Genomic DNA, 125,367 nt, shown 5'->3' with positions numbered 1-125,367 from the left:
TTCGTAACCCTAATGAGAATAGTTCACTATGGCAATTTAAAAACAATAGGCAGGGATCCCTGGGTGGCGCAGCGGTTTGGCGCCTGCCTTTGGCCCAGGGCGCAATACGGGAGACCCTGGATCGAGTCCCACGTCGGGCTCCCGGTGCATGGAGCCTGCTTCTCCCTCTGCCTGTGTCTCTGCCTCTCTCTCTCTCTAACTATCATAAAATAAATAAAAAAATAAAATTAAAAAAAAAATGTAAGCAGTCAAATTTAAAAAAATAAAAAATACAAAATAAATAAAAAAATAAAAATAAAATAAAAGGGCAGCCCCGGTGGCGCAGTGGTTTAGCGCCGCCTGCAGCCCAGGGCGTGATCCTGGAGACCCTGGATCGAGTCCCACATCAGGCTCTCTGTATGATGCCTGCTTCTCCCTCTGCCTGTGTCTCTGCCTCTCTGTCTCTATGAATAAATAAAAAAATCCTTAAAAAAAAAAGAGAGAGACAAATGTTTAAAAATAAATAAATAAATAAATAAAATAAAAACAATAGGCATTTTATTTTTAGATTGTTTCTCATATGATTCATTAACAAAATACCTTCATTTTTCTTCTCACTCTCTACTACCTCATATTTAAGCAGATAGCCTCTGAGGAACTTCACTATGTTTAAGGGCTTTGCAGTCCTGATTACCTTGATTTGGATTCTGGTTTTTGTTTTTGTTTTCTAGCTGTGGGTCCTCAAGCAAATTTCATAATCTAAATTTCCTCCCATATAAAATGGCAATAATGCATAACTTAAAGGTAGATACACTGTTGGGAGGACTAAATGAGATAAATAATACATAGCATATATGCATAGTAAAGCAATAAATCTGTAGCTGTTATTGTTGGAGGTGATGGTGGTATGGAGGACAAAATTAGAGATGAAGATGCATCCTCTTGCATTTTAAAATCATTTTCAGCATTGGGATCCATATTTAAGTTTGTTGCCCCCTGCTGGATTGTTTTGGAGGGAAAAAAAATCTCTTCCCTGAGTGGACAGTTAAAAATTTAACCTTTATGTAAACAGGTCGTTATAGGTCTAAAAATTACTGAATGAGAAGAGGCAGAAGCAAGTCTTACTTTCTAGTTGAAATTTTCTATAATTCACCATAAACATGTTGAATTATTAACAGAGAGCCAGGGGATGCCTGGGTGGCTCAGCAATTAAGCGTCTGCCTTCAGCGCAGGGGGTGATCGAGTCCCAGAACTGAGTTCTGCATCGGGCTCCCTGCATGGAGCCTGCATCTCCCTCTGCCTGTGTCTCTGTGCCTCTTATGAATAGATAAATAAAATCTTAAAAAAAAAAAAAAAAAAAAAAACACAGAGAGCCAGTCCTCTGCTACTTTAGGCAATATAACTTTGGACGAGGATTTCTCCTTTGTTGGGCCCCAGAATCCCATGTAGGATATGAGGGGATTGGACAGGTTCATCTCTAAGGCCTCTTCCAGCCCTGACATTCCGTGATACTGTGACCTAAGCTTCTGCTGTACATATGAACTGTTTCAAAATGAGCCAAGTTGAAAAAAAAGTTTAATTCAAGTCATGTCCTTCTAACAACCACCAGTACATTAGATCAATACTTACAGATGGGGCTTTTGCTGGAGTCTTATACTGCATTAGAGAAATAGTGGCATACCTCCTCTGGCTCACCGTCCTACAACATGTCCACAAGATATTAGTAAAGCAGAAAGAATTCAGAGAAAACTGAACCTTATCTTTTTTCAGTCTAACTCCCACTTTCCAAGCTAGGATACCACTAATGCTAAATAATTTGTTTGTGTTCAGTTACAAATGACGTATTACAATAATAATGGTATGTGAATATTTTGTACCCTATAGCAATTTATAATAAAATGTTTTCCACTCCAATAGTGCCTTGGAGTTTTCAAAGATAAGTTTTAACAAAAGGTATTTATTATAGAACTGTGGGAAATAAGGTCCTGAGATTGAAATAATTTACCTTAAACCACAAGAACTTGGAATAAATGCTTCAAATGACAGTTGCCTCTTTTATTTCTAGGCCTCTGTCAGCCTGTTACTGGCACTAGTTCACAAGGAAAGGAAGTCCTAGAAAAGTCACTTATTGAATTTATTGTCTTAAGACAATGCTACTACTAAAATAGCAAGAAAAAGGAGAATTTGTCCTACTTTTAAGATCTCCAAAGGACGGGGTGCCTGGGTGGCTCAGTTGGTTAAGCGTCTGCCCTGCATGAGCCCCACATTGGGGCTCAGCAGAGATTCTACTCTCCACCCTCCCACCCCGGGTTATGCTCATGCACCCACTCTCTCAAATAAATAACATCTTAAAAAAAAAAGAAAAAGAAAAGGCCTTCAGAGGCATCTGGGTGGCTCAGCTGCTGAATGTCTATCTTGGGGGGAATCCCTGGGTGGCTCAGCGGTTTAGCGCCTGCCTTCAGCCCAGAGCGTGATCCTGGAGTCCCGGGATCAAGTCCCACGTCAGGCTCCTTGCATGGAGCCTGCTTCTCCCACTGCCTGTGTCTCTGCCTCTCTCTCTCTCTCTCTCTCTCTCTGTGTGTCTCTCATGAATAAATAAATAAAATCTTTAAAAAAAGAAGAAAAAAAATAATGTCTGTCTTGAGCTCAGGTCATGATCCCGGGGTCCTGGGATGGAGTCCTGCATTGGGCTCCCAGCAGGGAGCCTGCTTCTCCCTCTGCCTATGTCTCTGCCTCTCTCTCTTTCTATGTCTTTCATGAATAAATAAATAAAATCAAAAGAAAAAAAAAAAAGACCTCGAAAGGAGAGCTAGAACTCCATGCAGTTAGGCTCAACTACCTTTACAAGCATGTTTTATCTTAAAAACAAAACAGAACAAAACTGTATTTTGAGATTGTTTTTGTTTTTGTTCTTTTCACCCTCTTGTAAATACAGAAGAGCAGATTATCTTCTAGAGAATACGGGTTTTTTTTTTCTTTTTTTAACATTTTATTTATTTATTCATGAGAGACACAAAGAGAGAGGCAGAGAGACACAGGCATAGAGAGAAGCAGGCCCCATGCAGGGAGCCCGAGGTGGGTCTCGATCCCAGGACTCCAGGATCACTACCTGGGCCAAAGTCAGATGCTTAACTGCTGAGCCACCCAGGCATCCCTCTAGGCAATAGGTTATTTTTTTTCATGGGGAAAATAATTCTTAGATTTTTAGGCTGCACTTCCTATACTTTATTCTGAAAATATTTGCAACCTTTATCATTTTCTTACACGTGGTCCTGTGGTCACAGCAGTGTTTTGCACCTCTCCCCCTTTATCAGGACTCTATGCTCATTCCATTCTGGAGATTACCAGGGAAGACTGGCTTTCATTTCTGAAATTTCACATCTTATTTCCACAGACATGTCATTGGGCTTATTCTAAAGTCTTTTTCTTTTTTTAATTTTTATTTATTTATGATAGTCACAGAGAGATAGAGAGAGAGGCAGTGACACAGGCAGGGGGAGAAGCAGGCTCCATGCACCGGGAGCCCGACGTGGGATTCGATCCCGCGTCTCCAGGATCGCGCCCTGGGCCAAAGGCAGGCGCCAAACCGCTGCGCCACCCAGGGATCCCAATTGGGCTTATTCTAATCTGCTTTACATTCCCTAAAAATACAGTACTTCACACTTGTCTCCTCACTGTGACTAACTGAAACAACCCAGTAGGTTGTACCTCCCCAATATTTCCACTCTGTGGACAACAGCCAAGCCTTCTTACCTCAAGCTCTGTAATCTTTCCTGTAATTAGTAACCATTCCTCTGTTCCCTGCCCTGCCCCCATCCCTTTAGGACAGACAGGTTAAATTCTCCTGCAGAAGATTAAAAGGAGCTACCATACTCAAATTCAATTATTGACATTATTATTCTAAGTGGACCATATGCTGGAGTCTGGAAATCTTCTCTATTTATAGCAATGTTTATTTAATAACTGTATTTATTCATGTACCTAAAAAGCACCCAGGCAGCCCAAAGTGGAAGGCCCCTGAGAGTTTTCTTTCCTTGTGAATGTAACTTCTTGCTAGCAGTTGAGGAAGTAGGGGATTTACTTAGAGACTGTGACTCTCAGGATAATCTTTCCCCTTTTACTTCTCCAAGTATCTCTCCACCTGCCCCCTCCCCCTACCGCACCACCCCAGGACACAAAGCCAACCATTGTTAAGTACACTAATTATTTGTCTCCCCCACCCCCCCGCATCATTGGTACAGTAGTACCTCAATACTAGGGAATATCAATGCATCAAGTATACATAGTTGGAAAATTTAAAGCTGAATCAGTCTCATGTTATCCCATGTTATCCAGGTAGTTAATTTAACTTGGCTGAAAGCATTTGGCCTCTTAACGTCAGCGAGGTCCTCCCTAATCTGAACCCCTTATGCTTTTGTGCTAGTCCCCTTACTCATTGGTCTGCTAGAGACCATCATTAAGCCAATCATCAGGACTTTTATGAACCAGTTGGACATCATGTGGGAAGCCTGAAATCAGCAATGGTGGCTATATTTACACCACAGAAATAAACCAGTGAATACTACAAATTAGGCTCTCACCCCACTCTCAGCCAATTGTTAAACATGTACCAGCACACCACTTGTACCACTGCCCCTCCAGAGGCCACTTCTCTTAGTTCTTTTACTCCTGGCAAAAAAAAAAAAAAAAAAAAAAAGCCTTTTCTTTTTACGTTTTGTTTGTTTGTTTTGGTTTGGTTTTGGTCTCCTAGCTGGGTTCATTCTCTTGCTTTAGGCTGAACCCTCTCTCCATAGCCAACCAAAGCCCAAAAGCCCAAGCCTGGCTTCTCTTCCCAATTTAGCCTTTCAGGGCTATGAAAGGGTTATTTCCTAGCCCTCCAATCCCAATCAATTCATTCTTTCACAATCCTTTTATTTCTTGGCTTATAAAAGTCCCCAGCTCCTTTACCATCCCCCTCTCCCAGCATCTCCACCACTGGTACCAGTGTCACTATTCTGTGCTTTCATCTCCAGATGGAGAAGTTTACAGCTTTATTTTGTTCTTCACAACACTCCTGTGAGGTAGGAGTGCTTGGTACCTCCATTTTACAGAAGAAGACATTGAGATTCATGGGGTTAAATAACTTATCTAAAATCACACCTTGGGGGATCCCTGGGTGATTCAGTGGTTTGGTGCCTGCCTTCGGCTCAAGGTGTGATCCTGGAGTCCAGGGATTGAGTCCCATGTCTGGCTCCCTGCATGGAGCCTGCTTCTCCCTCTGCCTGTGTCTCTGCCTCTCTCTCTCTCTGTGTCTCTCATGCATAAATAAAATCTTTAAAAAATAAAATAAAGTCACACATTGGCCCATGCTGCCTCTAGTCCGGCCTTCCTCTCTGGGATCCTCACTCCTTTCCTCAGGTTTTAAGACCCTCATTTCTGATCCACTGTTTTCTCCCCAAAAAACATTAATAACCACTTTTATATCTACAACTTTAATTACATGTTGAAATCCCCAAACCTTTCTATTATAAGACACCAAGGAAGGCTGGTGCAGAGTTCTAACATATGTAGGCCTGTACTCACGGGCACTTTGCTATTTTGACCCTCTAGTCCATGTACTTTTTTCCTTACCCTCCAGCATATTTTGTTCCAATAGAGTCAGGAATATAAGCTATTTTAGAAACCCCAAAAGGTTTTTTTGCTTTTTTCTTACAGATCAAGAGCTCCTCATTTTAGATTACATACTTCTTTGTTTTGGTAAGTTGTGGTCTCTGCTGACCTTGTAAATGGATTATGTGGAACAGCCTGTAACTACAAAAATCAACTTGCTTACCCTGTTCCTTCAGCAGCTTGGTTTATTTGTACCAAACCCAAGGGACAGAGCCCAGTTCCTGTATTGTGGGAAAAGAAAAAGAGAAGGAAGGAATCCTTTGTGCTCAAAACAAAGACATTTTACATTCAGAATGCCCTTCTGCTTTACTATGCCTGAAATGACTGATAGTAAACCAAAGTTGCTCCAAAGGAAAAAAAAAAACTAACCTGGAATGTAGGTCACCTAACAAGCTATGAAACCTGTTTCCTTGATGCTAGTTCAGTCATTGGATTGGGGATTCAGTGGGTGGTAAAGGCCTTTTGAACACCCAGACTGCCTGCAGTGGATTTAATGCGTGCCCCCAAATTCATATACTGAAATTCCCACCTCCACTATGATAGAAATAGGAGGTGGGGCTTCTAAAGGTAATTAGGTCATGAGGTGGAGACCTCGTGAATGGGATTAGTGCCCTTATCAAAGGACCCTTGAGAGTTCTCTTATGTGAGGATATAATAAAATGATAGTCTGCACCCTAGAAAAGGGTCCTCACTGGAACTCAGCCATGCTGACATGGAGAACTCAGACTTTCGGTCTCAGGAGCTGTGAAATAAATTTCTGTTGTTAGCCATTCAGTTTATGGTATTTTGCTATAGCAGCCTGAGCAAAGACGCAGCCTAACCCCAAGCGCATTGTTAAGGAAGCCAAAGAAGACGAAGTCCAGATGTCAGGAAAAGTAGTGGTTGGTTATTTACTTAGTAAGCAAAAAGAGTCGGAGACAGGACAGAATAAAACACACAAGGAAAGACGTGGTTGGGGGTGGGGAGTGGTTCGGGAAAGTAAAGATTAGGAATAACAAATATTGAAGTTAAGACTTTATTGACTCCTCAATGACAAGAGTGTAAACTCTCAGAGCCATTATAACTACTAGGAACTGGGAATTCTGGTTTCTAGTGTGATTAAGCAGCACAACCTTTGGCAAGGTCCCTAGCTGTATTGTGTCTGACTTTCCCCATCAGCAGTGTGAGGACAATACCTGCTTTAAAACAGCCCTCTAAATAGATCACTGGATTGGGATTTGGGAGATCTGGATACTAGTTATAGCACAACTGACCGAGTGGATAGCCTCTAAAGATTCCTTATTGTAATGCATTAATTTTATATAGTGCTCTGAAAACATAAAGATCATCTACATTCTTCTTTTTTTTTTTTTGAAAGATCTTGGGACGCCTGGGTGGCTCCCAGGGTGGTTGAGCATCTGCCTTTGTTTTGGCTCAGGGTGTGATCCTGGGGTCCTGCATCGGGCTCCCCACAGGGAGCCTGCTTCTCCCTCTGCCTATGTCTCTGCCTCTCCCTCTGTGTCTCTTGTGAATAAATAAATAAAATCTTTTTTAAAAAAATTAAAAAAATAAAACAAGGCTCTGAGTATTAATGTGGGACCACAGGTTGTGCTCCTGCATAAACTGGAACTGGAGCCCAGGAGCCCAGCAGAGCCGAGTCATCCAGGAGCATGTGTGAATTTGACCTGGGAGAGAACTGGTTCCCTCTATGCTGGGAGTGGGAAGTGACCACTCTGCCTCACTCTCCCACGTCTCAGTTTGGAATCTGTAAATCTCCTAAGATTTTGGACAGTTGCAAGCAAACCTAATAGGAGGAGGAGCAAGCTTCGAGGTTTGTCCACAATGTAGAAATTGGTGTCTAATTGGATCGGGGAATGAGGGACATGAAAAGGCTTTGAATTTTCTATCTCTGGAGTCTAGGCTGGTAATCATGATAGGAAATAGCAGAGGAGATGGGGGGGGGGGTTACTTCTGTTTATTTTTTTGAGGTAAGGTTGAAGTAAGATTGTTTTTGGCTTTCCCGTAGAGAGTTCTGGATACCTTCAGAACACACAAATAGCAAGGGCTAGTTGAGTAAGGAGTAAGTAGTAAGTGTGGGGTTCCGGAGCTCAAGAGGAACTTACAGGCACCATTGCTGTAGTGCTTGCCGTGGCAAACACTAGTAAAATTTCAACCTTGTAATCCATGTAAATTATATACATTAACCCATATAAGTAGCTTACTGTGTTTTCCACATTTACAGAGACATAGGGAATTAAGATAATCTCTCAACTTCCTCAAGGACTTCAACTTCTCACATCCTTCTCTACCCCACATGCTGTATGATTTCTTTGACTCATCTCTTTTACTCATTTCCCAAGGCATGGCATACCAGCTGCTCCCAATCTCTTCTATATCATTTAAACCCCTAATCTACTCTTACCTGTTCACTCATAGCAGATAACCTAGATTCCTAATTTAGTGATAGGATTAAGGGATCTAACCTGAGCTCCAACAGCTTTGATCCCATCCTTCAACAAATGTCTCTATTTCTTTCTTGTTCCTGATATTATCTTCCCTCCTATCTCATTAGGGCCCCCTCCAATTTTATTAATACTAATCCCATGCACTTGTGCCCTAGTTTTTATTCTTGCTCACAGTCCCCTAGATTTTGGTTTACAAATTACCCCCTTTTCTTGACCCTTCACTCTTTATTTACACAAATTAGCACTAAACCACCTTAGTGTCATTTCCTGCTTGAGTTACTACCGTAAATCTCCTTTTATTCACACTCGTACTTTTCTTTGCATCCTCCCATTCACTTCTTAGTTCTAATAAGGATCCCCACCCCATACACTGCCCAACCCCGGCATCACAATTTCAATTTTAAGCATCCCAGTATCCAACTTCCACCTCCACTTTTCCAGCAAGAGAAAGCCAATTCCACCAATGCTTCTTTAGCAGGGCTGACAAGCCATTGCCCCTTCCACCTTTTTACTGTCCTTTACCCCCTTGTGTCTTCCTGTCTTTCTTTTCATAGTCCATCACTATAATTGTACTCTTGCTTACACCTGCAACTCCCTTGCTCCAGTTTCTTTGTTGTGCTCACTTAGCAAAACCTCAAACCTGATTAAATCTAACCTGCCTACCCCATGCCTGCAGGCATGGCTGTGGCATGCTGACAGCCATTTAAAATTCATGACTACGACCCAGTGGGCCTTACATTGCTCAGCAGTCATAGTGAATTTCCTTAGTCTCTACACCTTCCCACTCTCCTAAAAGTCTTTTTTTTTTTTCCTAAAAGTCTTTTGATATCTTCTTCACAACCCTCCACCCCCCCAAATTTTCTCTCCATTTCCACTCCCAGTTCGTATCTTTGCATCCTGCGAAAATAGATGCAATCAGAAGAGATTGTCCACAAGCCCCCACCAATTGCTAAAATCTAATTTTCAAAAAGTTAAAATTAGACTCATACAAATATATAATAAGCATATAGTTATGATTTATTAACTAAGGAAAAAGACAAAGTGGTACAAAGAACACTTGAGGAACAGGAGCGATATTTCATCAGGATATGTATTTATAAATATTAGAATAAGACTGCTAGGTTAGATTAAAAAATGCCCTACGAGGCGGAAAAACAAACTCCCATACCCTGTGAGGTTCTTTTTTTCTACAGGATAGGAGTAATTTGCATTTCTGTCACACAAGAACAGTTTGCATTGCTGTAAGTTTTCTATAGAAATAGAATTGCAAAATATCCTCAAAAATAGTAAATAGAAAGTGAAGCAAAGATACCTGCCCCAGGAAAATCAGGTAATCCCCAGAGGGCCTGCTGGCCAGAGCACAGCTCCTCACTAAAAAGAGACCTGCTGATCCTGTTCGCCTATTTCCAAATTTGGGATGACTTTTCTTAACAATCTACCTATTTGTGACTTAACCCATGTCTTCTTGCCTGTCTTCTAGCTGCTCACCTGTCCATGCTCTTATTCAAGGCCAGCCTTTCCACTTGGATTATATCCCACCTTTGCTTACTCAAGAATATTAGTCTAGTGATTCTCTTTTCTGTTTCCTACATCAATTTTCCCCCTCTATTCAATGTTTTTTCTTAAAAAAATATTTTATTTATTTATTCATGAGAGACACACACATAGAGAGAGGCAGAGACACAGGCAGAGGGAGAAGCAGGCTCCCTGTGGGGAGCCTGATGCGGGATTCGATCCCAGGACCCGGGATGACAACCTGAGCCGAAGGCTGACACTCAACTACTGAGCCACCCAGGTGCCCCTCAATGTTTTCTTTTAGTATAAAGACATATTCCTCAATCTCCAAAACAGCCTCCCTTGATTTCACTTCTGTCCGTGGCTACTATCTCATTTTTCTCCTCTTGAAAGCAAAGAAATGTCTACAATCCCTGCCATCCCTGCCTCTAGATTCTCTCCCCCATTCCTCGAACCCACTGGAAACAGCCTGTAGCTCCCACCCCTTCTGCAACACTGCTCTTGGCAGGGTTGTCCACGATCTCCACATCATCAAATCCAATGGTCAAGTCTCAATTCTGTTTATTTAACCTATCAGCATCATTTGACACTACTGACCACTGTGAAGCACTTCAGTTGAAGCACTTTCTTCACTAGGTTTCCAGGATTCTTCTGGTTTTCTTCCTGGTGGCCCCTCTCAGTCTCCATTGTTGTTTCCTCTCGGTTCTCCTAAATTTTTAACATCAAGGGCTGAAGGCCTCATTCCTACTCACCCTCCTTTGTTGATCTCATCCAGACTCTTAGCTTTTATATTCTCCATAAACTGATACATACATATGTCTTCAACTTGAAATGCTTTCTAGAATTTCAGACCTGTATATCCAATTCCCTGTGGGACTTCTCTGCTTCCATATCTAATAGATTCCTAAACCTAAGCTCTTAATCTTTCTGCCTAAACATACTCCTCCCCTCTCCCATCTCAGTTAATGGCAACTCCATTCTTCCAGCAACCTGGGAGTTGTCATTGGCTGTTGTTTTTTTCTATCATTCCCATCGGTCTATCAGTAAATCCGAACTGCTCTACCTTTAAAATATATCTATGGAATGACCACTTTTCACTACCTCCATTATAGCCACTCTGGGCCAATGCCACTGTCCCTGCCTCTTCTATTCCTCCTGCCTATTTGCTGTCTTTTCCTGGCACAGCAGCCAGAATGAACGTGTTAAAAAGTCAGATCATAATGCTTCTCTGCTTAAAGCCTTCTAATGGCTTCCCATCTGTGGTTGGTAGCTGTCTCCAGGATGGCTGCCGTCATTTCCTTCATCAACAGCCAGCGCATCATGCACATACAGCCTAGTCAAGCTTGCTCTCTACCCAATGTAACCACTGATCTGTTTTCCATCTCTATAAATTTTCCTTTTCTGGATATTTCATATCAAAAGAATCATTATTTATATATATAAATAATAATTATAATAATTATAATTATCATATAATTATTATGTATTTGAGGTTAATTCATGTTGCAGATGTATCAGAATTATATTCTTTCTTATGCTGAACAATATTCCACTATATGAATATAGCATATTTTGTTTAGCCAAGCATCAGCTGATGGACACAGGATATTAACTGTGGGTTTTTGGTAGATGTCCTTTATCAAGCTGAGGAAGCTCCCTTCTATTCCTCATTTGTTGAGAGTTTTTGTCATGAATGAGTTGGATTTTTGTCAAATATTTTTTCTTCATTTATTAAGATGATCATGTGGGTTTTGTCCTTTATCCTATTAATATGATGTATTACTTTAATTGATTTTAGAATTTTATTTTTTTAAATTTTATTTATTTTTTAAAAGATTTTATTCATTTATTCATGAGAGACACACAGAGAGAGAGGCAGACACAGGCAGAGGGAGAAGCAGGCCCCATGCAGGGAGCCCGACGTGGGACTCGATCCCCAGACTCCAGGATCAGGCCCTAGGGTGAAGGCAGGCGCCAAACTGCTGAGCCACCCCGGGCTGCCCTCTAATTTAATTCTATTGTAGTCAGAGAACATAGTTTGCATGATTTGAATTCTTTTTTTAATTTGAATTATTTTAAATTTATTTTAAATTTATTGAACACATATTTTATGTCCTAACATATGAGCTACTCTGGAGAATGTTCCATATGTGCTTGAAAAGGATATCCTGCAGTTGTCGATCAGAGTTCTATAGATAACAATTAGGCCAAGTTCGTTGATAATTCTGTTCAATTCTCCTAGACCTTCAGTGATTTTCTATATAGCTGTTCCATCCATTATTGAGAGTGGGGTATTGAAGTCCCCTGTTTTTCTTTCATGTATTTTGTAGATCTGTTATTGTGTACATATGTGTAATTATTATATCTACCTGATGAATTGATGTCTTAATCATTACTAAATGTCCCTTTTTGTCTTTAGTACCAGTTTTTTTGTGGGGGGGTCTCACGTCTATTTTGTCTGATTTTAATATAGTCACCCTGGCTTTCCTATGGTTATTATATCCATAGTAATAATTTTTCAACCTTTTACTTTTAATTTATTGATATCATGGAATCTAGGGTGTCTCTTGTAGACATCTTACAGTTGGATTTTACTTTTTTATTCAGTCAGCCAATTTCTACTTTTGATTAGGATGTTTACACCTTTCACAATTAATGTAATTATTGATCTGACTTGATTTATATTTACTGTTTTAGTATTCATTTTCTAGATGTTTCTTTTTGGTTCCTCTCTTCCTCCTTGACTGCCACTTTTTGTGTTAAATAAGTATTTTTAATGTGCCACTTAATTCTTATGTAGACTTTTAAACATATTTTTAAGCTATTTTCTTAATGGTTAATATAGCAATTATACTATTCCTCTTAATATTATCTACTACAGATTAATACAAACTTAATTTCAGTAAAATATAAACTGTCCCAATATAACTCTCTCTCTCCCCTTCTTTGTGCTATTATATATCTCACATATGTCTTTTAATAACTAATATCATTATATTTGTTATATAAAATGTTCATTATTATCATATATATCATATGCATATGTTATAACCCATCAATATAGTGTTCTAATTATTGCTTTATACAATTTCATATGTTTAAAAGAAGTGTTGTGAATAAGAAAATATATATTTATAGAGTCCTATTCTAACCCAGAAATTTACCATTTCCAGTGCTTTTCATTTCCTCCTGTGGATTTGAGTTACTATCTGGTGTCCTTTCCTATCACCCTGAAGGACCCCTTTAGCATTTCTTGTAGGGCAGCTCTACTAGGGACAAACTCCCTCAGATTTGTTTATCTGGGAACGTTTTAATTTCTCCTTCATTTTTAAAGAATAGTTTTGTGAGATACTGAATTCTTGGGTGATAGCTTTTTCTTCACACTTTGATTATGCAATTCCACTGCCTTCCAGCCTCCATTGTTTCAAATGAGAAATTATATCTCTAAATCTATCTATTTATCTATCTATCATCTATCATCCATTGTACATGATGGTGGTTTTTCTCTTGATGCTTTTTAAGATTTTCATTTTGTTTTGGCTTTCAACGTTTATATATTGTATTTAGGTGTGGATCTCTTTGTAGTTATCCTGGTTGGGTGTGTTGAGCTACTTGGATATGTAGATAAATGTTAATCTGTCCTTGACAGATTAATTTGTCCTTGACAAATTTGAGGACATGATTTCTTCAAAATTTTTTCTGACCTCTTCTCTCTTCTCCCATTACACCTGTTGTTTTCTTTTTAATGAATTATTTATTTATGAGAGAGAGAAAGAGAGAGAGCTTGCATGTGTGAGGGGAAGGGGCAAAAAGAAAAGGAGAGAGAGTCTTAAGCAAACTCCCCATTGAGGGCAGAGCCCAAGGTGGGCTCAGTTTCACAACCCTGAGATCACAACCTGAGCCAAAACCAAGAGGAAGACACTTAACTGACTGTGCCCCCTAGATGTTCCTCAATACACATGTTAGTATGCAAGATGTCCCACAAGTCTCTGAGGCTCTGTTCATTTTTCTTCAGTTTTTATTTTCTCTATTCTTCAATGGATAATTTCTGTTGATCTCCCTTCTAGTTTACTGATTCTTTTCTTCTGCCATCTTGAATTTGCTTTTGAGCCCCTCTAGTGAATTTTTCACTTCAGTTATTGCTTATTTTCTCTTCTAGAAATTACATTTAAAAAATTCTTAATACTTTCCTTTTTAAAAAATATTTTATTTATTCATGAGAGACACCGAGAGATGCAGAGAGAGAGAGAGAGGCAGAAACACAGGCAGAGGGAGAAGCAGGCTCCATGCAGGGAGCCCGACATGGGACTCGATCCTGGGTCTCCAGGATCAGGCCCTGGGCTGAAGGTGGCGCTAAACCACTGAGCCACCCGGGCTGCCCAATACTTTCCTTTCTAAGCATCTTTATTGATTCATTATTGTCCTATTTCTTTTGAGTCTTTAAATATGACATTTTAGTTCTTTGAACATATTTATAATAACTGCTTTGATGTCTTTGCCTGCTAATTGCAACTTCTGGGGACACTCAGAGATGGTTTCTATTGACTTTTGCTTTTTCTGAGAATGAGTCATACTTCCCTATCTCTATGCATATTTTATTGATAACTGGATTTTTATTTATTTAAAAAATATTTTATTTGAGATAGAGAGAGAGCAAGTAGAAGTTGGGGGCAGTGGCAGAGGGAGAAGCAGGCTCTGTGCTGCACAGGGAGCCCAATGCAGAGCTCCAACCCAGGACCCTGGGATCATGACCTGAGCCAAAGCCAGACCCCTAACCAACTGAACAACCCAGGAGCCCTGAAAACTTGATTTTTAAAATAATATATTGTAGCAACTCTGGATTCTGATTTTCTCTCTTAAGGCTGTCTTTTGTGTCATACGTTTAGAAATTTGCCTAAGTTCAGCCTATGCAATATGTCTCTCTGAAGTGTGTGGCTGCTCCTATCTCTGCTTTTTTTTTTTTTTTTTTTTTGGTCTGGCTTTATAGGGTCACCCCTGTCCCTGTACCTAATTAGCCCCATGGTCAGCCAATCATGGGATGGAAATTATGCTCACACACCTCAAGCCAATAAGGCTTCTGTCCTCTGAATTTGTGTGGGGGCACAGGAGCACATTCAAAGTTTAGGCTTTTACTTTTACTTTCCATTGGGCCTTTTCATAGCTTCTCTATGCACGAATCCTCTAGGTCAGCTAGGAGTCCGTAGTGATCTTAAGCCCTCTGTTCTCAGCTGTAAATGTGTACATTCATCCCACCACAACAGTAACCTCAGGTTAGTAGAATCACTGGCCTGCTTCTGCTCCAAATCAAGTGAGCCCTCTTTGGCTGTGGCAGCAAAGATGCTGGTCCTATGGGCATCTCCCCATCTTGGTAAAATTTCCAGATGAGTGGGCTGGAGGGAAGAGGGCTGGAAAATGGGAGCATCCCCAGGCAAGAGGGCCACAGATTCCTGCTGTTAGTACAGAATTTTAGCAGTTGTTCAAGCATAAACACTCCTCATATTGTTATATACCTTTGAACTATCTCCAAAGTGCTAAAAATGGTTGTTTTCATCAATTTTTTCCAGCTCTGTAATGGCTTTTTAAGGGAGAGGATTTGCTCACCTGTTCACTCTGCCATAACTGGAAGTCCCACCCTTCTCAACAAAAATTTCGTGAATAATAAGTGACTAAACGCTGCGTAATCCACTTTCTAACTCTACCCCTCTACTGAAACTGTGTCATCTAAAATGATCAGTTGCCTTCCAGGCACTAAAACAGGTTCTGAGTAAGACAGACCTGGGTTGAATTCCAGTTCTGCCACATAGTAATTGTGTACTTGGCAAGTTGTACTTACGTTCTCAAAGGTTTGTTTTTTCTTTTGCTCAATGGCTAAAACAATGCCTATGGTGTTACTGGGAGGAGAGTGGGGTCTGAGTACGCATCTAGGTGGACACTTCAGGATTCTTTCCAAAAGTGTTTGTCAGGAACGCTGAGCTCCTGTGAAGAGGTGAGTCTGGGATGTTTCTTGACCTTTTCATAGCCCTTACACTCAATGGGAATGCAAGGATAAGATCATGAAAATCCTTGGAGACTGGATCTATTAGACACAACTATAAGGTATTATTATGTCTTATTATGATGTTCTTCGGGAACTTTTTAAAATCCCTCTCTCTGGGAAATTCTGGGTATAGGAAAATTTCTTAAAAAATAGGGAAGCTACTGAAATTACTTCTCTGACTTCTTTTATCCTGAACATTTTCACCATTATATTGTTGATATTTTCTGAAAGATCAGGACTACAGATGTAATCCTTCTTAATAAGAAACTCTCACATTTTTAGGTGTTTATTCTTCTAAGAACTGAAGGACATGGCCCCCCAAATCAAAATAAAACATCAATTTGGTGGTTAAAGATGAAGAAGGAGGAACATGACCAAATAGAATGCTTGGAATTTGAAATAAAAATAGTGTAGTGAGGCCATCACCATTTAGGGCTTTGCTGAAAGTTCAGTTCTTTTTGCAGGAAATGCATGTTTAAAAACAGAATAAAAAACAATTTCTCTTTTCATATTCTTTAAAATTTCATCCTTATTTGCCTCCCTTTAATTAGCGATGCACTATTTATTATTTACTATCGTTATTTGTTTTTTCACGTGTCAGTCAGGCTGCCAGTTCTTCAACAAAGGCAGGGATGGTCCTTTTGTGTATCTTCCTCCATGCTTGGTACTGTCTCTTACTGTCACCTACAACCAATGATTATGCTCATTTCTACTCCTTTACTCAGAAATCTTCAGTGATTTTCCACTTTAGCTAAAAGTGGTTCTCAGATTTTTTTTGATTGCATGTGCTTATCAGTAAACTAATGCTTACATATCCTCTGACAGACACATATGTAATTTACTTTAAAACTGCACGTCTATCGTATATAAATTTTTTTAATTTTTATTTATTTATGATAGTCACAGAGAGAGAGAGAGAGGCAGAGACACAGGCTGAGGGAGAAGCAGGCTCCATGCACCGGGAGCCCAACGTGGGATTCGATTCCGGGTCTCCAGGATCGTGCCCTGGGCCAAAGGCAGGCGCCAAACCGCTGTGCCACCCAGGGATCCCATATCGTATATAAATTATAAACATCTACCAATATAAGAAGTTTAAGAGGAGGACATTTTTAAAAAGTATAAATAGGGGCACCCGGGTGGCTCAGTTGGTTAAGCATCTGCCTTCGGCTCAGGTCATGGTCCTCAGGGTTCTGGGATCGAGCCTCATGTTGGGTTTCCTACTCAGTAGGGAGTCAGCTTCTCCCTCTCCCCCTGTAGCTCCTCTTGCTCGTGTTCTGTCTCTGTCAAATAAATTTTAAAAACCTTTAAAAGATTATAAATAAATTTTTAATAAATTTTTATTTATTTATTTATTCATGAGAGACACAGAGAGAGACAGAGACATAGGCAGAGGGAGAAGCAGGCTCCATGCAAGGAGCCTGATGCAGGACTCGATCCTGGAACCCCAGGGCCGAAGGCACATGCTCAACCGCTGAGCCACCCAAGCACCCCTATGAATAAAATTTATATGCGGGGAGCCTGACATGGGACTCGATCCCAGGTCTCCCAGGATCCCACCCTGGGCTGAAGGTGGCGTTAAACTGCTGGGCCACCAGAGCTGCCCTAAATATAGGTTCTTGAAAACCACACCTTTCAAACTGGGGTTTGTTGATCCTTGAATAACACGGGTTTAAACTGCACAGATCAACTTATACGGTAATTTTGTCTCAGTACAGTACTGTAAATGCATTTGTTCTCCCTTCTTTATGGTTTTCTTTTTTTTTTTAATATATATTTTTTTAATTTTTCTTTATTTATGATAGTCATACAGAGAGAGAGGGAGAGAGGCAGAGACAAAGGCAGAGGGAGAAGCAGGCTCCATGCACCGGGAACCCGACGTGGGATTCGATCTTGGGTCTCCAGGATCGCGCCCTGGGCCAAAGGCAGGCGCCAAACCGCTGCGCCACCCAGGGATCCCTCAATTTTGATTCTTAACTACAAAATGTACCCTCTCCTGAAAGCGACTTGCCTGGGAATGGCTGGCATTGAGCTCATTTCTTTTCTCTACCTACCCTTTGCCAATTGCTCTGGCTCTTTACAACAGAAAACCATCCCTGAGCCATCTGAACTGTGCTTTGTCCCCAAACGAAGGGATAATCTGAGAATGCACTATACTTGACAAGGAATTTCTTGAGAGCCAAGTAAGACACACTGACAGGGCGGTGCTTTATCTCATTCCCTGGAAAATACTGGCAAGCCTCTGTGCTGTGGACAACGGCTTTCTTAGAAGTCACATATGAGGTGGTGGATGACCTTGTAGGAATATAGTGTTTTTTAAAAACACTTTTTTTGGTAAGATTTATTTATGTATGGGATGGGGGGAAGAGGGGGAGGGAGAGAGAATCCCAAGCCAACTCCGTGCTGAGTGCAGAGCCTGATAGGAGGCTCGATCCCACAAACCTGAATCACGATCTGAGCCGAAACCAAGAGTCGGCTGCTGAACCAACTACACCACCCAGGCGCCCTGGGATATAGTGTTTTTAATTAGAAAATGAAGCTAAACTTTTTCTGACAGAAAGTAAGTCTGTTTAACTGACTGGTTTAGCCATGTAGGTTGGTTTTGCCAATTAAGTGATATTCCACGAGTGGAATGGGCTCCATGTTTTTGATGAAAATATATGCAAACACTTATCCAATACACAATACATCAGAAATTACAACATGTGTAACTCTTTCAACTTTGGTGACCACTGCCTTGAACTAATATTCACAATTTCCACAACCACCCAGATGCTTTCCTGTCTTCTCTCCTGTTAGTCCCCCGAAGCTTTAGCCAAACCACATCCATGCTCCCATATAGGCACTCTTCCGGGCCTATACCTGTGTATGTGTTCATATCGGTTCCTCCCTTGGGAAGACCCTTCCCTCCCATCTCCATGTGTTGCATTCCTACCTAACAGCTGCTTGGTCTGAGGCACAGATTAGGTATTGAGGATGGAAAATTAACATAATGATAATGATGGCCCTGTTTTCACAGGAGGTAAGAGATTAGTATGGGAGACAGAGAGAAGCAGTGACAAGTTTTATAGAGCCATGATGGGGAACTGAGGTTCTGGGAACTCAGCAGGGGCACCCTCTCTTCACCTGGGGAGTCAAGGAAGTCTCAGAGGAAGTGACTAGAAAGCCAAGGCCCACTGGTTGAGCAGGAGTTAGCCTGACATTTTGCAGGAATGGGAGAGAAGAGAACTGATCTATGTTGAGAGAACGAAAGAGAGCTTAATTGACAGTGTCAGGCAACTCCTCTGTGAAGTTAGGATTTTGACCAGGAGAGACACACCTACCTAACTGTAGGGTTCAGACAGAAATTTCTACCAAGCTCAATCTGTTTCTATTCAATTCTGGAGAGATTGGTCACAGTCTCTCAAAAGCCCAATTTAGAATAGGCTGTAAGTCAAGGGAGAGGTCATCTCTATAAAAATTTTCCCTTGCTTTTTTCCAAAAAAGCAAAATATTTGAACCCGGGCTCAATTGCTAGGGGAATGGGCAGCCTTTTTATATTAGGTCCACCAGAAATAGTGCTAAATGAATACTCTTGGGAAGTCTGGCTCTGTTCTAAGGGTGGAGGCACCCTCTAAACAAATTCATTAAAGAAACAAGGAGAAGCACAAAAAATAAAACATTCAGTTTTCAGGGATTGCCTTGTGCCACAACAGAGGAAAGACTGTGAAGGCTTAAGATATCTGGCTCTTCACTGTTCCACCTCTGATCCTCTCCTTCACGGTCCTGGCACAGAGGCCATGAGATGATCTTCACTGAGGAATGTTCAAGTCTCCGTTTCATGCCACTATTCACAGTGTTGGTTTGTTTTCAAGCAATTTATGTCTATGAAAGACTCTCCTCTACAAATACATTAGTAGAAGAGAGGTATGATAGATGTAGCCATCAACCATCAAATCTTTCCTATACTGGTCACAGTTTGGTACCCAATAACTCTTTGTTCATTCAAAACAGAAAATATTAAAAAAAAAACAAACCCAGAAAATATACTCGGCCTTCTAGTTCTCTGATACAGACCACCCACACATCATTGCAATGGATTTTTACTTTATTTCTCATCTGTTTTCTTAGTTGTGTACCTTCCTCAAGCGCCCATGTGGAGGGTTAACATTTTCTCTATGAAACTATTCACTGTGGCCGTAGAATCAGGTAAGCCCCAACCAGGAGGATGTAGTTATTGAAGCACCAAAGGACATCATTATAAAACACTGACTGTATGTGAAAGTCACATGACGTGGACCCCAAGGACTACACAACCAGTTACGTTCCTATAGATTGTATTGTTGGTAAAGCTACTTCATCTTTTAGCTGTAAACTAAACTGTAACAGTAAACTGTAAACTCATCCCAGAACACAAAAATTCATTTTTGCTAGAAAGCTATTATCAAGCTCTGGAGGGTCAAAACTACGTTTGCTAACATTTTTCCATTAGAAGTGTTTCCTATCAGTGATACCATATTTTTCCAGATGGGTGGGCCCACTGTAATCCTGCTCTAAAACTCTGCTTTCTATCAGTCCCCAAAGCATTTTCTGATTATGGCTTTTAATAAAGTTTGCAACGATGGTGAATGCAGGTTTGTGCTGTGGTACGTATACAGATGCATTTGCAAATGGATTTAGACCTCTGTGTGAAAAGAGCCTGAAGTCTCCCAAATAGAAAAATCTTCAAGTAAATCAGAACTGACTCAAGAGTTTGGAAAAAGGCACCGGGCTTAGTGACCTTACATCAAACCACAGCCAAGGCCGCATTTTAACACGTCCCCACTCCCAGATTAATTTTATTTCTGTCACCCCTTTAAACCTTTGAAATTCCTTCCATCCAGCAAAATTCAGGAGAACAAATACATTCTGACTTCTGCCCCTGATACGTCCCCGTGTGCCTCGATGAAAAACCCAGTTTCAGTTTTCAGCCCTGCCCCTGAGAGAGGCGCAGGTGTAATGAAATGAATCATGCCTCCTCTTTTCCCTCGAAGCCCCAGGTTTTCTGAGAACACCTGCAGAGCGCTTGCCAGTACACTTAGGCCTGAGGGCTCCTCCAAACCGAGCCCATTTTCTTGCAGAGGATCAATCAACTCTCTTTAGATAAGTAGAGCTGCCTGTGAACGGGAGCTGGGCGCCAGAGCCTCTGCTGGGCCAAGGCCCGGCCTCCCCCTGCAGCCCACACCTGTCCCTGCCGGGCGGGGCCTGCAGCGACGCGGCGCGGCCGGCAGATGGCGCCGCAGCTGAATGTTCGCGAGCCGCTCTCCACCCTGTAGAAGAGTCTGGAATAAACAGGAAGGGGAATTTTTTTGTTTGTTTAAGCATTCTAATTTTTTTTAAAACATATATCGCCTTCTTTGTCGGGTCAGAGGCTCTTTTTATTTAAGTCGACATGCATTTGAAGTTAAAAAAAAAAATCAGCACGCAGTCACAAATACATGGTTGTTGTTTTTTAGTATTTCCATTCTTTCAAGGGACCCAAGAAGTAACTTTTTTAAAGTAGCAGAAACGGTCACAAGGGCATCGTGGTTCAGGGACGTTAGCGGGCAGCGCTGGATAAAGACCAAAACACCACAAAACACAACCCCCAGCAGGGAGCAAGGACGCCAGCGGGGCGGCCTCCCCAGGCCGCGGCGGAAGTGACCTCAGCGAGGGGCGGGGCGGGGCGGGGGCTGCGGGCGCCGCGAGAGACAGCGCCGCCTGCTGGCGGGAAGGGGGAAAGCGCGGATCTCGCCCGAGGCTGCGGCGTCGCCTCCCGGGACCGCTGGGGCTGGGCCCACGTTCCAAAGTCGCCTGCGCTCGGGATGCTGCACGATATGCCCCACGACCCCGCGGGCCCGAAAGCGAGGGGTACAACCCGAGCAGCTCTTCTGTCCAGAAGGGAAACCTTATGGTTTGGAGACCCAACGCTCCAAAGGGCTTGACTGTTTTTAAAGCTTCCTAAAGCTAAAAAAAGGATCATTGTTATTTGAGACGATCCTAAAGCAGAGGGAAGATAGAACCCGATAGGAACTCTCGTTCATTTATCTTATCCTGCTGTAAGTTATTTACAAAATATCATAAGTGCTTATCATAATTGGGGGAAAAAACAAACAAACAACGGGCAAGGGACTGAGTTTCGCGGTGATCGCGCTTATCATTTCCCATAATGGCCCCTCATTTTTATTCCAGGATTGTTGCAGTGGGGTTTCTTGAGTCCCTCCTCCTCTCCCCACTTCCTCTTTCTCTTCACTCATTTGACAGGAGCCTCCGCAATCATCTGCCTAGAACACGTCATCATCATCCACTGGGAGAGAGTTGTGGCACCACCTTTCTCCCCCTATGGCTGAGGCCCACAGAAAGAAGACGAGGGGTTTGCGCTTCTGCTCCTGAGCCGGCGTGGTTGCCGGGAATTGTAACCTGCAAGATGATGCCAGACGGTAGCTTCCACGTTAAATAAAGGAAGGAACTTTATGTTGCCCTTCATTAGCTGATGCTTTCTCCGGTAGAGCCCTGTCCTTCAAGTGCCCAAATGATGCTCTATGTCCCTCCCGCTTGCAGAGCTTCAGTGCATTTAAGTGTATAAAAATCGCACATCTCTGTTTTTCTTCTAGTAAGGGAGTAAAGACGTGGACGTTTTCGTTTGGATTAGTCATGCTGTTGATCAGCTCCCTGTTCTCTGAAATGAAAATCCCCATCTCCCATCAGGGTATAGCTGTAGGCATAAATTACAGGCTCTGGTTCAGAACAGGGGCCTCTCTTTTGTCTAGTAGCACCAGAAACACACTAATTAGGGATCTAACTGGAACACAAGGCTTCTTGAGGGTCCTGGAGGAGGAAGGTTGGGCCTCCCAAGTTCTGTACTGATTATTTATTTATTTATTTTTTTAAGATTTTATTTATTTATTCGTGAGAGACACAGAGACAGAGAGAGAGGGAGAGACACAACACAGGCAGAGGGAGAAGCAGGCTCCATGCAGGAAGCCTGATGTGGGACTTGATCCCAGGTCTCCAGGATCACACCCTGGGCGGAAGGCGCGAGCTAAACTGCTGAGCCACCTGGGCTGCCCTGTACTGATTATTTGGGCTGTAGCCTTACAATCTGGATCCACCCAGATGAGCACTGAGAGCTCAGTGTTTGGAACATGAAGAAGAGCAATAAATATACAGTAACTTAGAGAATCAGGAACATGATCCAAAAGGAAGCTTGGCATTTGCTTTATCAGCAGAGAAACAGAGGTAAAGGAGAGAGTGTCTCCCTAAGGGTTACTGTGTTATAAGAGTGTCCTCCAGGGAGAGGATACATGAACAGGGCAGTTGATAACATTAATACAGTGCAGGTAGGCTCACGTTTCCCTGCATCCCAGGACTGCTGGACCTAGTGTTACTAAATTAATGGACAAGGACACACCTCTGAGCCTTTCCTGCAGTGATCCTCAGAGGGAGTCGGCTCAGACAAAGCAAAGCAGCTTCTCTCTCCATTCTCTTTGTTCTTCCTTGGAAAATGGCCTCTCTGTAAAGTCTCATACACTGGCTGCTTTCACCTTTTGTACGAGGGCAAAATAATCACCAATAATGATTTGGAGGCATATTTTTGGAGCCCTGAACTCTGCAAAATGTGGGATCAAATTATTTTTAGAATTCTAATACACTGTAAATTTTTATTCTGGGTGTCTAGGCAAAAATTTCAAGGAGGTGCCCCGCTTTAGCAAATAAAAATAAGAATATCATCTCCAGAAAGGGGTAATGGAGACAGAGTGTTTTGAATCCCACTTAACCTAATAATGACATGTCCTGTACCTTATGCTTTCTCACAGGGGTTATGATTTAATGATCACATTCTTTGCCTGCTGAGAAATCCCTTCAGCAGTAAAACGGTTCTCTGATAAATCACACTTTTTTATACTATACGTGACTTTTTTCTAATAAGAATGATCTAACACAGCTCCTTTAAAAGTAAGGACATTCAGAATTTTCTATCCCAGATTTTAAGTGTGGAATTAAGACAAAGGGTGCTTGTTCTTGTATCAGGAAGAGGCATGCCACTCTCCGAGCACTCAGAGCATCTGCTGCCTGGACTGATTCTTAAACCAAAGGCCACACATGGCTTCTGTGCTTGACAGCTGAGGTGGCTTTTTATGGCCACTATGAGCCAGCTGGAATGGGTTCACATGCACAACAGAAGATGGGCTCTGTGGGTCAAGAGAAAGCTTACTAGGCTGAGAAGGACGAGGGTGACAGTTGAGAAATACTCTAGGTTTACTCCTTAGGAATGCTCCCTCCCCCAAAGTAAGGACTTTCAGTTCCTTTATGGGGCATCCTCAGGCTCTTTATGACAGTTCTTCCTTTGGGGGGATTTTATCTGCTTACTAAATATTGGCTATTTTGTCCAGAATAATGGAACATCTGCATGTTTTTATTCAATCAAGACTTAGGCTGAACAGAGAGCAGCTCCTTTGCGCCAGCTTCTGGTGACTTCATTCTTTCTAGCACTCTCTGGAGAGGGAATGAGAGCAGCCCCCAGCCAGAAAACCAGCCCCGGTTAGCAGCTAATTTAATAGCTCAAGTTCCACAACTGAGGCCCAGATGAGCTTCTAAAATAATTCTGAGGCTAGATATAAGGAACGCATAAGCAGGTGTTAAGGGAGTATATATATATATATATAATCTTTGTAATTAACAGAAAATTTTTTGATAAATTAGCCACTGGACATGTATATTCATACTACCGTGCTGTGTTTATGTTACTATGTTACCCCGATGGCATAGTACAGTATGCCTTTCATCCACAGGTTCTTTCCTGTGTTAATGTGGTATATCAAGGCACTTCAATTTAATAGCCATAGCATTTGGAGAGCAAGAGCCCTGTCATGCACTTTCTTTATGTTTCACACAGTAGCCAGCAGAGTATTAGATGTGCAGTAGGTGATCAGGAAAGAAGTGCTTAAAAAAAAAATATATATATATATATATGGACTAAAGGAACAAGGAGTGACTGTGCTTTAATCCTGAGATTAGGCCTGCCTTTATTGTCATGCCTGAGGAAACTGGACAGTGATGCTTCAAAGCAGAAAACCGGAGTGGAGACATCGCAGCTTCTCCAGCTGACAGCAGCTGGCTTGCCTATATGCCAGAAACCGTATAAGTACTTTACACACATGATCTCAGGTATACTTCACCCCAGACTAAGTTAACCATTATTTTACATATGACAAAACATTCCCTAAGCCACACAACTAATAAATAGCCTATTCGGGACTGGAGTCCAGAGCTAAGTCAGTCTCTAAAATGCATGCCTGTAGGCACATTCATGCTCCAGGATATCTAATAACAATGTCTGTAGCTCCATTTGCTAACTACCCTTCTCTGCAGAACTGCCTCACGACCTAATATCTGGGGTGGAGGGAAAGAGAGGAAAGAGGACAATAAGCAAACACAATTCATAACTTATGAGGCTTGGGTCTTCACGGTTGTGATGTTCTTTCCTGTGTGTTATTTCATCCTCACAGCACTCTGTCGGGTATGTTACTGTGATCTCTTAAAAATAAGGAATATATCTCTGGAGAACAGGTGCAATTAAAACAACAACAACAACGTGCTAAAATTCAGAGGCCGGGAGGTAACAAATCTGCTGACAGGTGACACCACACCTGCCTCAGCCTCTCACCTCAATCCAGAGGGCTGGGGTCGGTGCTTCCCACACTCCCTTCCTTTCTTATTAATGCTCAACGAGCCATAAAGCTTATGCCTGTCTCTACCCGCACCATAAATTCAAATATATTAGTGTTGGCTTGATGTGCCCCTAAGTCATTTCAAAAGCAGAGGAGAGGTAGAGAGGAAGCAGTAAAAGTGACAATGCATGGAATGTTCTGTAATGATTAAAAAGAATGAATTCCATTTAAATGTACTGCCGTGAAGTGATGTTCATGGGCATGGCAAGCTGACTAAAACAGTAAGAACAAATTGCAGAATAAAAAATAGCATGTTATCATGTGTGTTTTTTAAAGACACAAAACTGTGTGATACACACAGCTGTGCAAACACACACAGAAAACAGTTGGGTTATACCCCAAACTGATAACTGATTTCCCTGGGGAGAGGACGAGGTCTGGGGTGAGGTGGGTAGCATTGGCCTACTTTATCTTTTTACAAGATCGTTTTTTCAAATAACGTGCGTATAAAAGAATAAAAGGAAGGAAAGAGCAGAAAAGAAACAAGTGGTGCTGCTGGAAAAGAAAAGATGAGTAACACGCAGCACAGTACCATAAGCAGTACGATATATGCCAGATGAAAATCCACTGCCTCATTCATGTCCATAAGGGACCAGTGAATTAGCAGAGAGTTCTCATGTTGGCATTGTTATTATGAATTGGGCGATTTTTAAACTATAATGTCTCCTAACTAGCAGAAATACAGTGCTGAGAAGTACATTGGACCTGAAACCAGACAGCCTAAGTTCAAGGCCTTACTTTGCAGTTCTCTAATCTTGCACGAAATTCTCAGGGCCTTAGTTTCCTTATCTGTAGAGTGAAGATAACAGTAACATACTTCATAGGGTGCTTCAAGGATTAAGTGAGATAACACACAGGAAAGAATAGCAAAATCATGCAGACTGAGACTTGGAACTTATAAATTATGATTGTGTTTACTGTCTTCCCACTCTTCCTCTCCCACTTTAAAGAATTACATTTTCTCACACCTTCAAGATGTCTCACATCTTCAAGTATGTCCCCCACACCGAGGCAGAGCTAAATGAACAAACCATCAGTCTTCAATATAACATTTGCTGATCACAGGCCTCCATTATTTGAGGCTTTAGAGTATGAACATGCATAGCTTTTAAGCTTCAATCACCTGCATTCATGTATTTTAAGGAATGTATTCATTTGATTCATTTATAAATACACTCTTTTCCTATGAAAACTACTTTTGATGCAAGAACTAAAATATCCAAATCAGAGAGGCCATTTAAAGTACAAGCCAAAAATATAATTTTAAAAGATTTTTTTTTTTTGCATCTTAAATGTGCCTTATTTGTGGTCCTAAAATTTCAAGCTGTTCTGAAATTTCCAGAATTGCAAGCCTTATAATAAAAAAGGATTTCAAAAATAATAAAAGAAACACTAATACCAGCAATATAACCAGACACAAAGGAGAAACATGAGAAGATTAATAAATATCAGTTGCATGCACACAGCACCATGCCAACAACGCATGATGTAACCATGGTCAGTTACAGCCTCACCTCTGAAACACAGCCAGGTTCTCTACTTTTGCTGGTTGCGCCTGTGTTAAAAAGCGCAGGGACCTGAAGGTTTCTGGTGAAGTAAAGAAGAATCCAGTTTAAGTGGTTTTGCAGTTTGGGTTCGGAAAGGATCCATTTGAAGGAACCAATTCCAAGCGCGCAAAGCACACATCCCTCCCAAGCTCCTCCACCCCATTAAACTGGGCTGTCAGTTTAGAGCTGGGCGCCCATTGTTCACTTTGTTCTACTCTAATTAGACTTGACAGATTGCTCTTTCTAGCTACACTGGCTATCGCCAAGAACAGAGACAAGAGGCGAGGCTGACCTTGTCACTCTGCCCTTGGAATCTCCCCCACCCACCCCATCCTAGTCCACCAACACCGAAATGTATCCCCAGCAGCTCAGATCCATTCCCCATCTCCCCAAGCCCCCCTGGCAGTCTCTGTGCCACGGGCTAGTCTTTCAGTTCTGTGAGATTTCAACCCTCATTGTCTGTGGGAGCAGAATAAGTGTGCTCTAATATTTTTCGTATTAATACTCTGGCCCCCTCTTTTTTTTTTCTTCAAGCCTGGTGGGAAAAAACAGACCAGCTTTTTTGAAGGGAAAGATACTGCAGTTCCGCCCAGGAGCCAGGAAATATTGATTGCTTAATGAAACAGAGCTCCGGAAGGATTCAGGCCCTGACCTGCATGCATCTGAAGCAAATCCCTGGCCCCACTGCCCTCAGAGTCCCTATCTGTAAAATGATATCAAACTTCTTGAACGTTCATCATGCCAAAAACATGTTACACTGGTGTTACATAAAAATTAGATCATAAAATGGTAGAGCTGGAAATGATCTTAGAGATCATCTAGTCCAATATCTTCATTTGGAAGATTAAAACACAGAGGCCAACAGAGGGAGGTGACATGCACAGGGTCATGAAATTAGTTCTTAAACTTTAAACACCTGGCACTGAACAACAGCTTGCTAATTAGCTTTGTCACTAATCTGCCAGTTCCCAGTTTATCCTATGCTTGATAATAAATCATACTGGCCAGGAAAGCAACTTTCTTTCTCTGAGGAAGGAATTCTCCTCACCCAAGGACTATGTTTTCAGAAATGCATCTCTTTGCTGAGAATCCGATGGTCTTGTAATAAATAGATCCTGACTCACCCAATGCCACATGCCTCTTACAGGGGCACAGGATGGAACTCAATGGACTTCAGGCCTGGGACCCTGCTCTCAAATAGGAGTGACCCTCTCCTTGACCTAAGTCTGGCTCTGCCCATTGCCTCAAGAGCTGTGAGCAGGAGAAACTGTTAGAAATTTCTCCTTGGGGACTCCAGAGTGGCTCAGTGGTTGAGCCTTTGCCTTTGGCTCAAGATGTGATCCCGGGGTCCTAGGATCGAGTCCCATATCAGACTCCCTGTGAGAGCCTGCTTCTCCCTCTGCCTATGTCTCTGCCTCTCTCTGTGTCTTTCATGAATAAATAAAAAAATCCTTAAAAAAAAAATAAAAAGCCTGTCCTTTAGTACAATCTAACTTACCTGAGACTTCAACAGGCCCTTTCAGAAGAAATAAATTCTATGTGCTATCTATATGGCTAAGCCTCAACTGTAAAGAGAAAATGTGGAAGACAAATAGAGTCTTAGATAATATTCAGGTATTCTTGTGCATTTTGTTACGTGTGATACTGTTACTTTGGCATAATAAAGCAGTGTACCGAAGAGTTTAATGGGTGAGATGTCATGATGTCTAGATTTGCTCTAAAACACTGTAAAAGTAATAGATGAAGTAACTCTGACCGAAAGTTAATAATTATTGAATCCAGGTGATATATCAGGGTTCATATACTCTATATATATTTGAAAATTATCAAAATGAAAAAGCTAATATGTTAGGCAAAGGAAAATGAAATTTCAAATTGAGAAATTAGAGTGAAAATGGAGAGGAGAGAGGTATAAGAGATAATAAAAAGAATTAACAATGCTCAGTGACTGGTTAAAAAGTGGTTATTGAAATTGAAGGGTTGACATGATTTTCAGGCTTTTGCTTGGGTGCCAGGAAAGAACCTACTCTTTCAGGCATGCGGAATTGGAGTTTCAGGGAAACACTGAGTTAGTGATGTCCAACTGCCTGTTGGACACACAGATTTAAAGGTCAGGAGAGAGCCTGGTGGTGTGGATCTGTGAGTTGTCAGGTCACTGACACATGGGTGGTAGTGATTCAAATCATTGGGAGAGCAAGGCAGACGAAAAGGTAAGGTGGCTGAGGAAGAAGCCCAAGGCATATTCATATTTAAGAAGTGGGGAGAGGAAAAACTTTCAAGAAAGAATGGCCAGACGGGTATGAGAAGACACAGGAAAAAATAATTTCTGGAGAATCTGTCAAGAAACAAGGGGTCAACAGAATCCCCCAAGTTAAAATAGGAAACCTATTGGATTTAGCATCTAAGTGACAATTGCCAAAGAACTTTCAGTAGTAATGTGTTGCAAAGTGAATCAGGGGAGAGTAAGGACGTTAAAAAGATGGAGGAGAGCTGGATAGCATGGTCCTCAGAGGAGGACGTTAAAAAGATGGAGGAGAGCTGGATAGCATGGTCCTCAGAGGAGGGGGGATTCCTAGAAATGATTTGCAAATTGGTGAGCTCTGGGTCCAATCAATAACTTCTGCTCAAGGGGGCTCAGTAGAAGTGGATTCCTGGGAGAAAAAAAAAAAGAACAAGTTTCAGTTAAAGCAAGGAGGAGGAGGGTGCATTCTATAAGGAGATTAAGAATATAGGGGACAGTTCAATGAAACAAAGACCCCAGAGGGCACTGTGAAGAAAGTTTACGAGGTCAGCAGTGTATGAGAGTCAGGAGGGCAGAAGCAGATTCTTTTGACCTCTGGTTGGCGTGTCTTAGCAACCTCTTCAATGATTCCCAAAATACAATTCTCTCCACTCAACATCATCTTGCAGGTATTAAATTTGGAAAATGTTAATAAAGCATGACCTTGATCATGTCAAATCCTTGCCCCCAAACTTTTATTAGCTCCAATATCTACTGCATTAGGTATTAGGTATAATACAGCCCTTCCATAATCTGATTCCAACCTGTTTTTTCGGCTTGATCTTTTTGGGTTTGCTTATTTTTATTTGCTTTGTTTTGTGTTCCTTTTCATGAACGTTTCTTCCAGAATGCCAAGCTATTATTCACTATTCTCTGAACATATTAATTACATGAAATATTATACAAAAAGGGCTGAGAAGTGTCTAGCATATAATAGCATTCAGCAGACATTAGTTTTGGTATACTAAACTATTTATAACTCCCCTTTAACTATTTCATGCAGTTCTCTTTTCCCTAAAGTGTCTTTCTACCTTCGCTTATGTTATAGAGCAAGATTCAGCTCAGGTGTCATCTCTTCTAGGAAACCTTTCCTGGGTCTGCAGCATACCACTTCTTTACCTCTCTTGACACTCAGCCTATTAGATCTGCGTATATATCTATTTCCCTCATTAAAATATGTTTCCAGAAGGCCAAAGCCAGTACATGGCACTAAACATACTAAAAAAAAGTGGGTGGATCCCGTGGCTCAAGTTTAGCGCCTGCCTTCCGCGTGATCCTGGAGTCCTGGGATCAAGTCCCACGTCGGGCTCCCTGCATGGAGCCTGCTTCTCCCTCTGCTTGTGTCTCTGCCTCTCTCTCACTCTGTGTCTCTCATGAATAAATAAATAAAATCTTTTAAACATTTTTGGAAAAAACTTTGCTCCCTTTCCTCTTTTTTTAAACTGCATTTTTACATGCTATATGACATGCTTTCTTATATGATACCCTCACGAGACAGAACATAAAGACTCCTAACTCTGGGAAATGAACTAGGGGTGATGGAAGAGGAGGGCGGGGGGTGGGGGTGAGTGGGTGACGGGCACTGAGGGGAGCACTTGACGGGATGAGCACTGGGTGTTATTCTGTATGTTGGTAAATTGAACACCAATAAAAAATAAATTTATTATTAAAAAAAGTAAAAAAAATATGATACCCTCACTCTATTTCTGAATGGCTGTGGACATTGTTTTTGCCACCCCAGTGTCCCTTCCAGTTCTTTTGGCAACAAGGTTGATTTTCTTTGTGACTTCTCTGCTTTTGGTCTTTGTGATTCAAATGGGGTTCCTCTAACCCCTGGGATCAGGGTGGAGGATGTGTCAAAGATCTAAATTAGCCAGTTATTGTCCCATTCCTATAGCCTTCCTGATTGGTTTGAGTGAACATATGCTCTAAATCTTCCAGTCAAAGTAGATCTCAGGACTTTAATCTTTAGAGTTACTAGAAGAGGAGTTCTTTCGCTCTCTCTGCTGGACATGGAGTCCAGGGTGCTCGGCTGCTGTAGTCATTTTGATACCACAAAGGACAAGCCTGTTTGAAAATGAAGATATGGAAAGAACATAAGCAAGAGAAAGACAGAAAGTGAGTCCTGGTGACAGAAGCAGAACTGATTTCAGCCATGCTTGGAAAGAAAACTATTGCTTGTCAGTTGGTGTTGGGTTTTGTTATTTGCAACAAAACCATATTTTTAAAAAATATTTTATTTATTTATTTGATAGAGAGCAAGTGAGCATGGCAGGGAGAGGGGGAGAGGAGGAGGGAGAAGCAGACTTCCAGCTGAGCAGGGAGCCTTATGTGGCACTGGATCCCAGGACCTTGGGATCATGACCAAAGTGGAAGGCAGATGCTTAGCTGACTGAGCCACCCAGGCGCCCTGCAACAAAACCATCTTAACTGATATAATATTTATGGGTATCTAGTACTTTGCCTGACACACGAGACTATTCAATAAATGAGTGTTTAACAGATAAATAAGTTGTTGTGAGGTACTGTAGTTACTTATTTCTATAGGGCAACTTGGTAATATGTATTTACAACCTTAGAAAAGATCATCCTTTTGAAGATGGATGGTGTTGATAGATGCATAACAATGTGAATATACTTAATGCCACTGAACTGTACACTTAAAGATGGTTAAAATGGCAAACTTTATGTTATATATTTTACCACAACAAAAAATAAGTAAAAGACAAAAAAAATCATTAAACTAGAAATAAAGGCTTATAGACCTGTGAAAACAGGGACAGGAAAGCTTGTTGTATTGTACTAGTAAAACTAGTAATTATTCTCTACTTTTAGAAAATGTATCATAGGGAAATAGATAAGTATATAAAGTTGGTTTATGTGAGCATCACTGATAACATCAATAGGGACTGGGTAATAAAATCATGATATATTCAAATAATGGAATATTACACAGTCATTAAATTGATAAAGGAGATTCATGTGCTCCTTAGGAACATACATATATCAGAATGCTAGAAATATTGGAATTATATTAATATCAAGTAGTTTCTCAAAAATAAGGCAAGACTTTTTTTAAAAATAGATTTTATTTATTTATTCATGAGAGACACACAGAGAGAGAGGCAGAGACAGAAGCAGGCTCCATCAGGGAACCTGACATGGGACTCGATCCCTGTACTCCAGGATCAGGCCCTGGGCTAAAGGTGGCACTAAATGGCTGAGCCCACCGGGGCTGCCCAAGGCAAGACTTCTTATAAGATTTATGAATTGGAGCCAAAGGATTGATGGAAGAACATCATTCAGTATGTTGTGGGAAGTAAACTGCTCACTCAGAAAGAACTTACTGTACTTCACTGAATTTCAGATACCATTAGTCGTAACATTCCTGACTTCAGAGATGTTAAAATGTGAAAAAGTATGGATCTAGAATTGACCAAACATAATATGCTTAGGGGCAGAAAATCGTACCTGTTGATGACTGGGATGAGGGGAAATGGGATATGAAAATCATTAGATAAAGTGAACTAAAAAGGGGAAGTGTTTTCAAGTTTATAGAATAAAATTATTCTACACCGAGTGAAAAGAAGTGAGTGAAAGGCTTTGCGGAGACGTATAAGATGGCTACAAAAGCATGCACTGAAGATTAATGTTGTAACTAAACTAAAGGAAGCAAGCAAGTAGCCCTGCTAATTTAGACACTGTACAATAATAGGTAACAATGAGTGTTAACTAATTTATATTTGTGAGGTTTCTTTCTCTACTTTGCCTTAGGTAGAGGCCAGACTTGAACTTTTTTTTTTTCAGATTTTATTTTGGGGGCGCCTGGGTGGCTTAGTTGGTTAAATGTCCGACTCTTAGTTTGGCTTCAGGTCCTGATCTCATGGGATTGAGCTCCTCGCGGGGATTCTAAAGATTTTCTCTCTTCCCCTCCCCCAACTCGCTCCTGCACATGTGCGCTCTGTCTCTCTCTCTCAAATAAATAAAATCTTTTTAAAAAAATATTTTATTTTTAAATAATCCCTACACCCAACATGGGGCTTAAACTCAAGAGTCACACGTTCGATCTATTGAGCCAGCCAGGCGCCCCCGCCAGGCTTGTAATTTTAGCTTCCCCTTCCCCTGTTTAAGAAGGGGTTTGGCAGCTGAAGAGAGAGAAAAAGGCATGGAAATAAATGCTAGCACTTGAGGAGAAGGATCAAAAGTCTACATTTTTTTTTTTATATAAACAGAATATAGGGAAATCAAGACTTCCCCTAAAGAGTGTTCTAGATCTCTTCCCATGTTGTAAAAAACCTTTGGTAAGCATTATTCTGTCATTAAACTCAACTACTTCTATCCAAGCAGCCTCACAAGTTAGGAATTTGACCAGCTGTCCATGGGGAAGTGGATTTAAAAAAATGTCAAGCATCTTCTCTCTCTCTCTCTCTCTCTCTCTCACACACACACACACACACACACACACACACTCCACACACATTTACAGTAGCAATACACCACACATATACCATTTACTCACATAGCTTGTTCCTTATTTTAAGTTATTTCTGTCCTCTGTAAAGTGGGAAGCACTGGGGACGGCAAATTATTAGTTTTACTATGAGTCACATTGAGTTCAAGTGGCACCCAGGATCACTGCCACGAGCAACTGCTGCATCCTTAGCCTCATCATAGAGTTGCCCAATTTGATGTAATTACTTACTTACTTGTAATCATAATACTTTCTAAAGGTGAGTTGTATGGTATCTGAATTGTTTCTCAACAAAGCTATTTAAAATCTAGGTCTTTCTCACTGAATTCTGAAAACTTAAAATTTTTTACTTATTTCATTCATCAACATTTCTCTAAAATTACAAGCACTCTCCAGATGGGTTTTTTCCCCTTAAATTTGAGTTATCTCAACTTAGGTCCATTTCCCAGCGTGCGGTACCTCCAACAACGGATTAATCTTCTTAGAGCTTGTATGGTATTCAAGATCCTTGTCCTTTAAACTGTCAGACTCTGTGCCTTTGCCAAGATCATTCCCTCCACTGAGAAGGTCAATTTGTGTGTTCAAGGCCTACCTCGCTAATATGTCACCTCCTCAAGGGTCTTCCACCTCCCCACCCCACCCCCTTTAAGGGTATAAAATTCTGACTAAATGTTCTGAGATCATGTAACAAAGCTCGGCCTTTCAGCCTAGACTCTGGACCCTCACCACCTGCTAGTGGTCCTTCACTAAGTCAATGCCACATTTTGTTTTCCTTACTGTAGCACCCAGGTTTAGCGCCAAATTATGTGTCAGTTGTCCTGTTGCTTTCTTTTTAATTTAAATTCAATTTGCTAACATATATTATAACACTCAGTGCTCATCATATCACATACCCTCTCTTTTTTTTTTTAAGATTTTATTTATTTATACACAAGAGACACACAGAGAGAGGGAGAGGCAGAGACATAGGCAGAAGAAGATATAGGAGAAGCAGGCTCCACGCAGGGAACGTGATGTGGGACTCTATCCTGGGACTCAATCCAGGGACTCAATCCGGGGACTCCAGGATCATGCCCTGGGCTGAAGGGAGGTTCTAAACTGCTGAGCCACTCAGGCATCCCCATCACGTACTCTCCTTAATGCTGGTCATGCAGTTACCCCATTCTCCCACCGACCTCCCCTTCTACAACCCTTTGTTTGCTTCCCAGAGTTGAGAGTCTCTTATGGTTTGTTTTCCTCTCTCATTTTTCCCCACTCAGTTTCCCCCCTTTCCCTTATGGTCCCTAGCACTATTTCTTGTATTCCACATGTTTGTTGCTTTCTTCTACCCATTATGCTATCTTTCCCCTGATCTTTTTCCTACCTTCTCATTTCCACCCCCTTTCTACCTCTGTTCTCATTCCTAGCTAACTCTCGTCAAATATTCAGGACTCTGGAAACATGTCTTCTCTTCCAGAAAGGCCTCTGACACCTCACCTCTCCCTTAGGATGGTGGCCAAACTAAAGTAATGGCAAGGAAATGTAGGAAAATGGACAACTTTGAAAAGTATTAAGGAGGTAGAACTTGCTAATGTAAAAGAAATGCAAAAATAAATGAGAAAGATCAAACAGAAGGAACGCCTGTGTGGCTCAGCAGTTGAGCATCTGCCTTTGGCTCAGGACGTGATCCCAGGGCTCTGGGATAGAGTCCTGCATCAGGCTCCCCACAGGGAGCCTGCTTCTCCCTCTGCCTGTCTCTGCCTCTTTCTGTGTGTCTCTCATGAATAAATAAACAAAATCTTACAACAAAATAAAGATCAAACCAGAATCAAAAATTCTGAATTGGAGAATAGGGACTGGTAACAATTTAGAGTAATTTCATATATGTTTTTCCAAGCTTTATGCCATCTGCAGTTTTAATGAGACAGCTTCTCTCTGCCCTGCCAACCATATCTTCCTTTTAAACATCTCTTTTCTAATATTGGTTTATTGATCCAGAGCCTTTAATGCACCTTGCTAATGCACCAAGCCTAAACTCTGCTTGCTTTAAAGGTTTCATGGCCGATCCAGCCCTCCTCATCAGCTCCACCCAGCTGTGGTCAGGCTGGCTGTCTCATCCTCCCGCACAGGTCTTGCTTACTCCTGCTTTTAGCACTTCAGCCACCTTCTTGCCTGAGGCAGTTCTTTCCCTACGCACATCTCAGGGACCATTCAAAGCTCAGCTTCATGAAATCCTGCCTGCCTGGTCCATGCCTCCCTGTGCCCTCTGATCTCCTGAAGCAGTCATAGTTAATAGCATCAAATTTAGCATTTAATTATATATGTGCAGCTAACATAATTTACTATTGTTTTAATGTGTGTTAGTCATGTTTCCCCCCAACTAGATTATAAACCTATTGGGGGTAGGAGCCATGATTCATACTACTTTAAAATCATAAGTTCCGGAAGTAAACTATGCTCAAATCCTGGTTCTCCTGCTTGCCAGCTATGGGATATCAGACATATGGCTTAACTTCTCTCTGCCTTAGCTATTAATACTTAAAATGGAGCTAATAAAAATACCTATTTCACAGGAGTGGGTATACTGCTAGATGCAACAATTCATATACAGTGCTCAGCGGATACCCGGCATGTTATAAGAACTCAATAAACATTAGCTAATACTATTATCCCCATGTTGCTTAGCATATCATTGAACACTGGGTAGATGCCCCCAAATTAATTTTTGCTGATTTAGTAAGTTGCATATGAATCTCTTTTAGATGCTTATGAGATTCAGAATCTCTCGTCTTGAGACAAAAGGTGTGTATCTGTACAGACAATAATCATTTTTAAACATTTATCAAGATAATTTTATCTCCCCAATTTAAGGCAGCATCTCACCATTGCCCTGCATGTATTATTCCCTCGCCTGGGTCCTGGTGTCCAGGTGAGGAAATCAGGAGCATAATCTCCCTCATCTCCTAAAGAAAAAGGGGATGAATATTAGATAGCAAAACAGAACTCAGATGCTTAGAGTATTCTGGGTACCAAGTACCAGCCACCTGCTAAAAATCCATACTAGAGTCTCCATTTGTATAGTTTTCTGGGTTTGGTTGTGTACACCTCAAGGAAACAGAAATTTCTGTATTGGCCTGTTGGCAGTTGAGGCGTCAGCATGTCTAGTGGAGTGCAAGACAGTGATAAAGGTGAGAAGAAGGTAATTAAAGACCCAAGGCTGAGCTCTAGACACACACTGTTATTATATTTTATATTATACCAATTACCATGCATGCCCTCCCCCCAAATACTCTACAAACTAAATAGCTTCAACCAGCTTATTTGGAAGAGCCAAAGGCTCGTGGGCTTCACCCTGGTGAAATCCTTGGGATTCACAGTACTATGGAGAAAACAAAGTATTGCTGTAGGGGAGGAATGGGAGATTACGGCAGCTGATAATATCTGGATGGTCGTGGGACATATGTAGGATTCATATCATAAAAGATAATAGGCTGTAAATTGCATTGTAAAGCAATTCTTTGGGGTTATTTTTCCTCTTTTACATGTAAGTGTCATATTTTCCAAATGAAAGATTTGAGACTCTTCAAATGAAAGATCTTCCGAATGAAAAATGAGTTGGCTGAAAAAACGAATTGATTTCTTTATTTTAAGATGTGAAGATACAAGACACAGGCTAGAAGGCAGTTGCACTGAATTCCAACCCCAACAGCTGACTACTCCCTTTGTCCAAAGCTCTTAAAGTGATGAATGAGGGGTCACAGCTATCAGGCAAAGTGGGAATCAGATGCGGATGTGGTGGGAGGCCAGGGGTGTCATGAGAACAATGAGTACACCTTGTTTCCAGCCTGGTTCTGTCACCACCTGGCTCTGCCTCCTTGGACAGGTCACTTTTCTGGTCCAAGATTCCTCATCAGTAAGATAACCAGTGAGGGACAGGGAAATCATCTCTAAAGCTCTTTCCAGCCCTGACATTTTATGGTTCTGTTGAGTCTAAGAAAAATCTATGAATTATTCTGCATTTTGGATTACTATTTCCCTAAAAGATTCATCTTTCCTCTCCCCTGTTCCTTCCCTCTTCCTTCCTTTCAAACCATCCCAGCAGGCACATCCTGTCCCTTTCTCTCTCTGACTTTCACTTCGGAATCTGAAAAATATTCCCAAGCTTAAAGCTATTGTTTACAATGATGTGTTCCTTAGATTTTTTCCCCCCCTCTGAAGGTATCTAGGAGGTATTTGCTGAAAGCTTGAATTTAAATGTGTAGTTTCAAAGGAAGAGGAAGGAGGATGATACTGAACGCCTGGCCATGCAGAACTGTCTCAAGGCAGTTTTCCTATAGGAGCCGAAAGGTAGTTCCACATAAAGCTAATGAATATATAGCTTCTCTATTTCCCTTCAAATGGTTCCTTAGAATTAAGATTGCTCTAAAGTCTCCATAATCCAAATCACACTGGGTCTTTCAATACCGTTTTCTGATATAATTTCTGAGCAAGCAGTCAGCATAAAAAAAGACTAGGTCAGCTGTGTGTCAGTGCTTGGCAGCACAACTCCTATGGGATGTGTCTCCTGGCATCCACCCAGCCTAGCCATCAACAATAAAAGCTTCTCTTTGTGCTTCCAGTAAGTCATAAATAAATCTCCTCAATCCCACCTGTTTTCTGAGAAGAGCTTCAACCATGTCCTTTACCTTAGGTTAAAAAAAAAAAAAAAGACTCAGTTGCTGCTTTGTGCAAAGAGTTTTTAAATGTCCACTTAAGCAATTGTCCATTTTCATGGTTCCATACTCCCAAACATTTAGATGTGTAATTTGAGTCCCAGTCCCTTCAGTTGTCAGGTTTTGGGACTAGACTGCTTTCCCACCTGATGCTATCTGCTTTTCCTGAGGTAGCTCAGCCCTAAGCAATCCTCCTGTGTAGGGCAAGTGTTCGCTGCAGAAGGGCTCATTACCTGAGCGGCAGGGAAGGTGTGCCCTCCAGTAGAGCAGCACCACACAAAGGAGCAGGGCAATGGTTTACCTGGCTGTGGCTTCAGAAACCCTAAAACTTTCCCTGAAAAGTGAGAGGGCCAGGTCTGTTGGCCTCTGAAGGTATATCAAGCACCAGGCCCATACAAAAGGAAGATTAAAATAGAATTTCTGTTTAGCTAAACAAGAAAACAGCCAATCTCGCTTACAACCCAAACAGGCTAGATTCCTTTTTTTTTTTTTTTTTAAGATTTTTATTTATTTATTCATGAGAGATACAGAGAGAAAGAGAGAAGCAGAGACACAGGCAGAGGCAGAAGCAGGCTCCATGAAGGGAGCCTGATGTGGGACTTGATCCTGGGACTCCAGGATCACTCCCCGGGCCAAAGGCAGGTGCTAAACCGCTGAGCCACCCAGGGATCCCCAGGCTAGATTCCTTAAACACCTCTCATCCAAAACCTCCACTGAAACAGTAAGCCTCATACTACTGTTCTGCGGTAAACATTACTCCTATTTTCCAGCAAGATGTAGAATGAGTTCAAGCACATTATTTCCTACTGCAGTCAATGTTGGAATTAAGGAAATCTGCTGACTCCATTCTCAAAACTACATAAATTAGTCACTTCAGCTGATTCATTGTTGAATTCAAATGAACACGTTTCTGGGGCATGAAAAATGGAAGTAGAGGGGTTTTTTTGCTTGTTTTTTTGTTTTTTTCCTTCTGTCACATTCCACTGGCCACGAAAGAGGTTCAGAAGGACCAGAAGTGAATATTACCAAAGAAGTCTCATATCCACTTTGAAGAGAAACAGATTCTGTGTTTGTCCCTACTTCCTTTTCTTATAATGCCAAACTCTGCAAGAGAACTTTGCACATGTTCCCATAATTGAGATTGGCTTTTTATGACTTTTTTTAAAGTTATGAAATGTTTTATATAAACATAAGGATTTATTTTAGAGCATAATAATAAAATGAGTATTCATGAGGTGTGCCTGGCTGGCTCAGTCTGTGAAACATGTGACTCTTGATTTGGGGGTTGTGAGTTCAAGCCTCACACTGGGTATGGAGCCTACTAAAAAAAAAAAAAAAATACAAAAACCAACCAACCAGTATTCATGTAACCACTAGCATCTCAAGAAGCAGCAGATCACAAACCAATGAAGCTCCCTGTTTCCCCCACATGGCATCCCCGACTCCTCCACAGAAGACTGTGCTTCTTATTCTCTTGCTTTCTTGGATAGTTTTCCTACATATATACACATTTCTAGGCAAAAGCATTTAGTTCTGCTTGCTGTCTATATTCTTTGCTAGGACTGTCATAACAAAGTAGCAGAAATCGGGTGCCTTAAACAATAGTAATTTATCTCACAATTCTGGAAACTAGAAGACTGAGATCAAGGTGTTAGCAGAGTTGGTTTCTTCTGAGGGCTGGGAGGGAAGGAGCTCTTTCAGGCTTTCTCCTTGGCTCTAGATAGCCGTCTTCTCTGTGAATCTATTTGCATCATCTTCCTTCTATGTGTTTCTGTATCTGTGTCCACATTTTCCCTTTTTATAAGGATACCAGTCTCAGGGACACCTAGGTGGCATCTGCCTTTGGCTCAAATCATGATCCTGGAGTCCTGGAATCGAGTCCTGCTTCAGGCTTCCTGCAGGGAGCTTGCTTCTCCCTCTGCCTGTGTCTCTGCCTCTCTTTGTGTGTCTCTCATGAATTTAAAAAAAAGGGGTGGTGGTGGTCAGGGAGCCTGGTTGGTTCAGTTGGTGAAGGGTGTGACTCTTGATCTCAGGGTTATGAGTTCAAGTTCCTATGTTGGGTGTAGTGATTAATCAAAAATAAAATCTTAAAAAAAAAAAAAAAAGAAACACAAGATTAGGGGGTGCCTGGCTTGCTCAGTCAGTCAGTAGAGCATGTGACTTTCGATCTCAGAGTCATGAGTTCAAGTCCCACATTGGAGATAGAGTTTACTTTAAAAAAAAGAAACACAAGATAGGCATGTTGTTGCTGTTGGGGTGTCATTGCTTCTACACATTTTCACCTGGCAGAGAAAACAAATATATGTATGTATACTAGCTTGTGTATATACACATCTATTTATTCATATTTTATATGTAACTATTATATGTATATTAAGCTAAAGATGGGTTCTTACTGAGGCTTCCAACTTTAATCCATTATCACATTACAACTTCTCCTCTTGCTTGTCTGTAACTTGCAACTCTAACAGTAAGAAAGAAACTTGGCTCCCATCATCCACCATCCACATATTAATTGTTTAGTTCCAGTATAGATATATAATGGTTTCAGAATTGTTAACTCATACCCTCAGGGGAAACAACTTTATTGCCTAGAGTATAGGACTTATCTACAGTTCCTTTTGCCTCTAGATTTATGTATTCCATTCATTTCCAAAGTTACTTGGATCGCACTTTGTCTCCCTATCCTCTTTAGTGAGGTTGTTTCATACATTTGTAATGCAGTTAGATTCTTTTTTTTTTTTTTTTTTTTTTTTTTGCAGTTAGATTCTTTTATCACATTCTATTCTGAGATCCCCTAACCTCCTAAATGACTTGGGAATGGTTTTGATAACTCATTATCTTGGTGCTAAGGGAGCTTTTTGCTACCGGGGTATCATTATTTCTATTCAGTGAACAGACCAGGCAATAATTCTTTTCATGGCCATAATCTTTTTTTTTAAGAAGCTTTATTTAAATATAATTAATGTACCATATGATTCACCTAGTTAAAATGTCCAAGTTAATGGTTATTAAGTATATTCATAGAGTTGTGCAACCATCACCATAATCAATTTTAGATGACTTTCATCACTTTCCTAAGAAATCCTGTAAACATTAACAGTCACTCCCTATTTTCTGCTTCTTTCCACATACTATCTCCCCACAAGCCCTAGGCAACCACTAATTTACTTTATGTCTCTATGAATTTGCCTATTCTGGACATTTTACATAAATGAAATCATACCATATGTGGCCTTTTATGTCCAGCTTCTTTCACTTAACAACATACTTTCAAAGTTCATCTCTAGAGAGACAAACCAAGAAACAGACTCTTAACTATAGAGAACAAACTGATGGTTACCAGAGGGGCGGTGGATAAGGGGATGGGTGAAACAGATGATAAGGATTAAGAGTATACTTATGATGAACACCCAATAATTCATAGAATTGTTGAATCACTATATTATATACCTGAAACCAATATAACACTGTATGTTAACTATACTAGAATTAAAATAAAAAACAATAAAAGCCCACTATATTCTAATGGAGTCACAAACTAAATGTAGATAGAGATAGATAGATAGATAGATAGATAGATAGATAGATAGATGATAGATAGATAGATTGATAAGCTTCAGATAGCTACAAACACTATACAAGAACATGAATGAGGGGTGCCTGGGTGGCTCAGGGGTATCTGGGTGGTTGAGTTGGTTAAGTGTCTGCCTTTGGTTCAGGTTATGATCCCGGGGTCCTGGGATTGAGCCCCAGGTTGGGCTCTCCGATCAGCAGGGAGCCTGCTTCTCCCTCTGCCTCTGCCTGCCACTCCCCCTGCTTGTGCTTTCTCTATATATATATAAAATAAATAAATAAAATCTTTTTACAAAGGGGGGGTTGTGCCTGGGTGGCTCAGTCAATCACGTCTCTGACTCTTGGTTTTGGCTCATGTCATGATCTCAGGGTTGTGAGATTAAGCCCCTCGTCCAGCTGTGTGCTCAGCACAGAGTCTCCTTAAGATTTTCTCCCTCTGCCCCTCCTCCAACTCACTATCTCTCTCAAATAAATAAATAAATTTTTAAAAAAAGAATATGAATAAGGGCTGAGAGGGGAGGGTAATGTGTGGAAATGGTTCAAGACACTTGTTGAGTAAATAAACCAGTGTTGACAAGGACATCTGGGTGGCTCAGTGGTTGAGCGTCTGCCTTCAACTCAGGGCGTGATCCCGGAGTCCCAGGATCGAGTCCCACTTTGGGCTCCCTGAATGGAGCCTGCAGAGGGAGAACCTCTGCCTGTGTCTCTGCCTCTTTCTCTCTCATGAATAAATAAATAAAATCTTAGAAAAAAAAATCAGTGTTGACAGACTTAAAAAAAGGTTCATTTCTCTTGTAGTATGTATATCATTGCTTTTTATTGTTGAGTAATATTCCTTTGTAAGAATATACCATAATTTATTTGTCCATTCATCAGTTGCTGAACACTTGGGTTGTTTCCACTTTCTGACTGTTACGGATAATGCTGTTATGAACATTTGTCTACCACCTTTTATGTGGGCATATGTTTTTTTCTTTTCTTGGCAATATAACTAGGAGTGGAATTGCCGAGTCATATGCTAACTCTGTATTTAACATTTTGAGGAATGGCCAAACTCTTTTCCAAAGTGGCTGCACCATTTTACAGTCCCATCAGCAGTGTATGGGGGTTCCAATTTCTCCACATCCTCAGCAACACTTGTTATTGAATATGTTTTTATAATAGCCATCCTAGTGGGTGTAATAGGGTTTCAGACATTTGCTTTTAATCGTTAATTCTTCTTATTTTTATGCTTTTCTCCCAGAACATCTTCTACAGAAGGAAAGTTTATCAAGTAAATTTCATTTCACAGTGACAGTTTATTTTTGATAAAGAGCTCTTAAATGGTGGAAAGAGAATGAAACCTAAATGTAGATATACTTGATGGAGGGCTGCCCAGCTGGCTCAGTCACAAGAGCATGTAACTCTTGTTCTTGGGGTCATGAGATTTTATTTATTTATTTATTTATTTATTTATTTATTTATTTATTTTAAATTTTTATTTATTTATGATAGTCACAGAGAGAGAGAGAGAGAGAGAGAGAGAGAGAGAGAGGTAGAGGCATAGGCAGAGGGAGAAGCAGGCTCCATGCACCAGGAGCCCAATGTGGGATTTGATCCCAGGTCTCCAGGATTGCACCCTGGGCCAAAGGCAGGTGCTAAACCGCTGTGCCACCCAGGGATCCCTAGAGATTACTTTTAAAAAGTAATTAAACTTTTAAAAAAGGAGTGGGGTGGGGTGCCTGGTTGGCTTAGTCAGAAGAGCATGTGGCTCTTGATCTTGGGTTTGTGAGTGTATGCCTAACATTGCATACAGAGATTACTTCAATACATAAAACTTTTAAAATATATATATAAATCTAGGCATACTTAAGCTCAAGACCTTAGTTTTTCTCTTATTATGAGTACAAAATGAAAACAGTATCTGTCCCACATGGTTGATGAATGGATTAAATGAGATAACAGATGTGAAAGCTCTCTGTAAATGATAAGGCACTATACAAATATCATCATTGCTAGCTGTGCAGGGGGGTGAAAAAATAAAAGCTTTTCTTTAATGATGCTCCTTCATATGATGCTGCATTAGATTTTCAGCTTCTAAAGGAATGAAGCCATATAACCTCTGCGTTTCCAGTAGCATCCCACATGCTTGTACCTACCACCATCTCCTTTACTTAACTTAAACTCTCAGGGAACACTCAGACCCATAGACAGGAACCATTTGCTTGATTTTTCCTCAAGATTCACCTTACTACTGCCTTCTCAGATCATTAGAACTTCTGTAGGCAGGAACTCTCTTGGGTCTCTAACTTGCTTGCTTCATGCTTAATCTTCCTTTCTTGTTTCAACCATTTGAATTTAGCAGTTCAGCTTTAGAATGTGATAACCTGAGCACCACTAGCTTGGAAACTTGATATGCCATTACATCTGGCTGTTGTCCTATGGCTCCATACTCATCTCACCTCTGCCCAGCCTGGACACTTAGGGCATTCCTAATTGTATCATCTGGGGAGGGACACTAATCATCATACCCTGTCAAATACTGACAAGTCTTTATCTAAAACTGTCACGTTATAGTCTTCCTTTCCATTTTCACTGCCACCAGCCTGGCTCAGACTTCCATCGTCTCTTGCATCTTTTTAAATCATATGTCCATCTTCAAGTGAATTTGCCACTAGACCACAGGGTAATTGGAAAGGAAATAGAATACTGTAAATTCTGCTCTAAAATAGGATACCAGAGGGCACCTGGGTGCTGCAGTTGGATAAGCATCTGACTGTTGGTTTCAGTTCAGGTCATGATCTCACCATTGTGAGATCAAGCCCTGCAGGAGGCTCCTCACTCAACACAGGGTCTGCTTGGGATTCTCATCTCCTTCTTCCTATGCTCCTCCCCACCCCATAAATAAATAAATAAATAAATAAATCTTTTAAAAAATTTTAAGTAAAATAGGATACCAGTAGGAGATAACCAAACCATGGCATGGGGCCACATGTAAAAATCTACTACATTGGAAGGGGAGGTGGGCGGGGGGTGGGGGTGACTGCTGATGGGCACTGAGGTGGCCACTTGACAGGATGAGCACTGGGTGTTATTCTATATGTTGGCAAATTGAACACCAATAAAAAATAAATTTATAAAAATTTAAAAATCTACTAAAGTGAATTTTTTTTTTAAGATTTTTATTTATTTGTTCATGAGAGACACACAGAGAGAGGCAGAAATATAGGCAGAGGGAGAGGCAGGTTCTCTGTCGGGAGCCTGATGTGGGACTCAATCCCAGGACCCCGGGATCATGACCTGAGCCAAAGGCAGATGCTCAACCACTGAGCCACACAGGCATTCCTACTACAGTAAATTTCAAACATTAGTTTACCATTCAGTAGTATGTCAAGAAATCAACTTAGTGAATTGTGACCAGCATTTAAAAAGTGAAATAGAATCAGATAGAAAAGATCAGAAAATATTATGCATAGTAAGAGCATTATTTTGTTTGGGGTATATAATATGAATGCAAAGTGTATTTTTTACAATGGGTTAATGAGGTTGGAAAAAAACTGATTGGTATTGTATATGTTCTGTTAAAAAATCATTAGAAATATTCTAAATGTTTAGCTTGATTTATATTTAGTATGAAAAGGTATACTGGAAAACCCTACAAAGGATTCGAATTCAGACTTCTTGGGTTTGAACTGACTCTGTTACTTATTTGGTGACCTTCAGCAACTTGCTTAAACATTTTGTGCCTTGATTTTATCATCTGTATAGTACCTATCTCTGTGAATTATAATGAGGAAATAAAGTAAATGCCTAGTACAAGTAAAATGCCTAGAACAGATCCTGGTACATAGCAGTAAATTAAGAAATGTTAGCTATTATTATAAATATTCTCAAATCATTTGGCAATAGAAATTATATCTTTAGATTCCATTTTTCTAACAATTACCATTCCAAGTCAGGTCATAAGGCTCCTTACACATAAAGAGTAGGCCTATCATCTATAGCTTTCAATAAAGACTATGTGGGTGATCACCTCAGAATCCAAAAGCCCCCTCTAGGTGCTATTATGAGAAAACTATTCTGTCCCTGCAACTTGCTCTGTACCTCTACCTAGATATAGGCTACATATAGATTAGATACAGCCAATGTTCTGAGAAGTTGTAGATCATACAAGAGCTTGTCCTGTGTCAAATGGTGAATACAATTTCTACCAAGTCTTGTGTTTGAGAGCTTTCATTTAATAAAACTTGTATTAGTAGATATCACTGAGAAGATGACTTCCTTCATTTGTATGAGAATCCATCAACATGATGCCTGTGACATAAGGATGGGCTATGTTTTACTGAAGTTACGCTGCTGGTACATTGTTCTTTGAGAACTCCTCTCCTAGTGGTTTAACAACTGGCTCTGAGAGACAGAGGTTAAAAAAAAAAAAAAAAAAGCCCTGATTTGTAGCATTAGCCAATTTTTTATGGTATAAATGCTCCCATTGTGACAATTTCACACTACCAACGTGATGTCACTGAATACAGAGTTGGAAAGAAGTGCTTACAATTGGTTTGCATGAGGCCTAACAAGCAGGCCCAGCACATCATCTACTTGTAACTATTTCATGTTTTCTGCCCAGTGCCTTTGTAAGAATAAAGGGTTTTTAACTGTCAAATGTTATCTTTGTTCTGGAAATACCGATTCAGTGGACTTTTTGGTTATGCAAAGGAAAAGGAAAGATTTTACTCTAAAATAAAGTGTTTGAGACAATGTGACTCCAAGGCAGTGTTCGAAGCTCTGGATAATGTAAAATGTGACAGCTTTCCAAACTGTTCTTCTGAAAAGACATTCTTTTCTAAATTAGAATTCAGATCTCACAGTCCCTAAAAATGATCTCTTGTTCTTATTAGATAAGGAAATGAGAAAAGCAGATCAGATAAATGCAGAAAGGCTTTACAGGCAAGTCTTTGCCTCACTTTGAAAAAGGACTACCAAGTTGGCTGAGCTGGTATTGCAGAGCCCAATCTGAACCATTTATCTAAAGACCCCATGGAGCGTTATTACATACTGAATAACACAGATTTGGGGAAATGCAAGGATTTGGGGCATCGCAGGGTTCTGGCAGATTGTCTTAGTAGGGTCTTTATGGAAAAGCCAACCCACGAGGAAGCAGACATTCTGAGTCTCAACTACTCCATAAGTAGACAGAGAGAACCCAGAACACATATTCTTCACCTTGATACAGGTGTGATGTACTACACAATTTGTTCCCATATAAAAAGCATTCTCTATTAACTGTATACATAGAGTGGTTGTTCAAAGTCAAACGCTGGAGACAGACTGGTCCTGGTTTGAATTTTCATATCACTCATTAGTTATGAGAGACCTTGGGCCCATTATTTAACTTCTCTGCACCTCAATTTCTTCAACAGAGGAATAAAGCAAATATAATTGCACCTACTCTCAAGAATTATTTTGAAGATTAGATAACATACTAGTTAGCCTTGATAAGTTGCTCAAAAATTAGTTATAATCACAACAGTAAATATCTCTTCAGACTCACTTTTTTTAAAGGATTTTATTTATTTTTTTCATGAGAGACACAGAGAGGCAGAGACATAAGCAGAGGGAGAAGCAGGCTCCCTGCAGGGAGCCCGATGCAGAATTCCATCCCAGGACCCCAGGATCATGACATGAGCCCAAGTCTGACACTCAACCACTGGGCCACCCAGGTGCCCCTCTTCAGACCCACTTTTGGATGCTAGATGCTTGATAGAAGGAGATATTTATGTCATCTCAGCATCAATCTTTTCTAAATCTCAGCCTGGATTTGCAATTGTTTCCAGATAAGTTCAGAGCTCTGTCTACATCTGGGTAGAATATACACCGGAGCCAAATTTAAAGTCCGTATTTGCACAGGATGGCTTGAGTAAATGGGTTGTACTGGTCTGTGAAGCTCACCTAAGGGCCAATGTGTAATTTCAAGAGACAATGTAGGTTATTTCTGGGGATGATCCTGACATGGATCTTTATCAGAATCTCTGGACTCCTATTTGAAATGGTACCACCATTTGTACCATGGCTTATGTAGTCACTAAGGTCATCTCAAGTTGTCAAACAAATGTTGATGGGACCTCAGAACTGGAAGTGATCTAAATCTGAGGAAATCTTTCTGGTCTGTGTTTCTCTCTGACTGTTATGCTTTTTAGTTAAAGCCAGTGACACCAGAATAGAAATTTTATTTTAATCAAACCATTCTCCAATGTTGTCTTGGTGCCCTGTGCTCAAAGAACAGGCATTCACAGGGAGGATATTGAGGGTGAACTCTTGGTATGAAGTCTCCATTTTACACTGATTTTCACCGAACACAAGATGGACTGTTTGCAGCAGGACCACTGGGGATAATAGGTGCTGGATTTTGTGCCATGATTTTTATCTCTGGTGTTTCTGGCAGTGATTAAGGTTTCAGGCCAACAGAGGCCCTGAGGACCTAGCAACAATTGCTAGGGAGCTTCCTGGTTGCCAGCAACAGTAAATGCCACAGGGACACAAAGACTCAACCTTTCACATACACACAATGAAACCCAGAGCCTAGTCTCTTATTTCAGATAAAACAGAGTCTTCCAGGTAGAGCACAACAGCTTCTTCTTTCCTCCTTTTATATCAGACTTTTAAAATTTTGTAGAGAACCGCCCAGGAGGTTTTATGACAATTTTGCTTCTAAATTTGTTCAAGAACACTTATATTCAAACCTCTCTCAGTGCTGTCCGTTTTTACTATTTGGGGGAGAAATAGAGTGAAGTAGTATCGCAGATTTGATTTGGAATTTTAAATAAGGTGTGAGTTGTTTAATCTGTTTCTAATTGGCAATCTTCTACAAAGTTACAATTGATTTCTATCCTTCTGACACGATTTAGTAACACCATCTGAAAGATGGTCTTCTCTCCGTCTCTAATTTGTTTTTAGAAAAGGTAGAAGTATACAGAATATGAAATAGAGCTGTGGCAATTTAAGGTTTTTCCATGACTCATTCAAGGAAATTGCGTAATAGCCTTCCTCTGCCAACCTCACACACTCTTCTCAAATACCTTGTTCTTTTCCTAATTCCATTTCCCAACCGCTGTCACTTGTTCTATCCTTTCTATATGCCATTAACTTTTTTCTTTTGTCTCTAAGGCTGTAAAACTCTCTAGGGTACAGTCATGTGTTATGCAAGGTGATAAGGGAACTGAAGTGCCCCCAAGCTTGCTAGTCTGTTTCCTAGCAACTGTATGACATGTTGCTTAGTAACATGAGGGGTGAGAGTGAAGTCTCTCTCACATATCTAAAAATACTGAAATCATTAAAAAAAAATAGTGGGCTTATTAAATATACTAAATCCAGAGACAACCTTACCACAGAGGGAACTTATTTCAAGCCATGCTATCTTCAGTAAACCTCTATATCTCTTATAATCTGTATACTAAAATAACAGATAACTTTTCTTACAAGCAGGTACAGGAAAAAAAAAAACACAGCCTTTTCTAATCCTTTCTCTTTCACACATGCAACATCAGTGTTTAAGCAGAATGAAGAAATGTTTCCTAAATGATGTTAGACTGCACAGATGAAGAAAAACACAGCCTTTCCTCTTTTCTGCACGTGCATAATAGATTTTTTAAAATGATTTATTTACTTATTTGGGGAGGAGGGGCAGAGTGAGAGGGCAAGAGAATCCTCAAGCAGACCCCTGCTGAGTGCAGAGCCTGACACCAGGCTCAGTCCCAGGACACTGAGATCATGACCTGAACTGAAATCAAGAGTCAGCTGCTTAACCAACTGAGCGACCCAGGTGGCCCTATTATTGATTTTTAAATCTAAATGAAGACTGAGAAATGTTTCCCAAAACACCTTTTTAGGCTGGGTGTCATTTGGGAGCTGTGCCTTACCATCTGGAGAGTAATTCTCTGTCAACTTATTCAGTGGTTATCAGAATTCAGAAATAACTGAATCTTACCACCCAAAACCATTAAACTCTTTAGCTACAAAATGGTAAATACAAATTCTAAGAGAGAGAGAATAGTATTCACTGAATTAGACCTACTAAATCAGACTCTGGTACAGGAACTGAAAATCAGTAATTTTTTTTTAAGATTTATTTATTTATTCATAAGAGATACAGAGAGAGGCAGAGACACAGGCAGCGGGAGAAGCAGGCTTCCTGTGGGGAGCCCGATGGGGGACTCGATCTCAGGACCCTGGAGTCATGATGTGAGCTGAAGGCAGATGCTTGACCACTGAGCCACCCAGGTATCCCAGAGAATCAGTATTTTTTTTTTAAGATTTTATTTATTTATTCATGAGAGACACACAGAAAGAGAGAGAGGCAGAGACACAGGCAAGGGAGAAGCAGGCTCCATGCAGGGAGCCTGATGTGGGACTCGATCTGGGGTCTCCAGGATCACACCCTGGGCTGAAGGTGACACCAAACTGCCGAGCCACTCAGGGTGACCCCCCCCCTTTTAAAAAGATTTTGTTTATTTATTCATGAGAGACACACAGAAAAAAGAGAGAGAAAATTTTTTAACTAGCATCCTAGTTACTTTGGCACACTTAGGAAACACTAGTATAGAGGATGATTCTAGTATGTTACAAAAGGGTTATCTTCTACTATTTTGGCTCTTAAATTTATATATGCAATACTTAAAGAAGAAGCTTCAAAGACCAAGTCCTAAATATTCCGCCCCACTTCCCCTTGAACTAGCCCCTTTTGGACTAATAAAATTGGTCAAGCTTTAGAAAATTAGTCCCAGGACCCTGGGATTACAATCTGAGCCAAAGGCAGATGCTCAACCACTGAGCCACCCAGGCTTCCCTGTATAAGACATTTTAAAAATGAATTCTAACTTTTTGTGTGGCTAGTGCTACATAAAAATGGGCCAGTTATAATTCCTGAGTATTTTACTTCTTACAACATCAATGCATGTTGTCCACTAGTACATCAATCTCACCCTGATTTATCTATAATATGAATTATAGACAAGAATTTGAAAGAAAAAAGAGAAGCGCACATTTGGATGGTTGGGGGAGGGGACTCAGGAGCTTCCTTTGACTAATATCAAATCCCTGTAGCCAGTGCACCATGGCAACCTTCCCAGTCTGCCACCTAATTTCCATCTGCTTTAAGGGGAAGGAGGGGAAAGACGGAAGCAAAACAGTTCAATGTGCATTCTTGTGAGTGTGTGTAATTTGAGTTAATGAAGTGCAATCATATTATAAATTGCATTTTATGGAAAACAGAGATTATCTACTGTCTTCTCCAATTCTTTCTCTTTCTTCTCTTCCCAGGATGCCTTTGAGCCTCTTCAGATTTTGTACCCTTTTTCCAAAAGTCAGATTTCATCAATACGCTTAGGCAAACCACCTTCCCAACATGTCAGAGCAAAATTACAAATTAAAATATGCATCTCAGGACATAAATATGTTGTTCAAAAGAGTGTTTCAGTAAGTAACTGAACATCAATGACTAACCTCAAAGCCTTGTATCACAATGCCAGAGATAGGTTTCTAATGTTACAGAGTACAGGTGTTTGTGTTATATAGTAAGTCTTACTTCTGGAATAGAAATTTATTAATATTTCTCTCTGCTATACACACAAAAGTCCTTCCCAAAATAGATGAAACTCAGTTACCAGAATCACTGATAATTCTTACCATTGTTATCCAGAAAAAAAAACCCAAAACATTATTTAGTAATACTCCAGTGTGTTGACCAGGGTTTGAGAAAGATGATGTTAAGCTTTCAATAAAATTCTGAATTCAGAGGTGGGTCATATTCTTACCTAAACTGTTAACAGTAGAATTTGGCCGAAGTGAATACAGCAGATAGTCTTTATTTTTTTTAAACTTTTTTATTTTATTTTATTTATTTATGATAGTCACAGAGAGAGAGGGAGAGAGAGAGGCAGAGACACAGGCAGAGGGAGAAGCAGGCTCCATGCACCGGGAGCCCGATGTGGGATTCGATCCCGGGTCTCCAGGATCGCGCCCTGGGCCAAAGACAGGCGCCAAACTGCTGCGCCACCCAGGGATCCCCAGCAGATAGTCTTTAAAGGCCATACATAGTGAGAACCAAATCACTCAATACATTGATCAGTACTGAGCCCTAAAGTAAAGACAACTTGGGGATCCCTGGGTGGCTCAGCGGTTTGGCGCCTGCCTTTGGCCCAGGGCGCAATCCTGGAGTCCTGGGATAGAGTCCCGCGTCGGGCTCTGGGCATAGAGCCTGCTTCTCCTTCCTCCTGTGTCTCTGCCTCTCTCTCTCTCTCTATGTCTATCATAAAATAAATAAATAAATCTTAAAAAAAATAAAGACAACTGCAAATTCACCACGTCATCATAATCTTGTCCGTCTCCTTGTTTAAATTTAGAGTTTGAGATGTGTTTTTGTTAGAGAATTTAAGAGAAACCTACCTGCTTGAATTTATCCTTTTACACTCAAACGTGCATGAGGAAGGGCAGTGTGAGACAGATAGGCATGATCATTTCACAAAGGATATAGAGGCAATGGTGTGACTGGTGTGACATGAGACAGTGAACACTAAACTGGGAAGAAGTTGGGAAATGTAACACATTTCTTTGTGTTGGCAGCTCCTGCACTGTCTTCTCTCTCATAGCACTTGACATAATGTATTGTAGTAACAGTTTCAATCATTGGATTGGACCTTGAACTCCTCTGGGCCCAGAAACATGTTTTATGTATTCTGTGCCAAGTCTTACTTATTATATACTTATTTCCTTGTTGCTAAATCCAATGAACATTCCTCTGTCCTTACTAACAACTCCTCTGCAGTATTTGATATTACTCAGCACTCTACTTGATACTGCCCTTCCTTTCTGTAACATATCTTCTGCTTTTCTCTCTCTTTTGGCCAGTCCTTCTTTATCTTTTTTTCTTCTTTTTTTTAAGATTTTATTTATTCATTCATGAGACACACACACGCACACACAGAGGTAGAGACATAGGCAGAGGGAGAAGCAGGCTCCCTATGGGGAGCCTGATCCAGGACTCAATCCTTGGACCCCAGGATCACAACCTGAGCCAAAGGCAGATGCTCAACCACTGAGCCACCCAGGTGCCCCTCCTTTTTTTCTTTTTCTGACACTTCTTCTTCTTTTTTAAATCCTTTTCTGTTTTGTTTTAAGATTTCATTTTTAAGTAATTTCTACACCCAACATGGGGCTCAAACCCACAACCCTGAAATCAAAAGTCACATACTTGGGGCACCTGGATGGCTCTTGGTTAGGCAACTTAATCTTGGTTTCAGCTCTGGTCATGATCACAGGGTCCAGGGATCAAGCCTCACATGGGGCTCCCCACTTAATGTTAGGTCTGCTGGAGATTCTTTCCCCCTCCCTCTCCCTTCTCTTCTGCTCCTCCTCCATCCCTTGTGTGCAGGCATGTGTGTGTGTGTCTCTCTCAAACAAACGAATAAATAAACAAATACATTTTTTTTAAGTTGCATGCTTTACCTACTGAGCCAGCCAGGCACCCACCTTTGCTGTTTTTAAGTCTGCTCTCAATCTGGTAAGTCTACCTCCCAAATATTCCTCAATCCATTTCTCTCCTTTCAATCCATCTCTTTCCTTCTGTCCCTATAGCTTTAGCCTTAGTCAAGCCCTTATCATAAAGTCTAGATGATTGTAATAGCCTCCTACTTAGTCTCCTTGCTTTCAGTCTCAAACTCTTCCAATACATTCTTTAAAGCCAGAAGGTCTTTCCAACCTTGCTAAATTGTGACAGAAAGGAGAATTGAAGCCAGTTCTGCCTAACTCTGGAGCAGCTGCCCCATCCTTCACTGCTCATTGCTCCTGATTCCTAGACATCACCAGCTCTAGACTCAATCTTCCACATATTTCCCAAATATGTCTACTTCTTTCTATTTCCTTGAGTCTGTCTTACCATCTACTAATCAGCAATTTTCTAACCAGTCTTCCTGCATTATAACCCCTGATCCTCAACACTGTTCTATCTTTTCTTTCTGCACATAGCTGCAGTCAGAAGTATCTTTTTGAAATGCAAAGTTCATTATTCCTATTTCCTTTAATGGCTCTCATTGAGTTTGAAACAAAGTCCCTCACAATCAGTTCTTCATCTAATCTTCCAGCCTCCCCAATCCCCCTTTCCTTACACTTTATGTAACAAACCATAACAAACCACTTCCACTTTAGTTTCTGAAACTAATCCAGTTGTCTTGTATTTGCACGTGCACTCTTTTCTCCATTTGTACCTGCTACTTCTATTTATTTTTCAAGACAACCTCAAGAATTGCCTCTTCCAGGAAGACTTCCTGCATTCTCCATACCACACCGTCCTCCAAAGATCTAGAGGTTATAGGTAATAGGTATCTCCTTGCACAGGATCATGCCTTACTTCTTTCTTGGGACTTATCAGAATGCATTTTATCTAATTAAATCTTAGCCAAATAAACATCTAATTACACTGCACTATGCCTGGTCCAATACATGCAATTTAGTAGACAACCAATATGTGTTTCCAAAAAGAAGAAACAAATGAATAAATGTTTGAAACATATAGGGCTGATCATCCATATGAGTTAATTACTTGGGTTAAAAAAGATTATAAAATTTAGAAAATAATAAAGTTGAAATATATGAGCTAGTGAGAGGAAGCTTCCCATAAATACATATGGTGCCTTAAATCATGAAGAAAATGTCACTGCAGTCCTGTGGGGGCAGAAATAGTCTTATAAATAAACAGTGCTGGATCAATTGGATATCCATATGGGGGAAAAATAGATCTGATCTCTACATCACATCAAACACACACACAAGTATCAGTTCCCATATGTATTGTGAAACTAAAGTAAAAGCTTAAGCAATAAATCCCTTAGAAGAATATATTCGTGACCTGTCTATAGGCAAAGATTTCTTAAATGCAACCAAAAAAATGATAACAATAGGGGTGATTGGCTGGCTTAGTTGGTAGAGCTTGCTACTCTTTATCTCAGAGTTGTATGTTCAAGCCTCACGTTGAATGCAGAGATCACTGAAAAATAAAATCTTTTTAAAAATGTTAACAATAAAGAAAAAATGGATAAACAACTACTTAAAATCAAGAACTTCCATTCATCAAATGACAACATTAAGAGAATGAAAAGGCAAGTTGCAGAATGGGAAAAAAAATTTTTATATTATAATCTTCAAATCCAATAAAGGATTCTTATTCATAATATATAATGCACTCCAACCAAATACTAAGATAATGACAGCCAATCCATGAAAAAAATATGAAAAAGCCTTGAACGGACATTTCACCAAAGAGAATATTCAAATGGACAATAAACACATGAAAAGGTGTCAACCTCAATAGTCACAATGTGATGGATATCATACTATGAACTCTCCTGAATGGCTACAATGAAGGAGGATGAGAAACAGAACTCTCCTGCACTGTTAGTGGGAGTGTACAACTTTGGGAAAATTTGCAGTTTTTCTATTAAAGCTGAACATATACATGCCCTATTACCCCACAGCTCTACTACTCCTAGGTATATAGCAGCAGAAATATATATAGCAGAAGTCTGTAAGTATATTCATCCAAACACAGGTATAAGAACGCTTATAGCAATGTCATTGGTATTAGCCAAAAACTAGAAATAATGCAAATATCCTCTAACACTAGGAAATGGATAAATAAATTATGGCGTATTCATACAATAAAAGACTATACAGCAATGAAAACAATTTACAATTACATTCAATGGTATGATTAAATTTCATAAACATAATATTTGTGTGTCATCCTTACGAAGGAGCCACGCTAATATTCTCTGTATTGTTCCAATTTTAGTATATGCGCTGCTGAAGTAAGCACCACAAACATAATAGTAAGTGAAATAAGCCATAAATAAAAGAATCCATTACATTTTTATAAAGTTCAAAAACAGGCAAAACAAATCTATTGTGCTATAAATCACTGTGTATCACCTTTTTTAAAAAGATTTATTTATTTATTTGAGAGACAGTGGGTCGTGAGTGGGGGGAGGGGCAGGGAGAGAGGGATAGAAAATCTCAAGCAGACTTCTCACAGCAGTGGAGCCAAATATAGGGCTCTATCCCAGGACCCTGATATCATGACCTGAGTGGAAATCAAAACTCAGCCACTTTACCAAATGAGCCACCCAGGCACCCCATTGGGTATTACCTTCTACAGCAGATTGTGAGTGGGTAGAGGTACCAGAAGGAGGCTTCTCAGATAGTGATAATGTTCTGTTTCTTGATCTGCATGCTAGTTACACTAGTAATAAGGTTAAGTTTGCAAAAATTCATCAAATTGTACATTTATGATTGGTAAACATTTATGTGTGTATGATATCCTTCAACAAAAAGTTCTCAAAATAAAGAAGAAAAAAGACAGAAAGGCTTTTTATGTGCTGAACATAACTCCATGCACATCAATGGTGTTTCCCATTCAGCAGCATAACTTAAAATTCTGGGTTATACTTGGAGAATCTGACAAAGGTAAGGAATAGAGAGGTGGAGATGCATAAGCAGATGCTTAACCAACTGAGCTACTCAGGCACCCCCACCAAGTTCAAAACTTTAAGGGTTAATTTCTACTCTCTCGTTTTTGCTTCATGTTCAGCCAGTCACCACTGAGATTCTTCCTTTGGATAGTCCCTTCTGTTATCTCTTTCTAACCATCTCCACAAATTATGAAGTCTGAGAACTTCTGTTTAGATTATTGCAATCACTTCCTTATTGGTGCCATTATCTCCAGTCTCTTTTCCTACTCCACTTAGCTGTCAGATTAATTTTATAAATTGATTTTATAGGGGGGGGCTGGGTGGCTCGGCCGGTTAAGCATCTGCCTTTGGCTCAGGTCATGACCCCAGGGTCCTGGGATGGAGCCCCACATTGGGCTCCCTGCTCGGCAAGGAGCCTGCTTCTCCCTCTCTCTCTGCCTGTTGCTCCCCTCTTCTTGTGCTCTCTCTCTGTGGCAAATAAATAAATATTTTATAAAAATTAGTGTTAATTTTATTAAAATGTTGTCTACTCTTTTTTATAATACAAAAGCTTCACACTGCCTATTGACTCAAGCCCAAACTCGTTCTTCAGATCAGAGTTCAAAATGCTTCATTAACTAGCTCCCCATCCCACATATAACACACCACCCACAACTCATTTGCATGCCCAAATTGAGACAACATATTTGCTCTCCCTTGTACAGGCACCAGATCATCATCATCATACTATGTCTTTGCTAATATTATGCTCTCTGTTCAAAGTACTCTACTCCTGTCCCATTTGGTTATAAGCTGCCTTTCGGAGTGAAGGCTTCCATGATAAGCCATAAGTCTTAATAAAAGGACCTTTTCCTTCTCTTGAAATTTCCTTCTCTTGAAATGCACTTACTCAAGGTAGCAGGATAAAATTTGTCTTCAGCAACCACGATTTCCTCCTTTTAGTACTTATTTTATTAAGAAATTCTTAATTTATTAAGAAATTTTCAAACATACACAAAAATAGAGAAGAGTATAATGAACTCCATATACATATCATTAAAATTTAACAATTATCAAGAGTCTTGTCACAATCTTTATCTATTGTTTTTCCCTTTTTTCTTTCCTGAAGGGAAAGAGAAAATCTTAGGTAGTCTCCACTCCCAGCATGGAGCCCTACTCAAGGGCTCGATCTCATGATGCTGAAGTCATAACCTGAGTCAAAATCAAAAGTCTGACTCTTAACTGACTGAGCCATTTAACTGACTGAGCCATTCAGGAATCCCTCAAATCTTTATTTGATTGCCAATGTGTAGAGTATGGAGTTGGTGCCATAGTTATTTCCAGTGGTACAATGGTATCAGATGATTATTTTTTTTAAGATTTTATTTATTTATTCATGAGAGACAGAGAGAGACAGAGAGACAGAGACACAGGCAGAGGGAGAAGCAGGCTCCATGCGGGAGCCCAACGTGGGACTTGATCCTGGGTCTCCAGGATCACGCCCTGGGCTGAAGGCAGCGCTAAACTGCTGAGCCACCCGGGCTGCCCAGATTATTATTTTAATTCATTTTTTTCCTATTTTTATTTTTCCTTTGTGGGGTATCTTTATGAACTCATGGGTTTATATTGTTAAATTTTTTATTATAAGAATTGGATAAATACAAAAATGAATAAAACATAATTTTATAGCATAACAAGTAATTATAAAGTGACTATCTAGCTTTTATAACCTCTTTGCTTCCCTCCTCCCTATCAAAATCAACTCTCAGGAAATGACCTGAATTTTAACACAATTTTAAATCAATATATCTTTTTACAGATTTTTAAGTATACAACTTACTTCCGTTATGGAATTAAAGCAGCCATATTAAGGATTTGAGATCTTCATCTTAAAACTAACAGGCAGCCATTGATCTGCTTTAAGCAGTGGAGTGACATGATATGTGAGATGTATTTTTTTTAAGATTTTATTTATTCATGAGTGACACAAAGGGAGAGGCAGAGACATAAGCAGAGGGAGAAGCAGGATCCCCAAGGGGAGCCTGATGCAGGACTTGGCCCAGGACCCTGGGATCAGGACCCTGAGCCGAAGGCAGACGCTTAACCACTGAGCCACCTAAGTGCCCCTGTGAGATGTATCATAAGATCACTTTGGCTGTGTGAAGACTGAAATGAATAAGGGTAAGAAAGAGTAAATGTATAGAAAATCTAGGAGGGCACTGACGTCCAGGTAAAAGATGATGTACTTACTAGAATGGAGGCAGTTGAGATAGAAAAGAACAAGATTTGAGATTCAGGAAGTAGACCTGACAGGACTTAGAGACTGATTTTATGGTGGTTAGAAAGGGAGAGGAAGATATCAAAAGTAATTCTCATTTCTGATTTGAGAAACCAAATGTATGCTACTCCATTTGCTGAGCAAGAGAACCTTGTAAGAGGTGCATATTTATGAGAAGATAACTAGTTCAATTTGGGATACCTGTGGGAAACTCTGCCAGAGACCAGAAGTTTACTACACAATCTGAAACTAAAAGGAGTTGTTAATAATTGATGGGCATATAAAAAGGATTTGAAGCCTTGGGAACGAATGCACTTACCGTCTACTAGGAGTGACTAAGATCATATGGAATAAAATGAGGAAAGAATCTAGGACTGAACCTTGAGAAATGCCAACATTTAAAAATTGGGAGAGGAGGAGGAACCAGCAGTGACAGAGAAGAAACAAAAAAATGTAAGGGGGAAACCCAGAAAATGTAGAGTTTCTGAGGACAAGGGAAGAAAGTGTCCCAAGAAAGAGATATCAACTGTGACAAAGCTAATCACAGGTCAACAAGAACTGAAAAGTATCCAGTGGATTTACAACAACAATGGAGGGCATTTGGTTCGAAGGGGTGGTAAGAGCAGAATCCAGATTGAATGGATTTAGGGATAAATAGGAGATGAAGAATTAAGAAGAAAAAAGTGTTATACGACTTTTTTGTTTCCTACGTAAGTTATAATACATGCAATGGATTCTACAAAGCTCCTCTCCCTATACACACAAACACATGCTGTTCTCCTATATACATGTGCTTGTTTTACTTCTTCAATTAGATTGAAAGACTAGAGAAAAGAGACCACACTACTACCTCTGAATTACTCACATTATCTAGGATGGTCAAGAGCTCACTGTAGACACTCAGTAAATGCTTTTTGAAAAAAAAAGGTAAAATACTGGGGATCCCTGGGTGGCTCAGTGGTTTAGCAGCCTGCCTTCGGCCCTGGGCATGATCCTGGGGTCCCAGGATTCAGTCCCACATCAGGCTCCCTGCATGGAGCCTGCTTCTCCCTCTGCCTGTGTCTGCCTCTCTCTGTGTCTCTCATGAATAAATAAATAAAATCTTTTTTTTAAAAAAAGCAAAATACTGGTTAAATACCTTTAAATTACTAGGCGTTAGAGTAGTTAGTGAAAATATGCACAGAGAGAAACCGTTCATTTAAATCAACAAACATATATATAATGTCTAGTGTATGCTTGGCACTTTGCCAGGGACTAGGATTCACATTTTAATGGAGAAGGGGTGTAGACACATAAATAAATAATTTAAATTCTACAAATATTATAAGAGAAAGGATACACGAATGAATTATTAGTAGAATACTTAGAGATATATATTTATGTAAGCTAAAGAGATTGGTAGGAAAAAATAAGAGGTGAACTAGTAAAAAAATTTTTTAATAGTCCACATGCTAGTAAGTCAAATAATGAGGGAAAAAAGAATAGATTAGTTATTTCCCCCCTGCTCTCCCATTTATACTTTTAAGATGATCAGTGCTCAAATAATCTATTTCTGACCTAGATCTTATTGTTACTTATGCTCAAGAGAAGAAAAATCCTCATTTGCATAAGGAACAGAATAGCTCTGAGATAGAATTACAAAGAATCAATTGCATGAACACGCCTCTCTTTTATTTAATCCTCTGTAACTGCATAAAGAACTGAGACTATTGGGGAAATGACATATTTCTTTTATATTGTAAAGAAAATAAAATTCAAGACTGCCTCTCATTCCATAAGGAAAGATCTGTACACTTTACCATGGTCCAGTAGTGTTTCATTTATTTGACTTATTACAATTTTATAAGAAGTATTTTCAATGAGCTACTTATAAATCCTTATACTCCCCAATGCCATTTAATTCTTATTTTTATTAAATGTACTTCTAGGTGAGGAAATATTTGAGTTGTCCTTAATTCTCCTGTCTTTTTACTGAAATATACTTTTATTTGCTAAAAGGATGGAGATAAGATGATGTTGAAGATTATCTTTCCTATAAAATATGCAAGAAGTAGATAAATATGATATGTGTGCCGGGTTTTATTTTTTCTAGGAGACTACTGCAGCATATTTGAACAAGTAAAGCAGAGCTATGGATAGCAGACTAGAAAAATCCACGGCAGCCATTGTCACACCACAACCTGCAGCAGCTGTTTCAAGTCCCTCCCTCCCACGCCTGCTCTGCCTGCCAGCCCAGCAGGAATGAATGGGCTCTGCAGAGCACTGTAAATGGTGCTGCAGACCCTGAAAATCTGTTGCTGAAAACTGAACATAAAAATCATCTGCCAAAATATAATTTTCAGCTTCGGTGGTCATAACGAACTTCTTTACCTCCGAAATTTCATTAGCAACGTCAGGTGGTAATCAGTCCAGAGTCTTATTCTGCAGAGCCCATCTTTGTTGATAATAGAGCCTTTCTAAATAGCAAAAGAATGTTACTGCAATCCATTTCCTAGGGCTGAAAGCAAAGCCTTTTTGTCCCAAGAGGCAATTGAGCAACCACCAGAGTCTCTAGTTGAATAGCAACGGTGTGAGGCTGTCTACAATTCCCACAGTTAGAAGTCCAATCTCTGAGAAGATTTACTGAATTCACACAAGAACTACATAAAAAAAGAAATGCAGTTATCGAGCTGACAAACTTGTCTGTGGATGGAGACAAAATTATAAAATGTCTTCTTTCTTACATTATACAGCTCTCCTTTTAAATTTGATGTCTTAGTTATTCTCTTCCTTTCCAGAAAAAGAGGGGGTGGAGAACAATGCCGAGAATAACTGCATGCACAGGTACTAGAACTAGTTTCTGAACTCCTTGTATTTTCTCAATTCTGTTATCAGGAAAGATGATTCATCTTAAGGAATAATACACTACATAAAATATAGTAATCACACAGACTTCTGGTAAAAGAGTATTTCTAGTAGACTAACTAGGGTAGGTTTCTTAGATCTTAATTATCACCGTGTTAGAACTACTTGTGTGCTTCCATATTTAGTATGGTTTTCTTCCATCCTCCCTTTTGTTTAGCTATTTGGGGGAGGGGTGCAAAAGAAGGTCTGAAGATAAATTACTTGAACCTGAAAAGCCATTTTGGATGGCTCTATTACTGAACCTTCTTTTTATATTAAAAAAAAAAAATCACATGCACCCAAGCCATTTTAAGCATCATTCCCATCTTTTCTCCTACTTTATCTATAAAGCAATTAGAGACGTTGAAGCCTCACCGAATGTGGTAGAACTTAGTATACTTTGAGGAGCTGGGAGTAATTTTCCATCAAATATTTCATGTGAACACAAATTCTGCGATCTAAGTGTTGGAGAAAAAAAAAAAAAAAACCTACACTGGTGATTTTAACTGTAAGTGTGAGGTTTAAGCAATAGCAAAATCATCCAATTCAAGTTTTCTTTCTTCTTTTCTCCACCCGCCCCCCAACCCCACCCCATCATGGATGCTCGGCTGACTGTTTTTGCACAGTCTCTTTGTCTGGAGGATGCAAACAGTCTATGGATGCTAGGGAAAAAGGGGTGGGGGAGAGATTACCTCATCCCATGTTGCTTGCACCAATCACCACTCTCCTGTCGTGACTTCTCCGGGCAGATTGAGGGGGTCTGGACCAACAGGAAAAGGCCCCAGCCCATCCCCATGGTGACCGAGTTGTATATAGGGAGCCGCATCCGCCCGTGTGCCGCAGGTTCTCTTACATCGACCGCCTAAGAGTCGCGCTGTAAGAAGCAACAACCTCTCCTCTTCTCCGCCATCCGCCCGGCAGCCGCCAAGCAGCAACCATGGTAAGAATCTTCCTTCTCTGGCTCTTTGTGGCCCTTGGGTGGGGTCAGCCCCCCAAGATCTGCTGGGAAAACCTGAAGCCTTCTTTCCTTTACAGCTTCTTTGGGTACGGGTCAGCCTTTATGCTTTGTTTGCGAGGTGTAGCTTCGCTGCCCCAAATCCTCGAGCCCGGCCGCCGCCGCAGTGCGGGTGCGGGTGCGGGTGCGGGTGCGGGTGCGGGAGCGCAGCCAGGACTGCGCCCGGGGCGCAGCAGAACCGTGGGGAAGAACAAAGGCGGCGCCGAGCGAGTCCTTGTTATCTGAGCCCTTCCGAGCCGCGAGCAGCCCGTCAGTCGGTGACGACAGGATCTGGGGCAGGGAAAGGCGGCCCCGGTGTATGTGTGACTCGGACAGGCTTTTCTTCCTGGCGCTGGTCCCAGGGGGAGGGCGAGAAGAGGTCCCCAAGCCCCGGGCGCGGCGGGTGCAGTCGGGCAGGGGGGAGGGGGAGAGGAGCGGACAAAGCGCAGCCCCGGGCTCGAGGAAGAAGATCCCTCCAGGGTCGGCGGCGTTCTAGGGAGACACCCGCGCATGCACGGGGGAAATGGCTGGTTTCTGCTGGACCCCGGGCAGCCGGCGTGGGGCGGCGCAGGGGCGGAGTTGTTTGTTTCTGGCTTCTCCGGCCTCGGAGCCGCTGGGCGGGGTTCGCTCGCCCTCTCTAAGCCTCCTCTGTTGGAGACTTTTATTAAAAGCCTTTCATCGTTGTGGAATTGTAGGCGTTAAAAGGTTTTTCATTCACTGTTAAAACGTAGATGAAATATTTCCTTCTTGAGATGCAAAATCACGGTTCTCTTCACAAGCCCTTTAAAGTCTGGTCTGGGGCGACCCCGCCCTGACTGGAGTAAGTGTGTGTGTGTGTGTGTGTGTGTGTGTCTGTCTGTCTGTGTGCTAGCCGCACGTCCAGCAAGAGAAAAAGCTCACTTTGAGAGCCAGGGTACCCTACTGCCCAGGACCCAGGGAAACGCCCTTCCCCACCCCCCGCCCCCAGCCCCCGCCCAAATGTCAGTGAATAGACAATGGCTAGACAATGGAAGCTGTAGCCCTAAAGACTATAGGGAAGAAAATCTCTTATTGAACTTGATGAGTAGAAATATTCTGTGGTGAGTAGAGAATCTCAGAATGAAAATACTATTTTGTTATTTTAAATAAATATTTCATTATCCTTGCACTGAGCTTTTATTCTTAGGTAGGTCCTCTGATACTTTTCTAATTTAGGAACTATTGTTTTAAAGATTCTAATAATTTTTCAGGGTTTTTTTTTTTATTTTGCAGTGGAGAAGATTCTGGAAGGACATCTTTTTAAGTAATGAAAATGCTGCAGACAAAGAACTATGTACTCTCTGTTCAGCTGTCTTTTGTTCTAGTGAATCTACATTAATTCATTTCAATTTAGGCATATGGTCCCAGCCCGGGTCACAGAAGGAAAACTGGCTAATAGCACAATGAGATCATGTAGGCAGTTTCTGGAAATAGAACTTACTCTGTTAAATAATGTAGCAGACAGAACAGGCTAGTACCAGGCACAGCAAATGCAGCAATGCAGCAGTGCAGGAGGCAGACCTTGTTAGCTTCCAATCCCCTAGTACTAATGGATTCTGCAGATACACTGCAAAGGGGTGTGGCATCTAGCTTCAGCTGCAGCACAGATGTCCATGTTAAAATACCAAGTCATATGTAGAAGAAACTCTTATTTAAAGGGGCAAGAATAGTAATATTGATTCCAACTAATTAATGATTAAATTTAATTTGCTTCATTTTACAAAATCTGTGCTTTAAATATTTTTAAATAAAAAAATTTCTATTTAAGCATGACTGGAAACAATGGGCTTGCACATGTGCGAAACAGTGCAACATTATTATTCAGACCACACCCATCTGCAGCATTTGTAGCAGGTGCTTTCCTTAATCATTTCTATTGAATTAGGGATAATCTCAACTAAACCTGAAGAATACCTGTATATTATTAGAAATATTTTCAAAAATTAACTAAAAATTCAAAATGCTACCATAACCTAATTTACAATTTTCCTCTTTTCCTTCCCATAGCGTGAGTGTATCTCGATCCACGTTGGCCAGGCAGGTGTCCAGATCGGCAATGCCTGCTGGGAGCTCTATTGCCTGGAACATGGCATTCAGCCCGATGGCCAGATGCCAAGTGACAAGACCATTGGGGGAGGAGATGACTCCTTCAACACCTTCTTCAGTGAGACGGGCGCTGGCAAGCATGTGCCCAGGGCAGTGTTTGTAGACCTGGAGCCCACAGTCATTGGTGAGTTGGCCTCAGTAACCCAAGTGAGCTCCCGGGGCTCTGGGACAGGAGGTCTGTCTGAGGCTCCATTGACAGACAGCCTGGGGCTGAGCAGGGTCATGCAGGTTGTTAGTGATGGGTGGCCACCTTGTTTTCCTTTTCCAGATGAAGTTCGCACTGGCACCTACCGCCAGCTCTTCCACCCTGAGCAGCTCATCACAGGCAAGGAAGATGCTGCCAATAACTATGCCCGAGGGCACTACACCATTGGCAAGGAGATCATTGACCTTGTCTTGGACCGAATTCGGAAACTGGTATGTTTATTCTTAAGAATAAAGTAAATAAGGATCCGAAGGAAGACATTTGAGATATGATGTTTTGTTTTTTGTTTTTTGTTTTTTTCATTTCAAATGCAGAATTGAAATGTAATAGAGTGAGGTGAACTACTCCTTTACAGTTTTTTTTTTTTTAATTCAATTGAAACATGAACTACTTGGGTGCTGTTTTACAAATGTTAATGAAGATATTTTTAATTAAGAAATGCTTGGGAGGGATCCCTGGGTGGCGCAGCGGTTTAGCGCCTGCCTTTGGCCCAGGGCGCGATCCTGGAGACCCGGGATCGAATCCCACATCGGGCTCCCGGTGCATGGAGCCTGCTTCTCCCTCTGCCTGTGTCTCTGCCTCTCTCTCTCTCTCTCTGTGACTATAATACATAAATAAAAATTAGAAAAAAAAAAAAGAAATGCTTAGGAAGTCTAGGAAGGCCTCCATGTATTTAAAAGCATTTCTTGTCAAAATAAGATCTATATTGTTGGAGTTGCATGAAAAGTGGAAATCTATTTACTTAGGATGATATTGCGAAGAGCAGTAATAGGTTTTCTCTATTCCTTTTTTCTAACAGGCTGACCAGTGCACGGGTCTTCAGGGCTTCTTGGTTTTCCACAGCTTTGGAGGGGGAACCGGTTCTGGGTTCACCTCCCTGCTGATGGAACGTCTCTCTGTCGATTATGGCAAGAAGTCCAAGCTAGAGTTCTCCATCTACCCTGCCCCCCAGGTGTCCACAGCTGTAGTAGAGCCCTACAACTCCATCCTCACCACCCACACCACCCTGGAGCACTCTGATTGTGCCTTCATGGTAGACAACGAGGCCATCTATGACATCTGTCGTAGAAACCTCGATATTGAGCGCCCAACCTACACTAATCTAAACAGGTTGATAGGTCAAATTGTGTCCTCCATCACGGCTTCCCTCAGATTTGATGGAGCCCTGAATGTGGATCTGACGGAGTTCCAGACCAACCTGGTGCCCTATCCCCGCATCCACTTCCCTCTGGCCACATATGCCCCTGTCATCTCTGCTGAGAAAGCCTACCATGAACAGCTTTCTGTAGCAGAGATCACCAATGCATGCTTTGAGCCAGCCAACCAGATGGTGAAATGTGACCCTCGCCATGGTAAATACATGGCTTGCTGCCTGTTGTACCGTGGTGATGTGGTTCCCAAAGATGTCAATGCTGCCATTGCCACCATCAAGACCAAGCGTACCATCCAGTTTGTGGACTGGTGCCCCACTGGCTTCAAAGTGGGCATTAACTACCAGCCTCCCACTGTGGTACCCGGTGGAGACCTGGCCAAAGTACAGCGAGCTGTGTGCATGCTGAGCAACACCACAGCCATTGCTGAGGCCTGGGCTCGCCTGGACCACAAGTTTGACCTGATGTATGCCAAGCGTGCCTTTGTTCACTGGTATGTGGGTGAGGGCATGGAGGAAGGAGAGTTTTCTGAGGCCCGTGAGGACATGGCTGCCCTGGAGAAGGATTATGAGGAGGTTGGTGTGGATTCTGTTGAAGGAGAGGGTGAAGAAGAAGGAGAGGAATACTAAAGTTAAAAATGTCACAAAGGTGCTGCTTTTACAGGGAAGCTTATTCTGTTTTGAACATTGAAAAGTTGTGCTCTGATCAGTTAATTTGTATGTAGCAGTGTATACTCTCATATACAATTACTGACCTATGCTTTAAAACACGACGCTTTGTTACAGACCCAAGCTGTCCATTTCTCTGATGGGTTTGAATAAAGTATTCCCTGTCTTAAATGAATTTAGTTTTGTGTTTTCTATTTGGGTGTCTGAAATTCATGTACTTAGTTCTGAGAAAAAAGAATAACTGTTCACTGTATCTTATACATGTACTATGACTTATTTTAAAATTTACTATATCATAAAACTTAATCATAAAATACAAAATAGCTACAAATTACCATTAGATAACATCCATGCTCTTCTTAAATTTTAACTCCATTATATGCTAGTACTTTTTAGAATTGATATTCACTAATACACAAAGGTCTGGTTGCTTTGTTAGTCTCATGACTAACAAAATGGTGAATACACAGGACACCTGGGTGGCTCAGCGGTTAAGCGCATTTGCCTTCAGCTCAGAGCATGGTCTTGGAGTACTGGGATGGAGTCCCACATTGGGTTCCTTGAATGGAGTCTGCTTCTCCCTCTGCCTACATCTCTATGTCTCATGAATAAATAAATAAAATCGTTTTAAAAACGGTGAATATTCCAAATACATTTATCATGTCTTAAGCCTATTTTCATGCATTCTCATCTTGGCATGTGTCTAGTGCTATAATGTTTCCTCTACCCTGGGTTCTCGAAGTCTGCTCTTCAAGCAATTGCTCCCTAGTTCTTTACTTTCCAAATTATTTTCAGTTAAATGTCGTAATAGAAACCCTGATAAATTTACTCATTCAAATGTGTTATATACCTGAATTTTAACTCTCCAAATATATTATTATTTTAATATGGGCCAATAATTTCAAAGAACAAAACTAATAGTGCAGTTGTTGGCATCAGCACCAACATAGTGAGAGGAACAGTTCTAAGCCAATGGTTTCTTCAACAATATAGTTCAGCTGCCAGTCCAACTGACCAAAGGTTAAGGACCCAAGGATAGCAAACTTTCTTGTGCTATCACACTATCTTCTAGGATAATATCCAGTTGTGGTGAAGGGTTTTTTTTGGTACTTATAGCCTATTTAATCTATTTTTCCTTCGACACTGCCAAAAAAGGGGTGTGATACTATTATAGTTACTGGAATCTGAGTTTAAGTTAATGGAAACAATGAAAAATAAGAAATAAGCCAAGGTCAACTAGTTTTTGTGTGTTTTTTTTTTTAAAGCCAATCCAATACTGCTCAGCAGTTTTAGCTAGAAGCCAATGCAAATAGATTTGCTGGGGCATGGGGGAGTAAAAGGCTTCACTTATTCAGATAAAAAACAATGCGGAAACTAGATCAAATATAAGTTTTTAACGTACACTCTCAGCAACTGGCAAAATACAAGGAATATGGTAGATGTATGTATAATGATTATTGGTTGAATGAGTAAAGTGTAGGATAAAAGAGATATAATTTTAATTGTAAATAACATATGCATTTGGACAGCCTGAGTGTCTCAGCGGTTTAGTGCTGCCTTCAGCTCAGGGTGTGATCCTGGAGTCCCAGGATCGAGTTCTCTGCATGGAGCCTGCTTCTCCCTCTGCCTGTGTCTCTGTCTCTGTCTCTCTGTCTCTCTGTCTCTCTCATGAATAAATAAATAAAATCTTTAAAAAAAGAAAAATAAAAATAAATAAAAATAAAAAAAAAAATAAAAAAAATAAAAAATAAAAAAAGAAAAATAACATATGCATTTGTTATATATTTTCTATTATGAAAAAAAATTCTATAATTTTGCCCACTGAAAAGGCCTAGGACCAATATAGGAATGAGTACCCCTGCTACTCAGATGGTGGTCTTTAAATACTATTTTCTACTAAAAGGAATCAGATGTTTTAGAGATGTTCAAGCCTGGAACAGAAAATATACAGGTTCAGCCCCAAATATTTTTGCATTCCAGAAAGCAAGGAAGATAATCAAAGAGTAAAGATTATATCAAAAGGATATAGAAGTCAAAAGGAAAAAAAAGGATGCAGAAGTCAAGTAGAAGTGGCTCTCACTAATGGTACAAGGTGAACATTGAAAATAATAGTGACTTTAACTGGGTTCAGTTAAATAAACTGGGTTCAACCATATAAAAGCTATTAAAAGCCATGAGCTCATAATATTTTTGTGTGTGATTTGAAAAACAATTGAAAACAGTATGGCAGGGCTCCTGGGTGGTTTAGTCAGTTAAGCGTCTGCCTTCAGCTCAGGTCATGATCTCAGGGTCCCTGCTCAGCAGGGGAGCCTGCTTCTCCCTCTTCTCCCCACTCAAGCTTTCTCTCACTGTCTCTGTCACTATCTCTGTCTCTTTCGCAAATAAAATCTTTTAAAAAATACAAAAAAAATAAATGATGTATCTTTAAAAAAAAAAAGAAAACAGTACGGCAGTTCCTCAAAAATATTAAACATAGAATATGTGATCTAAGATTTCCACCTCTGGGTATATACTCAAAATAAATTTTTTTAAGATTTTATTTATTTATTTGAGAGAGTGAGTGAGAGCAAGCGAGAGCATGAGCAAGGGAAGGGGCAGAGGGAGAAGAAAAAGCAGGTTCTCCACAAATGCGGGGCTCCATCCCAGGACTCATGACCTGAGCCAAAGGCAGACACTTAACCAACTGAGCCACCCAGGCACTCCATGCCCTAAAGAATTTAAACCAGTGACAGATATTCATGTACCTATGTCACTGCAGCTTTATTCACAATCACCAAAAGGTGGAAGCAAACCTAATGTCCACTGACAGATGAATGGATAAACAAAATGTAGTATGTACATACAATACAATATTATTCAGCCTTAAAAAGAAATATAATTCTGACACATACAACAACATGGATAAACTCTGAAAATATTAAGCCAAGTGAAATAAGCCAGATACAAAAGGACAAATATTGTGTGATTCTATTTACACGAGGTACCTACAATAGTCAAATTCAGGGAGAATAGTGGTTACCAGGAGCTAGGAGGAAGGATATAATAGGAAGTAATTGTATAACAGATACAGAATTTTAGTTTGCAATAATGAAAAAGGTTTTTTGGGTGCCAAACTGGCTCAGTCAGAAGAGCATGTGACTATTCTAGATCTTGGGGTCATAAATTCAAGCCCCATGTTGGGTGCAGAGACTACTAAAAGAGATAAGTAAATTTAAAAAACATTTTTTTTTTTTTTGGAGATGAATAGTGACAATTGTTGTACAACAATGAGAATGTAATTTTTTTTTTTTGAGAATGTAATTTAATGACAGTAAATTTTACTTTAAAGAGGCTAAAATAGGGGTGCCTATCTGGCTCAGTCTTTAGAGCATGCAGCTCCTGATCTTGGGGTTATAAATTCAAGCCCGAGGGATGCCTGGGTGGCTCAGCGGTTAAGCCTGCGTTGGCCGGGGTTATGATCCTGAGGTCCCAGGATTGAGTCCCATATCAGGATCCCTGCATGGAGCCTGCTTCTCCCTCTGCCTGTGTCTCTGCCTCTCTCCCTCTCTGTGTCTCTCATGAATAAATAATTAAGATCTTAAAAAAAAAAAAAAAAAGACTTCTGATCTGTGAAGACAGAATGTCTTTCTAAATAAATAAATAAATCCAAGCCCTACATTGGGTGTAGAGATTACTTTAAAAAATAAAATATTGGGATCCCTGGGTGGCGCAGCGGTTTGGCGCCTGCCTTTGGCCCAGGGAGCGATCCTGGAGACCTGGGATCGAATCCCACGTCGGGCTCCCCGTGCATGGAGCCTGCTTCTCCCTCTGCCTGTGTCTCTGCCTCTCTCTCTCTGTGACTATCATAAATAAATAAATTTAAAAATAAAATAAAATAAAATGAAATATTTGGGGTGGTCTGGGTGGCTCAGCAGTTTAGTGCCGCCTTCAGCCTAGGGTGATCCTGGGGACCTGGGATCAAGTCCCACGTCAGGCTCCGCATGGAGCCTGTTTCTCCCTCTGCCTCTGTCTGTGCCTCTCTCTGTGTGTGTTTCTCATGAATAAATAAATGAAAATCTTTAAAAAAAATTTTTAAATAGTAAATAAATAAATGAAAGGGTTAAGATGGTAAAATTTATGTTATATATATTTCACCACAATTTTAAAAAGTATAACTAAAAAATATGGTTACCTGCAGGGAAGGGAACATGGTCAAACAAACTTTGGATGTATTTGTTGTATCATTTGACTATAGAAACATGTAATTGTATTACATTTTATAATAAAGAATTAAATCAAGGTGGAAAATGTATAAAAATTAAAAGCAAAATGAAACAAATGAATTTAACCAAGTATCAAGTTGTAGCTTAACTACAGAGTTAATTCAGAATTATTTCACCTGACTTTAACACATAGTACTTTGATTTCATATCCATGGAAAGATCTATCCTAAAAAAAGTAAATCTAAAAAACTTAGCTGTTTTCAGTAATCATATTAGTAATATCATTTATAGTTTTGAAATTACTTATATTAGAATAAATAAAAGATTCATTAATGTATCAATATGCAAAACCTTAGAAGCTACAATTGTATTACATATATTCAAGAAAGTGGATGAGTTTAAATAGAGATATGGGAAAAAATGCAAATACAAATTCTAGAGATGAAAAATATATCTGAGATAAAAAATATACCAAATGGGCCTAACAATAAATTAGACACCATAGAAGAAAATAATAATATATTGGAGACAAACAATAAAACTTATCCAAAATTAAACATAGAACAAAAATGTAAACTGGAAAAAAATGAATAAATGGAAATAGAACATAAATAGAAGCCAACTGAAAATGACTCAGCATTTTTAAACAGTTTGTCAAGCTTCAGGAATGAAATCTTAAACTTTTTGGTATTATAGTTTCTCAATTACAAACTGCTTTCAACATAAAATACAGTGCTACAAATACATCTAAAATAAATTTTATAAATCTATAAAGAGATCTTTTTAAGATTAGCATTACATATTAAAATTTTGTTTTGTTTATTTTTATATATATTCATTTTACTTTATTTTTAGTTGTGGTAAAATACTCATAGCATAAAATTTGCCATCTTAACCATATTTTAAATATTTGTCTTTTTGTGACTACCTTATTTCACTTAGCATAATGTCCTCAAGGTTCATGCATGTTATAGCATTGTTACAATTTCTTTTTAAGTCTGAATAATATTCCATTCTATGTATATACCACATTTTGTTAATCCATTCATCCATCTGTGGACATTAGGGTTACTTCTCCCTTCTGACTATTGTGAATAATGCTTTATGAACATCTCTTCCAGACCCTGCTCTTAATTCATTTGTTTATATATGCAGAAGTGCTATTGCTGGATAATATGGTAATTCTATGTTCAAATTTTTTTTTTCTATGTTCAAATTTTTGAGGAACTCCCATACTCTTTTCTATAGAGTCTATACCATGTTAAATTCCAACAGTGTACAGGATTCCAGTTTCTTCATATCTTTGCCAATACTTGTTAAATTTCTGTTATTTTGTCTTTTATTCATGAGAGACACAGAGAGAGGCAGAGAGAGAAGCAGGCTCCATGCAAGGAGCCCGATGTGGGACTTGATCCTGGGACCCCAAAATCATGCCCTGGGCCAAAGGCAGGTGCCAAACCGCTGAGCCACCCAGGGATTCCCATGTTATTTTGTCTTTTAATGATAGTCATTTCAATCAGTATGAGGTAGTACCTTATTGTGGTTTTGATTTGCATTTCTCTAATTGATGTTCAGTATATTTTACTTTGTATTTATTTATTTTTATTTATTTGAGAGAAAGATAGAGCATGAGTGGGGGGAGGGAGAAGAACAAGCAGGCTCCACACTAAGCACAGAGCCCAACAGGTGGCTTGATCCCCCAACCCCAAGATCATGACCCAAGCCCAAATCAAGAGTCAGAGGCTCAACCAACTGAGCCATCCAGGCACCTCATGTTCAGTATCTTTTAATGTGCTAATTGGTCATTTGGATATCTTCCTTGCAGAAATGTCTATTCAAGTCCTTTGTTTACTTTTTTAGTATAGTAATTTTTTATTGACCTATAATTAACATATAATATTAGTTTTGGGTGTACAACATAATGATTTGATATTTGTATATATTACAGAGAGATCACCACAATAAGTCTAGTTAAATTCCATTACCATACATATTTAAACATTTTTTCTTGTCATGAGGACTTTTGAGACCACTCTCCTAGCAATTTCAAATATGTAATATAGTATCATTAACTATAGTCACCATGCTACATATTATATCCCCATGGGTTATTTATACTAGAGCTGAAAATTTGTACCTTTTGGCCACCTTCACTCATTTTAACCACCTATGACCCATCTCCCCACCTCTGGAAACCACTAATCTGTTATCTATGCCTAAGATTTGCTCACTTTTTAATTTTAACTGGTTTGTTAATATTAAAACATTTTTATCTTGCTATTTAATCTATGAGGTTTTAAGAATCTTGAGATAGTTAAAATGTAAAAAATTAAAAATTGACAACAAAATAAATATTCTTTTTTTTAAATAAATATTTTCTTGACCATCCTATAAATTTCATAATTCTCTCCTGTGTATTAATTCCTTCATGTTAAAAAATAAAATATAACAATGGTGGCTAGGCAGGTGCTCAACCGTTGAGCCACCCAGGCGTCCCTCAAGAATTAATTCTTGTGTTTACTGTCAAACAACATATGATAGAAAAACATGATAGAAAAAACAAGGAATTAAAAAAAAAAGAAAGAAAGAAAAAACAAGGAATTAAAGAAAAGAAACAGCCAGTAAATACCAATCACATTATCTAACATCGTTGTACATAGTTATTAAACTTGGTAACTGAGAAATAGCAATTATGTTGGGTCAATAGTAAAGAATGCTGATTTTTACCTCTGGTGTTTTGAAGGGAGGGCAAGCTATTAAAAATGGATGAGAGGCTGGTAATTTTGAAATAGTCATTGAAGTTAAATTATCATTAATAAAAGTTTAAGGGGCAGCCCTGGTGGCGCAGCGGTTTAGCAATGCCTGCAGCCCGGGGTGTGATCCTGGAGGCCTGGGATCGAGTCCCACGTCGGGCTTCCTGCATGGAGCCTGCTTCTCCCTCTGCCTCTCTCTCTCTCTCTCTTTCTGAATAAATAAATAAATCTTTAAAATAAATAAATAAATAAATAAATAAATAAATAAATAAATAAATAAAAGTTTAAAATGATATGGTTTATATATGAAGGATGAGAACCATGACTCGAGCTAAAATCAAGAGTTTGGTCACTTAACTGACCAAGCCATCCAGGTGCCCTGAAAGGATGCTGAATTTTATTAAAATGTATTCAGTAATATTTGGAGGTTGACATGATTTTTCTTCTTCAACATATGATGAATTATTTATTATTTTTTTAAGAGAGTGGGGGGGGGCAGTGGGAGAGAGAGAAAGAGAGAAACTTCAGCAGGCTCCATGCTGGGCATGGAACCTTAAGGGGGCTCAATCGCACAACCCTGAGATCATGAGATGAGCCAAAATCAAGAGTCGGATATTTAGCCAACTGAGCCACTAAGGTGCTCCTATGATGAATTATTTTAAAAATTTTTTAAAAAGCTTTCCTAATGTTGATCATCATTGTATTTCCAGTACAAAAAATTTAGTTATGCTGAATATTCTAATATGCTGCCAGACTCTATTTGATAGTGCAAATTTTCAGTCCCACCGGCAGTGTATGTTAGCAATACTGCTGGGTCTTATATTATTTTTTAATATAGACTTTGGCATCACATCAGAGTACATACCAGCCAAAAAAAAAAAAAAAAAAAGAGAGAGAGAGAGAGAGAGAGATTCCACCAGAAGTTATATGGCGCAGTCCAGGCAAGTAGACCTTTGATGATCTAGCTTAATTCAGAGACAGAATTTAGAGTATCAAAAGCAGGAGTTCATTCTTGATGACTAGAGGTAATAAGAGCAGATACTTTTGTCTTGTTTCCAATCTTCGGGAGTGTTTACTATTTTACCATTGAGTATGATGCTGGCTGTAAGTTTTTCATTGATGTTCTCTATTGGATTGAGGAAGTTTCCTTCTATTCCTAGTTGCTGAATGTTTGTTTGTTTGTTTGTTTGTTTTTAATAAATGGATGTTGGATTTTGCCAAATTCTTTTTCCGCATGCATCTATTGAGATAATCATGTGGGTTTTTTAAAATTCTAATATGGTGAATTAGATTCATTGCCTTTTGAATATGAAACCAAAGACAGATCTACCATGAGCATTTTCAAATTTCTAACCATTTCTCTCATTCCTTCAGGTACATGGTATTTCTCCTATCAAGAAATAAAGTCTACTCCTCTCTCCTTAAATCTTCATTGGCCTTATGATTGCTTTGATTAACAGAATGTGACAGAAGAAAGCTGTGCCAGATCCAGGTCAATCTCTTAAGAAGCCTGGTAGCTTGTTTTCACTCAGAGAGGTCATGTGGAAAACAACTAGGACACTCTACCCAAGAGCCACCACAAAGACCCCAGACATGTGAATGTGACTATCCTAGACATTCTAGCCCCAGCTAAGATTCTAGCTGAATGAAACTACATGAATGAACCAGATGACACAACATGAAACAGAGGAATCGTGAGAAAAAATAAATAGTTGTTGTTCTAAGTCACTAAGTTTTGGAGTGACATGATATACAGCAACAGATAACTGAAACAAGGCTTATAACACATCTGGAGAAAAAATACACAGTTTTCATCAGATTCTTTAAAATGATTAAAACCACTAAGCTCTGAAGATTACCTAGGAAATACCTCATAAATATTCCTTTTATCAGTGTTTTTGATATTAACAGCAGTGTGCTCAAGATAATAATCTTTTGACCTGCAAAAGTAAAGGTACTGAAATTTGGCAATTAAATGGAAAGTCTTGGGCAGCCCAGTGGCTCAGCAGTTTAGCGCTGCCTTCAGTCCAGGGCCTGATTCTGGAGACCCAGGATCGAGTCCCATGTCGAGTTCCCTCTGCCTGTGTCTCTGCCTCTCTCTGTGTGTCTCTCATGAATAAATAAAATCTTTAAAAAAATAAAATAAAATAAATGAAAAGTCTTAGCAATCTAAAGGGACTGACAACCTAAGGTGAAAAATGAGAAAACTTACTGGACCCTCCCACCTCCACTCTGAAGTAAGTTTAGGTAGTATTTTAGGGCTAGACCAAAACTCTTCACAAAAAAATATACATATGAACATGTGAAAATATACAACTAAAAATTCTACAAAGAGGAATGAACAAAAGTAGACCCAAAATTCTATACCATAAAATATGGTAAAAATGTAGTTGCATACATGAACCAGCTGGATGTATTCAACTACTATCACAACTAGCACAGCTATCATGGTAAGCAAGTGTGATATGAAACTGAGTTAGAGCCTATCTCCATAGAGTCTGGATAAAAAATAACTGAGACATAGAGCATTGCTTCCATCTGGTGAATAGGGTAGGGTAAGGCAGGGGTCTGAAGGAAAATGACAATACTATAGACCATTAATTCTAATCTAGTAAAAGATAAAATGGATCAGAAGGATACAAGATAATGTGGCAAAGAGAAGTTAGCCCCGGAAAAAAGAGCTTTAAGAGATCAGGCCAGGTACTCAGAAATAGTTCAAAGAGAATGTATCAGGTACCTAGGCAGACGCCCACTAGGCAGATTGTCTGACTTCCATGTTCCCATATTTAGGAAAGCAACACCTCTTCAAGTGTCCAAAATATTGAAGGTCAAGATACACAAAAGTCTGACCTGGAGAAGGAGGCAAAACCAAGGATTCTGGGTGGCATTCATAGGAATCCATGCTACAACATATCACAGAAAGGCCCAGCCCAGTGACAGTTTCCAGGAAAGCAGACCAAATAAGTTAAATGCCAGAACTCATATGGAAACCATGAGGTGAGGAACTAAGGTGAGCTGAGAACTAAGAAAGCTGCTCAGTTGGAATGCTACGCTGGAAAGACTAGAGCAACAAGCCTTTGGAGAGAGGAAGTGAGGGTCAGAAATATGGGTGCCAGTAACCTGGGTCCCTCTGGCTTAAGATCACTCATAAAGATTTTAGTCATACTAATGGCTACAGTTAATCTGAAGGCACAACTGACGGAGGATTCACTTCCCAGTGCACTCCTGTGGTTGTTGGTAGAATTCAGTATCTATTTTGAGAGCCTCGGTTTCTTGCTGTTCAACTGAAGGCCTCATTTCTTTGCTGCCTGGCTGGAGTCCTGCAGTTCCTTAACACATGGGCCTCTTCAAAGGGCTGTACACAACCTGGCAACTAGATTCCCTTAGAGCAAGAGAGAAAGAAAGCAAGAGAGAGCCCCCCAAAACAGTTTTTTTTCTTATAACCTAACCTCAGAAGTAACATCTTATTATTTTTGCTATAGTCTATTAGAAAAAATCACCAGATACAGCTTACACTTAAGGAGAAAGCATTATATAAGGACATGAATGCTAGGAGATGGGGAACAATGGGGGCCATCTTAGAGGCTGTGTATCATAATTACTCAGCTCTAAAACTTCTATCTCTGTACTTAATTGTTGCAAATGTCAGATTCCTGGAAGTAATGATCTCACTGGCCCAGTCTGGGTTGTTTCTCCTGTGGGTTGATCAGCCTTGACTAGACGGAGCAGGATAACGTAATATAGGTTCATTTCTAGGGAATAAGAAATTGTTGTAAGCTTGCTAGCCACATGAAAACCTGTTACAAAGATATACTATCAAGATATTATTAGAACTGGGATCCCTGGGTGGCGCAGCGGTTTGGCGCCTGCCTTTGGCCCAGGGCGCGATCCTGGAGACCCGAGATCGAATCCCACGTCGGGCTCCCGGTGCATGGAGCCTGCTTATCCCTCTGCCTGTGTCTCTGCCTCTCTCTCTCTCTCTCTGTGACTATCATAAATAAATAAAACTAAAAAAAAAAAAAAAAAGATATTATTAGAACTGTGTAAAAACTATAAAGATTAACTTGACATTGAGTATTGGGAAATAAAACTATGGCATGTTTTCAGTTAGTTTCATTGATGATTGCCTTATTCTCTAGAGCTAAAGGGAGGGAGGAAGCATCATTTTATCGCCTGCAGGTACAATTTAACAGGATGATTTTAAATATGTCTTGTCTAAGCAAAATTAGAAGACTCAGAATTATGAAGGAGATGGTGGGGGAAAGGATAAAGAAAATAATGGATATAGTAAAAATAAGATCATAAAAAGAGAAAGTTTACATGAAAAATTCACTTGATGCCCTTGAAACTCAAGGCATCTCAAAGGTAAATAGAAAGTCATCTTTGAAAAAAAAAAGAAAAAAAAGAAAGTCATCTTTGGGGCACCTGGCTGACTCAGTCAATAGAGCGCGTGACTCTTGATCTTGGGGTTGTGAGTTCAAGCCACACATTGAAGGTAGAGATTACTTAAACAAATAACCTTAAAAAAAAAAGAAAATCATCTGCTGACATAGACACAATATTTACACAAAGGCAAATAAGGTAGACTCTGAATATCATGGATTTTCTTCAATTATTGTTTTATTTTTATTCTGCAGGACATTCTGCTCTCAATAATGGCAGAGTATTTTGTTGTAGGCCAAATATGCAGTAAAAAAAACAGCTGGAAAATATGGACAAAATTAAAAATTTAGAAATCTAGGAATGTCTGGCTGGCTCCATCAGAAGGGCATGTGACTCTTGATCTCAGGTTCATGAGTTCAAGCCCCACATGGGGGTGCAGAAATTACTGAAATAAATTTAAAAACTAAAAAAATAAATAAATAAATAAAACTTAAAACTCTATTGATAGGAATCAGAGAGCTACCAAAGCAGCTGGGAAGCTAAAATCTCAGACAGAAAAGAAGTACAAAAAGGTAAACCTACATTTGATGCCTCTTGTCCCTTTGAGGTATTACTGCATCAAAAGTACTAATAATAGGTTGAGAAGCTGAGCAGAAAGCAGTAGCTAAAGGTTGAGATCTGGTCTGCCTATAGTCTTACAGAAACTGGGGGAAAAACTGGAGGCTCAGGACCCACCAAGATAAAGGAATTCTGGTAACCCCCTTTACTTTTAGTTTGGACCCCCAAAGGCCTATACCTTAGAAGAGACCAGCCCTTGTAAATACTAAAGTTCAGCTTCTTATCAACTCAATCCCTGGTTTGATTAAAATGATCTAATCTTACCCTGACTGCCAGAAGTAAAAGTAAACTCCTGCTAGGATAACATCACCCAGGGCCTAAAATTATCTCTTTAGTTTTTCATAAACCACTTTCAGTATTAAACAAAAAATTACCAGTTTTCCATAGATAAGATAAAATGACAAAAACTGGGATGCCTGGGTGGCTCAGTGGTTAAGCATCTGCCTTCAGCCCAGGGCGTGATCCTGGAGTCCTGGAATCAAGTCCCACATTGGGCTCCCTGTGTGAAGCTTGCTTCTCTCTCTATGTCTCTGCCTCTCTTTCTCGATGTCTCTCATGAAAAAAAAGAAAGAAAGAAAGAAAGAAAGAAAGAAAGAAAGAAAGAAAGAAAGAAAGAAAGAAAGAAAGAAAAGAAAGACAAAAACTGAAACAATATCAAAGAATAGAAACAGATCCATAGAAGAGTCAGGTATTGGAATTACCAGACATAGACATTAAAATAACCATAATGAGGGGTGCCTGGCTGGCTCAGTCAATAGAACATGTGACTCTTGATCTCTGGGTCAGGAGTTCAAGTCCCACATTGACTGTAAAGGATTACTTAAAAAATAAAAAATAAAATAACCATAATGAATAAGCTTAGGAAGCTAAGTGACAAAGAAATTTAGCAGAGGAAATTGTATGACATATAAAATTAAAACTCTAGAACTGAAAAAACAATCACATTTAAAAATTCAATAGGGTTAACAGCATATTAGACACATATAAGAGGTAACTAGTGAGATCAGAAGAAATTATCCAGACTGAAGCTCAAAGAGAAAAATAAATAGAAAAAATACAGAAAAGAATATAATATAGGAGACACTGTAAAAAAAAAAAACTTTAACACATACCTAGTTAGAGATCCAGAAGACAAGAGACAAATAATGGGATATAAATAATATCTGAAGAAAAAAAAGCACCTTGAGCCGGGCAAGCGCCATGGTCGGATTAGGGGGGCCGCGGGGCTGTGGGAGTGCAGACTGAGAAAATGCAGACCAGCGGGGCATTACTCATTCCTCCGGCTCTGATCCGCTGCTGTACCAGGGATCTTATCAGGCCTTTGTCTGCCTCCTTCTTGAGTAGGCCAGAGATCCCATCTAAACAGCCATCCTACAGCAGCTCCCCACTCCAGGTGGCCCGACGGGAGTTCCAGACCAGTGTTGTCTCCCGGGACATTGACACAGCAGCCAAGTTTATTGGCGCTGGGGCTGCCACAGTTGGTGTGGCTGGTTCAGGGGCTGGTATTGGGACAGTGTTTGGCAGCTTGATCATTGGCTATGCCAGGAACCCGTCTCTCAAGCAGCAGCTCTTCTCCTATGCCATTCTGGGCTTTGCCCTGTCTGAGGCCATGGGGCTCTTCTGTTTGATGGTCGTCTTCCCCATCCTCTTCGCCATGTGAGGCTCCGTGAGGGTCACCTACCCGTCCCTGCTGCTTCGACTTCAGGCCATGCCTGGTACTGGAGTGTGTTAAGCTTTACCATTAAACACGTTTCTCTAAAAAAAAAAAAAAAAGAAGAAGAAGAAGAAGAAAAAAAAAGCCAATGGGATATAAATAATACCTGAAGAAAAAATAGCCAAAATTTTTCCAAAAGTAGTGAAATAACCAGAGTCACAAATACAAGAGATTCTATGAAATCAAGCAGAACAAATGCAAAGAAAAGCATACTTTAGGCATGTCATAGTGAAGTTGCTAAAAACCAAAGTTAAAGACAAAATCTTAAACTCATATTCTTTTTCTTTTCAATAGGCTCCGCAACAAGCATGGAGCCCAACACAGGGCTTGAACTCACTACCCCCTGAGATCAAAACCTGAGCGGAGATCAAGAGTCAGATGCTTAACCACTAATCAACTGAGCCACCCATAAAGATAAAATCTTAAAAGAAGACGTGGGGGAAGGTGTTGGTAGAGGGACATATCTTCAAAGAAACATAAGGCGGGGATCCCTGGGTGGCTCAGCAGTTTGGTGCCTGCCTTCGGCCCGGGGTGTGATCCTGGAGTCCCAGGATCGAGTCCCGCATCGGGCTCCCTGCATGGAGCCTGCTTCTCCCTCTGCTTGTGTCTCTGCCTCTCTCTCTTGCTGTGTCTTTCATGAATAAATAAATAAATAAAATCTTTAAAAAAATAGAGAAACATAAGGCTATTATTATTATTAATAATAGGTAGCTTCTCAACAAATTGATGGAAACCAAAAAATTGAATGACATGTTCAATGCATTGTAAGATAATAACTGCCAAACTAGAATTCTTTTTATTTTTTTATTTTTTTTTTCCAAACTAGAATTCTATACTCAGTAAAAAAATGTTCTTCAGAAATGAAGACAATTCATACATTTTCAGACAAATAAAAACAGAAAGCTTGCCACCAGCAAGAAACACGAAAAGGAGTTCTACTAAAGGGAAAAAGATTCCAAATGTAGGTACAAGTGTGCAGAAAGAAATTGAGAGCAATAATAAGGTAAATATGAAGGTAAATCCTGATGAATAATAAGAGCTTACATTCAAGGATATATAAGAGCAGCTAAAAACAGAATATCTGGAATGAAAACCATGATGTCTCAGGGAAAAAAGCTGCAGATGAATTGAAGGAGTGAATATTTACTATCAATATATAAATTAGTGACTGAAAAGTTGAGGAGAACTATTTCAAAGTAAAGAGCTGAAATAAAAACAGAAATCATGATTGTAAATATAAGACTCAGAGAGAAGATCCAGGAGACCTAGTATGCAAGTAACAGCCGTTCCAGAGGACAAGAGGACAGATGGAGAAAGGCATTATTTTATAAAATAATATAGATTGCTGGATATAAAAATATAAAAAATCAGCTGCATTTTATATACAAAAACAACTGGAAATTTTAATTTAAAGAGGATAAATAAATAAATAAATAAATAAGATACCATTCATAATAGTATTAAAAACATATAAGGGCGCATGGGTAGCTCAGTTGGTTGAGGTCCAACTAAATCTCAGCTCAGGTGTTGATCTCACAGTTGTAAGTTCAAGCCCCATGTTGGGCTCTGCACTGGGTGTGGAGCCTATTTTTTTTTAAATGCATATGAATAAAATTACCCAAATAATTCAAGACATATTTTAATTAAACTTTATTGAAAAACACTACAGAATACCTAAATAAATGGAATCATATACTTAGTCTGTGGATTGGAAGAGCCATCTCATAAAAATGTCAGCTCTTCTCAAACTGACCTATAGATTCAATGCAATTTCAATCAAAATCACAAAAGACTATGTGCATGCATGTGCACACGTTATCTGAATATGCACTTGACAAAGAACATATATATACGGTACCATACTAGAGAATTTTTTAAATACAGAATGAACAAAAGTTCCTGATGACCACTTTATGCAACACAGGGAATAGTGGCAGCAGGGAACAAAAAAATCGCTCGAGGAGTCTGCTTCTAGAGAGCAGGCTTCTTCATCCTTCTAAGGCTTGGGTAGGTATTGCTAACATACACACTTTGTTTACCTAGATATTATGCTATAAACTGCCTTTCTCTGTACTTATAAGAAACCTGAAGGATGAGAATATTTATTACTCAGGAAGCTAGATACAGATCATTTTTTATCTGGCTACTCAGGCTAAGGCGAAGGACTTAAGTAAGATTAAATTTGATTAGGAAAAAAAAAATAAAAATAAAAAAAATAAAAATAAAAAAAAATAAAAAAAATAAATTTGATTAGGGATGCCTGGGTGGCTCAGCAGTTGAACATCAGCCTTTGGCTCAGGGCATGATCCCATGGTCCTGGTATGGAGTACACAATCGGGCTCCCTGCATGGAGCCTGTTTCTCCCTCTGTCTCTGCCTCCCTCTCTCTCTCTGTCTCTCATGAATAAATAAATAAAATCTTTTAAAAAATTGGTTATATTCTGTTCTTCATGGTAGTTTCATATTTTCCCTGTTTTCTTGACAGATCATGTAAAGAGATAAGGATTTTTTTTTTTTTTTGTCAAACTGTTATGCTATAGAGTCTGTCTTTACCATTCTGGAATATGACCCCTTAACTCCAAGGCTTAGGCTAACTACAAAATCTGTATATAATATGATTTAGAGAATTAAACAGAGTCATAAACATGTCTATTAATGCATTTTATTCATAAATTGGGCCTGCATTAATCAAATAAGCAATTAAGATAATCTTACTAGGGGCACCCAGGCAGCTCAGTAGTTGAATGTCTACCTTTGGCTCAGGTGGTGATCCCGAGGTCCTGGAATCAAATCCCATATCAGGCTCCCTGCAGGGAGTCTGCTTCTTCCTCTGCCTGTGTCTCTGCCTTTCTCTCTGTGTCTCTCATGAATGAATAAATAAAATCTTTTTTTTAAAGATAATCTTACTAGCCTTATATTAATTTTACCAATAACTATATATACTGTAGAAATTCTATAGTTGGTTGGAAAAATCATAGATCTTGGATCTAGTTTTATCTTGGCAGGTTTGCAAATTATAAATAAAAGAAATGCCTCTAACAGATTCATAACCAAATATACTGCCAAATCTTGTTTTTACACAATATATAGTACAAGTCTATTTCATAAAATAATAAATATTTAGTATTTATTTTTGAAAAACATTTTATTTTTTTATTCATAAGAGACACAGAGAGAAAGAGGCAGAGACAGAAGCAGAAGGAGAAGTAGGCTCCCTGCAGAGATCCTGATGGGGGACTCAATCCCAGACTTCAGGATCATGACTTGAGCTAAAGACAGATGCTCAAGGCAGCCTGGGTGGCTCAGCGGTTGAGCGTCTGCCTTTGGCGCAGGGCGTGGTCCCGGAGTCCAGGGATCAAGTCCCACATCAGGCTCCTTACATGGAACCTGCTTCTCCCTCTGCCTGTGTCTCTGCCTCTCTCTGTGTGTCTCTCATGAATAAATAAATAAAATCTTAAAAAAAAAAAAGGCAGATGCTCAACCACTGTGGCACCCAGACATCCCTAGTATTTACTATTTAGAATATATTTATACTAAATAGAGAGATGTCTTGGGGAGCCTGGATTGTTCAGTCAGTTAAGCTTCACACTCTTGATTTTGGCTGGGGTCATGATCTCAAGATCATGAGATCAAGCCCCAAGATTGACTCTGCACCAGTAGAGTATGCTGACATTTTGGGTAGCTATTTTAAGTATCCTGTACTGTTAAAATCAGAGTACTCAGTGATAGACTAATGGCCACTCTTCCTTCTCCAAGGCAAACTCTGCCTCTTATACTTTATCCTTTGGGTTTTTTTCCCCTAATATAGTATTTTTATTGAAATGTAATTCACATATTATACAATTCCCCTATTTAAAGTGTACAGATCAGGGGCACCTGGCTGGCTCAGTCAGTAGAGAATGTGATTCTTGATCTCAGAGATGTTAAGTTCGAGTCCCATGTTGGGTACAGAGATTACTTAAAAATAAAAAATATATTTTTTAAAGATTTACTTATTTAATTTATTTGAGATAAAGAGCACAAGCAGGGAGAGCAGCAAGCACAGGGAGAAGGAGAAGCAGACTTCCCATCAAACAGGGAACATGATTTGGGACTCCATCCAAGGACCCTGGGATAATGTCCTGAGCCGAAGGCAGACACACAACAGAAGAGCCACCCAAGTGGCCCTAAAAATAAAATCTTAAAAATAAAAAAAATAAAGTGTACAAATCAATGGTATTTAGTATATTCAGAGCGGTGTGACCAATAAAACAATCAATTTTAGAAGATTTTCATCACCCTTTCCCCAAAAGGAACTCTGTAACCTAGGCAACCACTAATCTACTTTCTGTCTCTCTATATTTCCCTATTCTAGACACTTTATATAAATGGCATCATACAGCATGTAGGCATTTGTAACTGGCTTCTTTAATTTTTAAAAAATCAACTTATGCAGATATATTTTGGCAGTATTTCCATTTCACTGATCCAAATTGTCTTTGGAAATACCAGTAAGGCATGAAATTTTAGAATATAGCAACTTCCTTGTATTATTCATTCATAAACCATAAAATTCATCCTTTAGTGTACAATTTAAGTTTTTAGTATAGTTACCAGGTTGTGCAACGATTACCACTAATTCCAAACATGTCCATCATTCATCATTCTAAAAAAAAACAAAACAAAACAAAACAAAACCTCTGTACCCATTAGCAGTCATTCCTCATTCAAATACCCCCTACCTCCAGCCAATGGCAAATACTAATCCGTGTTTTTCTGTTTCTACAGATTTGCTTATTCTGGAAATTTCATGTAAATGGAATCATACAATGTGCAGCTTTCACTTAGCTTGTTTTCAAGGTTCATTTATATCATAACATGTATCAGTACTTCATTTCTTTTTATTGCCAAATAATATTCCATTGTATAGATATACAACATTCTCTATCCATTCATCAGCTGATGGACATTTGGGTTGTTTCCACTTTTTGGCTGCTATGAATAATGCTGTAAAGGATAGCAGAATTTGTTACCCCCCCACAAAAAAAGTTTATCCTCCCCTATTTGCCTTTGTCTGGTCACTTCTCTAAAGATTTATTGTTTCCGGGGATCCCTGGGTGGCTCAGTGGCCTGGGGCGTAATCCTGGAGTCCCAGGATCGAGTCCCACGTCGGGCTCCCTGCATGGAGCCTGCTTTTCCCTCTGCCTGTGTCTCTGCCTCGCTCTCTCTGTGTCTCTCATGAATAAATAAATAAAATCTTAAAAAAAAAAAAAGATTTATTGTTTCCTTGCTGTGATGCTATATGAGCCCAAGTTTTAGCCAAACTTTTGAGTTACCATCCCTGAGTTTCTCCCATGTATATATGAGATATACATGTTAATAAACTTCTATTTTTTTCTCTTGTTAATCTGTATTTTGTTACAGAGTCCCAGCCAAGAACCTAGAAGGGTAGAAGAAAAATATTTTCCCCTATACAGCTTCTATGAACATTTGTGTATAAGTTTTCATGTGGCTATGTGTTTTCATTTCTCTTGGGTATATAACTTGAAGTGAAATTTTTGGGTCATAGGATAGCTCTGTGCTTAGTATTTTGTGGAACTGACAAACTGTTTTCCAAAGTGGTCACACCATTTACATTCCTATCAGTAGTGTATGAGTTTCCAAGTTTTCTAAATCCTCCCCAAAACTTGATTACCTGTCTTTTTTATTGTAGTCATCCTAATGGATGTGATGTGGTATCTCATTGGTATCTCATTGGGGTTTTGATTTGCATTTTCCTGATTGCATTTTCCTGATTTCCTGATGTTGAACACCTTTTCATGTGCTTACTGGTCATCTGTATATCTTCTTTGGAAAACTGTATGTTCAGATTCTTTGCTCATTTTTTTGCCCATTTTTAAACTAGATTGCCTTTTATTTATTTATTTTTAAGATTTTATTTATTTATTCACAAGAGACAGAGAGAGGCAGAGACACAGGCAGAGGGAGAAGCAGGCTCCATGCAAGAAGCCAGACATGGGACTCTATCCTGGGACTCCAGGATCACAACCTGGGCCGAAGGCAGGCGCTAAACCACTGAGCCACCCAAGGATCCCCCTAGCACAGATGTTTTTAATTTCGATGAAGTCTATCTACTTTTTTTTCTTTTGTTGTTTATACCTTGGGTGTCATACCTCTCTTAAGAAGGCTCTGCCTAACCGAAGGTCATTAAGATTTACTTCTCCATTTTTCTTTTAAGAGTTTTGACGTTTATTCACTTCATTAGGTCTATAATCCATTTTGAGCTAGTTTTTGTGTACATGTGAGGAAAGGATCCAACTTTACTTTTTTGCATATGAATATTCAGTTGTTCCCACACTCTGTTGAAAAGACTCTTCTTTCCTAATTGATTTGTCTTGGCACCCTTGTCAAAAAGTTAATTGACTGTAAATGTTAAAGTTTATTTCCAGACTCTCAATTCCATTCCATTAATATATTATATCTATTGTCACATCAGCACTGCACAGTCATGATTACTGTAACTTTTCAGAACGTTTTGAAATCAGGAAGTGTGAGTCCTCTATGTTTTCTTTTTCAAGAGTGTTTTGGCTACTCTAGCTTTCTTGAATTTTCAAATGAATTTTAGGATCAGTTTGTTAATTTCTTTCTTTCTTTTTTTTTTTTTTAAGATTTTATTTATTTGACATAGAGAGAATACAAGCAGGGGGAGCAACTGAGAGAGAGAGAGAGAGAAAGAAGCAGATTCTCTGGCAAACACGTGGGGAGCCTGACTCAGGGCTCCATCCCAGGACCCTGAGATCATGACGTGAGCTAAAGGCAGATGCTTAACCAACTGAGCCACCCAAGCACCCACAGTTTGTTAATTTCTGTAAAGAAGCCAGCTGAGGAATATGATAGGGATTACAATGCATCTATTTATGAACTTGGGGAATACTGCCATCTTAATAATATTTAGTCTTCCAATCCTTAAACATGAAATACCTATTTATTTACATTGTCTTTAATTTCTTTCAACAATGTTTTGTAGTTATTCCATGATTTTAACTGCAATATTATCTATTATTAGAAAAAAGGGGTAATTATAATTCAAGTCTCTCAGTTCTTTTTCAAGATTTTGAAGAGAGATTTGTCATATAGAAACAAAAACTTGCAAAAAAAATAAAAAGAAACAAAAGCTTTTAAATCCTTAGTGTAAAAAAAAAAAAAAAATCCTTAGTGTATATCCTATTTATTTATTTATTTATTTATTTATTTATTTATAAAGATTTTACTTATTTATTCATGAGAGACACAGAGAGGCAGAGGGAGAAACAGGCTCCATGCAGGGAGCCTGATGTGGGACTCGATTCAGGGTCCCCAGGATCATGCCCTGGGTTGAAGGTGGCGCTAAACCGCTGAGCTACCTGGGCTGCCCAGTGTATCTCCAGTTTAAATTTTCTGCCTCAAAAAAATAAATAAATAAACAAATAAATTTTCTGCCTCATCCCATATGTTTTCATTTCAAGACCACTAAATTTCTTTTTCTTTTTCTTTTTCTTTTTTTTAGATTTTATTTATTTATTCATGAGAGACACACACAGAGAGGCAGAGGAATCAGCAGGAGAAGCAGGCTGGAGCCAGATGGGGGACTCAATCCCGGGACTCCGGGGTCAAGCTCTGCTAAGGCAGACGCTCAACCACTGAGCCACCCAGGCATCCCAGGACCACTAAATTTCTATCCCATGTTGGTAGGCAAGGTTTCTTACTTTTGTCTGGTCTTAACTTCCCTGAAGAAACATGAGAATGCTGCATACAATATATTCTCTATATTCACTAGAGATCCAATGAGCTTGTTCCACTGGAATGGCTTTTTACATCTGTGATAGGATGCAAGGACTTTTCTCCCCTTGGGTTTATTATTAAGTAGAACATTTTATTTTGCAGCTGCAATGGAGAAGAACATTAAGACATCTTCTGTAGTCCACAATAGCCAAACTGTGGAAGGAGCCTCGGTGTCCATCGAAAGATGAATGGATAAAGAAGCTGTGGTTTATGTATACAATGGAATATTACTCAGCAATTAGAAACGACAAATACCCACCATTTGCTTCAACGTGGATGGAACTCGAGGGTATTATGCTGAGTGAAATAAGTCAATCGGAGAAGGACAAACAGTGTATGTTCTCATTCATTTGGGGAATATGAATAATAGTGAAAGGGAATATAAAGGAAGGGAAAAGAAATGTTGGGAAATATCAGGAAGGGAGACAGAACATAAAGACTCCTAACTCAGGGAAACGAACTAGGGGTGGTGGAAGGGGAGGAGGGCGGGTGTTGGAGGGGAATGGGTGACGGGCACTGAGGTGGACACTTAATGGGATGAGCACTGGGTGTTTTTCTGTATGTTGGTAAATTGAACACCAATAAAAATTAATTAAAAAAAAAAAGACATCTTCTGTAGAATGAGTTAAGTGGGGCAAGATATGTTTCTAATTTAAGAAAGAGAGTTAACTTAAAGAATCCTTATTTAATATTCTGAAACTTAAGTTCTGCCAGATGGGAAATTTAAACACAACATAATTTTCTTCCATATATATAGAGAGAGACAGAGAGCAGCAGAATATCTGCCTGCTTCTCCTACAGAATCATATGTTGGTTGGTTGAATATATGCCACCATTATTCATAACTTACATGGCTTCAGTGGTACATATTTTAATACTCCTAATTTATGTTTTTAGGGGTATTAGAGATAGTATAGTCAGGGAATTACAAATTTCATTAGTTTTAAAGAAAAATTTTCTCAGAGACACCTGACTGGCCCAGTCAGTAGAACATGAGGCTCTTAATCTTGGGGTTGTGAATTCAAACTCCAAGTTGGGCATAGAGCCCACATAAACAAACAAAGAAACAAACAAAAAAAATTAATTAAAAAGAAGGAAAGAAAAACCTTAGATAATTCTCCCAAAAAACTATACAGAACTAGGGGCACCTGGGTGGCTCAGCGGTTAAACATCTGATTCTTGGTGTGGGATCAGGTCATGATCTCATGGATTATGGATCGAGCCCCACATGGGGCTCTACGCTCAGTGCAGAGTTGGCCTGGAATTCTCTCTCTCTCTGCCCTTTCTCATGCTCCTGCGTGCACACACATGTGCTCTCTGTCTCTAAAATAAATAAAATCCTTAAAAAAAAACCTGTAGAGAACTAAACATTGGTTCTCTTCCTTCATATATAAACCATATCGTTTTAAACTTTTATTAATGATAATTTAGCCTCAATGAATATTTAAAATTACCAGCCTCTCATCCATTTTTAATAGCTTGCCCTCCCTTCAAAACACCAGAGGTAAAAATCAGCATTCTTTACTATTGACCCAACATAACTGCTATTCTGAGTTACCAAGTTTAATACCTATGTACAGTGCTGTTAGATAATGTGATTGGTATTTATTGGTTGTTTCTTTTCTTTAATTCCTTGTTTTTTTCTATCATGTTTTTCTATCATATGTTGTTTGACAGTAAACACAAGAATTAATTCTTGAGGGACGCCTGGGTGGCTCAGCAGTTGAGCACCTGCTCAACCCAGGGCATGATCCTGGGATGCCAGGAGTCCCACACTGGGGACAGCCCGAGTGGCTCAGTGGTTTAGCACCACCTTCAGTCCAAGGGCCTGATCCTGGAGACCGGGGATCCAGTCCCACGTTGGGCTCCCTGCATGGAGCCTGCTTCTCTCTGTGCCTGTGTCTCTGCCAGTCTCTCTCTCTCTCTCTCTCTCTCTCTCTGTCTCTCATGAATAAATAAAATCTTAAAAAAAAAAAAAAAAAGGAGTCCCACATCGGGCTCCTCCCTGCATGGAGCCTCCTTCTCTCTCTGCCTATGTTTCTGCCTATCTCTGTGTCTCTCATGAATAAATAAAAAAACCTTAAAAAAAAAAAAAAGAATTCTTGAACCTGGATTGTGCTAAAATGGCAAGTCTTTATTTTTCACAAGATGAAATCATCTTATAATATTTTCTGTAGGACCAAAATGTTTGTAGTAGAGGTAAGAAAGGTGGCCTAAGGGCATCTGAATTCATTTGGAAGGCAAAAACAAAGCAAAACAAAATCCCACACTTTGAAAATCTAAGTAATTTATCTGCCCTTTAAATTTTTCACTGGGAAGGCTTTCTCTGGAGCTATTCTCATTGTTAGAAATTAGAGGATGGAAAAAAAAAGAAATTAGAGGATAGAGATCTTAGAGAGTCATCTGAGGTGTCAAGATTAGGACTGATCACCTGGGGGGCACTTGGCTGGCTCAGCTGGAAGAGCATGTGACTCTTGATCTCAAGGTCTTAAGTCTGAGCCTCACATTGGATGCACAGAGTCCTAAAAAAAAAAAATAGATAGATAGATAGAGAAAGAAAGAAAGAAAGAAAGAAAGAAAGAAAGAAAGAAAGAAAGAAAGAAAAGAAAAGAAAAGAAAAGAAAAATATTGATAACCTGGGTTATTATTTCAAAATTCAACAAAGTGAAAAGGAACTAGTCCTTACATGATACCAAATGTAATCTTCCCATACAAAAGGTAACGATAAAGTATACAAGTGATACTATATCCATTCATCCATTTAGTATCTTTTTTTATTTTTTTTAAATATTTTATTTAATTTATTCATGAGAGACACAGAGAGAGAGAGGCAGAGACATAGACAGAGGGAGAAGCAGGCTCCTCTCAGGGAGACTGATGCAGGACTCAAACCCTGGACCCAGGATCACACTCTGAGCCAAAGGCAGATGCTCAACCACCGAGCCACCCAGGAGTCCCAAACTTTGACATTTTAAAGTAAAACATATATCATTCTGTTACATCTAATGGAATCTAAAAACATAGTAATTTTTAAAAATATTTTATTTATTTGAGAGAGAGAAAGAGAGCATGAGCAGGGGGAGAGACAGAGGGAGAGGAACAAGCAGACTCCCCGCTGAGCAGGGAGCCTGACATGGAGTTTAATCCCCAGACCCTGAGCTCAGTCTCAGGACCCCAAGATCATGACCTGAGCCAAAGACAGATGCTTAATCAACTGAGCCACACAGGCACCCCTAAAACACAGTGATTTAACACCTGCCATCATCTGTTTTTAAAAGATAAAACTGGGTTTCCAGCAATATGGTGGACTAGATATTCTGATGTGCCTCCCAACAAAAACTAAAAATTCTGGATAAAATGATAAAACCATTTTCTTAATAGTTTCAAAGAGCTGGTATGATAGTAAGAAATCTTTAAGCCAGAGGGAAATGGAACACTTGTGCCATTTTTTCTAAGGCCTTTTAAGTGCTAGAATGAAACATAAAGCCTAGGGTCACCCAAAAGGAGAAGTACAATAAGTGAAGTACCTGCTCAAAAAGTTGGAACTCCAAAGGGCTTAACCTTCAGTGTAGGGTGAGCCAGAACTAAATCTACCCTAACTCCATCTTCTAGAGTTGCAATGAAAATTGCCTTGGTGTAAGCAGGAAAAAGGGAAAAAACAAACAAACAAGAATACCTGAGGTATGTCCAAAACAACCAGTTCTTACATGAATTTGCAACTGTAATCCACAGAACTTGAATGTTCCAAAGGTCCTAAAGCCATAATTTTAGTTCAAAGTTATCTTAGATAGATAGTGTCCTCAGGCATCTGGCAGAAGAAAAAGCAAATCTTTATCTTAGGCATCAAAACATTTCACCCTCAAAATCTTATATCCCATAGTATGGAGGTTCCTCAAAGAGTTAAAAATAGAGCTACCCTACAACCCAGCAATTGCACTACTGGGGATTTACCCCAAAGATACAGCAGTGAAAAGCCAAGACACCTGTATCCCAATGTGTATAGCAGCAGTGTCCACAATAGCCAAACTGTGGAAGGAGCCTTGGTGTCCATTGAAAAATGAATGGATAAAGAAGATGTGGTATATAAACATATATATATAGACACTGGAATATTACTCAGCCATTAGAAACAACGAATACCCACCATTTGCTTTGACGTGGATGGAACTGGAGGGTATTATGCTGTGTGAAGTAAGTCAGAGAAGGATAATCATTATATGATGTCACTCATACAGGGAATATGAGAAATAGTGAAAGGGATTATAGGGAAAAGGAGAGAAAATGAGAGGGAGGGATCCCTGGGTGGCGCAGCGGTTTAGCGCCTGCCTTTGGCCCAGGGTGCGATCCTGGAGACCCGGGATCGAATCCCACGTCGGGCTCCCGGTGCATGGAGCCTGCTTCTCCCTCTGCCTGTGTCTCTGCCTCTCTCTCTCTCTCTCTCTCTCTTTCTCTCTCTCTGTGTGTGACTATCATAAATAATAAATAAAAAATTGTAAAAAAAAAAAAAAAAAAGAAAATGAGAGGGAAAATTAGAAAAGGTGACAAAACATGAGACTCCTAACTCTGGGAAACGAACAAGGGGTAGTGGAAGGGGAAGTGGGTGGGGGGTGGGGTGACTGGGTGATGGGCACTGAGGGGGGCACTTGATGATGGGATGAGCACTGGGTGTTATACCATAAGTTGGCAAGTCGAACTCCAATTAAAAAAAATATATATATATATAATTTAAAAAGTTAAAAATAGGTGTGCTTGGGTGGCACAATCAGTTATGAGATCAACTCTTGGTTTTAACTCAGGTCATGATCTCAGGGTTGCAAGTTCGAGCCCTGTTGGGGGCTCCACACTCAGTGTAGAGTCTGCTTGACATTCTCTCTCCCTCTCCCCCTGTTCCTCTTGCCTACTCTCTGTTTCTCAAATAAATAAATAAATCTTTTTCTTAAAAGTTTAAAAATAGTGGGACGCCTGGGTGGCTCAGTGGTTTAGTGCTGGCCTTTGGCCCAGGGTATGAACCTGGAGTCCCAGGATCGAGTCCCACATCAGGCTCCCTGCATGGAGCTTGCTTCTCCTTCTGCCTATGTCTCTGCCACCCCTGCCCCCTTGTGTGTCTCTCATGAATAAATAAGTAAAATATTTTATTAAAAAGTTTAAAAATAGAACTATGCTATGGTCCAGTAATCAGACTACTGGCTATTTACCCAAAAGCTACAAAAATACTAATTCAGAGGAATACATGCACCCCTGTTTATTCCACCATTATTTACAATAGCCAAATTATGGAAGCAGACCAAGTGTCCATCGACAGATGAATGGATAAAGAAAAATATGGCATATAAATACAGTGGAATATTACTCAGCCATAAAAAGAATAAAATCTTACCATTTGCAATGACATGGATAAGAGTATAATGCTAAGTGAAATGAGTCAGTCAAAGAAAGACAAATACCATATGTCACTCATGTGTAATTTAAGAAACAAAACAAATGAGCAAAAGAAAAACAGAGACAGAGAGAGACAAACCAAGAAACAGACTCTTAACTACAGAGAATGAGGGCACTGGGTGGCTCAGTTGGTTAAGTATCTCCCTTCAGCTCAGTCATGATCCCAAAGGCCTGGGATTGAACCCTACGTACGCTCCCTGTTCAGTGGGGAGTATGCTTCTCCTTCTCACCCTGCTCTGTCAAATAAATAAATAAAATCTTAGTATATAAGGTTTTTTTTTTTGTGTGTGTGTGTAAGCACACACACAGAGATTACAGTGTTAAATGTATATATCAGAAAAGAATAAAAGCTAAACAGCAAGGAGCTAAGTATGCATCTTAAAACATTAGAGGGGTGCTTGGCTGGCTCAGTCAGTAGAGCATAAGACTCTGGATCCTGGAGGTAGAGATTACTAAAAAAAAAATAATAATAAATAAAAGAAATAAAAGATTAAAAGAAAATAATCAAGTTAAAAGTTGAACTTATAAGGCAAAACAACAAATCTACATAAAGATTATCAATAAAGCCAAAAGTTGGTCCTTTCAAAACAATAGTGCATTTGACAAAACCTATGACAAACTGGTTATGAAAAAAAAAAAAAAAAAACAGTTGGGGCACCTGGGTGGCTCAGTGGTTGAGCATCTGTCTTCAGTTCAGGGTGTGATCCCAGGGTCCCACATTCAGTCTCGCATCAAGTCCCAAGGGCATGAGTCCCAAGTCCCAGTCCCTGCATTGGACTCCTGGCAGGGAGCCTGCTCTCCTTCTGCCTATATCTCTGCCTCAATCTCTCTGTGTCTCTCATGAATAAATAAATAAAATCTGAAAGAAGAAAGAAAGAAAGAAAGAAAGAAAGAAAGAAAGAAAGAAAGAAAGAAAGAAAGAAAAAGAAAGAAAGAAAGAGAAAGAACAGTTGGTGCAAATAATCAATATAAGGAATGAAAAAGGAGCCATTACCACAGAAGTCATATGCATTAAAAGAATAAACTAGAGGATCCCTGGGTGGCGCAGTGGTTTGGCGCTTGCCTTTGGCCCAGGGCGCGATCCTGGAGACCCGGGATCGAATCCCACATCAGGCTCCCGGTGCATGGAGCCTGCTTCTCCCTCTGCCTATGTCTCTGCCTCTCTCTCTCTCTCTCTCTCTGTGACTATCATAAATAAATAAAAATTAAAAAAAAAAAGAATAAACTAGAATATTATACGTTTTTTTTTGTTTGTTTTGGTTTGGTTTTTTTAGATTTTATTTATTTATTCATGAGAGACACAGAGAGAGAAAGAGGCAGAGACACAGGCAGAGGGAGAAGCAGGCTCCATGCAGGAGCCCGACCCGGGCTGCCCAAATAATTTAATTCCAATAAATTTGTAAACAAAGATGAACTGAGAAAAGAACTTCAAGAAGAAATAAAAAATCTGATACTCCAATAACCATTAGAGAAATTGATCAGAAGTAAACAAACAAACAAAAAGTTCTTATAGGGGCAGCCCGGGTGGCTCAGCGGTTTAGCGCCGCCTTCAGCCCAGGGCCTGATCCTGGAGACTGATGATCGAGTCCCACGTGGGGCTCCCTGCATGGAGCCTGCTTCTCCCTCTGCCTGTGTCTCTGCCTCTCTTTCTCTCTTTGTCTCTCATGAATAAATAAATAAAATCTTAAAAAAAAAAAAAGGAGGAAGCCCCTCTACTTAAAAAAAAAACAAAAAGTTCCTATAATAACACCGCACAACCAGGTAAGCTTAGATTGCTCTATCAAGTTCCATCAAATTTCAAGGGGAAAAAATATTCAACATAGACAGAATAGAAAAAGATTGTGCATTCTGTTATGAAGCCATCAAACACTCATCCCAAAATCTGAAGGAAAAAGTACAAGAAAGGAAAATAATAGACCAATTTCACACATAAATATTGATGCAAATATCCATGAAAATATTAACACACTGACTCTAGTAATGTATTCAAAAATGTGATAGATTGTGATCTAATTTGATTTATCCCAGAAATTCGAGGTCATTTTCATTTTAGGAAACAAATCAGCATAACTCCCCAGATTAACAGAATAAAAGAAAAATCAAAAGAGGATCTCAACAGACACAGAAAAAGCACTTGCTAAACTTCAACATTCATTCATGATAAAACTTTTACCAAACTAGGGAAACCTTAATCTGATAAAAGACATCTATAAGAAAAACTATATCAAACATCATATTTAAAGTTAAAACATTAAAACCATTCCTTTTGAGAGTAGAAGCATGGAAAAATGCTCATTATCACCATTTATTTTATATTCTAATGAAGTCCCAGTCGGTAAATACAGAAAGCAAATAGAAGGAATAAGGATTGCAAAAGAATAAATGTAAATGCAAATTATGTGGTTGTGGTATAATAAAAAATAAATATTTGGTCTTTGTCTCCCAGAACCTGGCACAGAGCCCCTAAAATCCTTGGAATATCTTGAGTAAGAAGAGTGTTTTTTGTATGTTAAAGAGATTATTAGTGGGGGGTAGGGGCGGGCAGATAGCTTCAGAATGGAGGCTGGTTTACTGAAAGACCTAGCCAAGATTAGAGGACTGGAATTTTTGGCCCCACTCCACATCCCACTCCCTGGGAGGGGAGAAGGTCTAGGGACTGAGTTCAATGACCAATGGACAATAATTTAATCAACCATGACATGTAATAAAATCTCTATAAAAGTTAAATGACAGGGTTTGGAGAGCTTCTGGGTTGGTGAATACATCAAAGTGCTGGGAGGTAGTGCACTAGGAGACGGCATGGCAGTTTCGTGCTCCCTCCATACCTTGCCCTACGCATCTCTTCTGTCTGGCTGTTCCTGAGTTGTATCCTTTATAATAATATGGCAAGTGTAAATAAAGTGTTTTCCGAGTTTCACTGAGTCCTTCTAACAAATTATTGAACCTGAGAGAAAGGGCCGTGGGAACCCCTGAATTTATAGCCAGTGAGTCAAAAATATAGGTGACAAACTGGGACTTGCAACTGGCACCTGAAGTGGGGATAATCTTGTGTGATTGAGCCCTTAACTGATAGTCTTCTCTTAATTCCATACAGTTAGTGTCAGAATTGAATTGAATGCTAAACACCCAAGTGGTGTCAGAGAATTAAAAGTTGGTGTGGAAAACGTCATACATTTGGTGTCAGAAAGAACCTTACAGGATGGCTATGTATACAAAAATTCCAAAAATAAAATTTACATATGAATTATTGAATTTAAGAGTTCGGGAGCAGCCTGGGTGGCTCAGCGGTTTAGCGCTGCCTTCAGCCCAGGGCCTGATCCTGGAAACCCCAGATAGAGTCTCACATCAGGCTCCCTGCATGGAGCCTGCTTCTCCCTCTGCCTGTGTCTCTGCTTCTCTCTCTCTCTCTGTCATGAATAAATAAATAAAATCTTTCAAAAAAAAAGAATTTAAGAGTTCAGCAAGGTTGTTAGGTAAAAAATTAATATACAAAAATCAATTTTATTGTATACATTCACTACAAACATAAAATGAAAAGTTTTCAAAGATACCATTTACAATAAATCAGAAAGTATTAAGTACTTATGATTAAATCTAACAAAAAATGAACAAGACAGCTAAGGGAAAAATTCTAAAATTTTGAGAGATATGAAGATACTATAATTAATATGCTGAGAGATAGTATCACATTCATAATTTGGAAGTATCAAGTTACAAAGATGTAAATTCCATCTAAATGTGATCTATAAATTCAATGCATTAGAAAAGTAGAATAGACATATTTCCCTAATTCCTTTCTCTAACTAAAAAGCCTAGACATTACATATAAAACAAATATAAGTCTCTAAAAGATGGAGAAGGAGCAAACTGGCTAGAGAACTTGGGTCCAAGGAACAACAGGATGTGAATTCCCTAGGTTTTCTTTCTGCCTTGATTTCCTTGGAGCTGAAGAAGCTGACAATCCAGAAATGCCAACCAAAGAGTACAGATAAAACAACAACCACAAAACCTGCTCTCCCAAGCCAAAGGATCAGGGAAAGAGCAGTTTAGCAAAAACAGAAAACTTTTAGAAAAGAAGCGCTCTTCTCCAGGCAAGCATCACAGAAAAATCTGTGGTCCTATCCCCACCCATGCCAACAAGGCTGACTGGCACCTGGACGTTCACTCTTGCCAGACTGTAACAAGGCGCCCCAAAGAATATGCTTTTCTGAAATAGTGCTGGGACAACTGGCTATCCACATGCAAATGAATGAAACTTTCTGTATAGTGTTGAATTGTGTCCCCCCAAAATTCAGTCTACCTACAACCTCAGAATGTGACCTTATTTGAAAATAAGGTATTTGCAGATGTAATTAGGTAAGATCAAGTATTACTGGATTAGAGTGGGCCCTATACTCAGTGACAAGTATCTTAATAAGAAGATAATAGACACACACGGAGAATGCCACATAGTGTGGAAAGCATATGTAGTGCCTTGTTGTAGTGATATGTTACAAGACAAGGAAAGCCAATGATTGCTGGCAACCACCAAAAGCTAGGAGAAAAACATGGAACAGATTCTCCTTCTGAGCCGCGAGAAGAAACCAACCTGTCAATACCTTGATTTCAGACGTCCAGCCTACAGAACCATGAAAGAACAAATTTCTGTTGTTTTAAGTGACCCAGGTTGTGGTACCTTGTTGTAGAGCCCTAGGAAACTAATACAAACTCCTATCTCACACCATATACAAAATAAACTCAAAATGGATCAAAGTTCTAGATATAAGAGCTAAAACTATAAAGCTTAGAAGAAAACATCAGAGTAAATATGATTTTGGATTTGGATTAGGTCATTCATTCTATGAATGAATAAATAAAATCTTTTTATGAATAAATAAAATCTTTAAAAAAAAAGATTTTATTTATTCATGAGAGACACAGAGAGAAAGAAGCAGAGACACAGGCAGAGGGAGGAGCAGGCTCCATACAAAGAACCCAACGTGGGACTCGATCCCAGAACTCCAGGATCACGCCCTGAACCCAAGGCAGACGCTCAACTGCTGAGTTACCCAGGCATCCCTTGATTTTCCATGTAAAATTTTCCAAATGTTCCCACCTCTGCCAAAAGCCCGTTAGTAGTATTAATTACATTTTTGTCACTATTATTTGGATTTCCCTTCTCAATAACTGGAATTCATGATCTCACAAACCATCAGCAAAGACAGAAGCACTACTTTTTTTAAAAGATTTTAAAGATTTTATTAATTTATTTGACATAAAGAGAGGGAGTGAATGAGTGAAAGAGAGCACAAGCAGGAAGAGTAGCAGAGGGAGAGAGAGAAGCAGGCTCCCCACTGAGCAGGACCCTAAGATCATGACCTAAGCTGAAGGCAGACACTTAACTGAGCTACTCAGGTGCCCCCTAGAAACACTACTTCAAGGTAAATCAGTTACTTCTTGTTTAAAATGGTGTCATTTGAGTAAATATTTAATCTAAATCAAGATTTAAACTCTTTCTCCTCCTATCTTCTCTGAAGTGATCTAAGTTCCTGGAGGGGCTTAGTTATTGTTCTTGATGGAAGAAGGGAATCTGATCCCTATATTCTCTTCCATCCTTGAAGGCCTCTGATGAGTTGTTCACCCCATCTGTCTTCAGGCTTCTTGTGCTGGTATTTAGGTTCCTGCCTTGGTCCCTAGTCAGAGTCCTTACTCTAATTCTAAGTCTCGTTTAGTTTGCTGGCCTTCTCAGTAGTTCTACATTTCACTGGGTACTTGGGGGCTCTGAGCTACTTTGCCCATCATCATGGTAGAGTGTAGGGAAAATTTTTGTATGGTTGCTTTTAGTCCCAGCTACCTAGGCACCCCCCTAAGCCATGTCTATTCAACTACTCAGGCACTATTTTAGATGTTGGGCTTCTTTAAGAACCTTGTAGTTCTCCACCCTATACCATAGAAAGTGAAACACAAGATTACTTTACTTAGACTAACTCCTCAACTGGCTAATCTACTCTAACCTCAACTGCCAGGACCAAGGCCCAGTGGAGTAAAATATGAAAATCTTAAGATATGAGAATCTGGATCTGGTTTCAGGAACCCACAAGGAGCTAAACTATAATTACTCTACTTTAGATTCACCACTTCCTGTCTGTTGGTTGAATCCTTATTTCTTTTTAGAGGATAATGATTTTTTTTTCATCATCATGCATTCTTCCTAATTCTGTGGATCCTGGTGTGAACTTTATTTATTTTTAAGATTTTATTTATTTATTCATGAGAGACACAGAGAGAAAGAGAGAGGCAGAGACACAGGCAGAGGGAGAAGCAGGCTCCATGCAGGGACTGGCATGAACTTTATTTTATTTTATTTTATTTATTTTTTATTTTTTATTTTTTTGGCATGAACTTTAAACATGAAGTTCTGCTGACTCCTTGGAACCCACAAAGCCTTTTAAAAAATCTACTTCTTTCAAAGAAAGGTCTTGCTTTCAAAATATTCATTAAATAAATAATGATACATCCATAACAACAGAATACTTTTTTTGAAAAGATTTTATTTATTTACTCATGAGAGACACAGAGAGAGAGGCAGAGACACAGGCAGAGGAAGAAGCAGGTTCCCTGTGAGGAGCCCAACTTGGACTGGATCCCAGGACCCCTGGATCACGACCTGAGCCAAAGGCAGATACTCAACCACTGAGCCACCCAGGTGCTCCTAGAATACTCTTGATGAGAGAAGAACTCTCTAAAGGCCTAATACAGAAGACAAGCCATTTTACATTTCTTCTAAGTCAGCATGACTGTACAGAAACTTTGTTCAAACCAAAAGCCTGATGTATGACCTGCCACGTATGCTTTATACTTCTGCTTTGTGCACAAGTCCCCTAAAGGAAAACCACCTTGTCCTTGAGATATCCATCAATGCTCCTACTCCCTGCATTCTTTTAAGATAAAACTTGTGATTCCTGACTATATGCTAATCTATAATCCTTTGAGCTTTCATAAGGTATAAAAATGTATATAACCTTGTAAAAATTGTTCATTCTCAGAGTACTTTCATTACTGTGAAGATCATGTTTCCCAGGCAGCTGTCCTAATGGGCTCAAATAACACTCTTCCTTGGGTTTAGAGATTCTAAAAAGCATGTTCATTTTACATCGATACTCTGTAGATGGAATATAAAAATAAAAATAATGAAGATACTCTTTAGGAATTGATATGGAAAGATATCCAGAATATACTGGAAAGTGAAAAAAGCAGGGTGTAAAACAGCATGCACTATAGTTTGCTACACTTTTGTATATAAGAAAAGGGTGAAATAAGAATAAAGAGATCAATCAATATTTGTTTATATTATCATAAAGAAACATTGAAAGAATTCACAACAAATTAATACAAATGCTTATTTGTAGGGCTAGTGGGGAGAAATGGAATGAATGAGCACAGAGGTATGTATTAGCCAAAGTTATCTAGAGAAAGAGAACCAATAGGATCTATCTATCTATCTATCTATCTATCTATCTATCTATCTATCTAGATTATAAAGTTTTGGCTCACATGATTATTGAGGTTGAGAAGTCCCACTACCTGAGATCTACAAACTAGAGACCTAGGAAGGCTAGTCATGCAGTTCAACAGCTGGAGAGTTAATGGTGTAGATTCCTGTCTGGATCTGAAGTCTGAAAACCAGGAGCACTGAGGACACTGAAGATTGATGTCTCAGCTCAAATAGGCAGAGAATAAATTCAACCTTTTTTTGCCCTATTCAGGACCTCAATGGTTTTGGCGGAGGGGGGGGGGGCGTTAAGTAAATTCTATGCCCAAGTGGGGTTTGAACTCACAACCCCGAAATCAAGAGTTCATGCTCTACTGACTGAGCCACCAGTGTTCCAGGCCCTCAACAGTTTGATTTCCACTCCCACTGGAGAGGGCCAACTGCTTTACTCAGTCCACCAAATTCAAATGCTAATCTCTTTTGGAAACATCTTCACAGATACACCCCAAAATAATATTTAATCAGCTATCTGAGCATCCCTTGGCCCAGTCAGGTTGACACATAAAATTAACCATCACAAGGCAGAAGCAAAACTTCTCAATGTATATATGCTTATCTCTTCAACTTTTGAACCATGAGAGTTTTTAACTATTCAAAAAATGTGTTTCCACTTTGCTTTCAAGTCTGTTGTTTTTACCACATGTTTTTTTTTTTTTTAATCCATTGCGGGGGCAGGGGCAGCCCTGATGGCTCGGCAGTATAGCGCTGCCTTAAGCCCAGGGCGTGATCCTGGAGGCCTGGGATCAAGTCCCATGTCGGGCTCTCTGCATGCAGCCTGCTTCTCCCCCTGCCTTTCTCTCTCTCTCTCTCTCTGTGTCTCTCATGAATAAATAAATAAAATATTAATAAATGAATGAATGAATCAATGAATAAAATCCATTCCACACAGGGAATGCCTGTGTGGCTCAGCTGATTAGGCATCAGTCTTTAACTCAGGTCATGATCCCAGGGTCCTGGGATCAAGTCCCACATCAGGCTCCTTGCTCAGTGGGGAGCCTGCCTCTCCCTCTGCCTGCCACTCCCCCTGCCTGTGCTCTCTCTGACAAATAAATAAAATCTTTTTTAAAAAATAAAAAAAATAAAATCCATTCAGATATTCAATTATCTTCTAAGTTACTAACATCTACTTTATCTTCTATTTTACAGTGGTGATCTAGCAGTTTCAGCAAAACACCAATCCTGAATAAATCCAACTCTCTACCTATTTCATGCCTTACCTGAGCATCTGAACATAACTAGAGAAAGACATAACCAGGATGACTGTATCATTTTATATATATAGCCACAATGTCAGAAAAACCTACTATGCCTTCAACAATACTTGTAAATTCTAATACATTTCCCCAGTTAATTTACTCTCCCATTCTCAGAGATGACTATTTAATATACTTACTCTCCCACACTCCCTCCCCAATTCTCACATTTAGCCAATAACCCTCTCTTCACCATTTCACTGAAGAAAAGAAAAAAATAAAAAAGAAAAATTCCACAAGATCCCACCACCACATCAGTTGTAAATTCAGTCAGCTGCAAATAATAGTCATACATATCTTAGCAAAAGGAAAAAATGGGGAAAAGATCAGTTTGACTTGAACAAATTGTTTTATTTTCTCTCATAATGAGAAGTCCAGAGGTAGGCAATCCTGGACTTGTATGGCAGCTCCACAATGTTATCAGGGACCTAGACTCTACCTTCTTCCATCCTTACTAATGGTTTAAGTTCACTTTATTGTCATAAGATGGTTGAACTTCAGTTATCATGTCCACATTCTAAGCAAGAAAAAGAGAAGGGCCAAAAACATATACCAGTTCAGAAGCCCCACAAAACAACTTCCACTAACAACTCACCAAAATTTAGTCACATAGACATCCCTTGTGTAGTTGGAACAGAAGATTGGCATCCTGACCCCAATGAAATCAGGGTTCTGTTGTTATTAATAAACAGGGAGAGAGGTGCCTGGGTGGCTCAGTCTGTTAAGCCTCCAATTCTTGGGGCATCTGGGTGGCTCAGTTGGTTAGGTGTCTGCCTTCAGCTTAGGTCATGATCCCGGAGTCCTGGCTGGGATGTAGACCCATGTTGGGCTCCCTGCTCAGTGGGGAGTCTACTTCTCCCTCTGCCCCTCACCCTGCTCATGCTCTCTTTTCTCTCACACTCTCTCTCAAATAAATACAATCTTAAAAACAAACAAACAAACACTTCCAACTCTTGATTTTGGCTCAGGTCATGACCTCAGGGTTGTGAGATTAAAGGAGTCCCACGTTGGGCTCTGCACTAGGTGTGGAGCCTGCTTAAGATTCTCTCTCTCCCTCACCCTCTCTCTCTACCCGTCCCCATCCCTCTCTTTTTCTAAAAAGAAGAAAAGAAAAAGGAAACAAGGAGATAATAAGGAGAAAGTACCTATTTTCTTATTTTACTGGGGTGGGCAAGAGAAAAGAAGAAACCAGAAGAGCAAATGTTCCCACAACCGAATCTGACTGCCAACCTGAATCTGTACTCATACTCTGGCTTCCTCCTAGTGGATAGTGGATAAACTATCATGCTCCTCTCCAAGGTTAACTGCTCCAGTGGCACACTGAGTCCTTTCCATTTCACTACTCTAAAACTTTACTCCTGAAGTTATCCCCTCTTTTCCTCACATCATCAGTTTTCCCTTCCTTTTGTTTATTCTCACTAGCAAACATACTAAAATATCTCCCATTTTTAAAAGAACTTCCCTTTTTTTGAACATCTCTATCCAGCTCTCCTAGCTATCACCCTTTACTCTCTTGAAGCAAAATTCCTCAAAGGAGGTTTGTATCCCATTTTCCTCCACTTCCTCACCTTGCATTCTCTCTCAAACCCACCCCAATCAGGCCCTTCATTCATCTTTACTGCTCCACTGAAGCTTTTTTTTTTTTTTAAGATTTTATTTACTATGGGATCCCTGAGTGGCGCAGCGGTTTGGCGCCTGCCTTTGGCCCAGGGTGCGATCCTGGAGACCCGGGATCGAATCCCATGTCGGGCTCCTGGTGCATGGAGCCTGCTTCTCCCTCTGCCTGTGTCTCTGCCCCTCTCTCTCTCTCTGTGACTATCATAAATAAAAATTAAAAAATTAAAAAAAAAGATTTTATTTACTATATGAGAGAGAAAGTGTGTGCATGCACAAGCAGCAAGGAAGGGTAGAGGGAGAAGCAGACTGCCTTCTTAGCAGGTACCTGGTACGAGACTCCATCCCAGGACCCTAGGATCATGACCTGAGTGGAAGGTAGGTGCTTAACTGACTGAGCCACCCAGGCACCCCACTGAAGCCCCTCCTGCCCAAGTCACCAGTGACATCACACTGCCAAATCTACTATTCAACTCTCATACCTCATCTCACCTAATTTCCCAAAAGAATTTGACACAGTTATCACTCTTCTGCTTGAAACACTTTCTCCATTTGGTTTCCAGGACACTGTTCATGTTTTTCTTCTTATACTACTGGCTAGTGCTTCTCACTTTGACCATAGGATCTGCTTCCTAATTTTTAAAAGCTGGAATGCTCCAGGGTTCAATCTTTGGTTCTCTTTCCATGTACATTTTCTTTCTAGTTGATATTACCCAGTTTCTATGCTGATGACTCTTAAATTTAACCCCAGTATGACTTCTTTTCTACACTTTAGCCTACTGCCTAATCATCATTCTACTTTGATGACTAATACCCTACATCTTAAAATTAACATGTCCAAAACTGAACTTCTGATTCCCTTCATTTCCTTATATCTTTTCCTCCTTCAGTATTCACCATTGCTGCTCAAGCCAAAAACCTTAGGATCATGTTTGACTCCTCTCTTTCTTTCTCACTCTACATTTAATGTACTGGTAGGTCAGTACTACCTTCAAAATGTATCCACACACTGACCAGCTTTTACCACCTCTACCACTGGCCCACCCTGGTCCAAGTGACTACCATTTCTTATCTGCATTACTAAAATTCCCTTCCTATTCATACTCTTTATTCCACTCTTAACCTCCTGTAGTTTTTCTTTTCTTTTTTTTTTTTTTAAAGATTTTATTCATCTATTCATGAGAGACACACAGAGAGAGGCAGAGACACAGGCAGATGTAGAGGGAAAAGCAGGCCCCACGCAGGGAGCCCAAAGCAGGACTCAATCCTGGGTCCCCAGGATCATGCCCCGGGCTGAAGGCCGCTGAGCCACCCAGGTGTCCCTATATTTTATTTTATTAGAGCCAGAACAATCCTTTTAAAATCTAAAATAGAACATGTCACATCTTTGCTCAAAACTATGTAATGGTTTCCCTGATTTTAGAACAAAACACAGTCTTTCCATGTAATAAAGACACTTACATGATCTAGACACTGGTACTTCTCTGATTTCATTTCATAATATTCTCTCCCTCACTTCCTCTGCTCTTATCTCACTGACTTTAGTAATATTGCTTTAAAACAGATATACACCCTCAACTGCAGGCTTTTACACCTGATGTTCCTCTGCTTGAAATGCCCACTCTACCACCTACTTCAGGTCCTTGTTCAAATAATTATCTCCTCAGAGAGTCCTTCTCAGATCACTTTATCTAAAATAGCATTCCTCTGTAACTTTAATCTCTTTTCCACACTTTATTTTCCTTCACAAGCACCAAAAAGCACCTGACATTATATTTCACATCTCTTTGCTATATATTCATTTTCTTTCTCCTTCACTAAAATATAAATTTAGTGAGGGAAAGGACATATTTTGTTTATTGTTATACCTACCCAACACTTAAAAGGAGTACTTGCATGGTAAGCTCTCAATAAATATTTGCTCTTGGGGGTGCCTGGGTGACTAGGCAGTTGAGTGTCTACCTTTGGCTCAGGGCATGATCCCAGGATCGAGTCCCGCATCGGGCTCCCTGTGGGAAGCCTGCTTCTCTCTCTGCCTGTGTCTCTGTCTCTCTGTGCCTCTCAGGAATAAATAAAAATCCTAAATAAATAAATAAATAAATAAATAAATAAATAAATAAATAAATATTTGTCCAATAAATAAATAAAAACAGAAGTCATATTCTTTTCTATATACATATAATGAACACTTTCCAGTCTTTACCCTGCTTAACTTCTCTGCAATATTTGGCATTTACCACTTCTCCTTCTGGAAATTCTCTCTTTCCTTGAACTGTGATACTAACAGTTCTTCTCTGATCATTCCTTCTCAGACTCCTTTTATAGGTTCCTTTTCTCTACTTTAAATATGATAATTCTTCAGATTCCCTACTAAGGCCAGGTTCTCTACTAAAGCTATCATTCTCCAAGCTATATGCATTCCCCCTGAGTGGTCTTAACCATCTTCATGATTTAATTATCATCTTAAAGCCAATGCTGAAGACTCTCAAATCTGTATCATTCTCCTCTCTCCGTATCTGCATATATGAATGACTAATGGACATCTTCAGGTATATGTACCACAGACATTTAAACCTCAAAACATGTCAAAAGCTGAATTTTTAGCTTCAGTTTCCCTTCTTCAGTTCCTATCCACTTCTTCCTTCAGTATTCTGATATCAGTGAAAAACACCATGATTCAATCAGTTATTAAAACTCAAAAACTAAAAATTACCTCCATTGCTCAGTTTCTTTTCTTTTCTTTTCTTTTCTTTTCTTTTCTTTTCTTTTCTTTTTAATGATAGTCACACAGAGAGAGAGAGAGAGAGAGAGAGAGAGGCAGAGACATAGGCAGAGGGAGAAGCAGGCTCCATGCACTGGGAGCCCGACGTGGGATTCGATCCTGGATCTCCGGGATCACGTCCTGGGCCAAAGGCAAGCGCCAAACCGCTGCGCCACCCAGGGATCCCCATTGCTCAGTTTCCTTCAAATCCTGTACCCAATCAATCATCAAATCTGGGACGCCTAGGTGGCTCAGTGGTTGAGCATCTGCCTTTGGCTCAGGGTGTGACCCCCCGGGTCCCAGAATCGAGTCCCACATTGGGCTCCCTGCATGAAGCCTGCTTCTCCTCCCTCTGCCTATGTCTCTGCCTCTCCTTCTGTATCTCTTATGAATAAATAAATAAAGTCTTAAAAAAAAAATCATTGGGATGCCTGGGTGACTCAGCAGTTGAGCATCTGCCTTAGGCTCAGGGCGTGATCCTGGAGTCCTGTATTGGGCTCCCCACAGGGAGCCTGCTTCTCCCTCTGTGTCTCTGCCTCTCTATGTGTCTCTCATGAGTAAATAAATAAAAAATCTTTTTAAAAAATCATCAAGTGTGACATTCAACAACAAATGACATATTAGGCACTTACTATAAGAATAAATCTGGGGGCCCTTAGGTGGCTCAGTCCATTGAGTGACCAAATCTTGACTCTTGGTTTCAGCTCAGGTCACGGTCTCAGGGTCATAGGATCCAGCCCTGCATATGGGGGGCGGGGGGAAGGAGGGGTGGCTGGTGGTTGGTTCTACATGAGATTCTTTCCCCTTCTTTTCCCTCCTCTGTTCCTCCCCCTATCTTATGCACACGCACGTGTGCACGCTCTCTAAGATAGATGATAGATAGATAGATAGATAGATAGATAGATAGATAGATAGATAGATATGCCTGGGTGGCTTAGTGGTTGAGCTTCTGCCTTTGGCTCAGGGCATAATCCCAGGGTCCTGGGATCGAGTCCCACATTGGGCTCCCTGTGGCAAGCCTGTTTCTCCCTCTGCCTGTGTCTCTGCCTCTTTCTCTGTGTGTCTCTCATGAACAAATAAATAAAATCTTTAAAAATATAAATAAATAAAATCTTTAAATAAATAAATAAATCTGGAAGTAGCTGGTTTTAAGGGTTGGCTCAGCAGTTTCACTGTCAGAGCACTGAGTTGTTCTGTCTTTGATTCTCTTTATATTAAGACCTGGAATATCTTAAATAAGCTATAGGCATCACACCTTTACAGAACATTTCCAAAACAGAAAGGAAGGGGGAGGAATGTAAAAAAGGTCCTTAAGAGTGCAATCTATTTTTATCAGAGACGAAAACTATAGCTGGGGTACAGAGGGTGCAAGAGCACCTTGTTCTGGGTGTCCCAAACAGATCAGACTCAACCACTCACCACTGACAAAATCCAAAGGCAGAGAAGAGAGTGGTGGTAAAACAAGAAAGGAATTTATTTCAGTGAGGCCAACACCAGGAAAATAGCAGACCAACATTTCAAAGACTGACTCCAAAGTACTGAAAATACTTCTAGGTATATATGAGGAAAATGTGGAGCAAAGGGTTGGTGGGCACATACAGATAGGCTGGGAAGGTTAAATTGATCATTGTCTTAGGATCAGTCAGGAGGGATCTTGCTCGCTAAGGGCAGTCTTTATTTTTCAAGGGGGTAGCTTAGGTTCCCATCAAGGGATGCTTTGCCCAAAGGGTCTTCTGACTGAGTTAAGAGGTAAGTTTGGTGTGGGTTGCCTGGCTGATTGTGACTCTTGATCTTGGGTTTGTAAATTCGAGCCCCATGTTGGGTGTAGAGATTACTCAAAAATAAAATCTTTAAAAAAAGAAAGATAAGTTTAGAAAAAAGAAGTTAATCACTTAGAAAGTAGAGACTGAGGTCAAAATGGAGGTAGTTGAAGTTCTCTTTCAAAACCATTTGCAGAAATACTCTAGCCAACTTCCCTTTATGTTCTATTGGCCAGAACTGGGCCAATTATGAAGGAAACTGAAAAAGTAAGTAAATATCTTGTAAAGAGAAATAGGGTTCCTTCTCTTTATCCCCTAGGATAGAGCACATAAATATCCTTTAAAAAGACGAGGGAGAGGGAGAGGGAGAGGGAGAGATTATCTTGGCAAAGAAGAATGAAATAAGGTGTTTTTTGGAGGGGCAACCAAGATTGACTTCCACAAAAATAGACATAGAGCTTGCATGTAATTAGGGAGAATTTTTAAACAAGTAAATAAATATACAAACAAGCTAATTTCAGGTTCTATAAATACTTTGAAATAAGGGGATGTGATAAAAAGTGATGGGCATATTTTGAAGATAAAACTGAAAATTTAGGGGATCCCTGGGTGGCTCAGCGGTTTAGCACCTGCCTTTGGCCCAGGGCGCGGTCCTGGAGTCTCGGGATCGAGTCCCGTGTCGCGCTCCGGGAATGGAGCCTGCTTCTCCCTCTGCCTGTGTCTCTGTCTCTGCCTCTCTCTCTCTCTCTCTATCATAAATAAATAAATCTTTTAAAAAAATAAAAAATAAATAAAACTGAAAATTACCTAATGGGTTTGAATGTGACAGTATGAGAAAAAGATGATTCAAACTCATACTGATTCCCATTCATAAATGAAGCTGGAGAAAGACAATTAGGGGTCTAAAGTCATACCGCTATTAACCGACAAAGTTAAAATTGCATCTAGTACTATCTGAAACCAAAACCCATTTTCTTTCCCATATACCATCCACTGGGGGTGAGGGAGGGGGTGGGGAGGGGGGGGAGGAGAGAGACAGAACACAACACAAAACAGCATATGTAAATTTTATAACACTGCAATAAATAAGAATAAAAGGTCAAATATTTGAAAATAGGTGATGTTTGTTAAGTTATTGTGACTTATTTTTTACTTTCCCTGTAAAGCTGGTTATAGGAACAAAATATATTGTGAACTATTGTGTCTAAACCACAATATGGAACCATCAGAAATGTTGATGACTGTGTAGAACAGTAGCAAATGGCGGTGATATTAAGTAGCAAAAATGGGAGTGGCTCAAATAGCAACACAGGGTTTCCCATTACACCAAAGACTTAAAGCAAATAGTTACAGGCCCTGATGCAGTCCAACAAAACAAAGATCTAATAATCAGTTAAAATGTTAAAAGACAATGGATAATACTGTGTTTACATTCCAGCAATAGACAACTACTATTTAGTTGTTAAATATATACAAAGTATATGCATCTATATATAATATAAGCAAACAAACCTATGTAAGTTTAATATAAAAAAAGAAGAAAAAAGTCAGCCTTTCCTCTCAGATAAACTTATCATTATTCAATATTTTTCTGGCATAAAGATACCAGACTAGATTATATTTAAATGTCCCTTTTGTATCTACATTACTCTTTGAAAACTAAGGTGTCATCAGGGACCTGAAAAAACCCTCAAATACTTCCTCATTCACAACAAGGGAATTCACAGAAACAAGGCTAGCAAAGCTAATGATTTTAGGAAAGTATCTGGGGAGACATACAGTCCCACAGGAGCAAATCTCTGCAGTGAAAGCTCTAAGGTTCTGCAGAGAGCTAGAAGGGTGGTGCCTGCTTCCAAATGGCTTTCATCCAGAGCAGACAGCAAAATGGAGTTAAGCAGGGTGGTTCCCTAACATTCCCTAACATTCATTTTCTGGTCCAGGCAAACTAATCATTTTCTATCTCCTTTAAGGATAAGTGAGACAATATTTAAACATATTCCTGTCCCCAGGAATCTAGTTTGGAAAATATGCACAAATTTGGATCTTGACTTGAAGACTTTTCAACAGGATTACAAAAAAAATATTTGTTAGAAATAAAATAAAACCTCTTGTTTGTATTCCAGGTTCATATGAGTGGAAAATTTACATATATATAAGAAGTAAAAATATTTCTGTATCTGTGTATGTGTGTGTACATCTTTATATATATATATACATATATCCTTATATATCCATATATATGTATATATATCCTTATATATGTGTATGTGTGTGTATATATATATATATATATATCTCCTTATAAACTACAGACATATTAACAGTGTAAATCTGTTATTTGTCTGATATGAAGGGTGAAGTTTTTACCAAGTCTAAGTAAGGTAATAACTGAATGTAGACTGTAAATTATTACTGTTTTATATTTACTTTTTCGTTACTAACATACTATCACTGGGAGGAGATTTTGATGAGCAGCGTAACAGCAATAGGTTTCTGCTAGGCCCATTTTAAAGCCCCATTTTAACCCTAACTAACCACTTTATGCATTTCTAGGGGTTTATATACTTTATGGTCATGGAATAGTCTCCTGAAAGGCGTAGCTGGGAGGGAGTGGATATCCACTATAATCTGGGCCTCCTAGATGGACGCTATAATCAACTGATCTATCTTGACCAGCAGAAAGCAGTTATTACATACAGTTTTTGCAAAGCTCCGAATAACACGAGGTTTCCCTACTTCCTAACATCCTTCAGTGTCAACAATTTCCTCACTATCCAAGTTTCTGCCCTGACTTCTACAATTCAGCTCTCCTATTTGAAATGTATCTTTGGATTTCCCTTTTGAAAGCCCCTGGAACTGTTCCATAAAATTGTTGGTTATGCCTAAACACGGGGCCTAGGAAGCCCTTTTAACGGCTGCGATGTTCAAACTTAGGTATTACTCTCTGAATGACTCAAATGCTTTTGCATCCAACGTCTGCCACCTTAGTTTAACGAGCAAGTCATTAAGCAAATAAAACTAGTCTGCTTTCTAAACCTTGCATCCTCCACATCATCAGGTTAAGTAAAGACTGCACCGCCTTTAAAGGAGCTGAGAAAAGGGGGGTAAAAAAAAAAAGGCGAGACTCACTGACAAATTGTAGCAACATGAAAATAATCAGCTGAGCTATCCGGACCAGAAATTGCTGCATTTCATGGTGCTTCAGCTTTAACGCTGTACGGACTTCTTAAGTCTTAGGGTTCGTCCAAATTGAGGCAGGCCTCCTCTCCCGTCCCCGAGCTGGTTCGCGAACCCGCGCCCGCCCCCCGCCCGGGCCCCGGCAGCCATGCGCCGCAGACTGCAGCACCCGAGCTCGCTGTCCGCAGGCGCGGCGGACCCCGCCCCGCACGGCCGGCGCGCGGGGGGGGGCGGCGGGGGGAGGGGGCGCCCTGGGCCAGGAGCCCGCCTCTGCGGCGGCCGAGCCGGGCGCCGAGTGGGCGCGCCGGGCGGGAGGAGGGGCCCGCGGCCGTGGCACCGCCCGGGCCCGCCCGCCCTCCCGGACCGCTACTTAAGTGGCTCCGGCACCGCCCCCGCCTCAGTGCGTTACTTACCTCGACTCTTAGCTTGTCGGGGACGGTAACCGGGACCCGGTGTCTGCTCCTGTCGCCTGCGCCTGCTACCCCGCAGCCACCATGGTGAGTGGGCCGCTCGGGGCGCCGCCCTTGCCCTGGAAGACCGGGAGAAGCGAGCCTGGCGGTCTCGGGGCGGGGGTGGGTGAGGGGGCGCCAGCCGGAGGTGAGCGCCCCGATTTGGGAAGGCGGGAGGCGAGGCGAGGCGAGGCGAGGCGAGGCGAGGCGAGGGTGGGAGCAGTGAGAACGGCTGGGGCCGGGAAGGGGGGGCCGCCGCGTTTTCTTCTCAGACTGTGGGAGAGGATGGCCGGGCGCCGGCTCCCGAGACCGTGGTCGGGGTTCTCAATTCGCCCTTACCTCTTGGGGCGCGGCGGCCCGAGACCCTCCAGCCCTTTTCCCGCGCGTTCCCATCCCCCCCTTTCCTTCCCCCGCTTTTGGCGGGCGCGCGCGCGCGGGCTCTGCACGCCCTCACTTCCTCCTCTGCCAGAAGCGCGGAGGCGGGAAGGAGCCTGACACAAAAGCGCACGCGCGACCGTTACCTTCCCGCCACAGGGAGCGGCGGGAGACCGCCCCTGCAGTCTGCGCGTGCGCGCCGGGTCGCTGCGGGCCTGCCGCTGTTAGGGCGTGGCTCCTGGTAGTCTGAGTTTTCCTTTTTTATTTATTTTTTTCTTTCTTTCAACGACAGCCATAAGGTGAATGTGGAGGAGAACAGCTCCTTGTCAGTGTGCTGCGTTACGTCAGGGTATCGGGACAATTAGCTCCCAGCAGCTTCTAGAGACCATCTGTCCTTAACTCGGTATGAGTCAGGAATGCGTGTAGGAGCAGGTGGTGGCGGTGAGGCGTTCCGAGGGGACGGAAATCGGATCTTGCTCCAGATCTGGGCCGCCGATAATCCCCTGCCCTGCCAGACAGATGTGGAGGTGCTGGGCTGAGCCCAACGCCTGGGGAAGCGGAAGACCGTTGGCCGAGGCAGACCTGCAGACGTGGCTGCGGCGTGTCTGCAGCTGCGCGGCCCCGCCGGCCGCAGAGGGGCGCGGGCGCGCGCACTCCCTGAATTGCTCATTCATCCTGTGCCGCAAAGCCCCGCCCTTTGTCCCTGCGGCCAGACGTTTCCTCCGCACTGCTCTGGCCACGTGCTTCCTGTGATGGGAGCTGCCCGGAAATCTGGCTGCCCAGTCTAAAATGGCATTCAGAGGCCCGAGCCCTGGATGAATGGCTGTCTATCTTCATCCTCCAAAGGAGGAAGCTGTGACTAAGCTCTCTCGCTCTGGAGAAAAGGGCCTTCCCAATAGAGGTGGGGAACGGAAATTCGTTAAAAGCAATGCAGATCAAAAAGCAAAGGGATTCTCCCCCCTAGAGATCTAAAAGTATTGTATTTTAACTAGTTTTACAAGGGGAAGTTTGTAAAAATGACATGAATTTTGTTCTGCTTTGCCGTCATTACTAGATTAGTTTAAGACTGATTTTTATTTTTTATCTGTTTTTCCACAGCGTGAGTGTATCTCGATCCACGTTGGCCAGGCAGGTGTCCAGATCGGCAATGCCTGCTGGGAGCTCTATTGCCTGGAACATGGCATTCAGCCCGATGGCCAGATGCCAAGTGACAAGACCATTGGGGGAGGAGATGACTCCTTCAACACCTTCTTCAGTGAGACGGGCGCTGGCAAGCATGTGCCCAGGGCAGTGTTTGTAGACCTGGAGCCCACAGTCATTGGTGAGTTGGCCTCAGTAACCCAAGTGAGCTCCCGGGGCACTGGGACAGGAGGTCTGTCTGAGGCTCCATTGACAGACAGCCTGGGGCTGAGCAGGGTCATGCAGGTTGTTAGTGATGGGTGGCCACCTTGTTTTCCTTTTCCAGATGAAGTTCGCACTGGCACCTACCGCCAGCTCTTCCACCCTGAGCAGCTCATCACAGGCAAGGAAGATGCTGCCAATAACTATGCCCGAGGGCACTACACCATTGGCAAGGAGATCATTGACCTTGTCTTGGACCGAATTCGGAAACTGGTATGTTTATTCTTAAGAATAAAGTAAATAAGGATCCGAAGGAAGACATTTGAGATATGATGTTTTGTTTTTTGTTTTTTGTTTTTTGTTTTTTTCATTTCAAATGCAGAATTGAAATGTAATAGAGTGAGGTGAACTACTCCTTTACAGTTTTTTTTTTTTTTTTTAATTCAATTGAAACATGAACTACTTGGGTGCTGTTTTACAAATGTTAATGAAGATACTTTTAATTAAGAAATGCTTAGGAAGTCTAGGAAGGCCTCCATGTATTTAAAAGCATTTCTTGTCAAAATAAGATCTATATTGTTGGAGTTGTATGAAAAGTGGAAATCTATTTACTTAGGATGATATTGCGAAGAGCAGTAATAGGTTTTCTCTATTCCTTTTTTCTAACAGGCTGACCAGTGCACGGGTCTTCAGGGCTTCTTGGTTTTCCACAGCTTTGGAGGGGGAACCGGTTCTGGGTTCACCTCCCTGCTGATGGAACGTCTCTCTGTCGATTATGGCAAGAAGTCCAAGCTAGAGTTCTCCATCTACCCTGCCCCCCAGGTGTCCACAGCTGTAGTAGAGCCCTACAACTCCATCCTCACCACCCACACCACCCTGGAGCACTCTGATTGTGCCTTCATGGTAGACAACGAGGCCATCTATGACATCTGTCGTAGAAACCTCGATATTGAGCGCCCAACCTACACTAACCTTAACCGCCTTATTAGCCAGATTGTGTCCTCCATCACGGCTTCCCTCAGATTTGATGGAGCCCTGAATGTGGATCTGACGGAGTTCCAGACCAACCTGGTGCCCTATCCCCGCATCCACTTCCCTCTGGCCACATATGCCCCTGTCATCTCTGCTGAGAAAGCCTACCATGAACAGCTTTCTGTAGCAGAGATCACCAATGCATGCTTTGAGCCAGCCAACCAGATGGTGAAATGTGACCCTCGCCATGGTAAATACATGGCTTGCTGCCTGTTGTACCGTGGTGACGTGGTTCCCAAAGATGTCAATGCTGCCATTGCCACCATCAAGACCAAGCGCAGCATCCAGTTTGTGGACTGGTGCCCCACTGGCTTCAAAGTGGGCATTAACTACCAGCCTCCCACTGTGGTACCCGGTGGAGACCTGGCCAAAGTACAGCGAGCTGTGTGCATGCTGAGCAACACCACAGCCATTGCTGAGGCCTGGGCTCGCCTGGACCACAAGTTTGACCTGATGTATGCCAAGCGTGCCTTTGTTCACTGGTATGTGGGTGAGGGCATGGAGGAAGGAGAGTTTTCTGAGGCCCGTGAGGACATGGCTGCCCTGGAGAAGGATTATGAAGAGGTTGGTGTGGATTCTGTTGAAGGAGAGGGTGAAGAAGAAGGAGAGGAATACTAAATACCATTCCTTTCAGCCCTGCAGCATGTCACACTCAGACCTTTAGCTTTCAACGTTAGCTGACAGGCATTAAAGCTTTCTGATTAGATTGTCTTCAATTTTAACTGTGATCATGTCTTCTCCATGTGTACCTGTCACTTATTCCATCATGTCTCAAAGTAAAGGCTTTAAGAAAGAAAGTTGAACGTCTGTGCTTTTTTTCTAAATTACTTTCTCCAAGATGTACTACCACTCATCTACATCTGGAAGATACGGTGATAATGCCAAGGATCCTGGTTTTCTGTGTAGCCACCTCTGGGAAGAAAAGGGAGCACACTGGACTGGAAAATAAAAGCTGTATTCTCAAACTGATTTTAGTATCACCTCAACCAGTGTTAGCCTCTAGCTCATAAAGGCCTTAGAAAATGTATTTTAAAAGTCCTGTTAGTCCAGAGCTAACCTAGCTTTTGAAATGATGGGTTAATTAATGATGACTTAGGTATAAAAAGTTTTAAATGTCCTACAAGTCCATGACTCCTGTTTAAGGGAATTTCCTAACCTACCAACATAATTAAGTTTAATTATTACAGAATTAATAAGTTTGTTACAGAATTAATAAGTTTAATTATTACAGAAAAATGGCTAGAGGAACGTTTGAGCATGATGAAGTTGCAGGGTTGTAATTCCTGCTAATGAACAAAAATTCTAGTAGGAGGGGTTCCTGGGTGGCTCAGTTGGTTAAATATCTGCCTTTAGCCCAGGTCATGGTCCTAGTCTCCAGGGATGAACCTCCTCTTCAGGCTCCCTGCTCAGCTGGCAGTCTACTTTTTCCCTCTGCTCTCTCAAAACCTTAAAAAATCCTAAGAGAAGAAAACCAAATAAGCTGTGGGTTTAAAAAGATAGGACATGAATGTGGAAAAGCGCTGCTTGGCAGGGTAAAGTGGCAACATTTGTACAGTTTAGGGTAAGAATACAATTTAGGGCACCTAGCATAGTTTACCTTCCAAGTGTTTTAGTTTGGCTACATCTAAAGGATTAGGAGATGGACAGACAGGATGCAAATAGAAAGTTTAACCTTAAAAAATGCACATTTGAAATTCAGGAAGTATAGGGACTATTAAGGTCTGCTGAGGATGTTGATCCTAGGTTTAAAAAGAGTACCAAAGTTTCCCAGGTTTTTTTTCCCCTAAAAATTTACAGAATAGTTTTCAGCTCCTGAAAAATGATTTTCCTAGATATTTCAGAGAAAGCTCTGTTGGGTAGCACTGCAGGCTGAGCACAACAAAATACAAATGCAGCCACCACACTTCCCAGGGGAAGGCAGATGCCAGGGCTGTAAAGTACTATGGGGAACCCTAAACTGAAATGGTGACCAAATGGAGGTTGAAGGTTTTGAGTTAATGCTGAACTCAAAGGAAGTCGATCTTGAGAGATGTCTGAAGACCCTCTGAAGTGTTCCTTGTTCTGCAATGTCTTCTGCAAAACAAGGGAGAAAGGTAGCTAGGCTAGAGCCCCGGAAATAGCAAAGTAATCCAAAAAGCTTGGTTTTCAGGGAGTTGTCCTGGATGACCTAAAATAAGGAATGCACATATTCAGTGTACAGTGTGCCATGATACTTTTTCAGAGTTCTGAGGCATAAAAGGCAGAGACAGGATAAAGAAGCCAGCATTTCAACTGCATCTGATTTTTTTGGTGTGTGTGTGTGTGTGTGTGTGTGTGTGTGTGTGTGTGTGTGTTGGGGTGGGGTTGTATTTTTTTGTGGGGTTGTATTTCTAAGAAAATTAAAAATCTAGTAAAACAAAATATTAAGATGACAAGCTGATGCTAGGTACATAGTTGTTTGCAAATTTATTACCTATTGCCATCATAACAAATTGTCCCCAAGACTCTGTGGTTGAAGACAATAGATGTGTATTACCTCATGCATTTTCTGAGGGTCGGAAATTCAGGAGTGGTTTAGCTGGCTAGTTCTGTTTCAGGATTTCTTTCTTTCTTTCTTTCTTTCTTTCTTTTTTTTTTTTTTTTTTTTGTTTCAGAATTTCTCATAAGTTTTCAGTCAAGATGTTGACAGAGGCTATGGTTCCCTGAGTGCTTCATTGGGACTGGAGGATTCACTTCCAAGGTGGTTCACCCACCTGCCTTGCAAGTTAGTGCTGGTTGTTGGCAGGTGGCCTTAGTTCACACATGGACCTCTCTCCAGTAGTGTACTTGAGCATCTTCAGAACATGGGGGCAGGCTTCCCCCAGAGTAAGTGATCCAAGAGAGGGCAAGTTGGAAACTGTTGCGTTATGACTTGACCTTGCAAGTCATACTCTCTCATTTCTACAGTATCCCATTTGTTACATGTCAGTCCTGTTTAATCTAGGAGAAAACTACACACTAACAGGAAGCAAGAATCAGTGGAAGTTATGTACAAACCCCTAAGGTTTAATGTTTCCATAGGATAGAACAATATCGGTTATATTATCCTTTTTTCCCCAGTATGTTTGATGTATTTCATTTTTTAAAAAGGAGGAAACCTGGATGCCTGGCTGGCTCAGAGGAGCATGTGACTCTTGATCTCAGGGTTGTGAGTTTGAGCCCCATGTTGGGTATAGAGTTTACTTAAAAATCTTAAAAAAAAAAAAATACAAGAAATCTGTAGTTTAGGAAGGTTTTCGATTTTCTATAGTTCAAATTTTAGCATTTGTCTTAATTTAAGCTAGCCTTTAGAATAGACACCTCCTATCTATCCTCTTCCTGAAGTATCCAATCCTCTTTATATTCTAATTATTTGGTTATTGATCCAACTGGCTGCTTGAATTCAGTATTCCCTCTGTCTCTCTGCTCCCAATCATCTTTTATGCAACATGATGATTAGTAATTACTAAATACCAAGTGTGGGACTAAACTGCGGGGCAGGGGGCTGCCTATAATGAAATGCCAGGGCAGCCAGGAAATGCCATCAAGCATTCCTTTGGGGGGTACTGGGGTCTGATTATATTTCTGCCCTGGCACCAAACACAATTCCTGGTAATGATTATAACCCACAGACTGATCTAATGGAAGTAAAAATAAAGATTATTTCCCTCTTAGGACAGATTATTTATTATTCTATTCAATATAAACATTAAACCCAAGGGTTTTATAAAACATTCACTGTCTTTTCAAGCCTAGTCTCTTTAAGCACCTTCTGAGTTGAATTTCAGGGTAGAAAAGCCTAGGAAACAGATTGAGACACTTTTTATTCTGTCATTAGTCAGGCTCTCTTAACCCCCTAGGCCTATTTTCCCTTTTGCACTACAGATTCCCATTCTGCCTTTCTTGGAAAAGGGTGGTGAATAGGGCAGTCAAGTCTGGAAGAACTTGAAGCTTAGAGATGTGCATCTAAGCTTAGGAAATGAGGGGCAGGACACCCTAGGACTTTTTTTTTTTTTTTTTTTTTTTTTAGGATAGTCACACAGAGAGAGAGAGAGGCAGAGACACAGGCAGAGGGAGAAGCAGGCGCCATGCACTGGGAGCCCGACGTGGGACTCGATCCCGGGTATCCAGGATCGCGCCCTGGGCCAAAGGCAGGCGCCAAACCGCTGCACCACCCAGGGATCCCGACACCCTAGGACTTGACAGCTCTACTCAGTGAGACATCAAAGACATTGCCAAGAGAAAATGAGCCATTTATTTAGAAAAGAAATAGAAATAAGTAAAACCCAAGAAGGATTTACTTAGAGACGGCGAGGATGATGATGATGATAACAATAACTAACCTTAGTACATCAAGACTTTCAATTTACGCCAACCCAGCTTTTTTTCTAACACCAGGATGCTTAAATGCCTTTACAATGTATCATTCTTACCCTCCTTGAGCTGACCTTAAAATGAGAGAAGCCCAGTGCCTCTTATTTTAAAAATGACAGATTTTTAAAAGATTTTATTTGAGACAGAGAGTGCTGGAGCAGGGGGAGGGGCAGAGGGAAAAGCAGATTCCCTGGTTCAGTGAGGAGCCTGATGTGGGACTCTATCAGGGACTCAATCAGGGACTTGATCCCGGAATTCAGGATCATGACCTGAGCCAAAGGCTGACTCTTAACTGACTGAGCCACCTGGGCGCCCCTAAATGATATATTTAATTGGCAGGGAAGAAGGGAAGTGGTACTACAGCTCTGTGTCCTGCCTCGTAGGACCAGGAGCCTAAAATATTGCCTGCCAAAAGCTCAGAAGGAATAGGAGTCTTTCAGTCCGTGGAGGACTATGTACATGCTCAGATTAACAGGCTTGAATGAGAGAGAAGAGAGATGGTATTTTCCCCTCCCAGTCCCATCCAATTCTTGGCAAATTCCATAATGCCCTGCAGATGGCACCACTGACAATGAGTTCTCTGCCCAGGAGAGCTGAGCTCAGATTTGTGAACTCTGCCCTGCCACCTTGGAGCTGAGCCTAAAAGATATATAACAAACAGGAAGTGACTGACTTGGCATCTCTGGCGTGTCGTTTTTTGTTCTGTCCGTTCCTAGAGGCAGCCGGCCTCATGCGAGGTCATTATGAACCAGGCAGTCACAGGATTTAGGAACTCCCCTACCCAAGCTCTTAACTTCAGCTCCTGCCTCTAGGGTACTCCCCAGGGTGGGATGGGTACAAAAACATAGTCTTGGAGTCAACATGTAGTGAGATTGCCAGATCAGCCTGAACTCATTATTGACACAAAGTCAATAGCCACATGATGATGTGGAAATTATCATGTAGATACTGATAACGTTGTGTTGGGAGGCCCAATTACTTCCTCTCTGCCATTTGGCCCATATACCAAAATAAATGCCCTTCCCCACCCATCCCTCAAACGACCAACCCATCTCCCAAATAACAGCTTGCTGTATGTTACTGTGTCTAACTGTGATGGAATCAAGCTCATCAACTCATTCCTCCCTGAGGCCTTCACTCTTCCCTCCACCTATATCATCTTTTCCAACCATAACTTGCCCCCGCCATCTTTGCCCACTTAACTCAACTCTTCCTTTGATGACAAAAACTGAAGTGCTACCTGTTCAAGGACTTAAAGATTAGGTGAGACTAGGTCAGATTCCCCATTAAATATTTGCATAGAACTTTCTACTTTTCTCAAAGCATTGATCATATTTTGGAATTATATACTTATTTGTATGATTAATTAATGTATTTCCCCCCTATCAAATTTTATAGGCTCTACTATAAGTCTATCATGCTTACCATTGTATCATCAGTACCTAGCTTGGTGCTTAGTGCATGACTGCCACTCAATAAATATTCCAAGAATTAATTTGTGGCAAGAACAAAGATTCAAACTTTTTAACTCTGAAAGCTAGAGATGACTGCCCCTCCACTAGCTTCCCGTTTTTCCCCCTTTTCCCAGGCCCAAAGATCTAAGATGCCTCAGCAAGACACCGCAGGGTAGACAGTGATATCAAATGAAGGTGGAAGTGAAAGTTGTTCTAAACATTCTTCATAAATAAGATCTATCCTAAGGATTCTTCATAAATAAGATGTCTCAACCTCTCTCTGGCCTAGCTCAAGTGTCTTATGATACCAGCATGCAGGAACTTCTGCTGGCTCACACTGACCAAATGAATGTGTGCCAAGGGCCAAAGTGTGACCCAGCTGTCAGAACAGGCAGGTATCACCTTAGACATTCCATCTGTACATCAGTATGCGAAGCTAAGGAGCTGAGCATTCCCACCATTCTCTTCACTGGTTGCCCTGCTATGCAAACTGTTTATGCAGTTCTGGGCACCTCAAAGAGGATACAGACAGGCAAGAGAGTGCCCTCCAATGAGTGAGTAGAATGCCAAAGAGTCTTAGGTAGAGGAACTCAGAGAACGGAGGATGTTTAGATTAGAAAAGAGAAACCCAATGAAATCTGTTGTCCACGGGGAATCCCTGGGTGGCTTGGCAGTTTAGCGCCTGCCTTTGGCTCAGGGCGTGATCCTGGGGCTCTGGGATTGAGTCCCGCATCGGGCTCCCTGCATGGGGCCTGCTTCTCCCTCTGCCTGTGTCTCTGCCTCTCTCTCTCTCTCTCTCTCTCTCTCTCTGTGTGTGTGTGTGTGTGTGTCTCATGAATAAATAAATTAAATCTTAAAAAAAATAGAGAGAGAGATCTGCTGTCCAGAAATGGCAGCAGCCTCATTCCTCAAAACCCCAGAGGGCATAGAAAAGGATGGGGAAATACATTGCAGCTCACTTTCTAATAATCAGCTAGGATCAACAATGGGCTACTATGCTATCCATGCTGTAAATGGCAAACAGGGAGAACTGAGGATTTCTAAAATCCATCTTTATTCCCAGAGTCCAGGATTTCACAAATTTTTCTGCTATCTCAAACCATTATTTCCTTATGATTATCCTTTCAAATATTTTTGGAAAGGTCAGAGATAGGTAGGGTCAAAGGAACAGAATCTCTCAAAGCAGGTTTCTTAAGAACCCTTCTCCCAGCCCCTGCCAACAACAAGTTCTCAGACCCAGACAGGTCTTACCTAAAAGGAACCTCTAATTTTCTGGCTTCCCTGGCACCCTATATACGAGGGAAATCCTAAAGTTGCTGGTCCATTTTTAAGAACGGGAAGAATTTCCATCAGAGAAAGGAAGAGGTTTACAACCTTAGGTTGGGCTACTACAACAAAATACCATAGACTAGATTGCTTAACCAACAAATTTTTATTTTTCACAGTTCTGGAGGCTGGGAAGTCCAGAATCAGTGTCTGGCGAGAGTGCTCTTCCTGGCTTGCCTTCTTGCTATGTCCTCACATGGCAGAGAGAAAAAGCTCTAGTCATTCTCTTCTTATAAGGCTACTAATCCCATCAAGGGAGCTGTACTTTATCTAAACATAATTACCTGGGCACCTGGGTGGCTCAGTGGTCGAGCGTCTGCCTTTGGTTCAGGTCATGATCCCAGGGTCCTGGGATTGTGTCCCTTATCAGGCTTCCCACAGGGAGCCTGCTTCTCCCTCTGCCTATGTCACTACCTCTCTCTCTGTGTCTCTCATGAATATATAAATAAAATCTCAAAAAAATTACCTCTCAAAAAGTCCCCACCTCTAATACCATCACTTGGAGGGTCATATAAAAATATGAATTTTTTTGAGGTATAATTTGACTACCATTAATTTGGGACACCTGGAACAAAATTCACACAGAATAACAGCCTATAGCATTTCCCCCTCAGAGCTGGATGAATTCTGAAGACCCAGGAAGTCCTGAGAATAAAATGACCTGAACGTAGTCAAAGTAAGCAGGATTTCTTCTGTACCTATTGTATTTTCTGTAGAAAAATTAGGACATGTAAATAAGCAAAGAGAAAATGAAGATAACCCATAATTTGGAAAGTTTCTGAAATTTTTAACAAGAGAAGGACAGCTTTTCCTAATCCTCCTCTCTGTCCCACTCCTGTCCCAGCCACCTTGGGGAGTGGATGCCTTCTGTTTGCTCTTCTTGAGCGGCTGTTCAGCGATAAGTTGCCACCATTTGGAAGCTCAAGAGTGGTCTCACAGTTACAGGGGGAAGGATTCCAGGGCTTTTGAGGGTATTGAAGTTCAAGTTTTATTTCTATTTTTGCTTTCTATTACACTGAATATCTAAGCAATATCGTAATGAGGAGAATACAGAAGTGGGGGATATGTCCACTAAGAGGCAACAGCAGAATATCAGGAAAAGGGGAGGCTTTGGAATCAGGCCACATTCAAATCCTAGCTCCACCTCTTAGGGTCCTTGGCCTTGTAAATGTACTGAATCTCTTTGAACTAGTTCCTCATCTCTAAACAAATAAAGTCTATTTTCTAGGGTCCTTTTGACACTGAACAAATTAATCTATGTAAAGTATCTGTTGGGGCGCCTGCGTGGCTCAGTGGGTTAAGCATCTGCCTTCAGCTCAGGTCACATTCTTGGGGTCCTGGTATTGAGCCTCAAGTCAGGCTCCCTGCTCAGCAGGGAGTCTGCTTCTCCCTCTTCCTCTTCCTCTGTGATCTCTCTTTCTCAAATTAAGTAAAATCTTTAAAAATAAACAAAGTATCTGTTAATGTTTAGTACTTAGTGAAGGCTCAATCTGGATTAGTTCCCCTGTGTTGCTTGAAGAAGTTAAAATTAACTCTCCATAATCAACGTGGCCCCTTCCCTACCAAGAATGGGTGACTAATCTCATAGGCAGATCAAATCCACAAACATTGAGTGTTTACTATGAGAACTGCACTGAGGTTGGAAGGAAAGGGATGAATTAGAAGCCAAATACAGGTTTCCAATCTTGAAGGAGAGGGGAAAGGAGAAAATATATAAATGTAGGTACACTGAAACAAAAGATTTAAATAGCTCAAGATAATGTTATGAAACAGTACATATATGCCTAATTGCTCACTGAACTATATAGTTGAAACTATAGAGGCAGAAATCCCAGGAAAGAATGGAAGAAAAGACATTATTGGTGTTGAGTCTTGGAGGTATATAGGATTTGGATGGGGGCACCCGGGTGGTTCAGTGGTTGAGCATCTGCCTTTGGCTCAGGTTGTGATCCCAGGGTCCGGGATGAGTCTCACATTGGGCCCCCACAGGGAGCCTGCCTCTCTCTGTGGGTTTTTCATGAATAAATAAAATCTTAAAAAAGAAAAAGATAGGGATTCCTGGGTGGCGCAGCGGTTTGGCGCCTGCCTTTGGCCCAGGGCGCGATCCTGGAGACCCGGGATCGAATCCCACGTTGGGCTCCCGGTGCATGGAGCCTGCTTCTCCCTCTGCCTGTGTCTCTGCCTCTCTCTCTCTCTCTGTGTGTGACTATCATAAATAAATAAAAATTAAAAAAAAAAGAAAAAGATAAGATTTGGACAAAGTGAGATTTGTAAAGTTTAAAAATATACTATGGAGTGTCTTTTCATATAGTTTTCTGAGTGGTAACTCATTAATCAGAGAATCTCTTGTTAATTCTAAACATAGGCATTGAAAAGAAAGTCATTGTGCTTCCAATGGATTTGTAAACAAGGGTTCAAGGACTTGTCAGCAGATAAATCAGATTGCCCCTGGGCTTGAAACTACTTTCTCTAGGAAGTATTCTAGATTCTTTTTCTCTGTTCTGAGTTTGACCTTGTCTTCTATTATGCAGTTCCAAGTTCATATGTTTATTGATATTTTGCCTTTTAAAATTCACTTCAGTTGTACATAACTGTACATTCTGGATGATGACAAGTCTCTGAACAGAATCTATGCTAACCAGTTATTGTAGGAATAGGATTTAATAGTCTGTGGCTCTGGTGATGTCACAGCACTTTGTAACATGCAAGACTGCAAACGTTGGATTTTTAGATTTTTTTTAAAGATTTATTTATTTATTCCTGAGAGGCACAGAGAGAGAAGGAGAGGCAGAGACACAGGCAGAGGGAGAAGCAAGCTCCATGAAGGGAGCCTGACATGGGACTTGATCCCAGGTCTCCAGGATCAGGCCCTGGGCTGAAGGCAGCGCTAAACCGCTGAGCCACCCTGGCTGCCCTGGATTTTTAGATTTAAAAGCAACCTGAAGAGTGTTCCAGTTTTGCAAATGCCATTAAGTGAAGTCCAGGATGACAGTGCTAGAACCAGAACCCAGCTCTTCTGATTATCAGCAATGCATCCCATCTTTTCTCACTATATTGGTAAATATTTGAGTGTCTACATGTATTATTCAGCAGACGAAGGGCTAAGGAAGTAACCACATTCAAGACATACACATGGCTCAATTGGTTAAACATCTAACTCTTGATTTCAGCTTCAGGTCTTAATCTTAGAGTCCTGAGTTTAAGCTCTGTGTTGTGCTCCATGCTGGGTGTGGAGCCTAGTTTATTTACTTATTTTTTAAAAAAGATTTTATTTATTCATGGAAGACACACAGAGAGAGAGGCAGAGATACAGGCAGAGGGAG

The 125,367-nt window shown here is 40.4% G+C and overlaps 3 protein-coding genes, 2 long non-coding RNA genes and 1 other non-coding gene across 8 annotated transcripts; 3 read left to right on the top strand and 3 right to left on the bottom strand.

Moving 5' to 3' along the window:
• Window positions 1–18,095: 18,095 nt before the first annotated feature.
• Window positions 18,096–62,393, bottom strand: LOC121480227. 2 transcript variants are annotated; one of them, XR_005984914.1, is made up of 4 exons: window positions 62,243–62,393; window positions 36,511–36,590; window positions 28,395–29,547; window positions 18,096–26,936 (listed from the first exon to the last, which is right to left on the bottom strand). It is a non-coding gene; the product is annotated as an uncharacterized LOC121480227 (long non-coding RNA). The 2 variants fall into 2 exon arrangements; XR_005984915.1 differs by having other exon boundaries at window positions 18,096–22,038.
• On the bottom strand, window positions 55,654–55,758 carry LOC121480444. Its single transcript, XR_005984966.1, has one exon. It is a non-coding gene; the product is annotated as a U6 spliceosomal RNA (small nuclear RNA).
• Window positions 62,352–66,863, top strand: TUBA1A (tubulin alpha 1a). The gene is made up of 4 exons (XM_041736604.1): window positions 62,352–62,490; window positions 64,570–64,792; window positions 64,937–65,085; window positions 65,673–66,863. The coding sequence occupies exons 1-4, from the start codon at window positions 62,488–62,490 to the stop codon at window positions 66,651–66,653; spliced, it is 1,356 nt and encodes a 451-aa protein (XP_041592538.1). The 5' UTR covers window positions 62,352–62,487; the 3' UTR covers window positions 66,654–66,863.
• TUBA1B (tubulin alpha 1b) lies at window positions 62,370–115,690 on the top strand. 2 transcript variants are annotated; one of them, XM_041736602.1, is made up of 4 exons: window positions 62,370–62,490; window positions 113,619–113,841; window positions 113,986–114,134; window positions 114,531–115,690. In XM_041736602.1, exons 1-4 carry the CDS (start codon window positions 62,488–62,490, stop codon window positions 115,509–115,511), a joined length of 1,356 nt encoding a protein of 451 aa, XP_041592536.1. In that variant the 5' UTR covers window positions 62,370–62,487; the 3' UTR covers window positions 115,512–115,690. The 2 variants fall into 2 exon arrangements, with proteins under 2 accessions (XP_041592536.1, XP_041592535.1); XM_041736601.1 differs by lacking the exon at window positions 62,370–62,490 and adding an exon at window positions 112,055–112,193.
• On the top strand, window positions 79,869–80,326 carry LOC121480226 (ATP synthase F(0) complex subunit C1, mitochondrial-like). Its single transcript, XM_041736606.1, has one exon. It carries the CDS (start codon window positions 79,898–79,900, stop codon window positions 80,306–80,308), a length of 411 nt encoding a protein of 136 aa, XP_041592540.1. The 5' UTR covers window positions 79,869–79,897; the 3' UTR covers window positions 80,309–80,326.
• On the bottom strand, window positions 107,388–111,935 carry LOC121480228. The gene is made up of 3 exons (XR_005984916.1): window positions 111,649–111,935; window positions 109,327–109,512; window positions 107,388–107,498 (listed from the first exon to the last, which is right to left on the bottom strand). It is a non-coding gene; the product is annotated as an uncharacterized LOC121480228 (long non-coding RNA).
• Window positions 115,691–125,367: the final 9,677 nt, after the last annotated feature.

This window comes from Vulpes lagopus, chromosome 21, assembly GCF_018345385.1.
Source record: "Vulpes lagopus strain Blue_001 chromosome 21, ASM1834538v1, whole genome shotgun sequence".
In the NCBI taxonomy this organism is placed as follows: domain Eukaryota; kingdom Metazoa; phylum Chordata; class Mammalia; order Carnivora; family Canidae; genus Vulpes; species Vulpes lagopus.
Note: the sequence above shows the minus strand (reverse complement) of the source record. Positions and strands in the feature narration are given on the sequence as shown.

Coding starts and splice junctions, on each gene's coding strand:
- TUBA1A (XM_041736604.1), top strand. Junction 64,793..64,936: donor CCTGGAGCCCACAGTCATTG/GTGAGTTGGCCT, acceptor TTCCTTTTCCAG/ATGAAGTTCGCACTGGCACC. Junction 65,086..65,672: donor TGGACCGAATTCGGAAACTG/GTATGTTTATTC, acceptor TTTTTCTAACAG/GCTGACCAGTGCACGGGTCT.
- TUBA1B (XM_041736602.1), top strand. Junction 113,842..113,985: donor CCTGGAGCCCACAGTCATTG/GTGAGTTGGCCT, acceptor TTCCTTTTCCAG/ATGAAGTTCGCACTGGCACC. Junction 114,135..114,530: donor TGGACCGAATTCGGAAACTG/GTATGTTTATTC, acceptor TTTTTCTAACAG/GCTGACCAGTGCACGGGTCT.
- LOC121480226 (XM_041736606.1), top strand. CDS start 79,898: ATGCAGACCAGCGGGGCATTACTCATTCCTCCGGCTCTGATCCGCTGC.